The sequence below is a fragment of the Rhyacophila brunnea genome, unplaced genomic scaffold (assembly GCF_057557595.1).
Source record: "Rhyacophila brunnea isolate RB1 unplaced genomic scaffold, BYU_Rbru_1.0 scaffold_10, whole genome shotgun sequence".
NCBI lineage: Eukaryota > Metazoa > Arthropoda > Insecta > Trichoptera > Rhyacophilidae > Rhyacophila > Rhyacophila brunnea.
This window is the reverse complement of record NW_028232752.1, coordinates 28,565,957-28,671,360: the sequence shown is the minus strand read 5'-3', so window position 1 is coordinate 28,671,360 and position 105,404 is coordinate 28,565,957. Positions and strand designations below refer to the sequence as shown.

Here is a 105,404-nt window from a genome sequence, read left to right as displayed (position 1 = left end):
TCAAACCAAATCCTAAACTTATGACTTTCCTCGTAATTATTAATAATTTAATAATAATTTAATCAAGTAGATTTTTTGAATGGCTTTACAATAATATTTTATTTGTTATGTTATTAAATTTAACATTTTTATTAATTAAAACAGCGCCATTTCGGCGAGCACCGAAACTAAAAAAACAAACGGGTGGTCCAGTGCTGCCCTCTAATTGACAAATTGGAATCTTATTAGGGAGAGATAAACGACAGCACCTAGCGCGTGCTCTGCATGGGTGGGCCGAACGCTCCCGAAGCCAGCCGAAAACATTCGAACAATAGTGGCGGCTATAATGGAACACGGCGCGAAGGTACGAAAGCGCGTGCCACGATTCGTGTGGTCGACCGCGGTGGTCTTCGGAGCAACACAGCGTTGCCATATTTTGAAAGTGGAATTATAGTACAGTGCCTTCAAAATTATAGTATTTCGGCAAAACATATAGTACGCGTTGAGTGATCAATAATTTTCAAAAAATTAAACGTGGTGTAATTAACTTCTTGTTTTTTTAGACAAAATATCCATGAAGGGTAATTAACGTCTTGTTTTTTTAGACAAAATTCAATGTTACGTCAGTGGTTTCCAAACTTTGTGTTACTACGCCTCCCTTTAAAAAAATCTAATCTAGGCGCCTCCCCCCCCCTTATTTCATTAAATAATACAGACACCTTTTTAAATAAACAATCTACCCACTTACGAATACAAAAATGAAAAAAAAATAAGCCAGGTTTTACTACTTATATTACATTAATTTTTGACGAATGTGCTTGTTTATTATCACAATCAATTTCAATAGTAGTCATTCCAAATTTATCTTCGTTCATTGACAAATGGATTCTATCATGGACCCCACATCCTGAAGCGGACCCCCCGGGTCAGGACTCTTTTTTGCTACTAATGAAATAATGTGAAAAGTGCGTTAGCAAACTAACCAAGAACTCAGTAAATAAATTTTTGTTTGCTTCAATATATCTGGCGTAGAAATCATTTAAAAGTGGAGACATGGCGAACTTTTTTGTTTGTCATTTTGATTTCCTAAGCTCAGATTTTTTATGAAGGCCTTCACTTTGTCGTTTTAAATCAGTGAATGCAGTAGTAGTCCTTGGATTGATTTATTGATTTATTCACTAAATTTTTTTTAATTCCAATTAAATAGACAAGTTTAACAACAAAATTATCGTTCCTAAGCAAATTTGCCTCAAATTTCAACATTTTGATTAATTTGACCCTTATATTTCATTTTTTTACGAGAAAGCCATTGCACTTCACAATATTATAGAAGTGAGGGATTATAAAGTTAGTCTCCATATTTGCAGAAAGGTTTGCAAACAACCTTTTATAGGAGTGTTTTTTTGTATAGTTTATAACTAGCGGCCGTTTTATAAAATATGCATTTGCAAACCTGTGGCTACATTAATTGTGTTAAACTTTTCGCGCCTCCCAGTTTGGAAATCGCTGTGTTAAGTAATTAACGTCACCTTTTTTTAGACATGGGGTTATTTTCTTCTATTAGCAACTTTTTTCGGATTTCTCAAAATTATAGTATTTTGGGCGTACTATACCTGTTTTATATCGTACATAGTACGCAGAGGAAAATTATAGTACAAATCAAAGAGATTGATCCAAGGTCCAATCTCTTTGGTACAAATACTATAATTAGAGTACGGTTGGCAGCACTGGAGCAACAGCAAAAACGCTATGGTTTCGGTGTTGCACTTATAAAAAGCTTCATAGTTTTAAAATTTAAAAAATCCATTTTAATAATTAAAATGGATTTTTAAAATTATTATTAGTAGGTAGGTATCCAAAGAGATTGAATCTCTTTGTAGGTACCTAATAATTATTTAGTATGTACGGCATACATAGGCATACGGCAATACATTCTTACTTTTTGGAGGAAGTAGGTACATAAGTAAATTAAGTTAGATTCTGGTCTTTTGAAAAATAATAATTTTCATTTGCTTAACTAGGTAGGTAGGTATTTGATTTCGAATAAAATTTCAAATCACTTGAACGAGTCATAATATGCAATTTACTATGGCTGCTACTTATAAGGCGCCGAGCATATACAATCGAGCGCGCGACGCGCTCGCGCATTTCTTCAGTTTGGGCGATGAATCACCAAGGAATACAATAGAGCATACACAGCGTATGAAGAACATAACGCCTCGCGCGCCTTATATTTCAACGCACACAGGGTTCAGTGCGGCGTCTTTTGACGTCATAGCACGACAATAATATGAAAATACATTGGATGTGACCAGCGAATGGGGCGCGACGGTCTCTAATTTACTCGGCTGTTGTGAGCGTTGTCGTACAGGCGCGGCGGGCGCGAGGCGTCATCGATCGACGGGCCAAAAGCAATTATTTAATTACAGAGAAGTCATTGTTTTATTTTATTCCGTGTCATTATATTTCGGTTGAACAATGTCGTCGTAAATATTTATTACAAGCCCCGAAATAATATAATATTTTTATTGCTTTGTTATGAGAGACGCTGTAAAAGTAATTGTTTTGTACTCCATGGGCCGCTTATTACATAGGTGAAGGGTAATGCGCGGCGAGAGACGTGTGATTATGGTTATGAATAAACACTGCATGCGCGGACTTCACCCGCTCGACGCGTTCTGTGGGCATCATCGCTAATGCCGGCGCTCCATTGGCACGTAAGTCAGACGATTTACAGTCTTCGGACTTTTTTTTCGCGTGGAGCACCCCAGGTCTGCGGACTTTTTAATCCGCAGACCAGGCTCGTTGGATTTCAAACATGTTTGATATTTTACTCGCCGAGCCGCTGAAATTCGTACGTTCACCACGCTTTACCGTCACATTATTTATATCTATGCCGACGGACGACAGCGCCATCAACTGTCATTCAAAGTGTTCGGACATCTCACATCGATAACAACAATGGTAGATCTACGAGTGCATTCGAAAAGTTTCTTGGAAGATTTTATTAGTTGTTTTAAAGACAACCCATCGTTGTGGAAGACGACCAGCCCACTATACAAGAATCGTGATGCCAAGTCCTTGGCGTATGCGGAACTTTTGGAGATTTTAATCAAGGTGGAGCCGCAGGCAAGGGTCGACGATGTTAAAAAGAAAATACAGACATTGAGGTCGGGTTACAGAAAGGAGAGAAATAAAGTAAGGACATCATATCGAAGCGGAGCCGGCACAGACGCAGTTTATCTACCCAAACTGTGGTACTATAAAAATTTGGAGTTCTTGAACGACCAAATGGAAGGTACGTAGGAATGCTTTAAAGCTATTTATTATACACGTGCAGATTTTGAAATTGTCGTACCTAGCTCTGAAAGTGACATCGCATTAGATTAGCTACTATTAAGCAATTAAAACATACAGCTATGAATCATTTCTAGTCACAATAAAATTTCTTATTCTTTGCCGAGGTAGGTAATAAATAATAATAATATATAGGTACGAGGGAATGCTTTAAAGCTATTTATTATACACGTGCAGACTATGACATTGTCGTATCTCTGAAAGTGACATCGCATTAGATTAGCTACTATTAAGCAATTAAAACATACAGCTATGAATCATTTCTAGTCACAATAAAATTATTTATTCTTTGCTGAGGTAGGTAAGAAATAATAATATATAGGTATGATCATGGCGGTGGAAGCGCGGCTTATTGAGTCGTGGTCGGGTCCCAGGTTCAAATCCTGGGTCTGACAAGTACACATTGAATTTCAATTTGTGTATGAGTCAGAGTATGGACCTAATATAATGAGCAAGTGGCTGACATCCATTTCTCGTAAAAACAAAATCTGTCAATACAAACCTCCACTCCGTGGAGGTCCATATTATGATTGGACATGGTCGAAAGAAGAAGAAAAGAAATGATCATAAAATCAAAAATCGCTCGAGTTAGGTTCCTTCAGAGACAATCAATAAATCGTCAATCATCAATCAAAATTAATGGTACAGTTTGGTTATGAGGAATACAGAGGAAAACACATTTTGAAAATACCCGATATACTGGATTACACCAATTATACCAATATCAATATTAACCGTATGAAGGAATGGGTACTTAGGGGAGAGATAATAAAAAACAAGTTTGAGTATTATGTTGTATTTTAACAATTTACATTTTGTTTTACAGAATCGAGCTCAATATCCAGCATGGTGGACGATTTGGAAAACATGTCTCCTGATGAGAGTTACTCCAACTCGTTAAACAACGAAGATTGTATTGAGGTAAAACATTTTAACTAAATTGTTACATTGGTTTAATTTATCTATTGCTTATCATACTTTCTTGCCATGTGACAGCCCCGATAGTATTAAAATATTTTTTTGGTGCAGGTATTTTTAATCTGCCTTCGTCTAAACGTTTGAAAAAATCAGATTTTCTCAGTACGCCTCCATCAGAAATACGTCCATTTGTTCCAACATCAACATAAATAAATTCATAATTAGCATTTGCAATCGCCATCAAAACAATGCTGTGGAAATGTTTGTAATTATAAAAGTGGGAGCCGACGCCTGCAGGTGGCACGATTGCAATGTGTTTCCCATCAACTGCGCCCAGGCAATTTGGAAATTGCCATTTACTATTAAATTCTTCTGCAATCGTCTCCATTTCTTCGTGCGTATCAGGGAACTGCAACAAAAAATAATCAACATTTTATTTACAGATAGAATATTCGCCTTCAACATCCACGTTGTCGACTACTCCAAGGTCGAATCTCAATAGAGCACCAGAACCCCCATCGTTCAAACGAAAAAAATCGAATGATAGCGCCAACAAAGTGTTAGAATTAATCACCGACAAACTAAGCAAGACTGAAGATGAATTTGATGTTTTTGGCAAAATGATGGCCATGAAACTACGATCGATATCACAGGGACAAAGATTGCTGGCCGAGAAGCTGATGCATGAAGTTGCCTTTATGGGACAAAGTGACAAAATAATGCCAGCAACTACTGTTCATACTCAACCAGTTTATCGTATATTAAGCAAAAATGTACAAAAGCCGGTATAATAAATTAATGTTTTTTGTATGAATAAATATCTTGTAAAAATATTTGTTTTTTTGTTTGTTTTTATGCCTATAAACCTTAGCTTAAGCGATACAAAAAATGGTAAGTATTTGAGCTATGTTAGCAAACCTATATTATTATGTGGCCTCATTTAGAAATCAAATTCCATGCTTGCTTTTCGAAGAATATGACTAGTATTACAATACATTCAACAGGAATAATTAAGCAGCTTGCTTACAGCCTATATGGAGAGTCCTGGCTAGGTACAGCATTCTAATGGTCTATTGAATATTTAGCATGTCAACGATGGCCTTATTTGTGACTATATATATACCTATCTCAAATGCATCTTGTCTGCCATTCTTATGATGTTGCCGTCTATGATTTATATAGGTAAAACAATCCACTAAACGTTCACTTTATAAGACCAACCAATGTCTACTTGTTAATGATATATTTGTAAATTTGCCCAACTTTATTAGATGACGTATAATATAATACACACCTTGAAATATTCTCCTTTCAAAACGTCAATGATGACTTGGCAAGTTTCGGGAATTATCTTGCCCAGAGTTTGTCTTCCAATCGCAGTTCTATAATGCAAGTCAGTGAATGTTCCGCCGGCAGCCAAAAATCGCAGGGTTGCACATAATCTATCATGAGGAGAAATAGCTTCCCTCATCATAGTATTTTTTTTTTAATAAATGGGGAGACCAAATTATACAGTTCTGTGTATACATCCTCCGACATTCGCAAATAATTGCGGAAATCGCTCGGTTGCAAACGCAATTCTCGTATTAAATTTGTGTGGGATAATGTCGTTCGTTTCCTTATCCAATGTTTCACCCAGTATTTGTGTACCCTTTGCTTCGTTATTACATTATCTGCCACCCAATAACCCAAAAAACATAAAACGTCGGTATCATTTAACGCCATCACGATTTAACTGTCAGATATACGTATATTATCTATGCTGTCAAAGTCGACTGTTTTACTCGTCAAATTAATTATATACTCGTTTCGTTGAACGTCTGTTGGCCAGTAGCAGAACGTAGAAAAATCTGAAGACTTATTGTCGTCGGACTTTTGGCTCGCCAATGGAGCGCTGGCATAAGGTATTAAGTTGTAATCGATGTACCTACCCAAAGAAATCTCTTTGTACCTACTGATTGTTAAGTAGATACTTACCTATAATTATCATGTGTTTTTTTGTTTGTTTTTTACAATTGGTTTTTTATGATTTCTTTTAATAAAATTTACTCAATAATACAATTTTGTGCATAGGTATTTGTTTTGATACCTAGTTACTGTCAAAAATAATAATATGAAACATGTAACTTTATGCCAGCGCTCCATTGGCGAGCCAAAAGTCCGAGGACAATATCGTCCGATTTGTCTATGCTCTGCTACTGATCAATGAACGAATAAAAAAGTCGAGCTGTCAAAAGTGTAAAGTTACGATTCTCGTAATGTCTTCCGATAATCCTATAATTGTGTGTTATTTATATGTAGACTTGCATAAAATAATATAGCAGTGAAAACAACACAAGTTTTACGATTTCTTTTATGAATTTCATAAATACAAATAAAAAAAATATTGGTAAATCTCTCATTTTCTACTGTGTAAATTAACAAATTAATCATTGAAAATGTTTAAAACAATTACAGATTTTTTTTCGGTCCGAATGATTGCGTATTAAAGTCAAATCGAATTTGCATAGTGATCGACTGACGAAGTCTGGCAAAAATATCAAACATGTTTGAAATCCAACGAGCCTGGTCTGCGGATTAAAAAGTCCGCAGGTCTGGGGTGCTCCACGCGAAAAACAAGTCCGAAGACTGTAAATCGTCTGACTTGCGTGCCAATGGAGCGCCAGCATTAAGGTTCTGATAAATACGCACGTAAAATTTTGCTCCGAGTGCTTTGAGTCCGGTCAAAATGCAACAAAACCAAAGAGATTGAAGAGTCCAATCAATGTCCAATCTCTTTGAACAACCTGAATTCCAGAAGAGCTGGTATCGTTTGAAAACAATTCACAAAACTTCTTTGTCCCATCTACTATTTTTTAATAAGAGTAATAGGCAAAATATTCAATTTCACCTAATGTGAATCTGTTTTCCGGTATTTTGTGCTTTATTTTGGAACATAACCGTCTATAAGCTTTGTGTCCATTTTGTTGGCCAGCCTGGCTGTCAAAATTGATAGGACGCTTCCCGCCATAGTTAGTAGTCGTATTTCGTTTTCCAAAAATAAAACAAAAAAACGCAAAATTATTAAGTGTTATAATAATATTTTAGAAATTTTATTACTTATTCTATACTTATAGTTACATTATTGTTAAAAATGCCGGGATTATTGGACTTGTGTGAAAAATACTATAAAGCGAAAAATTTATACGATGTCCTAAAGATTGACAAGAATGCGTCGGAAAAGGAAAGTAAGTTGAATGGGTTTGTATATTTCCTCGCGATATCCATATTACGATGTATGTATTTAACTTGAAATTAAACAACTTATTTTACTTACTTTCATACATACAAAAATTGAATAATTGAAAGTCAATCTTGAACAGAAACAGTCATGGATGTGTGAATATCATTTAAGTACCTATGCCTTGTTAATTTTTTACAGTAAAAAAAGCGTACCACCGGCTCTCGTTAAAGGTTCACCCTGACCGAGTAGGTGAAACTGAAAAATTAGAAGCCACGGAGAAGTTCAAAGTTCTTGGCAAAGTTCACGCCATATTGAGCGATAAAAACAAGAAAGACATCTACGATGAGACCGGCAAGTTCGATGAGGATGATGATGAGGCGTCGGAGAGGAACTGGGAGGACTACTGGAGGATGCTATTCAAACCCATTACCGTAGAGGATATCGTCGCTTTCGAGAAGAACTATAAAGGTAAAGTTGCCATACAATTCGGCTGCGATTTTCTTTGACGCAGATGACTCAATCGATTTGTCAAAAGATTTAAAAGGGAACATCGAAACAGTTCAAACCAGTCATACAATTATTCAATTACAGTACTCTCTCAGTAATCCACCACCCCATTAACCAGACAAGTGTCCAATTAGTGAAAGTGGCGGATTATAGTGTATATATACAAAATGTGGTAGAAATTAAAACAGGTATTTCAAAAAAATAGTTTTTTTGAGAAATTTGTACAAGCAAATTATACATACCTATAACTCAATAACAAACAGTAAATCACTTGACGCAATCAGTTGTTCAGTGAGGCAGATATTCTTGAATGGCTTAAGATTCCTGACTTTCCCTATGACCAAAAGCTTCATTTTGTGTGTCCCGGTTACATTGGAGCACGGCATAAGTGATGCAGTCCTTGGGCATTTTTCTTCCTGGTGCATTACTTTCTTCACCATGAATGTACGTTTTACGAAGGAGAAGTTTCCAAAATAAACCCGTCTCATATGCATTGTTTGTACGCGGACAACTGAATTTGACAATTGAATACCGGCAAATCATAGAGTTTGATTTTGTGCTTTCAACTAGTAAAAATAACGGCGGATTATAGTAGTTGTCGGATAATCGAGCCTCTTGATTGTACTGTAAAGTGTACTTGTAGAGTGTACTGTAAAACAAAACATTATAATTAAATTTTCTCACAAATTAAGGGTACACCGCCACATCTGGATTGAGTGTTGCCAACCAAACTATAATTATAGTACTTGTACCATAATTTTGGTCCGCATACTATTTTTTATATTATGAAGATATAGTACACCAAAAAAATATTTTGAATATCGGAAAAACCTAACCTAAAAGAAGTCCTTGACTTGATTAAAAAAGGAATTTATTGAATTTGCCGCTAAGCATTTTTGGACGAAAGGTGTTTAAACAAATCGGAGTTTCTCAAATTCTCCGTTATTTTTTTGTGAGAAACAGAAAACCTATATATACATTTTCAACAGTGATGATAATGCGTACTAAATTTTTAGCCAAAATACTATAATTTTATTATTTCTTGGACCATATACAATTCTTTTATTTTCTTTGCTATGAAATTATTTTTTGCTTTGTTTTTTTCTTTACTAAGTTGATTTTCCTGTACTTTGTATTCTAAATGTCATGTTGTCATCGTCTTAAATTAATAATTTTTAGTGTGCTCAATGTGTCATTTTTAAATAAATAAATTCGATGACAAAAATTCAGAAATGGCGTCTGACAGATGACGGCGGCGCACGAGTGCGTACAATTGTCAAGTTGTACCAAATTGAGTATAAACTATTTATTACTCAAAGCGTAACAAAATTCCTGTAACTAACGGCTTATAGCCACTCAAAACACTGATTGTGGCAATAATGTTTCAACCACACTGTGTGCGTTGGTCTATTTAGTTACATAGGTTTTATGAATGCCAACAAAATCAAATCAGGCAAAGTTGACGTGTTTCAGTCTTGTTGAGTTTTTATGTGTAACCCATCCAAACGAAAGACATAACAATGTTGCAGTCTCGCTTGTCATCACATAGTCACACAGTCACAGTCACATAGATGGCGTATTCCCACAATCTTGCAATCTATATATATATATGTAATACTATTTTGAATTTAAGTAACCATTCATTCCAACTTAATTCATAACAAATCCCATATAAGCATCTGATGTTTCTTTTCGTAGGCTCAGAAATGGAGATCAGAGACTTAAAAAAAGCTTATGTACAAGGAAAAGGTGACATGGATTTTATTATCGATTGTACTCCATTTTCCCAGACCAAAGACGAGCCTAGACTAATCGGAATCATCCAGGTATATTTTTTTTATCATCAACAAACAATCAGATCACATTCATTCAGTAGCATTCTTGATTAAACACTTGAACACAGAATCAATGCTACACGAACTTGACCAATAAAATCATACACATTCAACTGATATCTGTCACACAGCAACAATACTCCATATTAAGCTCGCCTATCATTTTTGAAATGTCCGAAAAGTGCAATATCGTTAGAAGAAAATGTAGTACCGTGTTCATTCAAATATACATGAGTAGAGTTATATCTAATTATAGAACAGCATCTTACTTTTCTCTCCAAATGGCTTTGAAAATTCTTGATGCTTGACAAAAATTACAAATACAGTGAAACCTCGATTCTACGGTTTTCAAGGGACCCTAAAAAATAAACGATAAATGCGGGATATATAAAACTCGTTTTTCCCCTGGATTTTTTCGACATCTTGAATTATTTTCAATTTCTCAGTTATAGTTTTCTTCATGGGGGGCATTTTAGTTACCTACAACTTATAAAAATTGGTGATACGAGATTCGAGGCAAGCCTGAGCGCTGACCGACCTGTGCAAACAAAGCAATGAAAGCAAAATGAAAAATATTCAACAAAAACGTTCAATCAGGATAATATTTGTGACGGGACCATAATATTTAGACGATAGATCGAGGAGAACGATAAATCGGGGAGCGGTTAACGCGGGATTATTTAAGGCTATACCTCAGTTGAGGAATGGTCTGAAAAGATCGTGGCTAGGCGATGCGCAGATTGTGCAAATGATGCGTGCCAAACGAAATATAATTTGTCATATAAATCCAACATGCGTCCATTTAATGTTATATTTATTGTTCTATTACTAATAATAATAATATATTCATTGACATGTTTTCTTTTTCAAGTAAATGGGTAACGTTTTTTAGTCATCTTTACACGATTTAAGAATTAATACCCCCGTCGCCATCACGAAACAAATTGACGTATTCACAGCTCGACGTTCGCTCTCCGATTGGCAGCGAGTCCTAAATTTCGTCGCACCTATAGTTGAAAATTATTTGCCGTTTTACTGAAGTACCGTCTTTACATTGTTCTTATGGGTGTTTGGCAGACTTTCAAAAATGAACGATCCGTGCGAGAAAACGATTTATGCGAGAACAGTAGATCGAGGTTCCACTGTAATCATAATAATAGAAGCACAAAGCCATTGTTGTCCTAGACCTAGTGGCGAACTTATGGCACATACAGAAATTCTACTATCACACGAAAGAATTGTAGATAAAATCAATTTTAATAATAAAATCCTTTCATGAAATTTACAATATTGTGTTTGTTGACAGCCAGGTTGTCATTATAATATTATGAATTTGTATTTGACTTGGAAGTTTTCTTCCAGTAAAATACATGCGTCATCATGCATTCTACATAAATGATCAAATCTTTTGCTTCTATATAATAAAGCATCTGATAAAAATAGTGTTTCATGAGACCATTTTTTTTTAATCATTTCATTTCACCACTTTTAACTGTCATTTTCAAAGCAAAATGTCAGCTTGCCGCAGGTCTTTTTTTAAAATTTCAAATGCATATTTGTTTCAATCGTTGGTTTTGATTTGCTAAACAATGTTTGCCTAGTGATTGTAAAATAATTTAACATATATTGATGTGGATTTTGGGTTTATACACATCGTTCTAGTTGATTGTTCATCACAGTGAACATTACCAAATCCTTATAAAATTACCTCATACACGATATGTTCACTGTGGTGAACATTGCCAAATCGGTTATATCGTGCTGTTTAATTTATTTTTGTTTATTTTTTTGTTTTTGTTTATTGCCAACAGTATAATATGACACAGGCCGAGAAAATATTGGCCCTTGTACCAAAACCACTTGCACAATCAGAAATATAATAGAAGACATAACAGAAAAGACAAATGTTTACTCTGTCCAAAAAAATGGAAAATCATGGTCCAATAAACTCGAATGAAAAGAAGAATATAACGTCTTTTAAGAAACAACACCGCGTCAAGTCCAAACAACAAGTCCCCATTTGGCGGTTTTGAGTTTTGAATAACATTCGATAGGTAAAAAAATCCTACACCGTGTTCCTTCTATGAAAAAATTCTTTTTGAATGAAAAAATGTTTTTTTTTTATCTAAACACAAAAATAAGTTAAAAGGTATCAATTTTCAATTTTTTGAGACGTTTTTTGTTTCCCCTGAAAATTTTAATTAATTGACTTCCGCGGTGTTGTTTCTTAAGCGACGATAAGATAAAAAAATCCAAAATCACACAGGCCTACAAGCCCTATAAAGTATAACAATTTTGGGCAATCCATATCATATCGATATGAGGCGATGTAAATTTTGCCAAAAAAATACTACGGATCAGACTTCGTTTTGTGACAGGAATACAACCTAGAAATAGTTTTTTACACTTTCAATCAAAATAAAATATGGTACATTCGCATATTTATAATTTTTAGTAATAAATATAGATATAACTCCTAATTCTTTAAGATTTTTCATTCACATATAATTAATTTGATCTCTTACATTTGGCATTGTTCACCGTAGTAAACATTTGCATTAAATGCTATATTCCGTAACTTTGTGATACACCCCTGTTACAGGCGGGCTTCTCCCGGTGTAAAATAATCATTTAGTAGCTCAAGTCGAAACGTAACCCTGACCTCTAGAAACGGCTTCATAAAACATCTAATCTGATTCCTTGCTCAACCACGTAAGTATTTTTTTTAATTTAAAAAGTATAAATGATGATGGATGAAAGCGATAATTTTAAGACTAAATATAAGTATTTAAATATAATAAATTTTGCCGCGCATTGTGCGTGAAATCCTCGCGCGCCGGCGCCAGGGTCAGGCTCGTGATTCGCCGAATCAAAGATCACGCGATAAAATTTGGCCAATCACGAGAGTCCTTTTTGCTGGACGGCGTCGGTACGCGACATTTAAAAAAGAAAAAAAAAAAGGCAGTAAGCGTCCCCTTTCCGATAGGATAGGACCTGCGAAACTTAGTGTTAAAACAAAATATGTAAACGTTTAAAGAAAATGTAAAATATAAGAAGACCACGTTACGAGCACGAAAGACCGTGTTTTATTTATACTCCAACCGTTTGAATTTCTTTTTTTGTGAATCCGGGGTTCGATGGACACCTGAGCTAGCCGCTGGAACCCCGGGGATCTCATTTGGCAATGTCCACTGTGATAAACATTGTTTTTCTGAAAATAGATTTTTTTTTCTATTTTTCCTGGATCTATTTTCGACCCAGAAACCCAATAAAACAGTCATAACATTAAAATTTCATTGTTTTCATCTTTGCCAAATTAAGGGTTAACTATACACCGGAGCATGAAAAAGATATATGTCGTGAATGTCAACTAAATTATTAAATTATTAAATGGATAAAATTGACAACCTGAAGCGCATAGAGTTTATAATGTGCGAGCCCTTCAAAAATGTAGTATAATTTGATAATACACTCGAACTAGGTTATTACGAGGAAGATGGGACCGACTGAATTTGCTCGTTATAAGCATGACTTGTTAATCAGAGAATAGGTATTTTTAAATGAGCGGTCACATAACACAAAAAGTCGCAATTCAAACAAAAATACACAATTCAAATAAAAATACACAATTAGAATTTTTCCCCGAAACAAGCATGGCATTTATAAACTGCAAAAGAAGTTGTTTATTGTAATGAACGCTGGTAGGTACCTACTGACTTCAACTAGGATTTTTTACATGAAATTTCAACCATAATATGCGTGGATACTTTTTCAAGGTTGTCAGCGAAAATACCAATTAGGTACTTAGACACGTAACTAGTGTCATAAACGTAATCCGATCCCAGCGGCATCGGTCTACGGTCGGATTTTATTGCTTAGGGTCGAAAATGTTTTTAAACGATCGACACATTAACAGTTTTAAGAAAATTTTTGACAATATTTTTGCTCGGTATATCTGATAACTAGCTCGTTATAAAAGTGAATAAATGTATCGAAAAAATCATAAACTAAAATTTCAACGAATGTTTCCTCATTACATCCGAGATCTCGCTATGTCCGTGATCATAATAACCGAGTTCGACTGTATGTTTAATGTCCTCCATTGAATTACAGGGTATGATAGATAGTGAAGAAGTACCGTCGTATGAGCTGTTCACAAATGAACCTGCTAAAAAGAGAGACCGGCGTCACAGGAAGGCAGAAAGGGAAGCAAAAGAAGTAGAAAATCTCAACAAAATGGTCGAGTTAGAAAAAGAAGATGATAAGAAAGGTTGAAATTAATTTTTATTATTTTCGGGCGCATAAGTGACAGGTGTCAAATGATTATATATACAGATATCGAGTAAATATGGTGATTAATGTTGTTTACTCGTTTCTGGTAAAGTAAAAAGTATATAATATCCTATAATTGGATGTAGTTAAGCAGAAAACGTCCAAGCCACAATTTCACAAACTGAGAAAAACGCATTTAAAATTTTGTAGTAACAAATTAACATTTAGTATGACTTTTATCATCTTAAGATTGAATTTGTATTTTAAATACGTACATGGCATTATAGTGCATATTTATTGATTAATAGATTATTGAAAAACATACTAATTTAAAAGTTATTAAGTGTTTTGTGGGTTGAATGTTTTCTGTAAATTTGTGGTGTCTTCCAAGACAAATTTTATTTTGAGATTCCGGATGCTACAAAGCTTCAATTACTTATCCTACATTGTAAGGTGTCTACAATTATTTTTGTATAATTTGGTAGCATTACTGCCATCTGTTTTATGGTGTTAGAATTAGATAATGAAAAATTTGGATAATAGAAATATGTATAATAAATAAAATCCCATTTTACTTCCAAATTATAAATAAATAAATTAGATTTTTTGGTGATCGACCAAAAATAGTTTCGCGATGGACCCCTGATTTATATTATACAATATCATTTTTTTTTTTGATTCAGTTGGTTAATCATTGATAAGTCAAATATTTTTACCAAATGAACCTGTAGGATCTTTCAGTTTTATGTCATTGATTTACTTACAGAAAACGACTTGGCCTTGATGATAAGAGGGAGACAGCAAGAGCGCGGCAGCTTCTTGGATAAACTAGAAGCCAAATATGGAGGCTCAGCGAAAAAGGAAAAAACCAAGACGGAAAAAAGAAAAGCTCCCGCCGCCAGTGAAAGGAAAAACCTACGATCATCCAGTGCTAAAAAAAGTAGAACCAAGTAATTAGTTAATACTCAATTGATTTAGATAGAGCAATGTTTGTTTATCTTATCATTTTTTTCTAGAGGGATTGTTAAAAGTAGGTATCTTTTATATTTAAATTTGATATGAAGGAGAATGCACTCTTCGATTGGAATTGAGTTCAAGATAACTTTGTACATGATCGATTGGTAATAAATGGATACGCCTTGGTAGCTGGAGCTATGTATGGCAAGGCGATTCAATACCCATTTTCTATCATGGTGTGTTCACTGTCATGAGTTTTAAAATATGGTGTCTCCTGAATTGTTTGAAAATTCTTGTGTCTAATTTAATATTACGTAGTATTTTTAAAAAATGTCGAAGTCAGTTTCAATATTATACTTATGAATCTCCATAAAAAATGTTTTCAACATAATTTGCAGCCTTATAATACCTAATTGTTTAATTTTGACAAGCAAAAATGTTTTTTGAATAAATAAATTCTTGTTCATTGTATTGTATATTAGCCAATCTCTGACAAATTATTATTATTTTAATATCACTGCATAATAATTACTCTAGTAATGTATCTGTCCAATATTTTGTCATTCATTATTTATAAATAAAATTCAGACTACATGTCATGCTTTTTTTTACTATATTATTTTCTGTGGTTTTCAAACTTTTTCATTTCATGGCAGCCTTAATCCCTTCACGGCTCCCTAAAAATGTGAGGCATCTTAAAATTATCAAGTAAGAGATGAAACACCACAATATTTTAATTATGTATGCAGTGGCGACTAGCACTAGCAGACGTCAGGGTCACATATTACCAGGGTTTTTTTTTAAAAACAAAGGTGTCGGAACTCACTTCTATCCTACTAAAGAAAATTATGTACAAATATCATTTAAAATTTAAAGCAACTTTTCCTATGCTACGAAGTGCATAAAAAAAATAAACAACTAAAGTTGTTGTAAAAACATCATATTTGAATAAAAGTATATGGCCCCCACATCCTGAAACAGGCCCCCAGTCCAGGATCTTTGGCGGACCCCGTGCCTACCGCTAAGGTTAAAGAAACAAAACCAAAAAAATGCAATTACACAACCACATATTTTAAAATATTAATATGTCTGAAGGAAATTAGTGACTAGGAATTTTTTTTCTTACGATTAGAGCAAATTTATGATGTGCGTTTATCTTACTTATCAGGTCGATCCCCCACGCTAGAGCCCTGTCAGCCCCCCCTTTGTGGGGGCCATGGTGATTTCCAAAGTTCAGTCTAATTCTCGTCTGGCAAATCGTCTCGATTCCTTTTAGTGATAGAGTCTATGGCCGAATGTCTTCCACTGAGTAACCACTGATCAACGTATTTTGAAGGATTGAAAAGTGTCAAAGGTGGTCCGACGAGTTTGATGAACAAAAGTGCTGAAATTGTTTTGGTCTTCAATGAAGCTCTTATTGGGGTAATAATTAGTAGATTCATTTGCGAAAATTCACATTTACTTGAAGAAATGGTAATAGAATTCAATACATAATCCGATCGAACTTGGTTGTTATGAGGAAGATGGAACCGACTGAATTTGCTCGTTATATCAGAGAATAGGTATTTTTAAGTGAGCGGTCACATAACAAAAAAAAAATCTGAAAACCATCATAAAAATCCCCGAAACAAGCATGGCTTTCATAAACTACAAAAGAAGTTGTTTATTGTAATGAACGCTAGTAGGTACGTACGGACTTCACAAACCTTGGATTTTTCAACCATATGCGTGGATACTTTTTCATTATTGTCGGCGAAAACAACAATTAGGTAGGTACTTAAGAGCCCGATGAACAGGAACAAGGTTATTCATAGTTCATTCAGAGAATGATCTCAGAGTTGAAAGGACGTCATTTTAATTCAGTCTAACCTCAAAAACCTCTAATCATCGGGGATTTATTTTAAGAAACGCAATAATTATTAATTACAATTCTCGGGCGAATGAATATCATTATTATTATTATTATTCCCTTCAAACATAACATGTATGCGACGTAACCTGAAGCCGGCCGAACGAATACAGGGCTGTCAAAATAATATCAATCTAATTTTACGTTTTAAAAAGTTACAAATTTAAAGTTAAAAATAGCTTACTGAACAGATGGAATAATTACATAATTCCAAGCGTCAAACGGCATACAACATTTATCTAAAATAATTATGAAAAGACTGGCTGATTATGTTATGTTATTTTTGTATTGTTCTTATTTTTTTGCTTATCAAAATATTTCACATATTATCTGATGATGTGTATTTTGGATATATCGTAATATGTATCTTGTCTCATTAAAATTGATATTAAGTTGATATAGCATAGGAAAATCTGTAAATCATTAAAATGTTTATTTTGTTATAGTTTTTAATTAAACCTGTACAATTATATATTAGATTTAAACACTGTTGTACTATGTAACTTTTATAATATCAGATATCCTTACGTGAGATGGGCAAGATAAAAAATAAAACTGTAGGATGTCTGCAAAAGATTAAACAAAACCCAGCTCATTGGATACCCGAATGGTAAGCAACTGTATCTATATATTATATTTTTCCGCCAAATTGCACACAATTAAAAACACATCATAAAAATAAGTAATTAGTCTTCGACAGCCCTGGTCGGTAACTTTGCTATCTTCTCAGCGACGCTAGCTTTGAATAAAAAAAATGTGTGGGTGTCTCTACGTTAATAATAATTTTTTATATAAATTATTTCTTGCAGTGGCTTTACTTACCAACAATAATTATTGTACCTACCTATTTTTATAAAAGTAAAATTGCGTTACATGTTTGTAAAAGTGTCAGACTAAATTAATTAAACTAATCGGGTAAGTAATAAAAAGTCATTAATTGAGTTAGCAGTAGTAACCAAGTAAATGGTAGAATTCCATTTTAAAAGAAATGAAAATATAATTAATTATATTTTCATTTCTTTTAATAAAAAGTCACTTTCTTTTTATAATAAACAGGCATCACTATATTACACTTTTTTTTTAAAATATGCATTAGAATTAAACAATGTGTACCTATTTTTTTAATAATTATGTAATAGGTCTTACACATTCAAAATAAATACTATTCAATAATAATGTTTTTTGGATAGCACATGAAATAAAAATGTAGGTAGATATGTATTTCAACATCCTTCGTATGTTTAGCTCTCGGACAATTTCTGGTTAAAACGTTATTAATATATTATTAAGTTTATATCGTGGCTATCCATCATATTGGTTACAATATTTCCCACCAAACAGATGATTAACAAATTGAATTTAGTAACATTTACGTATATTAGAAGATATCATTTTTTGGTCACCCCATATTTTATTCACGTTGACAGTGTTATGTTATGAGAGATCATTATTTACTTTAGACCAAAGCATTGTCGGCGACCTTTGAATATTACCAGTAGAGCAACAATTCCGGACCACATGTAAAAAAACCATATTTTCAATTCTCAAGGGCAATTCTGTAGAGCGTCCCCTTAAGACACTTAACTAGTGTCATAAACATAATCCGTCCTCGGCGGCATCCTGTCCAATCAGATTTTATTGCTTAGGGTTGAAATGTTTTGAAAAGATCGACACATTGACAGTATTTTAGCTCGGTATATCCAGTAAGTTGCTCGTTATAACAGTGATAAATGTATGGAGAAAATCATAAACCAAAATGTCAACGAATGTTTCCTCATTAAATCAGAGATCTCGTAATACCCGAGTTCGACTGTATATCAAACGCGATAGTTTTTCAGGATATGTCTTTTCATATGAGATTCAGGAAAATTAACTTGTACTATGCAATCACGAACATTGTTTTGTATAATTACTTTTGAAACATTAAAAATAGGTACCATGAAAAAAGGTGCCAGAACGCCGTTCCACCGCGTTGCATGACAAAAGAAGCCCTGGTAATGAGTATTAAGCATGTTAAAATAATTGTCTGTATTGTCTATCTATAATATGTAGTATTTTAAAAAGAAAAAACCATAGTTCGAATTATCCGTGCCGCCTCTTCCCAACATTATTCCGGATAATCAGTAGTCTACTGTATGTATATAAAAAATACTAAATATTCACATAAACGTATTATCTTATCTTTTGAAAGAATCATCTGTTATTTTATTAATAATGATTAAGCTGTCTATTATAAAAATAAATGTGTTGAAACATTGTGATTTTTCGAGTTGTCCCTCATGTAGTCTTAAAAAATAAACAAAACAAACCATAAGTAGTAATTTATCATTTAATTATTACGAAATATAATAACATATACTTATTAGAAAAACAACATCTGCCAGTGATCACAGTAAAAGTGTGATAAGAGTCCAAATATTTAATTTATATAAAAAACATATGCACATATTTTACAAAAAATCACAATAAAATCGAAAAAGTGTTTGTACGAGTGGATTTTTAATTTTCGTAAAAGTATAATTTAGAAGTCTTCTCACGTTACTCTCTATGTACGAGAACATATAATCCTAAGCAGGCTAGCACGAAATACTGAAACAAAAAAAAAACAATAGACATAAAATAAATGTTACAAATCCCATCTGCTAGAAAAACATTCAATATAAATAAGGAAATTTTACAGGCAAAAATATTAATTAATGACCGAGATTTGAGAATGTAACATCCTTTAATGAAAATAAATAATTTCAGAAAAGCTCTAGTTGTATGACTATTAGTTAATTTCGTCGTAATTAGGCAGGACGCATGTGAGTCAATTGTTAAAGCACATCGGCCGAAATCCGTAGATGCGGGTTCGTGTCCCACTCAGTTCGGCATAAATATTAGTCTGTGATACATTTATAGTTCTAAATTAATGATCATTGCGGCAATTGTATAATGTAATTATTAATGAAAGACACAACTATAATGCCAATTATCGTAATTATGCAGACATCGCTTGATCTATAAATTACATAATGACGTAGTCTATTTAAAACTAGCTGTAAGCAACACGAATTGTCAGATATATCGATGAGATTGATATAGTGGCAAGATCGGAGTCGGTTATATTTTGAATATATATACACCTGGCTAGATTTATAAACTTATTTATTTAAAATCAGGCTAAATAAAAATTACTGTTCGTGTCGATCACCCTTCATTGTCACAAAATCTATTACCTTTCAGTCAAAATTATTTTACATTTTTCTACAACCCCTCATATTCGTTAAAATGATCGATTTCAGTCTATTTTATTCTGAGGAAAACATTTGTTCACTATGTGATGTTCGTCGTTCAGTCGCTAATCTCGCTCTGGAGGTTTTTTTGAGTTGAGTAAATTAACCTTTCCGGGAGTATGGACGTACATGTACGTCGGCGCGATTTTTGGATGCAGGAGTATGGACGTACATGTACGTTTTCTAGTAGTATGGGTTTATTGGTGTGTCTATGATTCAACTATGAATTGCAACACCATCTATGGACACTTGGGTGTATTTTTATACCATTTCAAAACAGATTTCAACTTTACAAACTGCAGAATTCTACTTTTTCGTATGTCACGTGACATCAATATGACGTCATACCCACCAGTTCGGACAAGTACATAAATCGCAAACAATCGATTTCCGCGCGCGCGATTTATCATACTTTTCATGCGATTTTTAGAAGTTTTACTGTGTTTTACGGTATTTTAATGCGTTTGGAAGTTTTTGTATTGTGTTTTAATACTTTTATCGCGATTTTTCGAAGTTTTTAACCGTATTCTATTGTGATTTGAAGTTTTTATATTGTGTTTTCTCGTACTATTCCCGCGATTTTTAGAAGTTTTACTGTGTTTTACAATATTTTAATGCGATCTCAAGTTTTTATATTGTGTTTTTATACTTTTCTCGCGATTTTTCGAAGTTTTTAACCGTATTCCATTGTGATTTGAAGTTTTTATATTGTGTTTTTATACCTTTCTCGCAATTTTTCGAAGTTTAAACCCGTATTTTATTGTGATTTGAAGTTTTTATATTGTGTTTTCTCATACTATTCCCGCGATTTTTAGAAGTTTTTAACCGTATTCTATTGTGATTTGAAGTTTTTATATTGTGTTTTTATACTTTTCTCGCAATTTTTCGAAGTTTATAACCATATTTTATTGTGAATTGAAGTTTTTATATTGTGTTTTCTCATACTTTTTTCGCGATTTTTAGATGTTTTACTGTGTTTTACGGTATTTTAATGCGTTTGGAAGTTTTTATATGGAGTTTTCTCATACTTTTTCCGCGATTTTTAGATGTTTTTCTGTGTTGACATTTGATATAGGGACTTAGTGGTGTTTTTATTGCCTTGATTTATTTGTGTCGATCTATATTCCTAAAATGGATTTTCAAAGAGGCAAAGACATTGACGAAATTTTGATGAACAGTGACAATGAAGAGGAGAACATCAAGAACATTGATGATATATCGATGGAATTTTATGAATCTTCTTCTTCTGATGACGAGGATCCAGACATCCAACCAAGTGCTAAATACAGGCGGGAAGAACCAAGGACCTGGAATAACTCAACCTTCACTCCAACACCTAACGATTTTGGTGATTTTCAGTCCGGTATAAAAGGGCATATAAATGTAGAAGGGGATTACCTTGATCTGGACCTTTTTCAGCTCTTTTTTACGGAATATATTGTCAACACAATAGTTTCTGAAACAAATATTTATGCCACGGCTGCGTCCCAGAAATCATTTGCTATGTCGAAAATGAAAAAATGGGTGAAGACGGCGGAAGAAGAAATGTATGTTTTTCTGGCCACCGTTATTTTAATGAGCTTTGTTTTAAAAAAATCCGTAAAAATATACTAGACAAATAATGCCATTATCGAATCACCATTTTATTTTAAGTTTGATAATAGTGTTAAGTTATAAACAGTTATTGTGAAAAAAATTCGAATGTTTTGGTGTCAATCTATGGTTGGTTACACCTGGAATACGCAACTGGTTTTTTAACGATAAAACCTTTGAGTTTTTTTTTTTTTACTATTTTTAAAACATTTCCATCTTCATATTACACTGATTTGATTTAAAAAAAAAAATAATATTCATGCAAAAAAAACTCACTCCCCATAGCATGACCAGTACTAATAAAGGTACTCCCTGAAAGGTTAAACTGTTTTGAGAATTTACGATGATGTTGATACTAGTAGTGGTGACGTTTATATAGCGATTTGAACGAATGCTAATAATCATGGTTTGAATCGCGATGTCTGATTGATCGGCTATGTAGAGTGGATTTAGTAACCTGTTATTTATCCTAGAGCGGGTTTGGCGACAAGTCAATGTTCATTTTGATTTTTTGACGAAACAGGGCGGAATTTAAAACTCGTACCTCAATAGGCTGGTAGACTTACCAATATAGCATATTCAAAACTAATTTTATTAAAAAATCGCCCAGAGCGGGTTTGGTGACTAAGCCATGTCACATTTTCTACAACCAATCTATTGTTTTATTCACAAATCATCACATTACATCAGACCCTTTCCCCATCTTATACGGTTGATCCCTAACACTTTTACGCTTATAACCATTAAATATTCCTAACTTTTAAATTTTTTTTTTGTCATCGTTTACCTTATGAGAAGAAAAAAAAACCTTATCTTACGTACCTTAAATTTAGGATATTCGTTCATGTATATTGTAACCATTCCAACGTACGGTAAGAAACCTCTTGCTCTCCCAACGACATCTTTAGTCCGTAACCACAACTGTCCTGCGGCATATAATCCTCGATCATCAACACTGTTATTGTCTCCTTTTGTTAGGAACTTGACAGTGCCATTGCTAAAAACATGTAAACAATTTAATTAACAGGAAAAGAGGGCATTAATACAAATCTACGAGTAAATTACTATGAGAAGTGGACAGATAAGATAAATAAATAGTGCGCACTGAACTTTGACAGTCAAAGATATTTGTTTTCATTCAACTAAGACTACAATGTGTATTTTAAAATTCCTGCGAAAAACAAGTCATAATAGATAATAGTCAAGAAATACTCGTCTATACTTCAGCTGGGGCACGGTCTAAAACGATTGTGACTACGCGACGCGAAGATTGTGCAAATGACGTGTGCAGAAAAAAACATAATTTGTTATAAAAAGTCAACATGCGTCCATTTAATGTTATGTTTATTGTTCTATTACTAATAATAATAATATATTCATTGACACATTTTCTTTTTCAAGTAAATGGGTAACTTTTTTCAGTCATCTTTACACGATTTAAGAATTAATTCGCCCTTCGCCATCACAAAACAAATTGACGTGTTCACAGCTCGACTTTCGCTCTCCAATTGCCAGCCAGTCCGAAATTTCATCGCACCTATAGTTGAAAATTATTTGCCGTTTCACTGAAGTACCGTCTTAATGAATTTAAAAAAAATAACCAACATGTGTAATATGTATACATAATTTTCAACAAAAACAAATAAATATGAATGAAAGTGTGCACAATTTTTTCATATCGCCCAAAATATACTAAAACTATTATAGTTTGGTTTAGGCAAGGTTTAATTAAATTTTAAAAACTAACCAACACAATCTGTGAATTAGTCCAATTTCAATAAAAACAAATGCTTAAGTATTACCATTGCCGACTGAAGAGAAAGCCGATACATTCACGACTGGTCCTACCTTTCCGCCCCAACCGTTGTCTATGGATGACCTGTCATTGTCTATAGAGTGCTCATACTGACGCGTCTCTCGTGTTCACTTATAGATGAGTTAAATGATAAATAATACACTAGCATTAATACACCTTCTACAAATGTAATGCATAAATCAATGCTACATATTTTTTGGAAATCAATATTACCACCGGTTTTTGTGTGAAGGACTAAGGACTAGTATGACTTTGACAGCTGATGAATAACAGGAATGACTATTATTATTTATAAATAACAATGATAGTGATTTGACGTGACAATTTTTTATAATTCAATTTGAAAAGAGAAAGGGCGAATCAATATGTCAAGCAATCTGGGATCTGATTTTGACAGCTGAAAAGTGGACTACCCGTTGCTTGTGCAAAAAGTTATGCTCAGGCTTTATTAATCTAAAGATGGCGGTGCTATGACTAATAAAGTTTAATGTGCACTATTTATGTCGGATATTAATAACCTACCTCCACCCTTCGCTACTTTTAAAAAGTACAACTTCTCACATTTTTGTAATAAAGTAAAACAAAAAAAAAGACTTGATCTATTGATAAAACAATGAATCATTTTGATAATTTTAGTTGGTCGATATCGATTTTCTCAAAGTCTAACTGTTTATAATATATGATTGTTTTACTGCTACTATACTATAAAATTAGACCTCACGGCGTGTTAGTTGTAGTGTCACAAAAAATATTTTAGCCATGTCAGTCAAGTGTTCCATGAAATTTTTATTTTAAATTTAAAAAAAAATATTTCAAGGGTTTCTCCAACCAAAATAAAGGTAGATATAAAGATGTTGAAGGGACCTGTTTAATATATTGCAATTTTCCGAAAGGGGCCAACATAAAATAAAAGTGTTTTATTTTTGTAAATATTGGTTTTGTTGAACTGGGATTCGCCTTTCGGTATCTTCACACCTATCATTGTATTATTATGTGTATTGTTTTGTCTTGGTTTGGTTTAATTATATTTTGAAAACTAACCAATAAGTACTATCTGCAATTTATATTCTTAGGTCAATGAATGCAAATAAGTATGACTGACAAAACTTAGTACGATCTCCACAGCCTAACTCCAACCTTTGGGACTGATAAGTATTTATAATATCGTCTCTTTTCCACTAGGAAAACGAAGCGAAACCATTAGTTTCTGTACATCAAAACCCAACACAACCTAATTACGGTACATATGTGTTATCATTTTGTTTGTTTATAGGTCACCACCACAAAAATGACACAGTATGCACAGCAGTATATTTATCACAAAAAGAGGTTGGGAATAATTTAATGTATTACTATTGAAAATCTGTGTGTAATAACCGTTTGAATTTAAAAAGAATTAATAGGTACTTTCATTTCCATTTTGACTTTTCTTAAAAATATGCATGTAAACAACACAACGGTGTTTTAAGTCCTATTAAAGGTAAATATGCCGCAGATGCCCGCATGAGTTTATATAAAAAAAAAATTACGAAAACAGTTAGGTACTCCATGTAGACATTTATATTAAATACCTTTTACTGTCGGCGCAGATGCTGTTCGATCCAATAATAATTGTTAAATTTCAAATTTTCATACATTTCGATGCATCATTATCACACACTAAGATTATATTAGGTTGGGTTAGGTTATGCGTCAATTACATTGAGCTACTTTACGAGCTGTTTGTTGGCGAATTTAAAAGCTGGCGATTCAGCTACTGCATTTAGATGATGACACACAAAACTTTCCATTCACTGAGAAGCCACAAGCCAGCGACTATTTTGACAGAACGTAGTTCGTTTTTTTTTACCGGGAGGTTGCTACTACGCTCTACTGCGCAGACGCAGTAGGCCCACACGCCGGCGTGTAGCGTGTAAAGTTGACCGGCTTTCAACTTTTCTTGGTAGATTGCTTACAATCTGCTTGTTAACTTGTTCGATGATGACACTGGACGACTTTACAGGCAGATTGTAAATTCGCCAAAAAGCAGCTCGTAAAGTAGCTCAATGTAATTGACGCATTAGGTTAGGTTGGGTTTGGTCTAAAAAGAAAGTTATAAAAGCTCATGCGGGCATCTGCGGCACATTTACCTTACATTTTACCTGTTTAAAGGTTAATTATTTTGATTGTAGGGTTTACTGGAGGTTGACCATTCGTAAATAATATTTTTGGCTATGTGCGCTTGATCTAAATTCATAAATTGATCCAATCAATAGGTCAACAAAAATATTATCTCGCCACGGTTAACTGTAGCAAAATGAAACTGTAAATGGCTTTTATTATTACATGGCCAGAATATAATGCAGCAAGCAATACATGGCCAAAATCATTCATTATCCAAAGGTGTCAAAACACTGACTTACTTTTCATGAAGCTTCAGTACTCTGTGTACAATTGGAATATCCCGGCCTTCCACTTTGAATACGACAATCTCTCCAACGCGTACCGGTTCTTCGGGATAATTCGTTAAAAATAATAAGTCTCCTCTGTGAAAAGCCGGCTCCATACTACCTGACAGCACCACAACTATAGGGCTTTCGCTTCCAGTGACCACCATTAGACCCTTCCATATCATCAGCGCTGATGATACTATCATGCCAAAACTGAGGACTTGATAAATAAACTGAAACAAAAGACATCGCACTTCAACAAAATAGTAAACGTATCAGTTTTCATTGAAACGTTGCAGAAATTAACGAGCATGCGAGGAGCGATACGTCGAAAGTTTGGCGTTTTGGTCTGGGTTTGATAACTTTATTTTAATTATTTGGCGAACCTGGCGTTTATTCATCCGTTTGACATCGTCAAATAAAACGTCCAACATTGTGAAGTTTGTATTTTTCAAGCAGATATCGAATTCATGAAGTAACAAGCCGGTTTATTATTTCTCGCCTGCCAAGTAGGTAGGTATTTTTCCCACGTCAGTTAAAAGACAAGATGCAGGAGAGAGAATTGCCATTACAGAAAATTCAACAAACATTGTAGAATTGGGAAAAACCAGAAACGTTCACAATAAATTTATTTATCCAACCTCCAACAAAAAAATAATACGTGCAGTAACATTTAAAAAAAATGCAATTTGACATTATTGTATGATGTACATAAAGTAGTTAACTATTTCAAGCTAGAGCTGGAAATGAGACAGAAGCCGACCTCTTTGTTTTTGAACCGAAACTTTTGATTCCAAATAATAATGATACCTACCTAACCAAAACTTTTTTTATGATGGGTTCCATTGTTCCTTAATATTTTGGTAGGAAGGTATTCTTATTCTATAATTTTTAATCATTTCTCAATCATGCTGGAGTAGGTACCTATTTAAAAATCATCATACACTCCATTAATTTATAGACATCCAATTTCTTTGATTTTTCTAAGTCTTCAAATCTCTTGGAGTCCAACCTGCTTTACAAAGTATTTTTAACTACAGACCTACAAACTTATCTAAAGAATGGATGGAGGAGCCACTGTCGAAAACTACCTACCCAATCAAGACTCGCAACTGGACAGAATCTGACATTCGAATGACGTTTTCAAAATGGCTTCCATATGGTATTTCATAGTTCCATTTTTGACCGTTCTTTAGATAAGTTTGTAGGACTCTACCTACCTAATGTGGTTGAGAATAATATATAAAATCTTGTATCCACGTAATGATACGTACATCTAGAGTTTTAAATTAAAGTATAATAATATCCATAATATACTTACCTACCGATGTGGTTTTTCATTTTTCAAAATCAAGAATATTTGTTTTTGCAAGAATTCAAGATTGGTTCTACGAACTTACCTCTTGCTGATTTTTTAGATCTTTCAGCCATAAAACTTTTGGGATTGGCCTTTCCTGATTATTTCTCAATAATTCCCGATCACGAAAGCAAAATATAAGATTGAAATAAACCTTTAAAAAATTTAGAGATTCGAACAGCTGTTTCAAACAAATAAGCAGATTACATTACGGATTTTTTAAATGTCTTCCTGCAATGTTATAGTAACTTCTGTTATAATATCAAAGCCTCCATATTTATCATATAGATAGGTAAAGGTAAATTACCACAAATATTTCTAAAGCGGAGTATACAGAGTGGACGTTGGTACCTATTCTCAACAGATTTATTATAAGGAATGTTCGTGAGCTATTCGCTCAATACACATTAGATTTAACACCTATTGAAAAAATATGAGAATTTGCAGACACGGTATTCAAATTATAGACAATACACATTCAAGCAATCTAATCCACCACAAGCACTTCATCCCTGTGAGCAAAAGGAAGAGTGACTCAAGAGTGGAAAAATGACTTAAACTTGCCAAATGAACACTATAATTCATAAATATGCAGAAATAAGAAAAAAGGATGAGTCGAATTAACACCTCTGGATAACTAAATTCTACACAGAATTGGAGTTACCGTACAAAATGGTCCAAAAATCAATATTCTTTTGGCTCTCCTGAAAAGTAGTGATTTTAGACTAGGCGCCCTTCTTCTTTTTTGTTAATTCGTTTTATAGTGCTTCTTCAAGCTACAAGGTGAATAAAACAACATTAACTGTTTTCAATAATACTATATTATTATGTACATTATTAACTAGTTATTATTATGATAATTGATTTGACAAATAATTTTTAAACTGATCGCCAATAATGATTCTTACTAATTTTCTTCAACTTATTACAAGATTATCATAATTTTACGAAATCCATTGAGTATAGTTAGTTATGTATAATAAATAAGACTCTTCTTAAACATAAGCTACAACATGGTATAGAAATCTATTATTTCATAATTATTATTTAAATCCAAACATAAATAATCGCTTAGATCTAAATATTCTAAATAGATGTAATCCTAGTATTGTTATTCAAAAATGTATCAATATTATCTCACCCTTAGTAATGAATCTCCGAACAAAAAGTTGAAGTGAAACAATATAAAGCATTGACAAACCTTTAATATTAATGTTGGTTTTGTAATTATGTATGGCTGAGTCAAAATCAGAATCCTCATAAATATAAGTTTATAAAATCTGGTTTACAAATTTCTTATGATACATAAACCAAACATACACATTTTTTAAGCATATCAATATTATATACAAAGTACTGGTTAAATGAGATATTTACATCATTAACGATTATTTGTTAAAATTTTATACAATTATTGTTTCAATAATAAAATCCATCTAAAACTAAAGGATTAGAGGAGTCTCCACTGTGCAGTGGGTGTGGTTTTGAATCCCATGTCTGGTCAAATTATATGTTCTCTTTCCAGAGAGAGAGCCAATAGTTGGGCGAAAGGTTAACAACCATTTCCCATAAAAATTCTGTCTCCTAGGAGCAAAAATAATAATTTATCTTTTAAAGAGTCCAGAATGTCTGCGAATGGAGTTTTTTCACTGGGTATAACTTCGGATAGCTAAAAAAATTCTACACAGAGACATAATAATTCATAACGTAAATGTAGGTACTGGAACAAAAATGTTGTATCAACTATGGCTAGAAACTGATAGAAAATATTTTTTCGGTGAAAATTATGTTTCTATATGACTGGTATTTTAAAAATAAAATATCAACTAAACAATTGATGAAAAAATTCAATATGTACATATTTTTTTAAAGTCAAGACAGTTTAGGAAACGATTATCATTTACTTCCATCCATTATCTGAATGCATTCAAAATAATATGACCTTTAAAACAAAATACTTCATACCGGCATAATTTTTGGTGCCAATATTTACACTACTGATTGGTCGAAATTTAATGTCCATGTATTAAATTCTTTTATGGTGTTAACTGTACTTGGTGGCAATACATTATATTAATTTAAATGAAGCACAATATTATGTAGTACTAATTCCAATTAGTTTAAGTTTCCACTTCAAAAGGATCCCTTGACAATGTCCCCTTGAAGCGGACGAAACAAGTCCAAATTAATATTAAACTACATGTTGTGTTTTATTTTAATCAGTCCATGTATTGCATTAAAACATTTGGCATGATGCAAAACACAGTCACCAGACCAGCTGGCAGCATCTATCAGCTCTAAAAAAATGAACCAAATTAAATAAAGATAAAATTAAGAAACAATTTATATTGTATGAAATGTAATTACTCAAATTAGGTATTTACGATTGAGTAGTAACAAACTTTTGGTGTGTATAAACATTATTTTTGTACAAACCATGCATCTCGCCGTAAACATGAAATAATATTGAAGATAAACTATTGAAAGAAATAATCAAAATCTAGAGAAGATCACTAATTAAGATTGTTACAATTTATTTATTGTTTTATCCTGGTCTCCTTTCTAGAACTTCCACATTTAGTTGTGGCGTCCAGGTGATTTCGGAAACACAGCAGTCTTCAGGCACTAATTGTTGATTTTATCAGAACCATTATTGTGTAAAGATACATTATAGCGCGGGTTAGGTGGGACAAACTGATTTGATAATTTTTTTACACCCCGCTCCCCTATTGAAGCCAAAGATTGCCAAAAATTCTAGACACCAAGACTACTTAAATGTCTCTAATCTACCATAAAAGAATGTTGCCATCGTTAATGTTCATTAAAATATCCCAATTTATATTGGCTTTGTAGACTTCTTGTTCGAGCCAAAGTTCATAGTGATTTTTAAAATCTTCACCGAGGATCATCGGCACCGAGAGGGCTGTCCCGAGGCAGGTGGGAGTGGGAGTGTCAGGGGGGGGATCGGCGTAGCGGCGTTTATTGAACCGATCCACCTGATTCCGAAGGGCGCACTCTTCCGCTTGGTAGTCCCAAGGTCTGGCCTCGACGTCATTGCCGAATGCCCAGTCGTCATTTAAACGATGTCTCACTTTAGCGTAGATGGCGCTGATGATTTTCATGTTGGATTTCCGCCACTGCCGTCCCAAATATTTTGTCTGCATCTTGAGCAATTTCAAAACGTACACTTGCATCATAGCGTGCCGCACCTTTAACGTGCGTTTTAAAATGGGAGCGCTCTTGAATACCACCAGTAGCATTATTCGTGAATGTTTCCATTTAGTGAGTTTATTGAGAGTGCGCAAGAGATTGATGCAAGAAAAGAGGTTTCTCCAGGAAAACATGAAACACGAATCTCCGATGTCCAAGCATTCCTTGGTCAGCTCCGGTTGCTCTCCGATGACGCAAGCTGGGAATTCAATAATAGGAATGACATTCTTGGCGCCAACATAAGACGTTATGTTTTGATTGAAAAATTTAAGAACCAGCGGTATGCAATTGGCGAACACTAAGTGCTGCGACATGAATTCGAATTGGTACACGTGGTTCAATTTGAAATGCTTCAATAGCAACAGTAGAATAGCCGAAACGGCTTTTATTATGATTTCCTTGTGGCGATTGATATCGATACCCAGTTTTAACGACTGCACAACAGTCATCGGCATCTCTTCAGGTAAAAGATCTGCCATGATATTAATGGAGTCGGTTTTGGCATTAGAAGTGGGCGAAGCCGCCAAGAGGATCTTCAATAGAGCTATCATGTGCTGAGGCAAACCGGGCAAGATCGCTCTGTAGAGAGTTTCAGCTTCCGTCTCTTCGATATCGCCTTCGCCTTTGGTGAAAGGGCTCCGGGCGATCTCGGCTTCACGCTTCATCTGCAAATCCGCCAGGCTCACGTACATGTGTCTCTTTAGAATATTGATGCCTTCGTGAATGGGTTGCGGCAGACCCGCCAACGTGACGCTGTCGCCGGGTAAGGAATAGCCCACGAATTTGACACGGGCGTTGTCTAGGAACGTATCGATGTCTTTCTGACGGACTTTAGGAATCCACGGAAGCCCCCGGGGAAGAGGCGAGGGTTCCGGAGTGACGGCTATCTCTTCATCGATCATATTTTGGATGAAGTCGATATTGGTGGCCGGAGCATCATACGTGTTGTTCTCTTCGAACTCTTCATCGTCGTCGTTGACGAAGCAGCCTCTCTCCATGTAGCGCTGCTCCCGGTCTGATTCATCCAGCGAAGTCTGCTTGATGATCAGCTGTCTTCTGAACGGTCTTCTCTTTTGATTTTGAGCATCGATCAGATCGGTGGCACAATTGGGGGGCGAACTCGGCCTCATATTGCGAGTGATCTCTACTGTGTCCTCAGTCATGGGCGACAGATTATGAGTAGAGCGATATTTTGATTTAAGCTCTTTCAATGTCGCCGAACCTCCGAGATATACCAGCAAAACTTTCCATAATAGAAGCAATACCTTTTTCATAGGAAAATGTGGAAAACCGCCTCCGCAGAATATCATTACCATACTTAATAACTTAACGACTAAAAGTTCGTCACCGTAAGGTGTTCCCAATTCTTCTCTGAACAATTGCACTAAGTCTTTGTATTCTGAATCCACTTCTTCCTTCTCGGCCCTCATGACTTCCGTGATGATGTACAACACTGATAAGATGATCCTCAAATCTGTAGAGTCCACTAAAGACAGGTAGGTTTTGTGCAACGCTCGGGAAGCAGCCGCATTGTTGTCAATTTCATAGTTAAGGAGGTCAACAAATGCGGCGAATATTCCCATCTGGTACAGCAGCATCACGTTGACTTTGGTCCAGTGCTGTTGTTCCGCGTCCGATTGCATCTCCGCCCAGCATCCCTGAGCAATGTACAGCACGCAGCGGGCCGCTTTCATCCGATGGATTTTATTGGCACATTCTAATCTGTCTAACAATTTCATCACGACGGACTTCTGCTGGATCTTGGTCAGCGTCTGCCAACTTTGGGACAGTTCAAATTCATTCAATAACTCTTCGTACGCTTTCTCGTTCAACTGAAATTCTGGATACTCGGTGTAACTATACAGTTCTGAGATTTCGTTTATATGCGTATCGCAATCTTCGTATACAAAGTTCAGGGGAGGACTGTCGGCCTCTTCCTCCCCGTCCGATTCGTCCTTCTGTCGTCGCAGCATGATTTCTCTAACCTTTGAGTAAAAATGTACACTCGTTTGCATTACCTTCCCCAACTATTATTTGGAGAAACGTCACTTCAATTTACAAGACGAACCATCACCGACCCAGTACCCATCCATCTTGAAATATATCAAATGAATGCTACCATTATCTAAAATAAGTTTAGGGCGTTTAGGCTCACCAAAAATAAAATTATAATAAAAAATAATTTTAAACTACAAAGTATGTGTAAAACTATTATTTTTTTTTTACATATTTGTAGTAAAAATTCAAACAAAATATTCTAAATTGTCAACATCTACAAAAATTTCTTAATTTTGTAAATATAAAAAAACAAAATATCAAATGATAGCTACTTACCACAATTACTTCTTTTAGTATAGTTAATTTTTTACTATACCTAGGTAGGTAGGTATATTGAAGTATTATTAAATTGTTTATGTTTTCAATTTGCTAAAATAAAATTTTAAACCGTAGTGGTGGATTAATCCCACCCCATATTAATGTTTTATTTTTAGGCTTGCTTATTTTATGTATATAGCAATAATTGTCTACTCTTGTCAATTTATGCTTGACGACTGACGATAGACGATACTCGTTTGTTGTGTCGATATTAAGTTGCTCGTAACTAGGAAACTCCGTTTAGTCACCGATAAATGAATTAAAGCCATCTTTTAATCATCACCAAAATGTTTCTACAAGATATGTGGTTATTACTGTACTGGTATACGCGGCCGTTTATAAAGTGGCTTCTGAGAAAGACTACAAAATTGTGTGAACTACAGAGAATCTGTTACGGTGAAAGACCGGGCGCTCCGAGAATCTTGGCAGTAGAAAAATCACTCCAGCTCTCCCGGAACAAGAGCATCAAAGACTTAATCGAATACCTCGATTTACTCTCTAAAAAATGTCAAATTAACCAATCCAACCAGAATGTAATAATATCGCGAGCGGGGTGCGTGATATTGCAGGTCAAAAAAATCAACCCACAGATACATTCGAGGTTTACGAAAACATTTGAGAATTGTGTCGAACAAATATGGGGATATCGTCAGCTGTACCACCAAGTCGAGAACTTGAGAACGACTCAGTATGATAGTGGCCACTATCTTCACGAAGAAAAGCTTCTGGAATTGTGGAGCTTATTAATGCCGCAAGAGAAGTTAGATTGTCGTCTAACGAAGCAGTGGCAAGAAATTGGCTTTCAGGTATTGTTGTTTTGTTTGGATTTGCATATCTGGCTGGACCTAAAAGGTAAATTGGATAAAAATAAAAATTTTCAATTGAAATTCTGTTATTGTTTTGGTCCACCGTTTATTTGTAGTGATATTGGTATGGTGACTGGAAATTTGTACGTATGCAGTTAGCCGCATCACAGTTCACCGTGAGATGTATCGGGAATAAAGCCTACTAATACCGCAATTCTGCCTATCAACCTGTCAAATATCTGAAAAATAATATCAAATTTATATTCTTATGAATCCAATAAAATTTTAACATTACTGTCTGCAATGCTCCACGAACAACATGTAATTTTTTCATCCCAATGCTATACGGCCACCTTCGTAACTTCCACTCGCTAGCTCACCAGTGACTAGTAACAAAAGTCTCTAGACGGGTGCATTGTGTAATTAAGTAAATCTGTAAATTTTAATAGTGTATTGATACCGCCTAAACCATGGCATCCTCAGAGGATCCAAGACCATGAGGCCTGAATCATCATTGGGCAGATTCATGCGGACATTATCAGATCGACTACTACACTGAAATTTCTTGCCCGTAAGCTTAGATGTATGAAAATTTATAGTCACCCTTTTGCAACTTCACAAAATTTAATAGAATCATTCTAGCCCTTAATATAAATAAAATCCTGCATTTTTTTTAGACCTACATTAATTCTAGAAGCTTTGCCATTAAATTTGTGCCTAGCATTAAAATCATTGACATAACTAAAGCTTTATTAAAAAAATAACATCCATAAAAGCACTTTCCTAGTTTTATTAAAGTCATTGCATAATAATAATTAAATAACTATAAACATGGCCCCCACATCCTGAAGCGGGCCCCCAGGGTAGAATCTTTGGCGGGCCCCCCAACCCATTGATATGGATGAAGGCAGTGTGACGCTCTACAGTAGCGTTTTGCAAATCGTGTAGGTACGCGGTAAAAATAATGTGTACCTAGGTATATTTAGTGTTTTTTTTTTTGTATATTTTAATATATCCATTTGAATTATGGAGTTGTACCGTACAATCACATACTTAATTTGAAATAATATTATCGGAAGTGCAAATTTGTTATGTGTGTTTATCTCACTTATCTGGTCGACTCGCCTCGCCGGGACCCTCCTGACCCCGGGCCCTCAGGCTAGAGCCCTGTCAGCCCCCCCCCCTCCCATTGTGGGGGCCATGCCTATAAACTCATTCATTCCAAGCCATTCAATGTCTAATGTACCTATTTAGTTTAAAATTATGTAGGTATATTAAGATTTTATTAATATGTCTGTTCATTTTGTCAAAATATGTACCTACCTAGCAAAGAAATACACAGCCCATTTCAAAGCATGTACCTAGAAAAGGTCTGGTTGTCTATTTCTGTGAGCAGAGATTCTCAGAAATATGAGACCCAAGGTACCTACAAGCCAGGTACATAGGGTGTGAAGGCTGTCTTTTTGTCATTTTTCAGTGACAGAATTTGTAGGTATTATTTTATTCTTGCCTGGAGTTGACCTGGCTCCCCAAAATGGGATTCATTCGGTTTTTGTCTCTCGCGTCAGTCGCTCGGAACCGACGCACCTCCGTGAATTTATTTATTTTGTTAATATTTTTTGTTAACTGTTTTATACGCTGTACTGTAACTGTAAATGTGTTTCATCAAATAAAACGCCCTGTTTTCGCCCGTAATTCCGCATTGTCAATCAACAAGCATGTCCCCGAAAGAAGAAGCCAGCAGACGAGAACCCCTACGCCCCCCCCTCCTTTCGGAGGCGACAGTATGTCACATGTTTTGGCTGCTATCCTCACTTACCCTGGTACTGAAACATAGAATATATTTTAATCCATTAAACAACCCTTTGGCTGCTACGATGTTATGCAAAATCCGGTCGAGGATTGCTACCAATAATTGTTGATAAATTAAAGTATTGTATTATTTTTAGACACCTTACCACTCTAATTGATTCTGCGAAATCGGAATATTATGAAAACACATTTCGTAATTAATTTATCGTTTTAAATAGATAATGAGGCAATTAGATATCCCAAGCTGCATCTACTGTTAAAAGTAATTGGCATATCTCTTTCTCACTCCATCGTACGGGCGATTGCGATAGCGAGCGAAATGCACGATCCGCGCACAGAGTTTTGATTTTTACCAGTTATTGGAAACAATCGGTTATCCCACACGAGGGATAATACAAAGTAGTGGAATTAGGAAACTACCCGGCTGAAAAGAAAAATTTTGCATGGTGGCCTCGTTAAAAGATCTCGTACAATATGCGTGATTTGTGAAAAAGGTCTTTATGGTGTTTATTTATTGGAACATTTAAAATATGTATTGCAAATGATTTTATTTCATTATTTTTTTATAAATGAAACTGTTTTTATATAGCACAAATCCACTTTACTTTAAACACTGAGTTGAGTAAAAGACTTTCCCATTGGTTCACATCCATAAAATAAAATAAAACATTGTCCTTCCACCAAGAATTTGACTGTAAACAAAATTTTATATTGTAAACTGAAATTTGTATTTGGAAATGTTTTTATTATAAAAAGGGTGATGCCATGAAAAAAATAAACAATAGTTATAAGTTCTAAACCTACCCAGTCACAAAACATATATGAATCGGGTTTTTAAAGGTTTATCTTGGAAATCGTAATATTTATTATGAAATAAATAAATGCATAATATCCAGTATTTTAACTTGGTATGAGTCATAGGAATGTGATTCACGTTATTACAAAGTTGCCAAGCTTAAAAATAATGAATAAACTCGAGCAGTATTTAACATTACCTGGACATTAATAATTTATTGAATTGACTCTCTGATTGAATCGTATGCTGGCTCTTCACGATGGCCCAAGTCAGGCTAATGTACGTGGTGCTCACCATTGTGAAGAGGGCGGCATATACGTCATTTGCAGTCTATCGACACCACAGTGTCAGTGTTTCAACACTCATCAAAGTGTGCCAATGTTCGGCTTGTTTGGGCCATTGTGAAAAGGGAGCATATCGTCGGTGTTTTGTAAAAAGGGCTAATCAACCATTTTGGCGAAATCGAGATTTTAATGAAAATACAATATGTACCCCACTAGCTTTGTTGTGTAAAAACAGCGAATTTTTATCTCCATAGGAAAGTACTTAAAAACGATAATCGACTAAAATTAAATTAATTAAAATTACGAAATAAAAGGCAAATGTGACATATTAGGCCTTTTAAAATATTATATAATAATACCTATTATAATGACAGTATTCTTTCTAAGCTTTATTATAAACTTGATAGATATTTATAATCATCTACAGGTAAAAAACAAATAAATGTCAAAAGTTAAAAATCCTCCTCCTGTAAAGTACGAGGGTGGGTCAATAATTCCTTAGAAAAAAGCATTAAAACAGGTTTTATTTTTGTATTTTTTTTTTATTTCTCAATATAATTTCCTTGGTAAGACGTTTCTCAATTTTTTTTAAACTGTCAGAAAAATAAGTTTTAGGAAGGTCCTCAAAATAAGCATTTGTCCGATCGATGACTTCTTCATTTTAAAAAAAACGTTGTCCACTTAGCCATTTTTTTAAGTTTGGGAAAAGGAAAAAGTCACTGGGGGCTAAATCTGGCGAATACGGTGGGTGGTCGACCAATTCGAACTTCAATTCTTCAATTTTAGCCATTGATCGTAAACATGTGTGAACACGGGCATTGTCCTGATGAAAGAGGATTTTTTTCCTGTTTAAATGAGGCCGTTTTTCTTCAATTTTGTTTTTTAGCTGGTCCAATAAAGATGCATAATAATCCCCTGTTATTGTTTTTCCTTTTTCCAAATAGTCAACGAAAATAATTTCACGTGCATCCCAAAATACAGTAGCCATAACCTTACCAGCTGATTTTACGGTTTTCGCCTTCTTTGGACATGGTTTGCCTTCGCAATCCACTGCTTTGACTGTTCTTTCGTCTCGGGAGTATAGTGGTGTATCCATGTTTCATCTACAGTCACAAAGCGACGAAAAAATTCATCCGGATTGCGTTGCATGAGCGACAACAGGGCTTTAGAGGCCACCACCCTACTGCGTTTATTGTCGACTGTGAGCAAACGCGGCACCCATCTTGCAGAAATATTTTTCATGCCCAATTTGTCATGTAAAATAGAAATGACGCTACCTTTTGAGATCCCTGTAACCTCAATTATCTCACTCAACTTTAATCTTCGGTCACTTAACACCATATCGTGGATTTTATTGATCATTTCTGGTGTAGTTACCTCTACAGGACGTCCTGAGCGTGGTTCATCCTTTGTTGATGTACGACCACGTTTAAATTCATTTAACCAGTTATAAATAGTTGCAAGTGAAGGAGCAGATATGCCGTGAACTAAATCCAACTCATTTTTTATTTCCTTTTGCTGTTAACCCTTTTATATTAAAATGTTTAATAAGAACTCTAAACTCAATTTTCTCCATTTTCCATTTTTCCATTTTCCACAAGCAAATTTTTTTTTTAAATGTACGAGAAACACACAACAACCCGACCAATCTGATTGAAACTTCGCAGCATACTGAATCGGTAGTGCCGCTGCATGAAAACAAACCGCTTGCAGTACTAGTCGCGCCACCTGTCGGCTTTTCTAAGGACTTATTGACCCACCCTCGTAGCATTTTGGTTAATTCGCCCTTTATACAAAACACCGACGATATGATTGTGCTTGACGCTTGTGGGTGATAATTGTATGAAATTCACTACAACTATGCAGATAATATCAATCTTAGTCCAGGAGTCCTTTCTTCAACTTTATCTAGTTGAGAATATTTTCTTCAATCCCCTTGTTTTAGTATTTTCTTCAGCCACCACCATATTGCACAACTGCCAATTCAGTGTTCTCTGTACCTTGTTTTTTCAATAATTATTATTGTCTTTTTTCAGGGTGACGATCCAAAAACGGATTTCCGCGGAATGGGGATGTTAGGCTTAGAAAACCTTTTGTATTTTGCGCGAGAGTTTCCTGGACCATCGGGTCATGTCCTGAGTCACTCGCACCATCCAAAATATGGCTACACTTTCGCCATCGTAGGGATAAACCTCACATCCATGGCATACAGTCTACTGAAGGATGGTTCTGCCAAAACTTATGTGTACAATGTTTCTAGAAAAATACCGACAGTGAAGGTTTTTCACCAGCTTTACTGTTACTTGTTTTACGAGTTCGATAGGTTTTGGATCCAGTCCAAGCCGCAAAATATGATGGAGTTCTCTTGCATACAAGAAAGGTTCGAGCGAAGCATAAGATCTGCATTATCTGATAAAAGTACAGTGTTCAGAATAAACATTGAAGTTGACAATATATGATTATTGTATATTTGTTATTCTCAGTGCAAACATTTGTCATACTATTACTGTGCAATCGTTAGTGTTAAGTTATAATAATTTTCGTATTTATTTTTTAAATATAATTTTGATTTGACGTCAATGGTGTTTTTATTTACAAAGCTTTCAGTGCGGTTCTATCAATTAAGGTTGTGTGACTCCTCCGGCTATGTCGTAAGTATCGTATGAACGACAATGAACTGGCAGTTGTGAGTAATATCGAGCAACTCAACAGGGCCGATGAAGAGGAAACCTAAAACAGCCAATTCTCTTTTTGCATGGTTTTGAAATAACACAGTCCGTGAGCAGACGATGAGACCAGTGGCGAATACTCCATACTAGTTGATTATTTAAAGCCTACCTTTTTAAGAAAAATAATTTTTAATTCTATATTAATTAACGTATTAACTTGATTATTTTATATTCTACAAAAATAATTTAATTTGCCAATGACATTGTTGTATATAGTATATGTAGGAAAGTATTATAAATACTGCCGGCTAGAGTCTAAACCAGTGGTTCTCATGTGAAATTCAACTGTGGCCGCACAATTGACATTGACAGTTATATGGAAACATCTGGTGGCCGCTGCTCTCACTTTTGTTGTCATTGAAAAAAATAAAGCTCGATTTTATTTACTAAAAAAATGGATCAATTTATTTATAGACAAGTCCATTTAATAAAAGACATGTTTTGAAGATTTTAGTACATATCTAAAATAATGCAAATGGAAATTCCTCAATACTCCTTTTTTCCAATACGAGCCGCATGGCTGTTTCTAAGTTTACATCTGTCAACTGACTTCGATATTTGTTTTTTATGAAGTGCATTACACTGAATAATCTTTCACAGTATACAGTAGTAGGAAAAATCGACAATATAAATAAAATAATTGTTGCCAATTCTTCGAATTTTCTTTATTCTCAGAAACAGACTATTTCACACACGATCTCATCACAAAAACACTTTATGGAGCTTTATTTGAGCGTGGAAAGAAATTTAAGACAAGTCATGTGTATTCAACTAATTTTATAAATAAATTTTTGAAATATTATTCTGTAAAGCGCTGGTGGCTGCAGTAAAATCCTCCGGTGGCCGCACATGAGAACCACTGGTCTAGACGGACATCTTATTGTATCTACTCCTACTAGTCCAATAGTATTGGTACTAATCTTCTTCTTCTTCGGTCATATCCGGCCCTTAGTTGGAACATATGGACGCCATGCGGCGCCTCCAAGAATCCCTGTTCACCAGTCTTCTTGCATCGTTCCAGGTCATAACAGCATCCTGAAGCTCCGTAATATACACTCAATAGATAGTATTTAGCGGTCTTTCAGGATGCCGGAATCCGGTTGGCTTGAAGAACAGGTAAGCCAGGTTGAGGTTCTCTTCTGGGATGTGCAGCACGTGGCCGAACCAGGTCCAATGTCTCTCCTTCGCTCTCGGCATGAGAGGCTGCTTGGTGCATGGTACTAATACGTAGCAGAAACCAACACAATAATACAAAGGCTTCAAGTACATTTTACGCACACAATACATACAAACAATTACACACATATTGTAAAAAACACGAACACGTCAAAACCAGTGTCATTCTATCATGTGACCTCAGGCTTTTTATTATTACGCCAAACAGGTCTTTTTTGTATATATAACCACACCATACCAATACACCTTACAACTTCTTAAACCTGCAAGTGACTGATGAATCAATAGGATAAATTTTAAATTATGGAAGTATGTAACTACAGTACTTTCTCAGTAATCAGCCACCCCAAAACCCAGACAAGTGTCCAATTAGTGAAAGCGGCGGATTATAGTGCATACATACAAAATATGGTAAAAATTAAAACATGTGTTTCGTAAAAATAGTTTTTTTGAGAAATTTGTACTAACAAATTATGGTTTTATTTATAATCAAAATCAAGTAATTACTAAATTATACATATACCTAGATAGCTTATTAACTAAATAATAAACAGTAAATCACTTGACGCAACCAGTTATTCAGTGAGGCAGGTATTCTTGAATGGCTTAGGATTCCTGGCTTTCCCTATGACCAAAAGCTTCATTGTGTGTGTCCTGGTCGCATTGGAGCACGACATAATTGTGATGCGATCCTTGGGCATTTTCCTCCCTGGCACATTACTTTCTTCGCGATGAACGTACGTTTTACGAAGAAGTTTCCAAAATAAACCCGTCTCATCTGCGATGTATACTTGTACGCGGCGGACTACTGAATTTGACAATCGAATACCGGCAAATTATAGAGCTTGATTCTGTGCTTTCAACTAGTAAAAATAACGGCGGATTATAGTAGTTGTCTGATAATCAAGTGGCGTATTACTGAGAGTGTACTGTATCTATAATGCAAATGTATTTTGAAAATCTGCACGTGTTATTGCTGTTTACCAAGGACACTGAAAAACGAAAGTAAACTAGACGTTGCGTCAGTCGACAAAAAAATTACAGTCCTGTTAAACCTTTTATGTAAATACATTTTGTTTTAACTTTCAATACTGAATATATCGGTATTGTCTGATTTTTAATACCGGTATTTTGGTATTCAAAAATATTGGGATACCGGTATAGCAATCCCTAATTATTTATTATTACATAATATTATGGTAATATAACTTGCCTAATTTTTTATCATTAATGAACTTTAACCAGGAGTAATGTAGACAATAGTGGGTACATAATTTATTTTCAATAACTTGATTGTATTATCACCAACAAAATAGGTTTAATTTACTAATTAAAGCTTATCCACACTAATAACAAAATTGAAGTGCTGCCTGTGATATCAAAATATTTTATCCGGCAATAGTTGGATGTACACGCTTGTTTCTCTACCTGCACCCTACCTCTGGTAATTTAGCCACTTTACCTACTCGTGATTTAATTTCGTTAAGTTTTATCTTGTAACTTTTTGAGATATGGAAAGTGTCAAAAGGCAAATATTTCCCTTTTACTGCCAGATACGAGATATCTCGTCAAATGGTCCAAGTTCGCTACGCCGGATACGAGATATTTCGGTAGTACTAATAATTCGGTCAAAACAAATAATTTCAAAATAGGACACTTACTGACATCTATCGGATTGTTCCTTAAAGATTTTACCATCGATTTACTTTGAATTTTGTCAAACGTTACAACTAATATTTTAGAGATGTCGTTGTTTTTTGATTTTTTTTTCCGCAAATTATATTCAGCATGTTAGGTACTGCCAAGGCCTTTTTTACGGCAGCCAAAAGGTTAAATCAGAGACAAAACTTTAATTATATTATTAGTATAGATTGTTTGTGCACTGGATCAATTATTACTCTTTTCATTTACTTTTGCCCAACATGCGCACGGGTATGAATGGCATTGTTTCACAGTCATTAAAACACAGTTTGCATTTCATAATTTTATTCAATTGGAATGTATAAAAAATACAAATTAATAACCTTCTATTTATAAATTAATAATAATTTAAGTATAAACCAAATCGACAATTTCAATAAATTAATTTAACCGAGAAAAATTCTAATTTTACAAAAATAATATTCTATAATAGAATAAACATGATGAGACGTAGCTTGACCGATCTTCAATTTGTAGTATTAATTAGTAAATAGGTTACATAGTAAAAATATTGTTCATTAAGCGTCAATTACATTGAACTTCTTTACGAGCTGTTTGTTGGCGAATTTAAAAGCCGTCGATTCAGCTACTGCGATTTGATGATTACACACAAAACTTTCCATTCGCTGAGAAGCCACAAGCCAGCGACTATTTTGACAGAACGTAGTTCGTTTTTTTACCGGAAGGTTGCTACTGCGCTCTACTGCGCTCTACTGCGCAGACGCAGTAGCCCCACACGCCAGCGTGTAGCGTGTAAAGTTGACCGGCTTTCAACTTTTCTCGTTAGAGTGTTTACAACCTGCTTGTTAGCTTGTTCGATGATTACACTGGGCGACTTTACAGGCAGATTGTAAATTCGCCAACAAACAGCTCGTAAAGAAGCTCAATGTAATTGACGCTTTACAAATTAAAACTCTTGTAGATTAGTCATGTTACTCTGTTTCACAACTGTCATGACCACCGTAATAATATTCGAAGAAAAATAATATAACATTTAATAATTATGTACAAAAACTAGGTAACATTTGTTTTTATTCTGCGTATGTACAAGAATAAATTGCTGTATATAAAATGCAAATGGTTCTATGCTACTGAACACAATAAATCAATAGAATTATCATAAAAAAGCATTAGTAAGATCACACAAATAATATCAAACGTAGAACTGAATCCACCAGACTTCCATTAGTCATTCAACATTTTTAAAGATTAGCTGAAAAAGTTGAAAAGATTATAAAACTTTAGATGTAATTGAAGCTATTGTGCAAACAGTACTAAAGCCCTTTGAATGCTAAACAACGATATATCGTTGTTTATAATACCAGCGAGAAATGCTTACCACGATTTTGCTTTGCACTTTTTTAGACAATTTTTTTGCAGGTTAGTTGATTTTATTTATTGGAAATTAAAGTTATTTATAAAAGGGGAAATCCATGTATGTAGTATGTACCTATATACATCCTGTTAAAACTACTAATTGCATTAAAACAATATAATTAATTACGTGTACTTAACGGACCATTAGTGTTATCAACTATAAAACATACCGATTATTATTGTGTCTTATTCTGAATATAATACAATCAAAACATACAGAAATAACATTATCAAGTGAATCTGAGGTTATTAGCAATTTTCTAATCAATACAACGGTCCAAATTATACTCCCGGGAATTTATTTTCAATTTTATTTGGTTCCGCTGATAGCGGAATGACCTTCAAAAAAACTTTCCAAGTTGAGCAATGAAAGAATGCGTGTGTGACAAATTATAAAAACAGCATATTATGTGTAATTGATAATTGGTAAGTTTTCAGGCGATCTAACCTTTTCAATTCAACCTACCATGAGTTGTTGTTATTAGTCTCCCGCACAGTGTGACAATAAAAATCTGATGTCACACAATCAGTAAGAAAGGTAGGGTGTTTACAAATAATATCATATTTTTTATCAACCATAATAATTATAAACGGTAGAATGTATTTCTCGTTGGGATTTTGAGAAACATAGCAGTCAAAGGGATAAAAGAGTAATCAGCCATGTATGTACGTGCGTACATTAAAATTGAACAATACAGACCTACAAACTTATTTGTAGAATGACCAAAAATGGAACTACGAGCTACCATAGGATGCCATTTTGAAAATTTCATTTGAATGTAAGATTTTGTTGAGTTACGAGTCTTGATTGTGTAGTTTTCGACAGTGGCTCCCCCATCCCATTCTTCAGATAAGTTTGTAGGTCTGTATGTTCATTTTGTTTTGTGAATAAGTATTAAAGAATTAGTACCTACGTAATGTAATATTATTTAAAACAAGATATATTTTAAATTCACATTATTAAATTTAATCACTTGCAAGTATAAAAATGAAATGCAGGGAAATGTGCTAATATTGAAATAGTCAATTTATCTTGTCGTTTCAATAAGATTTTAGGCATGATTGTTAATTGCCTAGAACATTAAATTTTTTGAATAGTTGTGTGCAATGTGTTTGAATAAAAAAGACATCAAACCAAAATCAGAATGGTTTTAAAAAACGTGCAAAACAATTTTGTGTCAGAGTTACTATAAAAGAAAACATACAAACAAACAATTATAGTGATATGCACGACATGTTTATTTGGTCTTTTTACTGGGCTGTTGTTTTTTTGGCTTCGGAGGGCTAGACTTCCCCGCTTTGACGACAGCGATAACTGCAGTGATGGCTACGAGGCCGAAGCCCGCCACCCCGATCTGCCAGATCCACGGGTGCTCTGTCAAAATTCCCAGCACCAACTCCACGATGTCGCGGATCATGTACACGCACCACGCTACCAAGTCATCACTGCAAAAGACAACACACCATTATTATTATGTGCTCATGTCATTTTTTAATGCAAACAATAAATAATTCCCACAAATTTTGATTGACTCAGCCTTTAAAAAACATCTGAACATTTAATAATCTCATAACAAAATGAAAATTTTAAATTTTACAATTGTAAATATTATCTATCTTTTAAGATACAAAATCATGAACTGCGAACTCCAGCAGTTCCAATTCAAACTAATTTCCTACCGTCAACAATGTAATGATATTTTAATTCTAATTGATTTACATTTTATACGATTCCAGGAGTAATTTTTTGTGACCTGGGTCTCACCTTTCGGCATCTTCAGGCACTATCAAACAGAATACAGTTAATTCTCGTTTATACAACAAATTAATGCAATAAAAGAATGTTACAATCTTATTACCACGTAGAAAATCTAGTATTTGGAAATACCATAGTATGTAATGATATTTGGTTTTATTCATTAGATAAAATTCAGGTAACACAGAATTAATGGGAACTGAAGTCTCTAACAGGTGTGGAGTAACAGGCAACCAATCTCGAGTGTGGAAGAATATGGAATAAACTTAAACGCGTGTCAAGAATACATCATTCTAAGCTTGTCCTTCCTTCATTCAATATTGGTGTATTTGAAAGTTGCAACACACTATTGCACATCTATAATCTGTGTTTCATTTTTGTAGGACACTCACACATTCAAAACCCTACTGGGGATAGGCTATCTGAATTCTATTTATTAATCTGTTCTGTGATAATTTGCTACACGTAAGTGTTTCAGTGATTTTTTGCATTTCATTGAAGCTTCATCATCTGAGTAGCTTGGATTTTTTAATCACCCTACAGTTAGTTTATGATTATTACATACACATAAAGTTCTGGAGATGATCATGCACAGCATGATTTCTCCAAAAATTGAGTCATTTATAATGAATGAACAGCATGGATTTAGAGCAGGCCGATCAACGGAAACCAACCTGATGGTATTCACTGATTATGTGTCGTCAGTACTAGATAGAGGCAGCCAGGTTGACTGTTCTTACAATGATTTCTCGAAGGCATTTGACAGAGTCGATCACGATATTCTAATGGAAAAACTCCAACTTATTGGATTGTCGGATCGATTTTTGAAGCTATTCGGGAGTAATTTTAGGAACCTTCAACAATACGTTTCGTACGGCCTTTATCAGTCACAGACCTTTTACACATTTTCTGGTGTCCCCCAGGGCTCAAACTTAGGGCCATTGCTGTTCACGATTTTCATAAATTACATAGCATTGGTAATTAAAAATGCTATGTTTTTGTTGTTTGCTGACAACTTGAAACTCTTCATGGAAGTTGTCACCTTGGACGATTGTCGTCAACTCCAACTTGATATAGATAATATATTAGATTGGGGCAGGCGTAACAAACTGGACTTCAATATTGATAAATGCAATGTTTTCTTGTTTACTAAAGCCTCACGAGTATTGTTTTTCCAGTACTCAATGCATGGCAGAGTTCTTTCGCGAATATCATCTGTAAGAGATCTTGGAATTACGTTTGACGGTAAACTGACGTTTAGTGGTCATATAGATACAATTTGTAAAAAGGCGCTAAAGATGTTGGGCTTTGTCTTGCGTACTTCCCGGGTCTTTTCGGATGTTACGGTACTAAAAATTCTCTATAACTCCTTAGTTAGAAGCAGACTTGAGAGTGGGTCTGTCGTTTGGGCCCCGCATCAGTTGAAATACGGTCTTATGGTGGAGAGAGTCCAAAAGAAATTTTTAAGACTCCTTTACTTTCGGCTGTATGGATATTATCCGTGGCTCTATCCGACTGATTTTCTCTTAGGGATGCTTACATACTGTAGCTTAAAATTTAGAAGGGATCTTTATTTAGCTACATATTTTTTCAGACTTATACGCGGTGTAAATGTGAACTCTGCCATTCTTGGTGGTGTTGGCTTGTGTGTCTCTGATAATTACCTTAGGAATCGAGGGCATCCGTTGTTTGTTCTCCCACAGTGCAGAACTAACCTGTCATTAGTAATGCCAATTGGGAGGGCAATAACCATGTTTAATGAAATCGCTTCGGATATTGATATATTCCACTTACGTGAGGTGAATTTAGGTGGACGTTGTTTTTAAAATTCTTAAAATAGGGTCTTCTTAACTCATTCGGTGTACTTCCTTGTACCTATATACTTAATATTTTTTGTATTTACACATTTATACTGTAGAATAACTTAATACTGATCTATCTCTTGTGTTATGTACATAAAACTGTTTTAATAATATTTCTTTGTTTCTAAATGTCATGTTGTGAATGTCTTAAACTTATAATTTGTAATGTCCACAATATGTAAAATAAATAAATAAATTGAATAATAATATATATCAAAGCTTGTCAAATATTATCAATGCTATAAATAAATGAAAAAACTACGCCAATTTAAAGATAAATTAATATTTATGATATTTTGTTAAATAAGAAAGTAAAAATTAACTACATATGGGTTTAGATAACAAAATTTGACTTACATAATAAAGAATTGAATCATCTACTTAGTGAAACATTCATATAATATGTAATATGTATATTTATTAAATATGTTATTTGTATTTTCGTGAAAAAATCATCTTCAGCGATGAAGCTCATTTTTAGTTAAATGGCTTCGTAAATAATCACAATTGTCACATTTGTCAATGAAAACCTACATGCTATACTTGAAACACTTCTACATCCACAAAAATTAACAGTTTGGTGTGGTTTATGGTCTGGAAGTGTTTGTAATTAGACAATATTTTTTGAGCTGTGTCAATGGAGAACGCTACAGAAACATGATTAATGATTTTTTCTGACATGGATTAGATGATTTTTGGACGATATGTGGTCCCAACAAGATGGTGCAACATGCCATACAGCTCATGACACAATCAACTTACTGAGAGAAAAATTAAAAATATATCTCTTATTTGATAGCCCTATATATAAACTTACAATGGTGATTTTGGCAAAGGCACCTTCTCGCTCTTGGCATTGTTGTACCAGTCTTGGGTAAATGACATCAGAGACTTGATATCGTATTTGGGCACGTCATACCAATACATCTTCCCCTTTCGGAACCTAATGACAAACAAAATTACATGACAAATATAGATATGCAATCATTCATTGTACTGATTATTATTTTAAAAAACATCTTATTCTATGAAAATGAAGAATCTATATACATACTAAAGATTGTTAGTCAAACGTCTTTGTTTTCATTGAACTAAGACTACAGAGTTTGTTTTTAAAATTCAATTAAACCCTGCCTTGTCCACATGGTGTGTGTCTCGCCGCGAGTGCATGTGGACACCTCAATGAGGTCACCTGTACCTCGACCGCGCGCGACAGTCGTCACGGTGCTAGTGCCTGTGGACGGCTTAATGAGGTTTCATGTACCTGAAATACGCGAGTCAAAACGCAGCATGTGAACAACGCATAGTAGATAATAGTCAAAAAATATTCATTTAAGGGGAAGCTCTACAGAATCGGCCTTGAGAATTGAAAATATGATTTTTTTACATGTGGTCCATAATAACTGGTCTACTAGTTAATATAAAAAGGTTGCCGCCGATGTTTGTCTCAATAAATTCCCTCCAAGTGAAGCTATGGGGTGACCAAAAAATAGTACTTTCTAATAAATGTTTATGTTTATCAGTTCTTTGGTGTGAAGTATTGCAACTGATATGATGGATATGATAACTTTTTTGATTATGTGTTAGCCACGATATAAACTTAATAATATATTAATAATTTTTTAACCTGAAATTGTCCGAGAACTAAATATACTAAGGATGTTGGCATATATATCTACCTACATTTTTATTTCATGTGCTATCCAAAAAACATTACTAATGAATAGTGTTTATTTGTAATGTTTAGGACCTACGTATTAAAAATAATAGGTATTGTTTAATTCTAATGCATATTTTTTAAAACGTAGAATTTAGCGTCTGCCTATAATAAAAAGAAAGTGACTTTTTATTGGCTGCGCAACTTCACTTTTATACTAGTGAAACAAGTGGTAGGAAGAAGCATTATTGTGTGTAAAGCCAATGGGCGAAATAATTTATATCATGAGTGCCTAAAAATAATTATTAACATACAGTCACTAGACACATTATTTTTTTATTAGTCCATCCGACTGGCGGGCGACGCCAGGGCTGTCGACGCAATTAATTAAATTGTACTTTTTAAATTTTATTTATAATATATTTTATTCAAGTTTTGTGCATCTAATGCCGGGTCCACACTGGCAACATGTCGCGCGACAACCTCGATAAATTTTACGATAATTATCATACTTATCGTAAAATTTAACGAGGTTGCCGGCGACATGTTGCCAATGTGGACCCGGCATAATATCCACTGTGGTTCACGTAGTGGAATGGACCTGTTGTTTCTGGGGTCAACTAATTCAAGAAGTAAACACCCATGATAGAATTTATCCAGTTTTAGTTGCATTATATTCCAAAACTCATTTCCGATTTTATAAATGGAAATTTCTTGGTGTACATAGTAAACAAACCTACGAATAAAAAAAGACAGGAAGGAACATACTGATTCATCGCCATAAAAACTGGCAACCAAATTCGCCATTTTGGAAAGCGACGACTTTGCGTAAACAAATATCGCGTGGTCTGCACGTGTGCGGTAAACTTAAATAGGTAATTTTGTGTATTTTATGTTTGTGTATCATGCATTGTTGGCCATATTTTCCGGTCTTTCTTGATTGCCGTGACACAATATGTTCCTTCCAGTCTTTTTTATTCATAGAAAAAAAACAGTATGTTCTATTAGTTATATAATGTATTATGAATCTGTAATAAAATAATACACAATTAAAATATTTTCAAATTGAAAAAAACACATTTTCCTAGCTTTGAGCCGTGCTCACTCATGAATGTCATTCTTCATTTAGGTAAGTATATACAAATTTTGATGTTATCTTGCAAATTAAACAGGTATCTGACCTTTTCACTATATTATACATGTACCTACATGCAAATGTAATGTTTTTAAATAATTGATATGGATTATATACCATCGTATTATTTTCTCGAAATCAAACATACTATAATAGTATTTGAGTATCAACCTATGCTCAATTTGAATTAGGTAATAATAATAATATACCCGTAGATATATCAATAGTATGTTTGCTACGATATCCACCCAAGTTATCAGTATGTACTTACAGGTTTGATTAAAAACTATGACGAAATTAACATTTTAAAAATATAAATCCATATAATATTTTGACAGCCCTGTTTTCTGATCGGCGGACACGTGCAGTTGTTTATCAAATAATAATGTGTAAGACAGCAGACAATACCAATAATATTTTTTTTTTTTTTTAAATAAAATCTCCGATGATTAGTGATTTTTGCGAAAATATCGATTTAAATTAACGTCCTAACGACGCCGATGTCCTTTTGATACTAGATTATATTTCAATCTCCTTCTCTTGAGCCCCCTCTTAAGTACCTATTAAATATCTAAAATTATGCCATTAAACCATACAAAGTTTAGATATTTTATAGTTAGAAGACTATTTTTTATCGATTACGGTTTGGTCTAGGCATGGCTTAATGAATTTAAAAAAAATAGCTAACACTATCTGTAATATAATTCAATGAAAATAAATAAGTATGACTAAAAAAGTGTGTACTATTTTTGTCAGATCGCCCATAGCATGAAATATGGCATAATACACAGGGTTTAATTGAATTTTAAAAACTAACCAGCACCATCTCCAGATTATATTCTTAGTTCAATGAAAACAAATAAGTATGACTGACATAATTTAGTGTGCACTACCAGCCTACCTCCACCCCTCGCCACTGCTGCAAAGTTAGGTGTAGCAAATTTAGACTGAAAAATATGCAATTAACTTTGTGTATGAGTTATCTAAGGTATAGTGTGATTGATGTCACCCTCTTTTCAAAAGGGGTTTGGGTCGAAATCCCAAAGGCCGAAATCCCGAAGGCCGAAATCCCGAATGCTGAAATCCCGAATACCGAAATCCCGAACGCTGAAATCTCGAATGGCTGAAATCCCGAATGACTGGAATCCCGAAGGCCGGAATCCCGAAGGCCGGAATCCCGAAAAATAAAAAAAAATACGAACAGTAATAATTGCACACTCGTAACACGAATCTTGAATTGCGCAATTTTTACAACAGAGACAAACAACTATTTTTGTGGAAAAGTGGGGTTTTGTCCCTCTTGTAAAATTTGTGCAATTCAAGATAATTGTTGAGATTGCGCAATTTTTTGCAGGAGAGACAAAAACCTATTTGTTCTACAAAAAGTAGTAAGTAAAAGAGGTAAGTGTTAAGATTGCGCAATTATTAATGTTTGTATTTTTTTATTTTTCGACCTTTCAAAATGGATCCATACATCGTAATGAACAGTCTTATTTAAATATTTTGTGATAATCTCCTAAAGACACAGAGAGTATGTGCTTCATATGGGAAGAGATAAGGAGAAAGAATTTCAATTGAACTCACAAAAGGAAAGTAAGGTCCTTGGTGACTCCAAATCTCCTGGCAGTAGCCGCAGCGGGGCCTGAACGATCTGCACGAGCGATAACGACGCCTCTGGCTCTGGAAGCAGATCCCAACGCCTCCAGGCGAGCTCCCATTCGCTGGCAATCCAAGCATGACGAGCTATAACTGAAATTATATCACATAAGTTTAAATAAAATTTTAGTATATAATATTTTTCATTGAAATTAATTAACTTGGTAAAGCGTTAATGGAACATTCATTTTTGAATATAAAAATAATTAACCAATAGTTGCAAGCAGGGACGGTTCTAGTAAAGGAGCAAAGTGTGCACTGCACTCCCATCATCGATTAAATAAAAATATATAATATACAACCCCCATGTATTCCGAAAAATGCGATATCGGAAACTTATACGAAATCAATCATTTTGAATTCCGCGCGTATTCGAACATGTGATTTTGACGCGCCAACGCCACCGTCTACCAATGCACACGTAACTACACCAATGAGACGCGACCAATACACACATGCCTCCATCGGTGAGACATGCCAAGGAGCAAAATTCAAAGTGTACCTTGAATTTACACTATTTTTCACGCATACATTTAAAAATTTAGATCGACAAATGAGGCTAGTAGAATCAAAACCAACAACGTTCTATAAGACTACATGAATCTTCGTTGGAAATGATGTTTTCCAAGTTAATTCTTCAGGAGGTTGCCTGTACCTAATGCCATAGCACACAAAGCTTAACTCGGCGTTCGGACAATAAAATCATACACTGGCCGATATAAATATTCCAACACAAGCGCTTAGGCCACGCGTCGAGATATAGTTGGAAGCCTAATTATTGATGACTAATGTCATGTCGATGCATGCAGTGCAAAAATAGAAACATACCTATTCCCGACTTATTTATCAAACGGTTAGTTTAGTAAGTTTAGTTCAACGTAAGCCGCTCCCGGTTTCACCGATTTCGCCGATATTATTATGCTAACGTTGGTGGATTAATTTTTTTATTTTCATTTTGAGATTACCCTATTACTATTAGTGTTTCAATAGGTAGGTATCTTAAATTTGATGTACACACAGTTCAGTTCAGCTTGTTAATTTGGTACTTAGGTGCATTATGATTTTAATCAGGTGGGTATTCCACAGAAAGGCTGTTATTGAGAATAAATAGGTACTTAGGTGTAGAATTGTAGACGTAGGTGGGTGGGTAGCTTTTAACAATTAATTAGCCTAGTGTTTGCCGCATTGAAGTAGGTACCTACCTAGTTACATAGGACTTATAATATCTATTATTACGTTTATTTTGTACAGATAGGTAGGTAGGTATCTATTCAATAAGAAGGAACATGGAGCATAGGTACTGTCGTTGAATGAGAATTTTACAAGTGAAATTATTATTGTTCATCGTTATTTTAATTAGCGATTCACATCGAGACGGATGACAGTTTACATTGGCCGACATTATTAGCTCAGCCAAGTATTCATTCATTGAACGGTACCTACCTACCTATTTATAATTTTTCTTATTTGAAACGATAATGTGGCCCTATTTCGTGGTCGATTTGAGATTAGGTGGTACCTATTTTGATAGGTAAGTATGTATGATAAAAAGGCCCCATTTCTTTTGTGGTCATTTTGAGATTAGGTAGGTATCATTAACCTTATCATTAGGTAGGTAATTGTGTAGGTAGTATGTCGATAACTACCCACTGACCTATAGTTTAATGGGAATTAATTTTCCGAGTCGAATTCATGAAGCAATTATTATTCACATCGGTGCATCATCTATTGAAATTCTATTCTATAGGTGGGTAAGTATAAAGACTGCTTTTGGATCACAATAAGTGCTAATACTTCGATACAACCCTACCTTGGATAGCTGCCGTAGCGGCAGAATGTCATCAATGGGAATTTAGAGCATAAATCGACGATTCAATTCAATAACGTCATCGTAGGTATCGTGAAAATGCATTCATTAAACGAAGTTGCGATTTTATATGACAGATCACAGCACTGTCGTGTCGCGGGAACGTTCTGCGATTTGAATCTGACATGGGCTGATTTTAAAGAAAATACCGAAGATATTCATTTTTTCCACTCAATATCGACGTTTCGGCTTAAATATGTTCAATAAGCATGTCACTCATGTTAAATGTGCCGAAATTCCTTCGTTGCAAAGTTTATACCTATCATTTTTTGCAGTTCGACGTTTAACATAGGGGCAGATTGGCAATGCGCGGAGGTGACATTTATTTTTTATAACTTTTATTATAACTATCTTATTACTCGATGGACAACGCTAAAATTTTGGAATATGTAAGTATGCATCATCTGAAACATATCTACAATGCGGCCGCACGCAATGAATTTTTAAAAATCGGCGGTCACAGTTAGAGTTCCGTAAACAACGCGACCGAATTATGCCAAATTATCAGCTATGTTTCGCATTAATCATTTCAAAATCATACGTATATTTAAAATGTGTACTGAAGAGAGCTAGCCGCCTACCTAGCCGGCTGGCTTTATATTTTAGTAAATGAATTTTTTTAAATCGGGTAATTTAATACTTAATTATAAATAATGAATAATTATTATTAACGTGACAAATTTAAACTTAAAAATGAACTAATAGTCTTATACAGTAGAGAAGATTTCTACGGTACTGTTGGAGCATTATTGATACTTCAACTTTTCACTAATAATAATTTACTGGAAGTATTTGGCAAAAGTGTTACCCTATTAAAAATAATTTGTACAATCCCGATGATTTCAGTGGGAAGTGAGCGTTGTTTCTCAACTTTAGAAAAGGTTAAGTCATTTTTGAGAAATACAATGACTCAAGACAGGCTAAATGCTCTTGCGATGTTAAGTATAGATGTTCGTTTTATCGACGTGTTTTCAAAATCGATGGAAGATGGACTTCTTGTATAAATAGGTGAGTTTTTTTTGCACTCCCTCATATTCTTGTCACCGGCCGCCACTGGTTGCAAGTACAATAATATGTTTGCTACTGTTGCTACTAATTATTGTTGCCATTTCTGGATGAATACCCTGTTTACAGGTGCATGGATTTACTGCTGACAATAGGTATTATCGCGGTGCGGCCATAACAAGAGTTGCAAGATTGCATGCACAGATCAAAAAATTTCAGCAGCTTTTGAATTTTTACGCGATAGTTGGAACTGCACCTGTGCAGTAGAACGATAGTGGCGAACCTGATGGAAAAATACGAACTATGAGAATACAGAGCATTTTGACGTTTACCAATTTTGACAACTTCAGCAACGCGTCTCGCTTCCTTGGCTTGAAGAATGAGATTGGCGAGACAGTCGGCACTTTTGCATGTAAACAGCTATCATTGCAATAGTTTAATTTACACACTTATTTACCATGCATGTGTACAGGTGCTATAAATTCGTGATATTATTGCCTTTTAAATTACACAGATGGTAGGTATAATTGATATATTTATGATACTATGTAATACATGCTACAAGATTAGTACCTACTTGGGTCGATAGTTTAGTGGTAAGAACTCTCGTTCTAATTAATAAAACAATCCACAATTTGAAATCAAATTTAGCAACAATAGTTTAACTAAAATAAATGCAAACACACATCTAGAATGTATAAAAATATTGTATTTTGTACTACTTACTGATTATATAAACAATATTTACATAAAAAAAATTGTCAGACAATGAGATGAGCAAAATGTTTTACTTGACATATTTTGAGTTTATTAAAAAAGCTGAGTAAACAATTTTTGCTAAAAATACCTAAATGTAGCTGTATTTATAGCCTATGACAATAATTATTGTTTTAAAAAATATGCCAGAAACAATTGAAATTATTATGAAACTATTTGGGAAAAAAGTATTACATAGGTATCTTATTAATCTTGGATACCACAGGATTTAGCAAGATATAACTTCAGTTTACGATATGAAAAATATATAAGTACATTTAGTTTGAGTGAGAAAAAACCTTGTTTATCTTTTCTACATATTAATTATAGTTCTGCATTACGCTAAAAAAATACTCTTTTCCAGGAGAGTTGACACATTGAGAGATGAACTGTTAACAGAAGGGAAGCAAATATTCACCCAGATCGATTAATTTATTAAATATGATGCATCCCCGCCATTGAAGCATCTCAGGACGGTACTCCCGCCTCTTTCATGAAAATCTCTATATAGGGTAACTGCATTAGTCCCCGGACAGCTTCAGTATACGGACAGTTTTGTACAAATATAACGAAAATAAGCAAAGTATGAGAGTTTCGTATGAAGGATGACTCACATATTGTGCCTGTATTGTTCCTTGAACAATAACATTATATTTGTCATGCAAAAAGGAATCCATTCAACAGTATTACCTTAGTAGTGGTGCGAGTGCTGACTCAACAAAAAAATATTCGATTTCTTAAAAAATAATTAGTGAACGAAGGATTCAAAAAGTACGTTAAAACTATGATTATTTCATTTATTCACTTCAAAGATGTTTCATATTATTCAGTAATATGTTCTTGTATATTATTCAATGATAAAAATAATGTATTTTGTTAAATTTAGTTAAATATTTGGTGTCCGGCAACTAAAGTGCAGAATTTTATCTTTTTTTAGTTGTCGGACGCAGTGTCCGGGCACTGAATTTATAAGAGACATTGAGTATTTGTGTGTGTACAGTATCACATCGAGGCTTGCTTGGTTTTATACAAGTTAGAAAAGGACAAACATAGAATTGTAAATATTTTTAGTTTTCGGACACGATTTTATAATTTTGATCCTGCTGTCCGGCGACTAAAATTCAATATTGAATGACCGGACATAGCTATTTTCTAATTAATTACTATATATTTACACAATTATCTCCAATAGCTGGTACGAGTACATCAAATGCAAGCACCAGTTCATCAAGTGTGAGCAATTTAACATTAAAATCTCATCTTTTTTACCCCAAACCTACTCAATTTGGGAGTAAAAATAGAATAATAAAAGACACTGTCAAAGCACCGAGCGCCATTACTTCGGAAGCATGGAGGAAGATCATAGAAGAAAAAGTGAAGGATGACAAAAGTACAGCAATTCATAAAAGATGAAAGGAAGAGCAAAAGAGAAGCCAAATAAAAAAATTAAAAAAGGAAAGCGAAAAAGGAGATTTTCCAAAATTTTTCTGATGAATTAGAAAGTGATGTTGAGGATGATTTATCAAATAACATTGGCTGTGATGGATGTGTTCGTTGGTTTCACCTTAAATGCACGACAATGTCTATGTTATCTTATAGTGAAGCATCACTAAAAGATTTTTTATGTAATTTTTGTTTAAACTCAGACCTAAATTAATATGTTAATCACCCGTATAATCACTCAGACACCCTTATTACGTTGAACCCCCGTTCCGAGTTTGTAGGTGTTTAGACATTAAGTCGCGGCTATTGGGTTGGGGGTATAGCACTGAAGCATTTTTTTCTGTGTAAAACTACTGAAGAGTGCTTGATTCAAGCATGGATTTTTTACTCTTAGTTCTCTTTTATATTTATGATTGAAAATACCACTTAAAAACATTTTTTTTTCTTCAGAGAAGGGATTAGGATTAGTATTGATATTTATTTTAGTGTGTTTGGAAAGATAATTATGGTGACTGAAGTGTTGAACCTTTTTAAAATTATCAATGGCAAAATTTAGTTGCCAGCAGTTTTTTTGTAAGCCTGCTTTGCATATTAAAGAACACAAACAAAAGTTACACAGTTTGAGATTTTTTGGATGTAATAAAAATTAATGTCAAAATTTGGTCAACACACTTGAGATGTTTATTAGTATTACCATTTGATTTATGAAGTTCAGTTTTTTATTTCATTTTGCTTTGCCCAATTTGCACTCAAGATTACTTCGACAGAACTATATGAAAGAAACACATCGAATAAAATAAAAATATATGTTTTTTTTCAAGTTAGTGGTTGCTTGAGTGCTCATTGTGAACTATTTCTGCTTTTATTGCATCACTGTATTAACTAAAATTGTTTAAATGTGAAAAAATATTTTTTTAACACCTGTCCGACCACTAAAAATAGTACATCCGGAAACTAAGATTGTGTGTCCGGAAACTAAAAAAAACAACCATTTTTCTTAACTTGAGAAATATGATAGTAATTTACCTAAATATAGATTTTTAAAATATTTATAAACCAAAAGAATATATCGTCACTGTTCTGGTAGAAGACACTAATTCGAAAAAATGACATATTGAGTTAGTTATACCAAAATGTTCCTTATTTCAAACTTTACCGTCTGGAAACCTTCTTAATAAATAAACAGTCTTTATTTTAAAGTCATCCTTTTTACGATTACTTAATAAACTAACATGATAGACCATTTCAAACATTTTAACAACTTCAAAGTCAAATTACTCAAAACTAGTATTCTCCAGTTAGTGTGTTCTGCCAGAACAGAGACGATATATTGTAAACATTAATAAAGCATTACATATTTTGTTTTCTTCTAAAAATGGAAAAGATAATCGAAAATAAGGTGAGAAAGTAGAAAACTGTCCGGATACCAGTGCATTTACCCTACATCGTTAATAACCACTCGATAGCTCTCACCACTAAACAATATCAACTCTAATTGAGGTTGTTCCTTTTAAAGTCAGGAACCTCCATATTCTACCATTTTGAGATAATCACATAAACTGTCAAAGCACATTTTAGCCTTTCGGGTCAAAGATTTTTTCCCACTTTACAGGAGACCCTAAACACGATTAAATTTACATTCAAATGATATTAACAAGAGTGTGTTCAGGAGATGCATTGAACAATCTTTTATCTGTTGTCTTTTTGTTACTTAACGTAATTTATGTTATTTTATGTCCAGTACCGTACGTAACTCAAAATTGCTAATTAAAATACGTTTCTTTGACCCACCCTGAGGGGCTGATTTAGGACTGGAAATGGAATATTTTCACACAAACAATTAGAAAAACCAAATAGTGTAACAAAATGTCCTTAACATCATTTAAAGTGAATAAAAAAGTATGTTTATAGTTGGGCGTAGAATATAAAAATTAGTGAATGCAATAAACTTTCGGTTCCGTCTTAAACACAAAATTAAGTGTAAAACGATATCGAAATAGTATTTTAAAACACATTTAAGGTTTTGAAGTGATCATTTATCTTTTGAAATGCCAAGTTTCTAAAATGGAAACAGAGTCTACGGCATGACATTGTACGGCATTTATTAGGACGGCTTGGGAAAGGTTAATATATTTTGTATTTCATAATTCGATTTTCGGTCTTTTACTGGATTGCTAATTGCCATTGCTAAAATTGGTTAATCAATACTTACAACATGACAAACCAATCTCCAGTGGTACTACCAGTTGAAGCTTGCGTTAAATGTTCAAAATTGTCATCAGCCAATTCCCGGACATTGGGTTCCTTGTTATCAATAAATGTCTGCACAATATGCTCCTCATCAATAGGTCCTGCAAAAAGAAAACAAGCTCAGGAAGGACTTGTAACTTGACCTACAATCAAAATCTTGGTTTGAAAACAATGGCATTTGTATATTGCTTGAAGCTTTCGTATTCTTTGTTGTATTGTCTATAGAGAACTCATGTCGTATTATAGATATAAAGCTGAACAATCTGTAGACTTTTAACTTTATAGAAAATATATCATTGTCATTATGATGCACTATCCTTTCTCATTAAGCATGAATCAACATTCAATGATCACAGAAAACATAATAATGCCATAAAAGATATTATTTTCAAAGAGTTCATATATGGTGAGAGTAATGTTTTCAGCAAAAACTGTAATTTAATATATTTTAGTGATAACCTTTATTTTAAATAATCAATATGAGTATGTATCTCAGAACATTAAAATACATATTTTTATTACAATATTTTTTTAAATTAAAAAATAAACTTATTGAAATGATTTACACAACTACATTAATAAACAATGTATTTTTGGAAGTCTGATTTTTATTACTACATTGTATTTTATGAATATTTTTTTTCATTAACATGCGGTTTGATAAGTTCTTTAGAAGGTCACACTGTTCCGACTCATGATTAGCGCTAAGTTTAAGGTCTTACCATCGTAAAGAATTGGTACGCCACGTCTAAAGAACACGAGGGCAGGCTCCGGAGCCGGACTGTAAAGGCGAATGAGAGGAGAGCGGGGAGCCCTCACTACCCAAGCCCCCAGCGAGTCCACAAGTTCATCTCTAGCATCGAGAAGAACTGTTTCAAGCTTCGAACAGGCAGGGCAGTCCGAACGTGCTAAAATCAGAAGAAAGTGTAGTTTTAATGATAGAAATTTAAAAAGTCTACTAAAAATTGATCAACGATTCACGTGGCTAATTTGTTAATTTCGATTTCGTTGTACCTGTATAGAGATATATAACTGAGATATTCTTTACATAATATGAGATTCACTAGAGAAGCTGCCAACGCAGATGAAGATGTTACAAATCCTTTCTTCTACTTTTTAATGTTTTTTTTACATTGCTGTACTTTCGAACATTCAATATTCGTACAAAGTTTCAGGAACCAATTATGTATGAAACTCGAGAATCACCTGTATATGCAATCATAATATGGTGAAAAAAAATTAGTTCATAAAGACAAAAACACTCTGAATTAGTCATATAACAAGTCACAGTGGAAGCGGCAAGGCATCAAGCTATGCAACAGCCTTTAGTTTGGCCTAGTGTATGGCTGAAACTCCTCCGGGGAAGATATACAAGCTGCATAACTCCATGGTGTGCTCCGTGGTCTAAATCTCACCACAATCGCAAAGTGGGGACTTTCTCAAGCCACAATTATGGATCATATATGCACATCTCGAATGCCCGCACTGTATTAGTTTCATATACATGCTATATTTGTGTGGAAGCCTAAAGCCAGGAAGCTTGTCCACTGGGTCCACACTTAGAAAGGATTCCTCGAACGAAGACGATTCTTTGGTTAGTATGTCAACATAGAGCAGGAGTTTTCTTATATTATCTCAATGTGGTCATGTTTTGTCTTATCTTTGGTGGAAGTATCCTTGACAACACATGCAGCCATGGAAGCGTGGAGGGGTGTATCATTACATATGGGAAATTAAATTTTTAATACACAATACACTTTACCATATTATTTATATCTTAAGAATGGCATCTGCAACTCTGAAACGTTGATGAAGGAAAGGAACGAAAGAACACACAGAGACAACCCAGAAACCAAGAAAGATGTTGAAGTAAGCATTTTTTTTAAATATGATCCACCATACGCACGCCAATGATGTGTTTCTTTTCTATATAGAGATTTTTTTCCAGAAGTTAATTTAAATTTCCTAGGTTTTTCATTATTGAAGAATATAAAATTAATACTGTCGATAGAGTATACAATGACTTGATGGAATTTGAATTTAAATTCTAATTGATTTATCTTTTGTATACAAATAGAATAGTACAAAACTTAAATCAATTAAAATTTAATAAGGAAATATGTACCGAGATTGAAATTAGAAAACTTTGGTTATAGTGCCGCAGATGACCGCATAACCAATTAGCATTTTTTTGGCGGAAACAGTTTATCCCATGTAGACAATTAAGTATATTGAATACCTTTTTCTGTCGGGGGAGATGCTTTTCGGTCCATTCAGTCATTGTTAATTTAAAGTTTGGTATTTTCATACATTTCAAGAACACTATAAAGCCCAAGAAAGTCGGCTGTTCTATAGAAAGATAAATAATGTTAGGAAGGGTTTCAAGCCTTGTATCACAATGTGCAAGGATGACAATGGCATGATACTCACAGAAAAGCACCGTATTCTTGCCCGGTGGGTGGGTTTCTTTGATCAACATTTAAATACCCCCCATAATGATGCCGGCAACACTAACATTAATACTCATGAGCAGGAATCAGTACAAAGTGGCATGGATGATAACGAAGAACCACCGACATTAAATGAGGTAAAAGGTGCCATGTCAAGGTTAAAAACAAACAAATCGCCTTGAATAGATAACCTACAGAGTGAATTAATAAAATGTGGGGAAGAAAGCCTGCTCAAACATTTACATAGCCTAATCCACCAAGTATGGACTTCAGAAAAGATGCCAAAAGAGTGGAAGGATGGGCTGATTTGTCCCCTGCACAAGAAAGGAGACCAACTGGAATGTAGTAACTACAGAGGGGTGATACTCCTTAACTCTGCATATAAACTGTTGTCGATTCTGATATTCCAGCGGCTGGAACCCATTGTAGAAGGAATACTCGGGCACTACCAAGGAGGCTTTCGACGAGGGAGATCATGTGTTACTCAAATATTCACTCTAAGGCAGATTCTAGAAAAGACCATTGAATTCAATATTAACACGTATCACCTGTTCATCGATTTTAAGGCAGCTTACGATAGCATTAATCGATACCGGTTATACGAAGCAATGCGAGAATTTGAAATTCCGACGAAAATAATTAAACTTGTAGAGATGACAATGACACCAGTACAATGCCGGGTAAAGCTTCAAGCGGAAATATCCAAGCCATTTATATCACTGAATGGCCTAAGGCAAGGTGACGCTCTGGCATGCCTTCTTTTCAATATTGCGCTAGAAAAGGCGATACGGGATGCAAAGATTGATGCCCGTGGCAGCGGCACGATATTTACTAAGCCTGTGCAGCTGCTGGCGTATGCTGATGATATCGACATCATTGCCATATCAGAATTGGCGCTGAAAAAGGCATTCACAGCACTAGAAGCCTCTGCCAAAAGAATGGGTTTACAAATAAACGAGGCAAAAACTAAATACATGCCTGTCTATGTCACACCACGAGAAGTCGCACCAAAGTTAGATATTGGTGCATACAAGTTTGATACGGTCGACAGTTTCATATACCTTGGATCTCTTGTAACTCGACATAATGATATTACAGAAGAAATCAACAAGAGAATCATGTCTGCGAATAAATGCTACTTTGGTCTGTTAAGACATTTTATGTCCCGCTTACTATCTCGCCGAACTAAAAGCGCTCTTTACAAGACACTTGTAAAGCCAGTGCTCACCTACGCATCGGAAACCTGGACATTAACTCTGCAAAATGAACGAGCTCTGAACATCTTTGAAAGAAAAATTCTCCGCCGTATATATGGACCGATCAGGGATGGCACCAATTGGAGGAGAAGATATAATGCTGAGCTCTACGGGCTGTACGAAGATTGCAGCGCAGTTCAATCAATTAAGATTGGGAGACTGCGATGGCTAGGTCATGTGCACCGTATGAATGACAATGAACCGGCAAAGATGATGAAGTGATGTCCAGCAATCCAATAGGAAGTAGAAGAAGAGGGAGGCCAAAGATTCGCTGGTTAGATGGAGCTGCCAGTGACTGCCGTATTCTAGGGGTACCAAATTGGAAAGCGGCCACACTGGATAGGGACAGGTGGAGGGAGCTGTTGGAGGAGGCCAGGACCCACACCGGGTTGTCGCGCCCCTGATGATGATGATTTTCATACATTTCGATACATAATTATCACACACTAAGGTTAGGTTGGGGTAGATTAGGTTAGGTTAGGTTGGGTTTGGTCTAAAAAGAAAGTTATAAAAGGTCATGCAGTCATCTGCGGCACCATTACCAAAACTTTAATTATGAATTCCAGTTTGGGTAAGAACAGGTTAATTTTATAGTAAGTACTCCATATCGTTTTAATGATCGAGGTCTTTTGAGCCCAAAAACCAAACTAAAACCTAACACGACCTACTGTAACCAAAAATAAGTATGTTGTGTTAGGTTTTGGTTTGGTTTTTGGTCTCAAAACACTTTAACCATAACGACGATATTATGGAGTACTATAAAATTACCACGAACAATATACAACCGAACTTGGTTATTACGAGAAAGATGGGACCGACAAAAAATTTTCTCCTTATATCAGAGAATAGGTATTTTTGAATGAGCGGTCACATAACACAAAAAGTCGAAATTCAAACAAAAATACATACACAATTAGAATTTTTCCCCGAAACAAGCATGGCATTCATAACTACAAAAGAAGTTGTTTATTGTAATGAATGCTGGTAGGTACCTAGTGACTTCAGCTTGGATTTTTTACATGAAATTTCAACCATATGCGTTGCTGTTGTCGGCGAAAACACCAATTAGGTACTTAAGACACTTAACTAATGTCATAAACATAATCCGTTCCCGGCGGCATTGGTCTACGGTCGGATTTTATTGATAGGGTCGAAAATGTTTTTAATCCATCGACACATTAACAGTTTTAAGAAAAATTTTGACGATATTTTTGCTCGATGCATCCGATAAGTAGCTTGTTATAAAAGTGAATAAATGTATGGAGATAATCATAAACTAAAAATATGTCAACGAATGTTTCCTCATTGCATCCGAGATCTCGCTATGTCCGTGATCGTAATAAAAGTAACTTAATAATAAGGAATATAAGACAACAATTAGACATAATCTCAACAAATGTGAAAAAGTAGAACACAAATTATTAATTGAGTACTTACTTACATCTTTGTGAAACTAATTGTTACAGAGTGAGATTAAATCCATTGAGAAATATTTTGGAAGTATATTCTAATATAATTGTTACTGAGTGCACGAATGCAATGCAATTATTAAGAAAAGACGCGAATATTCATGTAATCATGTAGGTACTTACTGAATAAAACCACAACATGTTTCTCGTTTTTGAATAAATTCAAAAGATCATCGTCGTTAACCGTCTCCAGTTCGGCACCGGCCAAGTATTTACATAAAGAAAATAGAACACCAATTATGAATAAAAACTTCATTTTAAGGTTATTTAATTCCTAATTCAGAACATTCACAAAAGTACACGTAGAAAGCCGACAATGTGTCAACACAATTTAATTTTAACAGATTGTTAAATGAAAATGTGCGAAGGGGATATTACAAAGGTAAATCTTAAGAGTTCAAATATTTCAATAAACAATTTAAATATCTCTCGACATTTTTAAGCCCCGTCCTCCCTTTGTGGTTATTTATGAGAATAACGAATTTCAACGATAACCAAAATACTAGTGTCAACGAAGTGTTTGTTTTCTCTCACTCCACTCCATCAGCCACGACACAGATTGTCACTCTAGCACATTTTTTAGGCTATGATTACTTGAACACTAATAATTGAACTGATAGTTTTGAAACATTTGTTTTATTAATTTAAAATTTTCTTGGTGAAATTTATTAATGAAATTCCATGACGTAAAGTAGTTCAATGAGTCTTATTCTATAATTTATTTTATTAGATAACAGGTAAATTGAGCAGAGAAAAGATTTATTTTAAAATAGCTCAAAACTAAATATGTAGGTAAGTACACCTTTATTAGGTATAACAAAAAAATTATCATTTAAAAAAAATAAAAATCAGACTTTATTGCCAATAGAGTTGGTGATATTTGAGAATTCATATCAAAGAGGCTTAAAACGACATTATATTTTTAAGTTATTTTCATATAGAGGAAATTTACACACACAGACTCAACACAGAACAATAATTTGAAGTATGAACTATTTTTGACTCATTTATTTGACTGACGTTTAATTCGGGGGGGAAGAGTATGCTGTGTGATTATAATAATTAAATGATTAATTATGGTATTATAATCTTTACTGTCAGTGCGAGGGCGAGGCTACGGTGCGCTGGTATTTATTATCTAGCACAATAAATAAAACAGCGTACGCCGATACATTTTTTAGTAAATTTTAAAACTATGTTAGCAAATTGTCAAAATTAAAAAGTTAAAAATGGGTAATATAATTAAAACCAAAACGCTATGGAATAGAACTACGATGTGCATTGTGAATTTCGTAGAAAAGTGCTTCTATAGATTGGGAGTGTCAGTGGCGATCAACCCGTGGCGAACTATCGTTTTGAGTTGGCTGCTGGTAGCCGTCAGTAGTTTAGGTTTATTCAGATTTTATCAAGAAAAACATCCATTAAAATTATGGGTACCATTGGACTCAGATTTCGCGAGAGACACGGACTGGCTCTTGGAGAGGTTCAGTGTCGGCTTTCGAGCCCAACATATCCTAGTGACCGCAGATAATGTTTTGACAACTCCGATTCTGGCAGAATTGGCGACGATTAATGACAAAGTGATGAAAATCAAAGCGAACGTCGGTAAAGATCAATATACGTTTTCAGACATATGCTTTAAGGTTCCCATAATAGATCTTTCTTTTGTTAATAGAAAGCGACGCTCTCTCGATAAAGAAGCTAACAAAACCAGCAAACCCTTGTCAATGTTTGACGATGATTATTTTAAAGAAGACGCTACTCCGACAATTAAAACCAAAGTGTTTGATCCCAGCGTCGATCTGACTAAAGAAACGTACTGTAGTATTTTGAGCAAGTTTAAAACAGGATGCTTACAAAGAAGTCTACTAGATATTTGGAAATACAATGTGACGACTATATCGAAATTAACAGGAAAAACTATAACCGACGATTTAAATATGACGACTGTGAGTCCTGTTCTCGGACATAACATGGAGTATGCGAGCATGTTGAGCGATGTCGGACGAGATTCTGATGGTAAAATAGTATCTGCAAAGGCTATGTTATTAATTTGGCTCGTACATGTGAATTTTACGACAGTCGATATGGACAAAGTAGGCAACCACGCAGGGACCGAAGAGTGGGCTTCCGAAGCCGCTCTCGCGTGGGAACAGAAATTCCTCGATCTGATGGCGGAAGTCTCAACCGAAGTTTCGAGTAACATGAGTCTCTATTACGAAGCGGGAAGAAGCTATGGAGATATCAGCGGAGAGACGATGTTTCAGGATATGGATAAATTAATGTTCGGTATCGCATTGATGTTTATTTACATTCAATTGATTTTGTCCAAGTTTAACTGGATAGAAGTGAAACTGACGCTGGGAAGTGTGGGACTTTTGTGCGTCGGAATGGCTCTGCTGGTGGCGACCGGCGTGTGTTCGGTGATTGGCATCCCTTACGGTCCGGTTCACACATCATTGCCATTTCTTTTGATGGGCCTCGGAATCGACGATATGTTTGTGATGAAAGCTTGTTGGGAGCAGCTGACGGATAGAGAGAGAGCCCTTCCCACCCACGAACAGATTGGAATAATGCTGCAGCACGCGGGAGTCTCCATAGTGATCACTTCCTTCACGGACATCGCGGCCTTCCTGGTGGGGTCGATCACGATACTGCCGTCCCTGCAGTCATTTTGCATATTCGCTGCCGTCGGAGTGCTGTTCATTTTTCTATTTTCTGTTACATTTTATGTCGCCATTTTTGTCCTCGACGTTAAAAGAATGAAAGCTAAACGAAACGGAGTGTTTCCCTGCATAAAACACACTAACTACAATCCGACTAAGCCTGGTCAAAAATCGATATCTCAACGTATAATACACAAATTGTATTCTAAGATTATATTCAGCATGCCTTTTAAAGTTGCTGTTCTACTATTTACAATTATAATGACAGGTTTCAGTATCCAAGCCATGCTGCGCATAGAGCAGAGATTCGATCCCGGGTGGTTTATTCCGGAGGGAAAATATTACAGCAAGTTCTTGGAGGAACGCAAAGTTTACTATCCTGATGTGGGATACGAAGCTTCAGTTTTTTTGGGCGCATTAAATTACTCCGTCGAATTACCAAAGATTTACTCATTAGTGGACCAACTACATAATGAAACCGGTATTGTTCAAGATTTAGACTCTTGGACTTTTCCATTTAAAAGTTACATTCTCAACAATTTCGATAAGGATGTGGAAAATGTTTCGATAACCGAATCAGAGTGGCAAAACTATCTCTCAAAATTTTTATTCAGTCCGTCTGGAGCGAAATACTCTGGCAAATTTCGTTTCGGCGATCACGAACTAAAGTGTGGACATCCGGCGCCACCGGTCACCGTGTCCACTATAGATTTCAGTTTCAAAAAGTTCTCCGGCCCCAAAGTGTATCTTCCGGCTATGCATAAGATCAAAAAGTTTGTACGCGATACCAATTTCTCAACCGGGGATAAGTACTCCAGCGTTTGGGCTAAGATTTTCGCAAATTGGGTATCAGATGAGGTAATTGAAGTAGAAGTGGAGAGAAATCTCGAACTGGCATTGCTATGTGTGATGGCTTGCACGGTGATACTGATCACTAATCTACAGATGTGCTTTTGGATATTTATGTGCGTATTGTTGACGTTAGTCAACGTCTGCGGATGGATGCAACGCTGGGGTCTGACGGTAGATATCGTCTCCTGTGTAGGCTTGGAGTTAGCGGTCGGTCTCTGCGTAGATTATGCGGCACACGTCGGTCACACATTCTTAACGTTATCGGGCACTCGTCAGGAGCGTGCATTGAAAACTGTCACGTCGATCGGTGCCGCGGTTTTATACGGTGGGGGCTCCACGCTTCTCTCTCTGTCTATGCTCAGCGCGTCCGAGGCTTACATCTTTAAGTCTTTCTTCAAAATATTCTTTCTTGTAATTCTATTCGGGTTATTTAACGGCATTATATTTTTGCCAGTAATATTGAGTCTTATAGGGCCCGAGGGTTACAGATATGACGAAAGTAAAGAACATAAGACCCAACAGATCGATAATCATCTAGATGCTAAGGAAGAACTGGAAACTATAGACTTAAATGAAAAGTGAAATGTACTTAGAACGATAGCGACGACTAAAGCTTTTGAGACTATTTCCTATATACCCAAAATCTTAGTTTCATATTAAGTACCTATACATATTTTTAGATGTAGGTAGGTATGTAAACAATACATTTTTTTATAAGATTTATATTATCATATTTAGAAAAATACAGAACATTGGTTGTAATTAATATCTTATTACGAGATTCTCCAGCCTTCAAAAGTCAATACTTCAATATTAATAATAATATATAAAATTACATACTTACAATATTTAAAATTATTATAATCTTATTTATCAACACAGTTGGTTGTGCTCAATTTCGTAAAGCATGATACCCTGTTGGTCAAAGTCAATTTATCAATGTATCTAAAGATGTAAGTAGGTAATTATTTGCAATAGCTGTGTACAATTATTACGCAAGCCATTACCAAATTATAAGGAAACAGAATTTAATAGTAAATGTTTAAATAATTTATTTTATTTTATATCTTATTTTATATACAATTCATTAATTCATTCAATGTTCATGAATCGAAAGCTACTGCGATGTACTGATTTCCGATAAGTAGAGTTTGGTGGCCGCGTGACATAAGCGTTGGACTATAAAGCCGTGGGTCCCAGGTTCGAATCCTGGGTCTGGCAAGTACACATATTGTTTTTCAATTTGTGTGTCAGGGTATGGACCTAATAGGTTGAGCAAGTGGCTGACATCCATTTCTCGTAAAAAACAAAATCTGTCAATACAAACCTCCACTCTGTGGAGGCCCATATGATCCTATCAGGATCGGACATGGTCGAAAAAAAGAGTTTGGTTGTAGTCCGTATGGCGACGTTGAAATGTAGTCGCAAAAAGCTACATTGATGTAGGCATGAAATTAGTATTTTTAAAATTAATAGTTGTTAAATAAATTACATTCAAATCAAATCAATCTATTTTTTCATTCTGTATTTCATGCAGACAATCGCTCATAAACAATTGCAAAATATTTTGATTATGATACCTCAAAATGTAGTAACTGATTTCATACAATATGTCAATTTTACCTTACCTTACCAGCCTTATAAAAATATTTTTTATATAAATATTATATATATTAAATTTTTTTTTTTATTGTTAATAAGTAAGATTGCCTATTACTCAATAAGTGATAATAATTATGTTTAAGTAGATGACATTACTTATATGATTTCATTTCATCAATATTGTTCATTGCTCACAAATTCAAATATAGTTTTAAATAAAAAAAATAATACTGTCAACCAACTTGGTGGAGTTTGAATTTAAATTCTAATTGATTCGAGTCATTTTTGCGAACCAGGGTTCCAGGCATGCGCACTCAGTTTTAATACTATTTTCAAAATATTATAAAATTGTTTTTATACCTGATCCTTTACTTAGGTACTTTTGTACTTGTACCTTTACTTGAGGTTTTAAATTTCTATTTATAAACGATAATTAACTGTATTCGTTGTCAGTGTGTATTTGCCATTGGTAAGTGCGCACAGTGTCTGAAGATGCCGAAAAGCGAAACCCGGTTTGCAAAAAATGACTCAATTAGAATAGTACAAAACTTAAATCAACTAGAATTTATATTGTTTTTAGAGCACATTATTGCTAGAGATGCATTATTGCTATGGTATTATTGTATGGTGCTATTTGATAGGTTGTGAAAATTGGTAAACGTCAAAGTACTCGTATTTTTTCCGACTGGGTGACCACTATCGTTATACTGCACAGGCGATAATATTGCACAAGTTCCAACTATCGCGTGAAAATTCGGAAGCCGCTGAACTGATTTGATTCATGCATGCAATCTTGCAACTTGCACGATAATACGTGCTTTCACGTGCATTTTCTTGTTATGACCACAATAATATGGACTGTCAGCAGTAAATCCATGCACATCATGATAGCACAGATATTGATATCTTCATTGATCTGTTGAAACCTCTGATTTGACAAAATTAAAATTTTACAGGAGAGACAAAAAACTGGTCCATAAGCAGAACCATGAAGATCAAATTTTGTTTTTTTTAGGTCTGCGAATGATTTGATTTATCTAAATAACATGTAATAAAAAGTTAGTTATCATTGAGTTTTTATAATAGTTGCGACATAACACAGTTTTATTAAAATGAGACATGTTTAATCAGAAGTTTTTATTATTAATTACATATTATTAATTTGGTTGGTATAGGTATACAACATAGATGGTTTAACCAAGCTACCCTGCAGTCAGGCTGTGGAAACTGTGAACTTCGATTGTGACTTAGGCTTATACTTTAAACGCAATAATTTTGTAAAATGTTTGTAGAAAATGATGGTAATACACAGGGACGGCTCTACCTCATGGGTTCGTAGGGACCATCCTCACTTCATTATCATGTTAAAAATACACCCGATATTTTTATCATTGTCATAATATACCAGTGGCAAAGACTCCATACTAGGCGATTATTCAAAGCCTACCTTCTTAAGAAAAATATTTTTTAATTTTATATTGACATATTAAATAATATAATCACATAATAATATATTCAATATGCCCAACGACATCTATCGTATAATTGTCATAATAATTTTACAATCTTTTCCACTATTTCAATAAGCACTATTTATGGCATGTCTCGGAAGGTTTAAAAAAATAAGCGACATCTCGTTTCGCTTCACATATTGTATGAATTACGTTCGCGTGAATCGAAAACTTTTTTTATATGAAGTTTGTTTCTCATAATTTCAAGACGTCTGCGGCGGCCCATATAAATTAGTAAGCTATTTAAGGAGCGCTTACATTTTACGTAAGTGCAAATTTATTCAAAATAATTTAAAAAAATAATTTCTAGGGATTCAATCACATATAAATATTGATTGTTGTTAAAAATAATAAATAATTTATCTCGTGATTTTTATTTGTCAGTTAGTTTATTCATAGACTAAGACAATTTATTCAGCCAATTATGTAAGTTGAAATCTGATATTGTATCTAAGTCTGTGTTTCAAATATAGAAGTATTTTAAAATGTCTAGTTTACGGGTTAAATTATAAATTGTTATGGAACAGATTCACAACAACGGATATTTTCAATATATTTTGAGCATATCTTGCGTTTATATTTAAGAAAATACATAATTCAAATTAATTGCTTAATTTTATACCATCAGTGAGCTTTTGAAATTTCATCGGTTTTTGTGTACCTACCTATTCATCAGTAGTTATGTCGGATTATCTTCTTATTTCCCGTAAATACATCTAACAAGTGTGCTGTGCGTGTGCCATTCCAGCTTGCCTTGCGATGCGATAAAATGAGTCACACCCTCCCTGATCATGCCGAGTCACTCTGCCATATAAGTTTACATTGAATTTTTGCTAGTAGCCTTTCGTCAAACTGTGTCCATGCTGTTTCCCCGCCACGCTCTGTGGGCTATAAGCTTAAAGGTGATTTTGCCATTAGCATTGGGATGGCCGGAGTGTATTAAAAATCACTGACAGTATATCTAATTAAAAATGTTCCCCGCCTATTTTCACTCATTTAATATGACATGCCATTAATCCCTATATTATACACAATAACTATAAATAAATGAATAATGATTTTTTAGGAATACTCATATGTCTTATAAGATAAATTATTGATATTATGCATTATATTTAATTTTTGTAAATAATAAATAAATTATTATAAGCAAACAAGAAAAATGTCATCAAAATATTGTGTGCCTTTTATATTATGCCTTTGATATCAATGTTATTCGATTAAATTTAATGTGACAAAAGCCTTGCAAAATTGATTTTGCATTTGTTTTAATATTTTATCTACAGTCGTCAGGATTCCATTATTCCATGAGAATTAAATAAAAATACTAAACAGGATGTATTGTGTCTCTGGTTAAAATGGGCACAAATCTTTACTCATATAATATGTTTAGTATGGCAATAGATAATAAATTATGTCATAAAAAGTTTACAAACAAATTAAAACTTTTCCATCAATTTGTGAATGTGAAATAGTTAATGTCGTTAGCAGCCAAAGAAGAATATTTTTAAAGCCAAATAAGGCCACTTTTGTGTAATACTATAATAAATAAATAGTAGCAATAAAAATGTTGAATAACTTTATTTTATTATATTTAATAGATTGATAATAATTAATTGTACATGGTTCAAAAAGCAGCAAAAATGGAATGTGAGATAAAATTAATGATATCAGTGTTTGTACCTATAAGAATTTAAATAAATTATTTTTGCTTGTGAGCGAAAAGTGTAGGCAAGGCTAGATTGACCCATCAGAATATCGGAAGAAATCGAGATCAGTTTGAAGTAGTATGTTCATCCCTTAACCCAAATGAGGTGGCACTTTTAAGAAAATCCTTCGAGGTTAACTGTCAGCCGACTAGTTCTTGTCAATTTTTATTATTTGTCAAATGTTATGATGCTCCTTTCCTGATGTCAACAATATTTCGACACCTTTTTAAATAACAGAAAAAATGTACCTACTAATACAAAAATGAAAAAAATAATTATAAAAATAAATAAGGTTTTACTACTTATATTACATTCATTTTTAAATTAATTTGTTTTTCATGCGATGAATGTGCTTGTTTATTAGCACAAAGTACTCTTTTTCTACTAAACGGGATCGGTATTTGGATTTCATTGCAGCTTATGCAGAAAAACCCGTTTCGCATAAATATGATGTTACGAATGGTAGTAGTACTTTACTTGCATTGCTTTTCTTGACAAAGTATTATATTATTCTTTGCTTCGATTCAACCAAAATTGAACTAGGGTTTTTGTTTCAATGAATTATCGCATGATAATTCTATCAATTTTTCCCTTTCAATATTAGTCAATCCAAATTCATCATCATTCATTGGCAAATGGATTCTATCATGGGCCCCATATCCTGAAGCGGGCCCACCTACCTATCACTGAGGTTAAGGGCAATGTGGTACTCTAATGTAGTGTTTTCTAAATTATACACAGGAGTTATCATTTAAGTATATCAATCACCATTATAGGTATCACATCAAATTGCAATGCACAACCACATATTTAAAAACTATTAATAAAATAATGTGAAAAGTGCATTAGCAAACTATCCAAGAACTCAGTAAATAGATTTTTGTTTGCTTCAATATATCTGGCGCAGAAATCATTTTAAAAGTGAAAACATGGCGAACTTATTTTTTTTGTAATTTTGATTTCCAAAGCTCCAATTTTTTATGAATGCCTTCACTTTGTCTTTTTAAATCAGCGAATGCATTATTGGTCCTTGCATTGATTTATTCACTCATTTTTTTTTTAAATTTCAACCAAATAGACAAGTTTAACAACAAAATTACTGTTCCTAGACAAATTTGCCTCAAATTTCAATATTATGATTTGACTCTTTTATTTCATTTTTTCACAAGATAGATAGCGCGCTTCACAAAAGTATAGAAGTGAGGTATAATAAAATTAGTCTCCATATCTTCAGACAAGTTTGCAAACAACCTTTTATAGGACTGTTTTCTATGTCGTTTATAACAAGCGGCCGTTTTATAAACTATGCATTAGCAAACTGCAAACCTGTGGCTATAGTAATTGTGTTAAAATTTTCGCATCTCCCTTTGCAACACTCCGCGCCTCCCCAGGGAGTCGCACCTCTCAGCTTGGAAATCGCTGCATTAGAGTGTGCAAGCTGATAGAGAATTCCCCGACTGAATAATTTTACATAATAATGCAAATGCATGTTGTTTCTGATGCGATATAATATTATGATAATATGAAGCTGACTCTTTGTTTTTTTATCGACTTATAATATGACTAATAATCATTATTCACTCGAATAGTGAGTATCAGTACTTACACCAGCTGATATTAAAAGTATTTTAAAGTTCAATGAACATTCTTGACCCTTTTATGAATTTAATAATTTGATATTAAAATATTTATCAATTTACCACTTGAATCTGTCTTTGGAAGTCTGAAAATTGGACTTCTGTGCTCTTCCTAACACGTCAGATTGACCACTTATGGAATTACAAATCCACTCATAATACGACATTTTGTTATAACGGCCTTTTTAATTAGGGCTGTCCAAAGAGTATCTATACTTTTCTTCCAATATGATATTTTTTTGTCAATCGATAATTTTTTCTAACATATCTCTACTTCCCACTACCTTTCTTTTATACTACTTACATCGCCATGACTTGTCAGCCAGAACATAGGTATTGTACTCTAGTAAATCACAATATGATCAGCTTGTGTGTATCATATTCTATATTCTTTTAAAGATAGGCTACGAGGCCTAATGACAGTAGTGTAATTAGTGAAAGAGAAGATAAACAATCACAAACACCTAGGCTTTGAGATAAACACATAAATATATTGTGACATTACCGAGAGTCGAAACCGAAAGCCCTCGGATGAAAGGCCAGCGCCTTACGCACTGCACCTCGAGAGCCGCCCAAAAGTAAGGTTGTCATATTGAAAGAATAAGTACTGGTATCGGTATTAAAACAAAAGTATCGGTCAAAAAGTTTCAAAAATGGATGTCCATCATTATCATTATTTTATTTATAATAAATTAGGTTCCTACCAAAACTATAAAATTAGAATTGTTAAGCTAATTGTAAACTGTTATTAAACAAGTGATTAATAATTTGTTATCTGTGGTAGTTATTTGATAAATTAATCTGTGTTGTGTCCACATATTTTAGAGCACAAAAATATTACAAAAAAATCAACATTGATTTTTATGAATATCTGATATGATTTATATAATCTGATATGATTGATAAGCTGTATGGCAGTGGGTTTAACCTATGAGTAATGACACTAATGACCTAAAACTGGGTCAATTGTAGATAATTTTGACTCCACATAGGAGTCTTAAGGGCCACCCACATTGAGGTGCATGTCTCGGGCTGCCGCTACGGAAAAAAAGTGTGTAATGTCATTGTTCTTGGTGTTTAAAATGTTATCAGACTGATGCTCCCATCCCGTAGCACATTTTGAACCTTTAAACGAATATTGTCAGTTGGCAAAATCTGCTGTAATCATTAAAACAAAAATGAACGCACTTCACATTGAACTGCACTGCATCGGCACCTGCATGATTCAATGAACGACAATTGAACGTTTTTATCATATTCCACATGCCAACACTTTTCGTCTGTTACGTTAAACTGACATTCTTTTTTGTTTTTAGCAGTTGGCACTATGTATTTTCTATGAGAATGTTGTCTATTATCTATGGTCTGCAGGTTGTGTTCTATTATCTATGAATGTTATGCCGCATGTATTTTAATGTACGCAACTGTTAAAATTAATTGAAATTAGCATGAATAATTAATAATAATTCAAATAATACATTATAGTAGGCACTCTTCATCAGTGTCATTATTCAGTGAATTTACGACCTAAGAATAAGGTAGTATTTTTTTGAAATACGCCATTTCTATTGGCATTTCCCAGTGGCTAAGCTACAACATACGGCCGTAGCCAAAAATTGACAAACGAAATATGACTATATTCTAAAACATTAGAGCGAGAGGTTTAAAAGAATACTATTTCATGTAATAAAAATACTTTATGCAGTCATTAAATGTTTAAAATAAATATAAAGGATGAGGCTTCAAAATTATATAGATTATCTACAACGCTTAAGGAATGTCCAGGGTTATGCTCTGAAAATACCATAAAAGCTCCATTTTGACCTACGCTGAGCATGTGGGCCGTTAATATCATGAATAAATCTTAATTTTTTAATACATGTGCATACAAACAGACATTGTTATGCATTGGAATATTCAGAATAATTGAGATACAGTAGAACCTCGATATAACAGTCTAATGCGGGTGAGGGGTATCCGTTATAAACACAATTAAAATTCTGTTAATTCGTCTTCGTATGATATATTCAGACACACCCGTTGTGGAGTGACGTTAATGTTTGATGTCAACGCTCTCGCTTTCAGTAATTCTGCTTTGAAAAAAGAATCAAATTTTGTTTGCAATTTTGAAGTGTGCTGTTTTTTTATAATCAACTCTCTAAAATTACGAAAATCAGTCATGATGTAGTTCCCAGGGTCACCTTCATCTACTTCTAACCATTGTAAACTTATTGAATGGTGTAATAAATCCATCCATTTACTTTAAGTAAACAAATTAAATTGCTGTGCAGCTGTGTGAATTAGCTGCCAGCATTGCAAACGTTAGTGCTACGAGCAGGACGGCATTATAACTCGAATTCAAGTGCGAGAGGTATGACATGATTATCATGCGCAGAACATTGTTTACAAGCGGTGACACTTGGATTTAAACATGTATAACATTAACAGGATGTTTTTAACAATTTTCACATTTGACCAGATATTTTGTCAGTTATATCGAGGTTCTACTGCAGTTGGCATTATGTCAATATTTAATTCTGTGTACAATTTATCCTATGGCGCTTAATGTAAACATTTCTCAAAAGTAACATAGACCACTTGCTTTAATGTTCTATATTTAAATTATAATTGCAATTAGCATTAATTTATAAATATTTTTTTTTAATATATTAATATTAAAGACAGGTGTCGCAGTTGTCTCCACGCGAATGAATTTGCAGGAGCCATATCGACAAAAGTGTAAATAATGTAAATAAAATATGCTATTATTGAAATCGATGCAAAAAATAAAATATGCAACCGGAACATAATATGTGCAGATCCGGTTTCTTCTATAGTCAATAGGTACCTACTTGTAATATTTACATTCATTCTTGCATTTACCGGCTTTTTGAATGTGCTGCTCTTAAGCAGAGGGGGCCAAAGGGCCCTGGCACCCCCCAAACATGAAAATTATCAGAATGATTTTAAACATTGAAATTGAGAGCCAATAAACTATACCTTTGGGCTTAGACAAATAAAAACACGGCAAAAAAATGATTTGTAATTCTCCAGCAGCCTTTCTAGAAAAAATTCTTAGATTTTAATATCTAACACAAAAATTTCGAAACACTAATGTCAGGTTTTTTTAGAAACCCAATCCCTAATGGAACTGTCAAAAAATTCTCGGTGTCCACCCGAATTCCGGAGTGTTGTAGGTCATGGCTGGGGAGGGCTGACAGGGCTCTAGCCTGGGGGCCCGGCGTGTCGGGTTGACCAGATACGTGAGATAAACACACATCATAAATTAGCTTTAATAGTAAAAAAGCACTGTTATACTTCATGGCCATGAACATTTTCAATTACTTATATAATTGTGCAATATATTTTTTGATTATTATGTGTCGATACTCGACAGCTCCATTATTAAAGTAGATGTATTAAAAAATCGCCAATAATTCACTGTATAAGTACCCTTAATTTGAATTAAAACATAATTTGAAGAACGTTAACGTAGTGTTTCACACTGCCTTTAATCTTAATGGTAGGTAGGGGGCCCGCCAAATATCCTAGCCTGAGGGTCCATTTCAGGATGCAGGGACCATGGTGTAGGTACACTGAGTGCAATAGACAAAAGACCGATAAACGAGAAATTAGGCTGTGAAGAAGAAAAAGAGCCTATGGGACTAATAATTGACATTCTCCTCCTTTTGCCCCCCCCAAAATTAAATCCTGGGTGCGCCACTGAGCCTACCTCACTTACCATTTTATGAAATGTTTTAAGTGTTCCGCGTTAGAGCGGAGCACTGGAGCAATGAGATTTTACCCGGAGCACCAAAAATTTGTAGTGCTCCACTGCTCCGGTTGTTTTTTTATTATGAAATTTTCGTCCTAAAATCTAATGAAAATAGTATATATATTTTGACACTTTGCAACACTGGAATTATTTGAAATATGGCATCACTGCCGAGTGATAAATGAGAGACTGCTGACGGTTTTGTTGAAGTAATAGAATTAATAATGAAAATGACCGATTACTTTAAAACTACTTATTTACTCTTTTCTTTTTTTTTTTTAATTTATATATTTATTTATTTTTAAGATTTGTATACATATAATACTTATTAAATCTTTTTACCCGGAGCGGAGCAGACCATGGAGCGGAGCTGGAGCAAGTTTCAGGTCCCGGAGCGGAGCAACTCAAAAAAGGATCCGCTCCAACGCTCTGGTTCCGTTCCGCCAAACAAAAAATGTTGGGAATCACTGACTTGAACAGTACCTAGATAAAAAAAATGATCAATGACTTGTCGAAATTGTCAATAGCCATAAGCACTTAATAACCTACCAATTTACAGATCTCAATCTTGATTGACGTATAATGTCTATAATACGTGTGACTAGAGCTTGTGATCTTTCGACTTTTTTGATATCTCAAGATTCGATAATTCAAGAATATTTGTTTTCTCAAAAATTTGAGATTGGTTATTTGATTTCTTGAGAATTAAAAACAAGTCACCGAGAGAATAATAACTTCCGTTCAGAATGTAAATAGTTTTAGGTTTTTTTATGTTAGCTAACAATTTCTCAAATCGAATTATTGACGGTTTCTCGAAATTATTTATTTATTTTTCGAAATTCGATATTGGTCGTTTCTGATTATTTCTCGATCACAACCTATTTTTAAGTAAAGAAAAGTAAGTAAAATAAAAGTCAATAAATGTTTTACTAAATATTTAATGTGTAAGTAAATAATATGTAAGTACAGAAAAAAATTGGTAGGTACCTACCATATCCATATTTTTTAAATTTATACATTCAACAAATTTATAGGTAGGTGGCTATTAATGTGTAGGTACAGTTATTAATTTGGCTGTTGATAATTTTAGACATTTTGCTTCAATGATGATTCATTTTATCAAAATTTTTAGGAAATTAACCCGAAAGATTCTTATGGCGATGCAGGTGATTCATTTAGGTGTTGGTGATGACGCTGACACCATTCAAAAGTGATTTCGTCTTGGCTACAATGCCTTCCTCTACCAGTTCTATCAATACTAATAATTAGCTACTTATATAACGGCTTTCAAACTCAATCTCACTACTAATTAAAATAAGTACTTCTTACATTATTGTGACTAATTTCTATTAATTGATAGGTATTAACATTATGATATTTTAATTGTAACGCAAAGCTTAGTAAAATTATGTATACGTAATGTACATACCTACTCGTATAAGGTTTTTGGGTTGTTCTTCCTTCTTTCGGCTCGTTGCAGAGTCCGTTCTCAAGAGTCATCCATAATAATGACATTTTAGGTATTGTCACCCCCTATTTGCGCATTGACACATTTCGTCAGTAAGTCAAGTCTAAATAACGTTATGTTTAAAACCCCCTTCCAAAACCATTAAAAATCATTTCTAAACGCCAAAAATGATTAACTATAATATGATATTCTCACGGAATGTGTTATTCTCAGAAAATTATGGTTAATATTTTATTGGTTTTGTTTTCTCCCTTATTCCCATCATCGCAATTTATCACATATATAAGAACCCCTCACTCACATTAGGGCGTGACGTCATATATGGATGATAATATTATAAATGTGTTATTAAAATTAATGCCTTGGGGTAAATTTGACCCAGAAGTTTTCAGGGGTTGTGATGAGGCCAGGTATTAGCTCGGGAAAAGGTACACCTTCAGCTGCTGACACGTGGAAGTTCTGGAACAGGCCAGCTGCCAGTAAGAACATCGTCTGCCGTGCGAAAGTTTCTCCGGCACACAATCGTTTACCTTTCAAATAAAAACATACATAATAATTATCAATATAAAATGACCAACGACGAAGAGACGCAATAGCGAAATATTTCAGATACTCACCAAGGGAACTCTCCCAAAAGTCATCAGAAAATCCTAAGAACACTTTGACGTACAATACGTTCATTGGCAGGACTTATCTCCGTGGAGAGACAAAAAACCTTTTTTTTTGTGGAAAAATGGAAACTAAGATATTAATAATTGTCAATTTATGTTTTTTTTATTGCATTTTCTTTTATAAAAAGTAGTATTTTTTCTTTCGAGTTGGTAGTTGACAATTATGATTGTTTGTATTTTTTTATTTTTCGGGATTTCGGGATTCCAGCCATTCGGGATTTCGACCTTCGGGATTTCGTCCGGCTCCCCCGCTTGCGGTGACGGTGACACACCATGTACATTCGGCGCTTCTCCCGCTCCCTCTGACTGCAGACTGGCGCATTACAAACTTCGTGCTGCAAAAGCAGACTTTGAAACCATGGTGCAACAAGGAATATGCCGACCGTCAGAGTCGGTGGGCCAGCCCTCTACATTATGTTTAAAATTTGTGGCGAGAATGTGGGGACTACCGGGGCTTGAAAATTAAACTATTATCCTACAAATCTAATAAAATTGTAATATTACTGTCTTCAAAGCTCCACGGACAACGAGTAATCTTATGATCTCAATGCTATACGGTCATATCTTTCTGGTAAGACAGCTCATAAGCGAACAGTGTTACGGTGAAATGTATTACGTACAATTCAAACAAAGAGTGCAGCTTACAATGAAGAGGCCGGTCGTACTTCCTCTCTGATGACGAAGACAGCTTCGCGTTATGCAGCTTTCCATTTTGAAGAAATGAGATATTTAAAATCAAATTTTGTTTTGTATCAAAATTTTATTACTTTTAAGACTCGATGCTGGGTCGACTATAAATAAATATAAATAAAGTAATCTATGTGCATCCACCCATTTGTAGTGTGTACTTCATTATAGAAATTTATACTAACTGCTTTTAACTGCTTTATATATAGTGAAGTTTAGAGGTGAGACGGACGTTATCGAGATCGGACACTCACAGTTGTGACTCTTTCAAGTAGGGACGTTTGACACGGCCCCAAAATGTAGGCCCTCAGCCGGCATTTTTCCTTAATAAATTGGTGACGTCACAACTTTTCGATCCGACCGTGAATGTCGATTTTACTTGAAAAATACGTGCCCAATCTCTAAACAAAGTTATTGTGTATTGAGTCCCGTAGTACAGTCTGAGTGACTTATAGCCCCTCAGAATGAACTACGGATGAATTTTCTTTTAAGGGGACCAAATGGTCTTATAAGGTGGAATGTAAGTAATTGAAATGTATAGGATTAAGGTTAAAAATAGATAATAAATTGTAAACGACTTATGGGATATCATTTGCTAAACATTGTAAATAAATGTCCATTTGTATTTAATCTGATTTTGAATTATATAAAAATAAATTTTATTTTTTTCAAATTTGGCCTCGATCTATTTGCCGACGCCAAAGTAAAATAACTTAAATAAATAAATTATGATATCAAATATTGTCGTATATAAAATCTAATGATTACGTTTTGTAAGTACTGATTACACACACTCAATTTAAATAATAAATTAATATTTTGAATCGTAATAAAAAGGGTACCAATTTAAGTACCTACTTTTGTAAAAGTTAAATGAAGGAATTTCGAAAATGGAAATTCTGACAATGTAAGTCTAAGGACTCGGTTGCTCTCCTAATTTACAAATAAAAATTATTCTTTAGATCTGTCAATTAACCCCGACAGATCAATATTAAATTACCCGAAATAGGTAATTTTCAAACTCAATAAATGAAGGCTTGTCATAGAAATTTTGATTGAAACTAATGTTATACCTTTAAGTTGAAGTGTTCTATAAATATAATTGAATAAATTTTAATCGCAACCCTTTCCGATTATCCGTAATTAGCCCGCAAAAGTCCTGCATAAAAGAAACGGACAAGTTTGTTTTCTGCCATTCTCTTTGCGAATACGTAGCCAGTCGGTAGTTTTAATGATTCACGCCTCTGTTGCGTATTATTTTTAGCGAAAATATTTTCATTTTTCCTTTCCGTTAGCTCGATAAACGAACTAACAGATATTTGGACAATTTGTGTCAAAAGCCCTATAAGGACTTTCACGATTGTTATCAAACTTGTACCGCCTATAGGTATTAATTAAATATATATTTTTATTCAATTGAATGATCATAATTTTCCGGAAAAGCCGGGAAATAAACGGCTTTTCTATGATTGGTCCGAAACTTTGGCCATTAGCTCTGTGGAGAGATAGAACGGTCTCCTATTGGTTCATATTTCGAATGACGTCAAAATCTCGGGTTTTTCCCGCTGTGGGTCTATATAACGGCCTGCATTTTATGTACCGTTAGTAGTAGTAGTCGAGTAGTCGATCTTCTCATATCACCGTGAGGTTGTGCCTGAGGGCGCACCAAATTCACATAGTTTTAATTATTTTCGCGAAGTAATTCGTTTACGAAGATTACGTCCGACGTGTCACGAGTTGAAACGTCATCGTAAGCGACACGTGGTTCGGGCTGTCAGATGATATAGTAAACATATCGTCATAATACGCGTCATCTATTCGCGATCTATTATATATATAAAAGGAGCATAGCTTCTTAAAGTTTACGGTCGGCGACTCTTAGTTATAAGTGTGTAATCGTACATTAATTAAACATAAAATAATTATAATTGATTAACTTTATTTAATAATTAATTTAAATAAGATTATAAAATAATTATGTAATTATTCGAAATTAAACTAAAGTGTATAATTGTCGATTATAATTAATTAAAAAGAAATTAAATTTGTTTATCGAGAATAATTTAATAAATAATTTGAATTGAATTACCAAAAGGAGTTTTCATTTTTATTTTGAAAAAAAAACAATCAACGAAACATTTCATGAAAAACATCTAATACTAAGGGAAGTGACAGATAGTCAGCTGTCTTTGACGTTTACGTAAATATTTACGAAAATAAGTTCGATCTGAAAGACAATCAGATAATTAATAATCTAGGTGCTAACCTATCGCTAGGTAGTGGTCCTAAATAACATGAAGTTAAATAATAATGATCAAGTGTATTCCAAAAGTGTCAATCGAGAACTTTAGTTGATCACCCTCTCCCCGAATAGTATCGAGCTAGCCAAACAAAGGTTCTTAATCGGTCCGAGGGCAGGACCGGTTGTAGATAAAGTACCTTTGAGACTATTCCAGGACCGGGGTGAACGTCACTTACCTGCTCCAAATATAAGCGATTTGTCTTTCTTCAAATCTAATCGCCCATTTTCATCCAAGAATCTTTCCGGTCGAAAACTATTTGGATCATCCCAAATTTCCGGGTCCATGTGATAGCTCCAGATGTTTGCCACCATCATAGTGTCCTGGATAAGGAGTATAAAAGATTTATCGTTTTTAATGATGTGTAGGTATATTTAAATTAAATTAGTTTATCGTAGTGAGTAGGTAGGTACCTACCTAAATGATCCAATTTTTCAAATCGAGGCCAAAAATGTCAAACGTAAAACATCTGTTTTAGCGTAATCAAAGAGTAAAAATTATACCTCATACACAATTAAAAAAATTAAAACAATGGTTTAAATAAAGTAGATATTATAAAGACTGAATTCCCCTTTTTACCAACTGTTGCAAACATGTCATTCAAAAAAATATGCCATTCATTCACGTTCACAAAATGACAGATTTTCTCAAAATTCAAAAGGTGTCTAGAAAATAGAATTTCAAAAAAATATTTCATAATTATATTTATTACAAGACCAAAGATCATAGAAGAATTTTGTGTTTTATCACTAATAAAATAAGTCATAAAATTAATGCAGGTCATCATATTGTATTTAGCATTGACTATATTTATAAGATATAAGCATAAGGTACAATAAGAAAATCCGATATAATATCCTAGATTATAAGAAGCTGTTTGCGGTGTCAAAAAATGCCATATGCCAGGAATGATACGAATTTTAAAAGCTGCTTATTAAAAAATGCTAGATTTGATAAGAATAATGCTGCCACTTTCATGTTATACGACGTATGGTAACATGGTTGTTTAAGTATTTTCTTGAGAGTTGATCTGCAATGATTTATTTCTTAATTATCTACTTTCAGAAAATGCAGTTTCTTATGGTTCTCGCAAAATTACTAACACCACCAACCTTTGGAATAAAATATCCATTGAAATTAGTGTCAACTTGAGCTCGATGTGGTAGTCCTAGTGGCACCAAAGGAACTATTCTCATCACCTCACGCAGTGAAGCTTCTGTGTAGGGCATCCTGAAGAAATACATACTAGAATAATTACATGCCAATAATATTGGAGACTCATTTACCAACCACCGTCAAACATTCAGCGCTCAAAATAGAAAATTTTAGGAACCGGAGCGCTCGATAATTTTCCGAAAATATGTATGTATCATATAAAAATATGTCTGCCAAGTACAGGCCGTCAAATAAAGTATTTATGAGTGCGTGGCATGCAAGATTAGGGCATAATGTGGTCGGCACTGCAGACAAAAATCGAAGTTTACGTCACGTCATAAATATTATTTTTTACTATAATTCCGACAATTTTCATATTTTATTACTTTTTAATGATTCACGAACTGAAATGCCATATTTAATTTTTCGACGAGACAGCGATAATGACAGGGATTTCACGAACAGGAGCTGCGCTCCTGTGAGTTCCGGTAAGTTTAAAGCGCTGGAAATGACATTATTTCGTTGACGGTATCTACTGACAAACTAACGTTGACTGTTAAATCTTGCATATAAGAGATCGTACAACTGTTATCGATTTGTTCGTTAAAGACACGTACCTACCCTCTTACCTAAATAACAAAAAAATCGTCAAGAGTCCCCATTCATTCAAGTAGGTACTGCTTCATAGATGATTAAATTTACCGCATAATCGACGAGTAGAGGTACCTATCCTTATCTTCAATTTTGCATACGAATCAATGATGCTGATAGCATTATTTTGTCTATGAACATTCTCAACATAAATATTATTTATTTTATAACTGTCATCGTGATTGTAAATATTTGCATGCAGACAATATTATGTAGGTCAAGATTGTTTAAATTCTAATAATTATAAACTAGTTTTTTTAATCAACGAAAAATTCACAAGATGTAAGAGTATACCTATCATTTCTTATTGAACACACATAATTCGGAAACATGTCAGAAACACACGTTTTAAAGAAAATCTTGAAAACAATACGGGATGTTAGTGTGTTTCTGAGATATGTCAGTGTTATATCCATGGCTTTAGCCTGGGGCCCCGGGCTCAGCGGAGCCCTGGCGGTGGGACGACCAAATTTGTGAGATAAACACACATCACAAAATTTCTCGTATAGTTTAAAAACATCGTAGTAAAGTACTTTAAGAATAATAACATTTTACAATATGCGGTGGTGCGATGCAATTTTATATTATTGTGTGTCTCTGTGTGATAGGTACTCAATTCAGTGGATGTAAAAAAAAATACCAAAAATCGCTAATTTTACTCTGCAGAACACCATTTGGAAAACGGGGGCCCACTTCAGGATGTGTGGGCATGATTATGTATATACATACTAAATAATTGTTTAAGAGTTTACTTCACAGAGGCGTACCCCGCAGTAGAAACAATTAAAGGACAGTTTATTTTTAATAGGTCAGGGATCACAGTCGACGAAATGAGGACGCGTCTTTGTGAGGTAAAATAAGTATACTTAGGGTAGGTAATCACACCATGTTTGTATATTATTTATCAAGATAGGTATCTTACTTATTTCTATCGTCAAGGTTCGGTAGTCGACCTTGACCAACCACGCTATCAATCTCTGCGTGGATCTTGTCCTGGACATCAGGACTCCGCAGCAGTTCGCGGATCAGCAATGTCAGCGTAACTGCGTTTGCTGATGATGAAGGGAACAGGAAATCAATTCCAATCATTATCAATTGCTCCTCTGTAAATGGAGTAACGAAATTCAATAAATTTACCTGTACGCTTTTATTCATTCATAATAATATTCATGCCCTATACCCAGGAGCCTCGCGACATGTTCCAATTAGGCCTCACACTTCCTAGAATCGGCCCTGGTGCTATGATCTATAAACCTCCGCATGATAATATGCTCTCCATAATTATTATTACAATTAAATTAAAGTCACATAAAAATATTATCGATCAGGCTTACTCTAACAGCAGCAAATATATGTACTCAAAAACCTAGAAATAATGGTCGAGATTGTATATCTGAGATCAACCATTAGTGGAACAGGCAGATATGAAGCAGAGATAAGAAAGCGCACACAGTCGCAACAAATTCGATGACTCATTCTACCACCACATGCAAGGATCGGGGAATTTCAATTGCCACGAAAATTATGCTTGTGCAAACATTAATGTTCTATATTTTTAGACGCTGTTGATTCGTGAACCATGGGGCAAGGGAGCGGAAGGCAATAATTGATGTCTTCGAAATGTGGTGTTGGCGCCGAATGCTTTGTATTTCTTTGGACAGTATAGGACGAACCAGTCAATCATCCTGAGACTACCGATAAAGGAACGGCTCTTTACAATAATATGATTGAGATGCATTCTGCAGTTTTTTTTGACATATTGTTCGGCGCGGACCGGATAAACTGAAGAGACTGGTATTTTGTGTAGCCTCCAGGGAAGGAGAAGCAACGGAAGAGTGTCGGTGCGGTCAACTGAAGGAGCTTACTGGGGGCAGCATTCTCTCTGCCCCAAGAGAAGCAGAGAATCGAGAGTGGTGGAAAGTCATGGTCACTCAGAAGATGACGGAATTTCACGATCGGGAACAACCAAGAAGAGACACATAAGTACATCTTTTTTCCAATTCAAAGAAAGTAGCAGGTTTTTGTGAATTGCCACAGTATCCTGGACGCGGGCTACCGGAATACCATGTGATACTGACTGATCTAGATATTAAACCAGGGGTAGTCAACCTTTTTATACCTACCGCTTTATGTATCTCTGTTAGTAGTAAAATTTTCAAACCACCCACCGGTTCCACTGTAATGGTGATTTATAAATTAGGGAAATAACTTTACTTTATAAAGTTACAAGTTAAAGCATATACTATTAATTACTTACCAAATACTTTATGTCAGACTTTCTCTAAGTTTGGCAGAATAAATCTTTATAAAACAACTTACTGTAGTTAAATCTATCTTTTTATTTATACTTTGCATACCTACATATGCTCTTTTGTTTGCGGTCACACTATAGCGCCATTTAGTTTCACTTACGTAACGTGAACTAAACTTATGTGAGGGCTATAATACAAATAGTATATTTTCTGAAATTTAAATTGTCACGGGAAATTTTTTGAAAACATAATGAAAATGTTTTTAAAATCTCTACCGCCTACCATGAAAGCTGGATCGCCCACTAGTGGGCGGTAAGGACCAGGTTGACTACCCCTGTATTAAACAATCAAATACTTGCCTGAAAAAGTGGAATCTTCTTTGGTTTCATTCTCTTTTCTCATGATCCTAAGATACTTGTCGAAAAAGTTGTCATCGTACTCTTCTGAAAAATTTCGCTTACATTCATCAACAATGTCCTGCAATAAATACGAGTATTTTTAATACATCATAATAATATACAGTAACTGAGTAACTGATGATGTTCTTTGAGAGGATTTAAAAGCGGGACACGAAGCAGTTCAAACCAGTCATATAATTATTAGGATCAACAGCTAGGAGGTACCTAATAGTTTTTAAAAAAGAACTAAAATTATGATATCACAATATGATATTATAGCTGAGTTTTCCGCCTGTAAGCCTAGCAGAACAATCGATACCTACTCATTGGTTGGTCGCTCCTACACGACAAAATCTCATATTTTGTTCTTTAATTTGCCGCATCCTCACTATTATAATAGTATGTCACTGTTAAATCGATAGTTTTACGTTTTGTAATTTTAAAATATCTTTAACTCTAATCTCAAATAATATAATATATCTACCTATATAATTTATTGTAAATATACTAAACATACCCTTATAAAATCCTTCATGATCTGATTTCCAGCGCAAAGCTGCTGGTAACCACTACCCTGAGGAATGATGTGCCTAATCCACGGTGTCATGCTTAACGCTCCACCCAAATCGTCTCCATTTCTTTGGAATAAGAGAGCAGCTCTACCGACGTCCCGTTGGCGGGACCAGGTTTCCGGACCTAGTGATTGGCCGCGGAATACTCCTAACAGTGAATTGATCAGAGGTGGATAGAGGGCGTCTGGCAGAAATACCAAGTCACGTTTGACAACGTCCTGAAAAATAATTTATGACATTCAGTGAACACACAAGAATTATACACATAATGTGACTTTACCAATCATTGAATATATAGGTTAATATCAATGAACTCATATTAATCTGACAGTACCTAGGTATTAGCCCATACACCCACCTTAAAATGCCTCAAAACACGAAATCTTGCGGTACACACCGCAGAACATCACAAGAATCGAAGCTGCCTACAAAGCCGACTCTCCAAGGTAACGATAGGCAATTCCAGTGACGTCCCTAGACGAAGTGCCACCATTGAGCAAACGTAAAAAGCCACCCCCTTTCATTTTTATTTTCAAGTTTTGTTAAGTAACCATTATGTAACCTAAACAGATAAATATACCAACAATCTTTAAATTTACATACACATCATCTACTGAGCTCAAACACTGGTGGTTTTAGGTACGATGAGGTTTGTGGCATGGACAGGTTTGAAGGCACCCTAGAGAAAAAATTGGTTGTGTTAACACAATAGACAATAAAAATAAATATTAGACTGGGTATCACAATAAAATAATGGTTTGATAATAATATGTTGTCGGGATTCAGGTAGGTATATTCCACGACTATTTTCCTAACTAAGGTGTCGATACTTTCTAATGATGTATCAGTATCGTCTGCTATATGGAAAACCGCCGTTGCTCTCAAAATAAGTAATATTTATATTCGTTCCTGAATTTTCCGCTCGTTAAAATGTGCCGCCCCGATGCAATGCACAACATGCCGACCCCCACGGGACGTCACTGGATAATTCAAACAATGATGTTTCGTTTGATCTACCTATCTACTGATAACGTGGTTGAAAAATTACATGTGGGATTTAAATCGATATTGATCTATGACCGATGGACTTATGTACATCTGCAGTATGCGGTCTCTAGGTGCATATTTTATTGTTACTATCTCTTCCCACTCACTTGTGAGACACTCCAAAGGTTAAAATGCGATTGCCAAAAATAAAAAAAATATCTAGGTAGGTACCTAGGTATATAATGAAAATTGAAAATGTATTTTTTTAAATTTAATGCTACGAAAAATAATGAAAATAATAAACGGTGACATGTAACAATGATCCACGCCTTTCAGATCCAGTGATTCCAGTCATAAAAGTTATAATAAGTATATGCTCAGAATAGAATATCAGTCAAATGCGACATTTCTTTTCCATGTAAAAAATGCGGTATAAATCGCAGTTCTCAGTTCCCAACAAATACGACGAAATATTCAACAGAATCCCCACTGCCTTGCGCTACAAAGAACTTTCCAGGATTTTTGCAACGTGGTTTCATAGGCCCTGGCCTAATTTAAATCAACAATACCCGATGAGGTAGACAAATTGGTTTTCAATAAGGCATTTTTCTCAGCCGGTACAAATTTCCTATGATTTAGCATCTAAGTAGAGTAGTTTGTGTGCCAAAGTTCTCAAAGAAACCTCAATAGTAAATGCAAGGTATCATATAAAGGCATCTAGAAAGGGGTCTAGGACGATTTGGCACCGCGAACTGGCCTCCGCCGATTGGCCTCCGGTAATTGGCCGCCGGTACAATCGGACGCCGGCCCAATTGGACGCCGACCCAATTCGACGCCGACCCAATTGGCCTCCGGGAGATTGGACGCCGCACAGTTGAATTAAATGCGCAAAGGAATAGACGTACGTTACGATTTGTTGGAGTAAATAAGCAAGTCAGTTTAATATGCTTCTATCTTCTCAGTAGTTGTACCCTATCCCGGCCCCCATCAAGGACCGGAGATTAACATCACCACGTCGAATCATGCGAATCCTTGTTAGCGACCTAATAATTGAGACGAAGGGGATGAGGCTAACGCCGGCGTGCCCCAAAACACTAAAGGATGATCAAAAGTCAAAGTCAAGTCAAGTCAAGTAGTTGTACCTTATACATTTCGCGCTTGCCACATTTTTAATATAGATTGAGAATAATTATTATGCCTTATGATGTTTATTAAAAGAAAATAATTCTTGCCTCGCTAAAACTTAAATTTGTGCATAATCAATTAATTTATTGTCTATTCATGGGTACTTATTTATATTTACAACAAATATTAAAAATAATGTTAGATGTGAGAATGAAAATTACATTATATTTCAGCGTTTTATCGACTTAATATTATAATAAAGCTTAAACATGTATAATATTATGCATAAATGCGTATTTTAAGATAGTATGAAATTAAAAACAAAATATTAAGTAAGTTATCTGCTAAGTATAAATGTTTCAGTAGTTTGATTGATAAACTACTTAGGTACTGGGTCCCGGACGAAATCCCGATGGCCGAAATCCCGAAAAATAAAAAAATACAAACATCAATAATTGCGCGATTTTTGCAAGAGAGACAAAAACCCATTTTTTGTGGAAATATAAAAAAATGTAAAATACAAACATCAATAATTGCGCAATCGTGATTTGCGCAATTTTTGCAAGAGACACAAAATCCATTCGTTCTACAAAATGGTCTCTCCTGAAAAATATTGCGCAATCGGAAAAACCCATTTTCCGCAAAAATGGGATTTGTCTCTCTTACAAAAATTGCGCTCACGATTGCGCAATTATTGATGTTTGTGTTTTACATTTTTTTATATTTCCACAAAAAATGGGTTTTTGTCTCTCTTGCAAAAATTGCGCAATTATTGATGTTTGTATTTTTTTATTTTTCGGGATTTCGGCCATTCGGGATTTCAGCATTCGGGATTTCGGCCATCGGGATTTCGTCCGGCACCCAGTACCTAAGTAGTTTATTAATCAAACTACTGAAACATTTATACTTAGCAGATAACTTACTTAATATAATGTTTGAGGCTTTCACGGTTGTTTTTTATCGTAGTATATTCTTGGGTTTTTCACCGTGTCTCCTTCTTCCTTCTTTACTCGACGTTTCGGGCTCGTTGCAGAGGCCATTATCAAGAGATATGTTTTTCATTTACATTTCATCATAAAACATATCTCTTGATAATGGCCTCTGCAACGAGCCCGAAACGTCGAGTAAAGAAGGAAGAAGGAGACACGGTGAAAACCCAAGAATATACTACAACTTACTTAATATTTTGTTTTTAATTTCATACTATCTTAAAATACGCAGTTATGCATAATAATATACATGTTTAAGCTTTATTATAATATTAAGTCGATAAAACGCTGAAATATAATGTAATTTTCATTCTAACATCTAACATTATTTTTAATATTTGTTGTAAATATAAATAAGTACCCATGAATAGACAATAAATTAATTGATTATGCACACCTTTAAGTTTTAGCGAGGCAAGAACTATTTTCTTTTAATAAACATCATAAGGCATAATAATTATTCTCAATCTATATTAAAAATGTGGCAAGCGCGAAATGTATAAGGTACAACTACTGAGAAGATAGAAGCATATTAAACTGACTTGCTTATTTACTCCAACAAATCGTAACGTACGTCTATTCCTTTGCGCATTTAATTCAACTGTGCGGTGTCCAATCTCCTGGAGGCCAATTTGGTCGGCGTCGAATTGGGTCGGCGTCCAATTGGGCCGGCGTCCGATTGTACCGGAGGCCAATCGGCGGAGGCCAGTTCGCGGTGCCAAATCGTCCCATTCCCTTTAGAAAGATATCGGTACAGTTCGGTTATGAGAAATACAGCGGAAAACATATTTTGAAAATACCTGATATACTGGATTATTTGTTAGTTTGGGTTAGGTTAGATTTGGTAAGGTTAACCTAACAAATAATTCAGTATATCGGCTATTTTCAAAATGTGTTTTCCGCTGTATACCTCATAACTGAACTGTACTCCACCTTGACTCTGTTGCATAAGAAATTTTTTCATTGATGGAATTGGTAGACGCGGTTACGGCCCAACAGTGACGTACCGTGGGGGTAGGCAGATTGAGCGTCGCTTGGGGGCAGCAGTTACTCAAAGGACGGCAAATCGAGGAGAATCATTAGGTTTATATAGAAATAGCTACATAACATTCGTAATATCGGAAATATCTTTCCATTAAAAAAATCAGCTCACTGGTTAGAAACAAATTAATGTATTAACTAGGTACTATACAAGTTTTAACAGGACATTTTTTTGTCGGATTTGCGATGTCTAGTTTACTTCCGTTGTCGTTGGACGTCACGTTCTTGGTGAACAGCAATGCACCTAATTTAAAAAATATCCAAATATGTTTGTAAGTCTCTCGCGAGTTTTGGAAGTTGTCAGGTGTATTTTTAAATGTACCTATCTGAAACCGTAGACTCACAATATTGTATATTGAAGCAGAGATGGCATTTAAATTAGATTTTTAGTGGTATATATTTTGTTAGTAGTAATGTATCCATACAACACATTTCTTAGATATTTGAATCATAAAAGGATGATAAAAAGTACTGTATAAAAAATGTGGCGGCATTTTGGCACTGCCTAGGAGCGGCATTTTGTCTAGGGACGTCACTGCGGTCCAAAGATAAATTTAAAAAAAATAATCAAAATAGGTACATTTAAAATGTAAAACAACGATAACCCCGAAGTAAATAGGTACCTATATCATTATTTCGTAGTACCTATCTACAACTATTCTTCTTCTATAAATCTTCAACTTGGGGATATTGGCAATGGACTTTGAAATTATCCACTCCTCCATGGCCTGAATATAAATTTAAAATTAAATTTTCTCACCTGGTCTTCATGGGGGCCTTTTCGCAAGAAGTCGATAAAAGCTGTTATTTCATCAGCAATAAGTTGCTCCAGTCGAGGACATCTTCGGCCGAAGCCCCAATCTCTCATGTACCGCAACGTAAATCGTTTTTGTTCGAGCCAGTACATTCCATCGGTGAAAAATATACCTAATCAATATTAGGTAATATTATCAATATTAACAGTTATTTAGGCAAACCTCAATCAACCAGTGGCGCATCCAGGGGGGGGGGGGCAGGGGGCCTTGCCCCCCCCCAAATATGAAAATCATCAGAATGATTTTACACATTGAAAGCGAAAGCCAATAAACTATACTTTGGACTTAGACAAACAACACGGCAAAAAATGATTTGTAATTCTCCAGCACCCTTTTAGGTAAAATTTCTTAGATTTTAATTTCTAACACAAAAATTTAGAAACACTAATGTCAGGTTTTTTTTAGAAACCTGTTCCCTAATGAAATTCTCGGTGTCCACCCGAATTCCGGAGTGGTATAGGTCATGGCTGGGGGGGTTGACAGGGCTCTAGCCTGGGGGCCCGGCGTGCCGGGTTGGCCAGATAAGTGAGATAAACACATAAATTAGCTTTAATAGTAAAAATCAGACGTTATTATACTTCATGACTATGAACATTTTAAATTATATAATTGTCCAATATATGTTCTGATTATTATGTGTCGATACTCGACAGCTCCATTATTAAAGTAGATGTATTGAAAATCGCCAATAATTCACTGTATAAGTTACCTCAATTTGAACTAAAACACAATTTGAAAAACGTTAATGTATTGTTTCACACTGCCTTTAATCTAAGCGGTGGATAGGGGGCCCGTCAAATACCCTAGCCCAGTGGTCGGCAAACTCATTAGTCAATAGAGCCAAATATCAACAGTACAACGATTGAGATTTCTTTTGAGAGCCAAATTTCTTAAACTTAAATTATATACTTACGTAGGTAGTAAGTAGGTACACTGCTAATTTACTTAATAAACTTTAGTTAAAGTTTTAAGTCCTAATTAAATTATAGGTAGGTACGCTGAATAAAACTGAATATAATACGTAATAATGATCTTATTTATTAATAAAAATTAAATTGTAAGTCAGGTATCCATAAAATTGAATCATGACAATGACTGACAAACTCAATGTAAATAATGGCCTTGCATCTCCTTGTAAAGTTTGGGTAAGTCAGGTTCGTATGTTGTTGATTTAATTTTAAGCACGATTCCAGGTTCTCATCAATAAATCGATTTTTCAATTTACTCTTGATTTCCTCTCTTGGAAATCTTTTTACTAACCACAAAACTTAAAAAATATTAACATTGTTGAAAGATTTTATTCAGTACCTAATCAAATGCAGAACATTATTTTTGTTGACTCTTCTCCTCAGCTGCTTTCTTCCTTGCATCAACGACAGAATATTTAGTGCAAAATTACGAGTTTTTAGTTGTAGTATCTTTCTAAATTTGAATGCGCCAATTTTTCCCGACACATAAATACAGGTACATAAACGCGAAGTCTCGGTATATTCAACATTACTTTTACGGTTATCCTCGTCCATTTTCTTTGCTTCTTCTTTGTAGCCATGTCAAATATGGCAGAGAGCATCTGTGGCAGAGAAGCAGTTTGAAAGAACGACTACAACGATACTACTACGACTACCCGTGTAAATCAAAAGAACATTTTTTTCGGTGGAATTTGGCACAAATATTGTGGCTCTCTAGACCAGTGTTCCCCAAACTTTCGACATCTGTGTACCCCTTCTATAATTTTCGTACAACACTGAGTACTCCTCGTCAAAGAAAAATGCATATAAGTACTTCAATAACAATCAAAATCTCTATATATATATAAAAATCTCGTGTCACGATGTTTGTGGTCGAACTCCTCCGAAATGGCTCGACCGATTTTTATGATTTTTTTTATGTATATTTTTTAGGTATGAGAATAGGTCAACAAGTATATTTCATACCACTAGGTGATTAGGGTATCTCTATCCAGAAAAATTTTCTTTTATTTTTTTGACAATTTTTTTTTTGTATTTTTTTATTATTTGGAATAAAAAAATACATATAACTCAAAATTTTCACTCTCCTACCCCCACCCTCCCATTTTTAATCACGATTTTATTATTTTTGTATGAACAAATTTAACCGTCGTTCGTATTTCAAACAGAACGAAATTGTTTATGTTGTTGAATGACAGATGGCGCTACGTCCGAGAAGAATTCAAGAGAAGCGTCGCGTCATTTTGACATTTCATTCGGCATATCACAACGCAGTGCGTGCAAAATTTTGTACGATTTATTTTAATTTATCTATTTTTATGTGCGTGTATTACAGTGCATAATGCCAGCAAGACGCAAGGGGGGCCATTTGGGCCGTCGAACGAATAATGCAACAAACATGCGAAATAGCAGAAAGAACAGACGAACAAATCCAACAAGATAACAAATACGTGGGTGTAAGCATCTCGCAATTGCGTGCATCTCAATCACAAGAGGCACGAGCTGAACGAAATCAACAACGACAATTGGAACGGAGCCAAGCGCGCCGGTTTGTAGTTAACACACGCAGAGCAAATGACCGACAACGCCAACAAGTACATCGAATATTTACATCCGCTTCGTTCCTTCGTCTCGCATTCGAGTACGAGCCAGATATTGAATATTCCGCTCATCCGAAAGTGCTGATTGGAGCTATGGACAAAGAATGTCCCCGTTGTCATGCGCTCAAATTCAAACATGAGTCAGCCGGGATGTGTTGCGCATCAGGAAAAGTGCAACTACCAGAAATTGAGATACCACCAGAACCATTGAACGGCTTGCTCATCGGCATGGTTCCAGATTCAAACCTGTTCCTGAAGTCCATTCGCACATTCAATTCATGCTTCCAAATGACTTCGTTTGGAGCAACAGAAATAGTTCACAATACTGCGGCAAATGGTCAACAATTTCATTCTACGTTCAAAATCAAAGGCCAAGTATATACCACAAAGTAGGCTCATTGCTGCCAATGCCAAACGAACCACATACATTTTTACAAATCTACTTCATGGGCGGTGAGGACATCAATCATGTGGATGCACATTACGGCTACAATAGCCTTAATTCGCCTAATGCCAGGCGCATTGTCGGCGAACTGGACGCCCTGTTGAATGAGCACAATGAATTATTGAAATTCTTCAAAGCACACATGCACGAACTGCAAAGTGACAATCACGCTATTGTCATCAATTCTGATAAAACACCAGCTGGAGAGCACATGCGTCGATTCAATGCGCCTGTTGTTGACGACATTGCTGGAATCATGGTTGGCGACCGCACATCGACGCGAGAAATCGTGATTCGAAGAAGAAACAATAATCTGGAGTTCATCGCTGACACACACCGTTCATACGACGCTCTCCAATATCCGATAATTTTCTGGAAGGGACAATACGGATATTGCATAAACATTAAACAACCAGAGCCTGTCACAGGTAATTCATTCATTATGAACATCATTACTCATTTTGAATTGAGAAAGTGAATGGTTGATGTTTTTTTGTTTTTATCGGCTGTCATCGTCTACAGCGCTCTATTCCTCTTTCTGTCATAGATCCCATCCCCACACACTTACGATACATTCGTTATTTTTTATTTAATAACCAAAATATTCACTAGAAATAATTTATATGGCAGAACAACGTTTGCCGGGTCAGCTAGTATATTTATATATTCCTTTTGTAGTACATAAACAAAATAATAATAAACGAAAAATAAAATTCATTCATAATAAAATATAAATAAAAGTTATATTATAAAAATAACATTCATTATAAACCATGAGAAGGATGAAATTATTTATGTTGAAACGACAGATCATCATACTTCGGTTCCCTGGTTATTAACTTTAATCAGAGATGCGTTTCCACACCCAAAAGACTGTTCCTTTTTTTTGACTTAATGTCTACAAATGCTGAAAAAGCAACTTCACATAGATATGAAGTTGGAAAAGGCAAGATGTATTTCAGGAATTTCTCTGTTGAAACTGGATACACATCGACTGTGTTTATGAAAAAGGGCGTAACCCTCGTTTTTTCGAAAAGTGCTTTTATTAGATATTAACAATGTATACAACTAAATACATGTTCTGTAAAAAGGAAGTAAGCCGCAAATGCGGAATATTATCTAAATTCAGGTTTTAATTGAGTTTTAATTAAGTTTTAATTTAAGGAAAAAAGCATTTACCCTCAATTTTAATGATTTTTTGTAAAAACTTCTTTAATTATTAGTAGATCAAAAAGATATTACACCAAATCATCAATCATCATGCACCCAATGTCTGTGACTATTTTTTTTTATTAATATTGAATCAAAATCATTCAAAAAATGTTTTTTGCCTCTCCTGTAAAATTTGTTCTGTGTGGGTTACACCCTTTTTCCTAAACACAGTCGACATGTTGCACTTGCAACCTAAATGATGTTCAAGTACACTCCTTATATATATTTTGCAAGAATCCGTCTGAAGCTAATAATTCCAACAATTGCTCTTCTTCCGCATGCGATAAACCTTCTAGCATAGATGTTGTATTAATGCTTGTTGCACCAGGCGTAGCCATAACCCGGTGCAGCGCGTACCCCCACCAAACTCTTCCCGTACCACAGGGGGTACGCGTACCACACTTTGGGAAACACTGCTCTAGACCAAGCGGGTAGCACAGCCGATATTATTTAAGTAATGTTTTAGCATACTTGGTACACATGTCCAGCATGGTCGCTGTTCACTTCCAATCCGCCAGTCGCTGATGACACGCTCAACGGTTACCGCCACTATGCCTCCAATTTAATAAAAACTAGAAGAAACTGTACAAATATATCGCGGTGTATTGTAAAAATATGTAAAAATATTTATATGAAGAAGAAAAAGAGCCTATGGGACTAATTTACATTCTCCTCCTTGGCCCCCCCCCCCCCAATAATAAATCCTGGGTGCGCCACTGCAATCAACCACAAATTGCGGCAATCTGTGGCTGACGGGAATGGGACGATTTGGCACCGCGAACTGGCCTCCGCCGATTGGCCTCCGGTAATTGGCCGCCGGTGCAATCGGACGCCGGCCCAATTGGACGCCGACCCAATTCGACGCCGACCCAATTGGCCTCCGGGAGGATTGGACGCCGCACAGTTGAATTAAATGCGCAAAGGAATAGACGTACGTTACGATTTGTTGGAGTAAATAAGCAAGTCAGTTTAATATGCTTCTGTCTTCTCAGTAGTTGTACCTTATTATACATTTCGCGCTTGACACATTTTTGATATAGATTGAGAATAATTATTATGCCTTATGATGTTTATTGAAAGAAAATAATTCTTCCTTCGCTAAAACTGAAAGATGTGCATAATCAATTAATTTATTGTCTATACATGGGTACTTATTCACTTAACAAAATATTAAAAATAATGTTAGATGTTAGAATGAAAATAACATTATATTTCAGCGTTTTATCGACTTAATATTACAATAAAGCTTAAACATGTATATTATTATGCATAAATGCGTATTTTAAGATAGTATGAAATTACAAACAAAATATTAAGTAAGTTATCTGCTAAGTATAAATGTTTCAGTAGTTTGATTGATAAACTACTTAGGTACTGGGTGCCGGACGAAGTCCCGAAGGCCGAAATCCCGAAAAAAAAATACAAACATCAATAATTGCGCAATTTTTGCAAGAGACTATATTGAAGCAAACAAAAATTTATTTATTGAGTACTTGGTTAGTTTACTATTCACATTATTTTATTAATAGTAAAAAAAAGTTTGCTGCTTTGTTTCAAGGCTATTAATATTTAAAAATTGTGGTTGAAAGATCCTGGCCTGGGGGCCCGCTTCAGTATCTGGGACACATGATAGAATCCATCTATCAATGAACGATGATGAATTTGGATTGACTACTATTGAAATTGATTGTGCTAAAACAAGCACATTCGTCGCACGACTCGCACGAAAATCAAATTAATTTAAAAATGAATATAATATAAGTAGTAAAATCTTGTTTATTTTTATATATATTTTTTCATTTTTAAAGGGGGGGGGAGGCGCCAAGATTAGATTTTTTTAAAGGGAGACATAGTAACATAAAGTTTGGAAACCACTGCTTTATTATGTATGTTTTGTTATAAAAAAAAAAAACAATGTAGCGGAAGCGATCTTCAGCATTTCCGCAATCATTAGAGTCTATCATGATTTGATTTATTGCGACAATGTCTCTTATATGGATTGCATTTGTATAAATAGCAAAGACGATCCATAACTCATCACTAGGCACACTACTCATCTCGAGTCCAGTCTCTCGGTTATATTTACATCTCGGTACATCGCCAGTCAGTTCAATAAGATAGTAAATCTCATCATAGAACATCCGTGCCCGCGATGATAACATCACTGTGTTATCTTTATCATTATATTTATTTATTATTGTATCGATAAATAAATTCTCCCACAATATTCAAGCAACTACGACTTTATCTTCACACGCATCATCATCCCCAAAGGCAATATTTTGTTCGACAAATTGGGTGAACCGCCGAAGCTCTGATACACGTTGTCCTTCTGAATCGATACCAAAAGATAGAAATATAATTATAAATTGCGAATGAATTAAATTCCGAGAAATACGGGAATAACATAAATACCTACCGAGTCTTTTGCCATCTGCTCTCAGTCTTCCCACAATCACGTCCATCCGCCCGTCGAACTCCCTTCGCACCAGGAGTTCTTTGACAGCATCAGCTCCGTGCGCGACCACCACAGCGAACTCGCCCAAATATAATCCCACCAACTTGCTCTTGTAAACGTCTGAGAGCCAGTGAAGGGCTTTTGAAGGAAACTGATAGTCGAGGGCGAGTAGTAACCAATAGCTTCCCCATATTGGAAGACGAGGTGGGCCTTGAGAGATAATAACGTTATAATATTAGTACGTATCAACCCAGTAGTAGCGCTCCGTCAGCGTTCTTACACAGTGGCGTATTTTAGTAGCGTCACAAACGCATAAGAAAAACGCCGGTATACGCGTAACCCCGTAAAATGGCGCCACTTTTTATTCAACTATGTACCTATGCGTCACATATACATTTATGTAAATGGAGGGCATTTGTCAAAATGCTTTTTTCTCTCGGAAACTTTTATCTTCATTTCTTAGTTTTTCCGAGCAGGCAATCAAAAATTTATTAACAATTGTCCGGATTTTTTCTCAATTAATGAACTCTACATCAGTGCAATATTGATCGTCCAAGTCTTACCAGCAGAGCTATTCTAACATATCACTTAACTCCAAAATCATTAAAAAAATAAAATAAAAGTGATAACTATCATAATAATATTATGTCGTACCCATGGCCCCCACATCCTGAAAATTTTACAAACTCAACTCCGAGTTCAGTGGTCAATAATTTGCCGAAACTATTAACATAGTTATCTAATTTTATGGATATTTTATAAAAACAAATGTTAGATTTTTTTGTTATGGTAGTAGCTATGCCTTATGATGATTAAATTATTATTTTCATGAGGCGGAGCGATTGTTTTGATTAGGTATTTCATGAACCGGAACGGCGCTTCCGTTAGTTTCGGTCCTTTCGAGGCTTGAAAAAACACCAACATAATTCCTCCAAAATCTGAAGGATAAATTCAAGATTTTTATAAACAACTTTTATAGTCAACTTTACTGTCTACCATTTTTTTTACTTCATACATTTAATTTTTCATTTGATAGGGTAAGTACATACCATCTTATGTTTTATTTATCATATAATATAAGTAATAACCACATAATTTTCACGTATCTATGAATGAATCATACATACAAATATCTATTAAGTTTTCCGAAATTCATAGTGTGGAGGTTTGTATTAACAGATTTTTGTTTTTACGAGAAATGGATGTTAGCCATTTGCTCAACCTATTAGGTCCATACTCTGACTCATACACAAATTGAAAACAATATGCGTATCTACTTGTCAGACCCAGGATTCGAAGCTGGGACCCACGACGCTATAGGCCGACGCTAAGCCGCGTGACCATCGTGGACTATAGAAAAGTGACAATCACAAAAACCCAGGCTTTGAAAAATCACATAAATATATTGTAACCGAACCGGTAGCCCCCGGATGTAAGGCCAGCGCCTTACGCTCTGGACTACGAGGGCTGCGTTATTCGCTATGATAAAAATGGTCTCGGTAGCTTAGTGACTATAACCCTCGCCTTATCTGCTCCCAATTGTTAGTGTTTCAAAATTACGTATGTGCTTTCAATAAAAACAATATTGCATTCATAAATCTTGTGTAGGTACATAATATTATATTCAGTCTGGCAGTGGCGAAGGGTGGAGGTAGGCTGTTAAGATCCGCCATAAATATTACACACTTAACTTTGTCAGTCATACATACTTGTTTTCATTGAAATAAGACTACATTTTACAGATGGTGTTGGTTAGTTTTTAAAATTCAATTAAACCCTGCGAAAACCAAGCCATAATATTTAATAATCAAAAAATACTCGTATATCTATAAAATATCTAAAATTATGCAATAAAATCATACATAAATTTGGATATTTTATAGATAGAATAATATTTTTTATCTATTATAGTTTGGTTTAGGCATAGCTTGATGAATTAAAAAAATGAACCAACAATATGTGTCATACGTATTCTTAATCTAACGAAAACAAATAAGTAAGAATGAAAAAATGTGCACAATTTTGTCATATCGCCTAAAATATACCAATATAATTATGGTTTGGTTCAGACAGGGTTTAATTGATTTTTAAAATCCAACCAATACCATCTGTAAATTGTAGTCTTATTTCAAAAAAAACATATACATTTGACTGAAAAAGGTTAATGTGCACTATTTATGGCGGATCTTAACAGCCTACCTCCACCCTTCGCCACTGCAGTCTGGACTCTTGAATAAAAAAATAATCCGTATATCAAAGAATAAATTATAATAATATTATTATGTACCATAATACCGACTACACAATCATATGCTTTACTTTTAAGAATGAATATTGTATTAATATTGTAAATTTATACATATTTCGTGGTAATACGTAAGTATGTAAGTAGATAAATAAATAATATAATATTAGGTATAATGTAGCCATTTAAAAAAATGTTTATGTACGAATAGGTATAAACATAATTAGCTTGCCTGGAGGAAAATTTGGAGGCCTGTCATAAGAAAACTTTATAAACGAATAAATAAGTAAAATCACAATAATTGATACTAGAATTACTGATATAATCATTGTCGATATAGGTTATTGATTTCCACAAATATTAATTAATTATGTATTAATTGTATTATTAAAATGTGTCTTCGAATTATCCATTTACAATAAAATTGTAAAAAATAGTGCATTAAAGAACACAGTTGAATTGGAATATGCACTAACAAAGAGATGAAGGATTTTAAATATTTATTTGTTTACCTAGTGACTTTATTCTGTCAACTGTTTAACGTATCTGCAAAGTATAAAACTTGTGGACAAGATATGGTGGTACATACATACGCATACTATTATGCCGGTTTTCGTATCACGATAAGTGAAACTACAATATCATAAACATAATATTATAATGATACCAGTCGAAATTAAAAACATCCTTAAAAAAGAAACTGATATTTGTATAAGTATCTATAATATTATATTGTAAGTATATAACTTATTTTGCTTTGGTGTGAATTTTTTGTTGTGTAAACGAAACATGCTAATCAAAATTATTTTGTCTAAGCAAGTACAATCGACTTCTTGGCCACACTGCACCAAATGTACAAAAATTTTCTGTGTAACAATTATAAACCATAGTGCAACAACTTGACCTTGAATTTGTGCATATTGCGATTTCTTTTACTGCGCACCAATTACATAAGGTAAATTTAATTGTTGTTACCATTATTATTTCAGACTACTCTTACGTGAAGCCTATTTAGCATCATTTTCTCTCGCTCGACGTCGTTCTAACTACGTCATAATAAATATTTTCTGTCAAAACTATCGAACTTCTCACTAATGTGGTATGTTTCTATCAAATTACATCACCCCCGTTTGGCGTGTCCCTACTTAAACCCAATGTAATCTAGATCGACAAACTCATCGAGTCCAGCGGATGCACATGGCAGCGAAGAACTAGGGAGCGAGAAGAGTGGACCAGCCAGGAACCAGCTGGTCTGATAACGATGAATTCTCATAAGTATAAAAAGTGATTATCGAATATATTATCGTTAATGCTGAGAAGTGAGGAATCCAATAAACAAAAAGATGACAAAGAGAACGGTTTATATTTTACATAATAAAGAGTCAGTGTCCAATTTACAATAATGACAATATATTCTATACTTTTACATTGGAAGTTTTAAATTTATCAGCCCGGCCCGCCCAACGAGGAGCAACCTCCCAGACTGCCGTTACATACAATATGCCTACAATAATTCTCAGGTTACAGCAAGCATTGTCCCCTCCCGGTGCTAAGCACCGGTATGGCCTTCTCGGAAGTGACTCACTGGTAGAACAGGTACCAATACTGGCTACCATATTATGCCTAGTTATGAAAACCTTATAAAACTGGGCAGTCAGTGTCCATTTGCGAAAGTGAAAAGATGCTGTCACTTTTATTTTTTTATGATTTTTCGTCTGGATTCTGGACTTGGAGGTGAACAAATAACACACCGGAATTGTGGTCGGAAACGACGAGTTTTATTTGCGTTAATATCTACTAAAGGTTACATTTTTAAACTTCATTTCTTTTATGCGTAGCGAGAGTAAATAATGTTTGCTCTCTGACTGTCTGCAGCGTTCTGCCGCGCGGCGCGAGTGGTACCAATGCGGCGTTGCCAATATTAAATTTTAGCGCCAGACATGTACAACGTTGCCGGTTTATTATTATTTATTTTCGTAATCAACCCTTACTATTTGTCGGCTTCGTACTGATTAGGGTTTCTCCAGATTCACAGAGACATCCCCAAATGGGGACCATTTGGGAGTGTAACAGTAGGTACCTAAATAAAATATAATATGAATATTTGTATACGTCGCAGGACGCAGTCAATCCTTGTTATAAGACCGTCTTACACCAATTTCAGCATACCTACCTAATCCCCGAAGAGGGTTCAATTTAGTCGATGTTAACACATACTCATTGTGTCAAACTATGGTGCGATTAAAATAATTAAACTATGCATGGTACTACTATAGACAAAGTTTTATAGCTGCGCAAAATGTTAGCTGATAGATAAGTAATAATACGATAAAAGTTGAACCCGCGCGTTTTGACCTGTGCACCTGATATTAGTCACAATAATGATAATATTATAATAAAATAAAAGATATTATAAAAAAGTATAACATATTTTCTAAAATGTAGGTCAACCGGTGGCATCTCGCCGGTCGGGCTAATATGTCGAAATACAATAAAATTACAATCTGTCAGTGGTGTCAGTCTCATCAAGTCATCACATCAGTGGCGCGTTTCCGTAACGCAACAGGACTGAATTGAGTTGTCACAACATTTAAAAGTGGGCCTCGAACATACAATAAATTTTAATGTGATAAGATTTTTGTTTTAATAATAAAAAAACTTTTATTTTTGATAATCGTTTACTCGTAGTATAATAGTGAGCTATTTTCACATGTAGAGTAAAAAAGGTACACGTTAAAAAAGACTAGCGCACAGGTAAAGCGACTTGTAGCAAACAGCTTTTTAAATTTAATTATTTAATATAATATATTAAGAGCGTACAAGTGAAACGGCAAATAATTTTCAACAGTATGTGGGACGTAATTTCGGCCGCGTTGCCAGTCGGAGAGCGATAGTCGACCTGTGAGCACGTCAATTTGTTTTGTGATTGCGTCGGAGGAATATATTCTTGAATCGTGTAAAGATGACTAAAAAACGTTCCGCATGTACTTGAAAAAGAAAACATGTCAATGAATATACTATTAGTATTACGAATATAATAATAAACATAACATTAAAAGGACCCATCTAGAATTTTTATGACAAATTATATTTCGTTCGGCTCGCGTCATTTGCACAATCCGCGCATCGCCTATAGTCACGATCTTTTTAGACTATGCCTCAGCTGAGGTATAGCCTTAATAATATAATAATATATTAACTCATTCGCTGCTGACTAGATAATGATTTTTTAATTACCACCTTTAAAATGCACGTTAATTACATTGATCGGCGCTCATTGCGATGATTACGCGCCAGGTGCGTCTTCAGCGTCCAAAGTATTTATATTAATTAATTAAAATTTTAGCACCTATTTT

At 34.6% G+C, this 105,404-nt stretch overlaps 7 protein-coding genes across 7 annotated transcripts; 3 read left to right on the top strand and 4 right to left on the bottom strand.

Annotated features, from left to right (window-relative positions):
• The first annotated feature begins 7,222 nt into the window (after nucleotides 1–7,222).
• Nucleotides 7,223–16,628, top strand: LOC147079063 (dnaJ homolog subfamily C member 9). The gene is made up of 5 exons (XM_085953026.1): nucleotides 7,223–7,481; nucleotides 7,676–7,945; nucleotides 9,683–9,810; nucleotides 13,933–14,089; nucleotides 14,858–16,628. Exons 1-5 carry the CDS (start codon nucleotides 7,388–7,390, stop codon nucleotides 15,043–15,045), a joined length of 837 nt encoding a protein of 278 aa, XP_085809152.1. The 5' UTR covers nucleotides 7,223–7,387; the 3' UTR covers nucleotides 15,046–16,628.
• A 2,640-nt stretch (nucleotides 16,629–19,268) lies between these two features.
• On the bottom strand, nucleotides 19,269–26,614 carry twr (signal peptidase complex catalytic subunit SEC11 homolog C twr). Its single transcript, XM_085953012.1, has 4 exons — nucleotides 26,457–26,614; nucleotides 26,044–26,303; nucleotides 22,648–22,822; nucleotides 19,269–19,546 (listed from the first exon to the last, which is right to left on the bottom strand). The coding sequence occupies exons 1-4, from the start codon at nucleotides 26,502–26,504 to the stop codon at nucleotides 19,496–19,498; spliced, it is 534 nt and encodes a 177-aa protein (XP_085809138.1). The 5' UTR covers nucleotides 26,505–26,614; the 3' UTR covers nucleotides 19,269–19,495.
• Nucleotides 26,615–28,233: 1,619 nt separating this feature from the next.
• Nucleotides 28,234–32,737, bottom strand: Strip (striatin interacting protein). The gene has a single exon (XM_085952950.1). It carries the CDS (start codon nucleotides 32,650–32,652, stop codon nucleotides 30,214–30,216), a length of 2,439 nt encoding a protein of 812 aa, XP_085809076.1. The 5' UTR covers nucleotides 32,653–32,737; the 3' UTR covers nucleotides 28,234–30,213.
• Nucleotides 32,738–33,187: 450 nt separating this feature from the next.
• Nucleotides 33,188–39,290, top strand: LOC147079060 (ELMO domain-containing protein 2). The gene is made up of 2 exons (XM_085953003.1): nucleotides 33,188–33,819; nucleotides 38,748–39,290. The coding sequence occupies exons 1-2, from the start codon at nucleotides 33,301–33,303 to the stop codon at nucleotides 39,168–39,170; spliced, it is 942 nt and encodes a 313-aa protein (XP_085809129.1). The 5' UTR covers nucleotides 33,188–33,300; the 3' UTR covers nucleotides 39,171–39,290.
• Nucleotides 39,291–43,147: 3,857 nt separating this feature from the next.
• LOC147079059 (uncharacterized) lies at nucleotides 43,148–64,748 on the bottom strand. The gene is made up of 6 exons (XM_085952994.1): nucleotides 64,380–64,748; nucleotides 59,804–59,989; nucleotides 59,044–59,182; nucleotides 51,689–51,853; nucleotides 48,130–48,255; nucleotides 43,148–45,140 (listed from the first exon to the last, which is right to left on the bottom strand). The coding sequence occupies exons 1-6, from the start codon at nucleotides 64,510–64,512 to the stop codon at nucleotides 44,933–44,935; spliced, it is 957 nt and encodes a 318-aa protein (XP_085809120.1). The 5' UTR covers nucleotides 64,513–64,748; the 3' UTR covers nucleotides 43,148–44,932.
• A 492-nt stretch (nucleotides 64,749–65,240) lies between these two features.
• Nucleotides 65,241–74,862, top strand: LOC147079058 (patched-related protein 9-like). Its single transcript, XM_085952938.1, has one exon. It carries the CDS (start codon nucleotides 65,486–65,488, stop codon nucleotides 68,354–68,356), a length of 2,871 nt encoding a protein of 956 aa, XP_085809064.1. The 5' UTR covers nucleotides 65,241–65,485; the 3' UTR covers nucleotides 68,357–74,862.
• Nucleotides 74,863–78,928: 4,066 nt separating this feature from the next.
• Cyp304a1 (Probable cytochrome P450 304a1) lies at nucleotides 78,929–102,583 on the bottom strand. Its single transcript, XM_085952926.1, has 9 exons — nucleotides 102,281–102,583; nucleotides 99,765–100,013; nucleotides 93,065–93,231; nucleotides 88,108–88,380; nucleotides 87,552–87,669; nucleotides 85,863–86,043; nucleotides 84,247–84,364; nucleotides 83,313–83,457; nucleotides 78,929–80,006 (listed from the first exon to the last, which is right to left on the bottom strand). Exons 1-9 carry the CDS (start codon nucleotides 102,375–102,377, stop codon nucleotides 79,831–79,833), a joined length of 1,524 nt encoding a protein of 507 aa, XP_085809052.1. The 5' UTR covers nucleotides 102,378–102,583; the 3' UTR covers nucleotides 78,929–79,830.
• Between the last annotated feature and the right edge of the window lie 2,821 nt (nucleotides 102,584–105,404).

Excerpts from the sequence above, each read along its gene's own strand:
- LOC147079063 (XM_085953026.1), top strand. The coding sequence starts at position 7,388 with ATGCCGGGATTATTGGACTTGTGTGAAAAATACTATAAAGCGAAAAAT. Across the intron at positions 7,946-9,682 it reads TTTCGAGAAGAACTATAAAG|GCTCAGAAATGGAGATCAGA; the intron begins GTAAAGTTGCCA and ends TTCTTTTCGTAG. Across the intron at positions 14,090-14,857 it reads AAAAGAAGATGATAAGAAAG|AAAACGACTTGGCCTTGATG; the intron begins GTTGAAATTAAT and ends ATTTACTTACAG.
- twr (XM_085953012.1), bottom strand. The coding sequence starts at position 26,504 with ATGTTGGACGTTTTATTTGACGATGTCAAACGGATGAATAAACGCCAG. Across the intron at positions 26,304-26,456 it reads AACGGATGAATAAACGCCAG|TTTATTTATCAAGTCCTCAG; the intron begins GTTCGCCAAATA and ends CTTTTGTTTCAG. Across the intron at positions 19,547-22,647 it reads ACGAATATCCTAAATTTAAG|TATTTCGTGCTAGCCTGCTT; the intron begins GTACGTAAGATA and ends TTTTTGTTTCAG.
- Strip (XM_085952950.1), bottom strand. The coding sequence starts at position 32,652 with ATGCAAACGAGTGTACATTTTTACTCAAAGGTTAGAGAAATCATGCTG.
- LOC147079060 (XM_085953003.1), top strand. The coding sequence starts at position 33,301 with ATGTTTCTACAAGATATGTGGTTATTACTGTACTGGTATACGCGGCCG. Across the intron at positions 33,820-38,747 it reads GGCAAGAAATTGGCTTTCAG|GGTGACGATCCAAAAACGGA; the intron begins GTATTGTTGTTT and ends GTCTTTTTTCAG.
- LOC147079059 (XM_085952994.1), bottom strand. The coding sequence starts at position 64,512 with ATGAAGTTTTTATTCATAATTGGTGTTCTATTTTCTTTATGTAAATAC. Across the intron at positions 59,990-64,379 it reads ACATGTTGTGGTTTTATTCA|CACGTTCGGACTGCCCTGCC; the intron begins GTAAGTACCTAC and ends TTCTGATTTTAG. Across the intron at positions 59,183-59,803 it reads CGTACCAATTCTTTACGATG|GACCTATTGATGAGGAGCAT; the intron begins GTAAGACCTTAA and ends TTCTTTTTGCAG.
- LOC147079058 (XM_085952938.1), top strand. The coding sequence starts at position 65,486 with ATGGGTAATATAATTAAAACCAAAACGCTATGGAATAGAACTACGATG.
- Cyp304a1 (XM_085952926.1), bottom strand. The coding sequence starts at position 102,377 with ATGATTATATCAGTAATTCTAGTATCAATTATTGTGATTTTACTTATT. Across the intron at positions 93,232-99,764 it reads AGCAGATGGCAAAAGACTCG|GTATATTTTTCACCGATGGA; the intron begins GTAGGTATTTAT and ends AATATTGATTAG. Across the intron at positions 88,381-93,064 it reads AAGGCCCCCATGAAGACCAG|GACGTTGTCAAACGTGACTT; the intron begins GTGAGAAAATTT and ends ATTATTTTTCAG.